General features: G+C 38.2%; 1 long non-coding RNA gene across 2 annotated transcripts; it reads right to left on the bottom strand.

Annotated features, from left to right (window-relative positions):
• Positions 1-74,307: 74,307 nt before the first annotated feature.
• On the bottom strand, positions 74,308-110,279 carry LOC101683288. 2 transcript variants are annotated; one of them, XR_006602435.1, is made up of 5 exons: positions 110,095-110,279; positions 97,725-97,870; positions 92,516-92,584; positions 80,135-80,310; positions 74,308-74,498 (listed from the first exon to the last, which is right to left on the bottom strand). It is a non-coding gene; the product is annotated as an uncharacterized LOC101683288 (long non-coding RNA). The 2 variants fall into 2 exon arrangements; XR_199983.3 differs by lacking the exon at positions 97,725-97,870.
• Between the last annotated feature and the right edge of the window lie 33,900 nt (positions 110,280-144,179).

Below are 144,179 nucleotides of genomic sequence, written 5' to 3'. Positions count from 1 at the left end.
TGGGGTTTTCAACACATTGGTGTATAAAATATTCTTCCTTATCATTGAGTTAAATGTCTTTTTAAGATGTCTTTTTAAGTCATCTTCCAAATATTCAAATGCATTCAATTTACCTTGAAGGAATGTCTTCAGTATCAGAAACTTTGCTAGATCTGAAAAGTAGAGAGACAATTAAAAGACTCAGTGTCTGTCTTCAAGGAACTCATAGTCCAGCAGAGAAGGGAAACAAACAGATAATATATGATATTTTCTGAGGAGTGGCAGATGTTTCAGGGGAATCTCAAACAGCACAAAGAAGGGACTTCTAACACTGTGCTGACTGTCACACATTTTGGATCTGATATCCTAGCACTTGAACTTGACCCAATAAAGAGAAGGAAAAATCATATCATGCAATAAAGGAGAACATGAGCAAAATCTGGAATTTCAAATGGCTGGAATATACAGTGTCAAGAGGATAGAGGGAGATTGGAAGATGAGGGATGATGCCATATGAATACATAGCTTTGAAAGATACACTGAAGACATGGGTGAGTTTAGTGAATATTATTTTGATGTGAAGACACATTTCATTGCAGTGTGATTTTGTTTTGTTGTTCAGCAGCCTAAGCAAAGGTCAGCAAAAGAAGGATGTTAGGAAGAAAGTAGTGATGAGAGTTTATGTTAATTAGTTGGCTTGTTGGTTAGTTAGAAAGAAAAATTGTCAATCTCACTCCATGAGGTCAGTCTCAAGACGGGGATCAACACAGTCTATTGCACTTGGTGCTTTTCCATCTTTTTAATAAGAATATTCTCTTGGGCACCTGGGTGGCTCAGTGGGTTAAGCCTCTGTCTTCGGTTCAGGTCATAATCCCGGGATCCTGGGATCGAGCCCCATGTCGGGCTCTCAGCTCAGCAGAAAGCCTGCTTCCCTTCCTCTCTCTCTGCCTGCCTCTCTGCCTACTTGTGATCTCTCTCTGTCAAATAAATAAATAAAAATCTTTAAAAAAAAAAGAATATTCTCTTAAGATTGTCAATTTTATTTTTATTGATTGATTGATGGATGATTGATTGATTTTTAGAAACAAACTGCCCATACAATTCTAATCACTGGTGATTATACGAAGATCTCTGGTGAGCTGTAACAAAGGCCAATTTTCATCAATTCCTCGATCTGTTGATAACTTGATAATCTTGAGCACACATAGAGATAATGCAGAACTAGTTTAGGCTTTCTTTTGGGAACAGAAGTGGACAAGAAGGGAAGGTCAAGTGTAGAAAACAGAAAACCTAAATTCAAAAACAACAATGGAAAGTAGACAATACAAAATAGAAATCGTTCTCTGGTACAAATATCAAAACTGACAATAGAGAAAAGTCTTATTTGAAAACTCAGTTTTGGAAACTTTCTTTGATGTGGTTTCTTTTGTTTTGTTTTGCTATACTTTTAAGGGATGTGAAGAAAGGAAATATATTGGTAACAAAGAAAATTTCGATGGGTTAGAATTTTGTATATCAAAACATGACAGAATCAAGCATATGTTACCGATACCTATAATTATTAATACAAAATACTCTCTTCTCTTTGAAACAGTTCAATCCTGAGGATATATGCATAAACAGAGCTTAAAGCCTAGGGAATAATTTTTGGTAGATAGTCATTATTTTGTACATCTTCATCAAACATGAGAAACTGTAAACTCTTTGGTTTCTAGCATAATTAGAGAACTGTTTTCTCCTTAATGAACTGGCCATATGAAAACTGATTTTATATATTGGATAAGCAATTTCAATTTTTGGAAGAACAGAATATAACAACGATGAAATTTTAATACCAAAATAACCCAGGGCTTAATTAAGCCATTAAATGTTAGAAGACACTCTGTCTTAGACTGCTGGTGTTTCTAATCAGGGACATCAATTAATACTGTATGGGAAAACTACAAAAAATATTAAAAGACCCACAGAAAGTTTTAATTGAGGGGAGATGAGAGAAATCATATTTTGTTGTGAAATTTGTTAGATGACATGTCAATGGTTAAAAAAAAAAAAAGTTCAAGATTGAAATTATCCACACCCTTTCCACAACCATTTAAACCACTACAGATATCCTGTTGCATTGCAAGCAACTAATTACACACTGGTCTCCTCTCCTTTACCCTGTGCTCCTTAATGATAAGGAGGTCTTGTTGTACATTCTTGGGTCTACCACTCAACTTCAAATACAAGTTCTTAATTAGCACGACCTAAACTGATTAGCAAAAATAAAAAAAAAGCATGCCTTTCAAAGTGATACTGGCCCATGGAAAGGAAGAGGAGGCATGGATTTCTAAAGAGATATGACAAGGCAAACTAGCCTTTCGATTTGTTTTACATGCAGTGATACTGCTAAGAAACAGAAGTCAGCATGAACAACAGCAGGATAAAAGGCTGATGATACTTTTTATGCAGCTAAGAGCTAGCACATTGAGAGCCCGTGCCATCCAGTGCTGGATCAAGCTTGGATCTAGTGGAGGACTCCGGGAAGTTACACCTGTGGGGTGGTGTTTTATGTATGAGTGCTACAGGTAAAAAACCTCTGTCTAGAACGTCCATGGTAAAATACTCAACTCCAAAGTATAACGAAATCTAAGATACCTAATAACGAGGATTCCTGCTGCCTCTACTTTTTTACTTTTAATTCATGTGCCTATATGTTTCCCTGGAGGTCTAATTAAAACATTAAGAGCATAATAAAATTGAGATGTTTCTACAGCAATGCATTTGTTTCTTAAAACACAAAAACTCCTTAGAATAATAGGTTATATGTAGAGTATCATTAAAGAAACGCATAGGTACTCAGCAAATACGAGGCAAAAGTGGGAAGGGGCTTGTCATTATTTTGGCAGTTGGTGGGTTTTAAATTCAGTTCTAAATACCAGGTAATGATTATTAATTTAGACGTTAATATAGGAGACAAATGAAAGGGTCACAATTATTGTGACTATCAAAAATAGGTGGGCTTGATTTTGAACACTGTGAATTTTGGAGCCACTTCTGCTTTTGTTATTAATAGTAGTTATAATTATGGTAACCACAGTAAGACTTCCGGAGCTGTGGGTATTTAATTGTTTCAAAGTGCTGACACATCCGTCTTGGCTGATTCTTATAAAATGTCCTTGTGGTAAGCTTGTAAATCCTGGTCTTGGTGGTTTTATGCAATCAGGACAGGGGTAGTGACCACAGAGCTAGAATCCTGCAGCCAAAGATCAGCTTGTCAATACTAAGTCTAGAAAGTCCTTTAAAACTTCTCTGTGCTCTTAAGGGAAGGGAGAAAAGCATTGGCACTGCATTTATACTTACAAGCGGAGAAAACATTTTCTGAGTTAGTTCTCATCTCTTTACTGGAAGGTCTCTGCCTCCACTACTTTGTACCCATTTTTCCCTTGGAAATCCTTCCCTTTCTATCCTCCCCTGTCTCCTATTAGGCTGACATTCCTTTGTTAATCAGTTGATTCATTCAAAAATAATCTTGAGTACCCAGTATGTACTGGGTGGGGGTGCACATGTTAGCCTGATATCTTTGGAATTACTATTCTTTTTTTTTTTTTAAGATTTTATTTATTTATTTGACAGAGAGAAATCACAAGTAGATGGAGAGGCAGGCAGAGAGAGAGAGGGAAGCAGGCTCCCTGCTGAGCAGAGAGCCCAATGCGGGACTTGATCCCAGGACCCTAAGATCATGACCTGAGCCGAAGGCAGTGGCCTAACCCACTGAGCCACCCAGGCGCCCCTGGAATTACTATTCTAAGAAAGTTATAGTTCGCATTGGAATTTTCTACCCTTTTCTCCCTCCCTATCCAAATTATAAACATGTTTTATTTTCATAATCCTAAATATGAAAGAATGTTCTATGTTTTAAAGATTTTATTTATTTTATAGAGAGACAGCACAAGCAGGAGTTGCTGAGGGACAGGGAAGCAGACTCTCTGCTGAGCAGGGAGCCTGATGTGGGGCTCGATCCTAGGATGCTGGGATCATGACCTAAGCCAAAGGCAGATGCTTAACCAACTGCACCAATCCCCAAGTTTGCTCTATGTTATTTATATTTGTGTATGAAACATGATTTAAATGGTAATTTAAACTTCATATGTCCATGTGTCTCGGTACACCTACATGTGGAAATAAAAACAATGGACTGGGCATTATTTTCTCCAATACCTTCCTTAATGATAATTTTTCCTGTGAAGAACAAAAAAGTATTAATATCATTGCCCATAAAATTTTATATTAATAAAACAATAATATAAAATATTATTGACAGTATTTAGCTTCAATAATAATGATATCTTCTTTATGAAAGTAAAAGTATCACCATTTTATCTTTAGAAATATGTCTTGCATCCAGCAAAATGTAGCTCATACATTCAGCATGAAAATATACAGGAAATGAATAAATATACTAAATTATTTTCTTTTTTTAAGATTTTATTTACTCATTTGACAGGCAGAGATCACAGGTAGGCAGAGAGGCAGGCAGAGAGAGAGAGGAAGGGAAGCAGGCTCCCCGCTGAGCAGAGAGCCCGATGTGGGACTCAATCCCAGGACCCTGAGATCATGACCTGAGCCGAAGGCAGAAGCCCAACCCACTGAGCCACCCAGGCGCCCCTATACTAAATTATTTTCTAAGAAAAGAATGTTCTTTGGCATTTTATCTCTGTTTTTATGGATGTAAACACTGTGTGTGTGTATTATATGTACAGATGGGTGTGTGTATTTGCATTTATATATATCTATACATAACACATACGTGGCACACACATGCATGTTACATATAGCAAATGAAATAAATGAGTGTCTATTTCAGCATCAGCACAGCTAGTGTTTTATCAGAAGGTGAATATCCTCACTTTCGGCCCACTTTTTCTCATTCCTTTCCTTCTTGTCAGGCACTGTATTTCTTCCCCAATTATATCATATGTACAGACAGTGAGGAGAAAAAGAGGAAGAAAATGGTGACTTAAACATAAATCTATTTTTCTACTTCCCATAAAAGTTTTGAAGGTGGACAAGTTGGCAGTTGAGATAAGGTTAAGTTTTATCTATGGCTGGCATTTTTTGGTCTTTAGTAACCACTCCCCTCTTCAGAGGACAAAAAGGAAGAGTCTACCCAAAGCTTTCTAGATAATTTGCATCTCACCACTTCATTTATTGGTCTAAAACTTCCACTTTGGGAGCTGGGAAGTACATTCTAAGACTACCCTCTAATTGTTGGAAATTTGGGGCTATCTTTTTTTCACTTGACGCATGAAAGAAAACAGCAAACATATCTACCCCTGAGTTGTGCATGATAAATAAAACAAGTGGTAGTGATTAGGATTCATTGCCATCAAGCCACAGAAGACAAATTTTTTTCCTGATAAATGGTAAAAATTTTTAAATTCTTGTTAACTATCACCTTGAAATTGCTGAGAATAATTAGATTACAAGGGTTTTGTTTGTTTGTTTGTTTTGTTTTGTTTTGTTTTGTTTCCCAGAAGTTTCAACCTCCCTGAGACTATTTTGGTCTCTAGTAATATGTTTTTGTACATGGAAATCTGCAACTCTGTCTTTTCTAAGTTTATCTACATAATGATGGTTTAAAATAACTGTATTAAAGGTCCATTGCTTATAGTACAGTAACTTGTATCTCTTAGCTGGCTCTCCTCAAATCAGCCTCTGATAATTTTCCAGGAAAAAAGAATGTATTAAATTTTCTAGGATTGTCTCATGAGAGTGCTTTTTCTTGGTTTTATTTTGTTTTTACGATTTATTTTTTTTTTTAATTGGGATCCAAAGAAGGTCCACACATCACACGTATTTATTATGTCTCGTATACCTCTTTTCATCATTTATTTCCTTGTTGGGGGAAAAAAAGCAAACAAAAAATGAGCTGCTTTTTGGGCAGAGTTTTCCACAGCCCAGATTTCACTGGTCGCTTATATGTGGGGTTGTGTGACCTATTCATCTGTCTTCTTTATTCACAGGACACTGGTTATCATAAGAACTAGTTGCAACATTCATTCAGAAATGAAGATGTACACTTACTTCAGAAGCCAGATAATGTCTGGTTCTCTCCTATTTTATGTTAATGGCCATTATGATCATGGCCCAGATTGATTATTTCATTATGGATTTTTAAAATACAAATGTTCTTTCACCAACATATGCTAAAATAATTAGAAATAACACTATAACAACAATGTCATCTGCATGGCTCTGCAGCTGGTATGGGAGGCTCCCTTTAATTGAAGACACCAGGAGACCGAAAAACACTTTAAGCAGCATTTCTCACTATTAGGAGCACGTGTGAAACATATGCTAAGTATAATTATAAAGGAAGAAGAATTAAAATTTCCATCCAAGAACTGTATCAATTTGACTGTTGAATGTTGTGTGAAAATATCTTTGAACATGTGCAAAAATGAGAAAGCTTAAAGGATTTTTTCTTTTTTTTTAATAACTTTTTAAAAAGATCTTATTTATTTATTTGACAGAAAGCACAAGTAAGCAGAGCAAAAGGCAGAGGGAGAGAGAGAGAGACAGAGGGAGAGAGAGAAGCAGGCTCTCTGCTAAGCAGGGAGCTTACTGCAGGGCTCAATCCCAGGCACCTGGAATCATGACCTGAGCCGAAGGCAGCCGCTTAACCAAGTGAGCCACCTAGGCGCCGCAAGGATTTTCAAAGAAAAACAACTCAAGAATATGGGAAGGAGAGTCTTTACTTGTACTTTTTTACAGGATGACGAAACAATATACGATCACCATTCTTCAAGACCTTCCAAATGCTCAGGTTAATTGATTAACTCATCCAGCCACCCATCTGTTCAGTGAACTTTGAGACCTACAGGTACTGAGGATGCAGCAATGATCTTATCAAGACAAAGTCCTGGGCCTCAGAAAGCTTTCTTACCTTCTGGTGGGAGAGGCAATGTAGTAGGAAAATATATATATAAATGATATAATTTCATATAGTGTTAATCTGTGATGAAAAATAATAAAACTAAGAAGTGGAATGTTATTTTACATCATGATGCCAGGGAAGAATGCTCAGGGAAGATGACATCTAAAGACAGAACTAAATGATATGAGGGGTGCCTCGGTGCCTCGGTCGGTTAAGTATCCAACCCCTAACTTCAGCTCAGGTCATGATCTCTGGGTCCTGAGATGGAGCCCCACATGGGGCTACCTGCTGGACATGAAGCCTGCTAAAGATCCTGTCTCCCCCTCTCCCTCTAACCCTCGCCACCCCTGCTCATATAGGCTGCCTGTCTTCCTAAAAAAAAATTAACTAATTAATGAATTTTTAAAAAGTAAAGACAGAACTAAAGAATATGAAAAGACAGTATACTATCTGGGAAAAATGTTTCAGAGGAGAAATTCCCAAAGTAGAAAGGATCTCGATGTGAGCTTAGATCTTATGTTTTAAAATGGAGAAAAAGGATTATTGGTAATGCCATTTATTGAGACAGGGAATACTGTAGGAGCATAAAGATTAGAAATGGTGGTGAGGGGACCAACAGTTCAGTTCTGGAAATTTTAAATTTAAGATATCTCTTAAGACATCCAAATAGGATGTGAAGTTTACATGTCACTACAATATAGGACATAATATTACATATTAACCAGGAGTGAGTCTGAAGATACACATTTAGACCAATCCTGATCTTAAGCAGTTGAGATTTAAGGAAATCCAGAACAATACACTAGAATTGAACTTCAAGCCATTGTTGGTGCAAAGGTGACTCTGACTTTGCCCTCTAGTCCTTATCTTGCTTGGTCTCCCAGCTTCCGTGACTGGGTTCTGATCTTCATCCCTTTGCCTAACTGCTTGAATGAATCACCTACTTCTTATCCAGACTAGATAGGAGCAGAGATCTTGCCTAACTCCTATGGGTACTATCCTTTAAACTAGGGGCCCATTGCTCATACTTCAGCCTTGCTTTGGTTTAAATGATGGATCTTCCCACGTCTACTGAGAACCTTGGAAATAGTAATGGAATATCTTACCTTACCTTACCTATGGTCTTATAACATGAACCTATAAACCTGTAATTTCTGAAATTGGCTGAAGGAAATTACTTATACTCAGCTATGAGAGCAAATGAGGCGGTGTGGGGAGAGGAATGTTAGAGGTGAAGTGCAGTACCAAACACCAAAGAACAAGACAGAAGAGACTGAGGAGCAACTAGTCAAAACGGTTGAATGTCAAATTTCAGAGACAGAAAGGCTTTCCATAGAAACTAATACTTAAAAAAAAAAAAAATAGGTCAAACAGGATACTGTGAAGCATCCTCAAAAGTTGTACATCTCCTTGCTTTTCTACCTAAATGTTACCTACTTAAATATTTCCTTATGCAGAACTCCACACTGTGCTAGGGCACCCTGTTGTATTTTGAATTATTTTCTTGCCAAATGGTATGCTATATTCTCCTCTTGTCAACAGCCAAACCATGTCTGTGGTTCTTAGAATGTATTCTTTGGAAGGCTAATCCTGTGAAATGTTCACGGAAAAAGTTCTGTGGTTGAATTTGTTCAGGAAACACTGCTTACATTATCACCACTTGAGTCATTCCAAAATCCATTAGAGTATTAAGAAGGAATGTCTTAGAATGCCACTGAGTTTTGACTACAAAATCCTTGTTATAAGAAACACCTAACCCACCAATGGAAATGGTACCTGAGGAGCCGTCCTTAGGAAAGGCTGCCATAGATCCAACTGCCAGAAAAAGCTACATTTCTCACATCTACAGATGGATCAGCCAGCCTAACAGCCATGCTCCTTGATTAGAAAGTCCACATTATCTTCCCTCCAGTCCTGTTGCTTTGATTGACTGGTGCCCATAGATATCATGAGGTATAGTAAGAATACTGCTAACATAAGAACTGTAATGCTGAGGGTATCTGAATAAATTCCACCTGCTCCATGAAGCCTTCAGTAAGCACTCTGTTGCCATTAGTTTTCTTTTCTTCTAAATTCCCTTAATACTCATAGCTCCAATAATACTCAAATATCGAATGGCTCACTATTCAATATTTAATTGTACACAGGCTTTTACATCTGGCTCATTGCTTCTGTCCTTAGAGCTAATCATTCTCCCCTTCTATGGGCATGCTCAATATGTTTCAGTACAACAAACTCACAGAGTCCCCAAACATGCCTGTTTGTGTGTGTGTGTGTTGTTTGTTTGTTTGTTTTACAGTTCTGGGCTTTGAGATGAGCTCTTTGGGCGATCCTTCTTTCTTCTTCCCATCCTGGCCAATTACCACTGGTTTTTTGAATTCTGGGTTAAACATCACTTCAGCTGCAAAACTTCCCCTGATGCAGGGAAGAAGTCACTCTGCTTTCAGTGTTTTCATGACATTTTGTATGAGTCACTCTGCCATACTTAACAAGTCACACTTAACAATGCTATAAAGATGAGCTTCTAAAATTATCCCCCACCTCTTGCTAGAAGGGACAGAACTCAATCTTATTTAATTGTGTATCTGTTTTGAAAGACTTCTGTTGAGATTCGATTACTCAGAAAGAAAAGAGAAACCAACTGATTTAAAGGGGAAAAAATAACATGGTCTGTCAATACTTGTTGCTTTTGAGAGATAAGTCTAATTTTTAAATTAAAATTGTACAGAGGGGGCACCTGAGTGGGTTAAAGTCTCTGCCTTCAGCTCAGGTCATGATCCCAGGGTCCTCAGATCGAGCCCCACGTTGGGCTCTCTGCTCTGCGGGGAGCCTGCTTCCTCCTCTCTCTCTCTCTCTGCCTGCCTCTCTGCCTACTTGTGATTTCTCTTTATCTGTCAAATAAATAAAATCTTTTTAAAAAAAGTCATTAAAATTTTACAGAGAAGGCCTTCAGGTAATACATTTTAGTTGACAATGACACTTGGACATTGAAAATTAAAGATTATTTCTTTATTCTTGATTAAACTGAGTATGTTATTTTATATGAGTCTTCACATCTCAATTAACAGGAAAAATAACTAAATATCTAATCTGGACTATATTTTAGTCCAGTTCTATAATTAAACTTCCTTAAGGGGAGAGTTTTCAGTCTTTCTTGCATAAATGTGCTCAGTTTTTGGAACAACCTTCCCCATCTCTTTGGACTCTTTTCCCCAGCATCTAACTATATGGTAAAGCAAGCACCATATTCTTCATGGAACATAGAAAGCTGTGGGTAAGTGTTTCTGACCTCATGCCCATCCTTGGATTTCCAGAATGATACTTCTTTTGCATCTCTGTTGTTCCATGTCTTACTAACATAGGTGGAAAGAGGTGCAGCCAGTTTAATTCATAGTCGGTTCTCTAGGTTTCCGTGATGGTTTGGGGGTACTTCCTGTTGACTTCACTTCAGCTCAGCTTTAACTCATGCTGGTTTCTGGTCCATCCTCTTTCTTGTCTCCTGGCATGGATGTTTACTTGAGTCTTCTGATGATATCACCTTGTCCTTCCACCAGTATTCTCATGGCAGGTCACTGGCTAGCAAATCAGCAGCCATACTACCCTGGAACCATGATTGGTCAGGATGGCTCAGCTGCAGCAGCTCCCTTTGCCCAAGCACACTGACCAATATGACTGATGATACAGGAGTGTATTGGAGATGATTTTCTTCCAGCAGCACAGCAAATCACTTCTCAGTGCTTCTCTCGGTATCTGAGTCAGCTTTTTCTCTACAAGTTTGATGTTTATCTGGCTTTTTCATTCTACTTCCTCCTTACTCCCTTTCCTATCCCTAAATGCCTTAGTTCAAGAAAGAGTCTAACTTGCTTTCTTCTTTCTATTTATCTCCCCTTGGGTAAAATCTAGTCTGACATCCCTGTCTGTTCATATGCTGAAAGAGGAAAACAAAGAATAAAATAGAAGCAGTTTTCTCCAGGAAGAAGTTTAGGTTAAACATCATAGTCTTGCTATAAAATCCCTGTTTTGATTTTAAAAGGCTGAGTGTCAAAATTCCCAATTTTCTCTCTCCTTCCCACAAGCCCAGAATGTGAATACTATGGGTCAACTAGGGTAAAACTCACATGCTTAAGAAATCAAAGAGAAAAAAAAACTCACATGAACAATTGTTAAACATTTTATATTAAAAAAGTGAATTTTCTATGAAGAGAGAACCTCTTAACAACGACCTATTGTGCATTCATTCAACAAATTTTACTCAATATTTACCATGTATTTGCATTGTGTTACGGTTTCCCTTTGAGAAATCCATTTTATGTGGTTCTCAATATAGAACCATTGTTTTTCTCCTACATTTTAACCTTTGGGTAGGATTCCAACAAGAGATTGGGCAGCACAGACCCAATGTCATTCTATCAACAGGTTCTACCCACAACTGATGTCAGGTAAATATTTGTAAAAATAAGATTACATAAAAAAAGATAATAACTATCTTTTCAAGACTGAATATTGACTCAATTTCACCAATTCATGAACCTGTTCTTTGAATTTTATACAGTTCAAACTTCTAAAGCCTAGACTAAATTTCCCAAAGTCATTTCTTCTGCAGCATTACATGGTTCCTTAGAAGGCACGGTGAGCTTCTCTTTTTTTATTGTACAAAAGTATTGTTCATTGAATCACAGAAGGGAACTGGGAAGGGACCTTTTGGGAGTATTCCATGAAACTGTAAGAACTAGTCTGTCATTAAACAATTCTTACAAAGAAGTTTTATATACTGAGAACAAGGTTTCAGAAGAAATCTCAACTGTAATTGTTTCCATACATAAGCAAACACTTGTTTCTGTGTGATTTACAAATTTTTGCATATATACACCTACATTTATGTTTGTATTATAACCCAATTCTAGCATTGATAAAGAAAACCATTAGCTTTCCTCATCCCTGTTTAAAAGGGAGTTTATATGCAAAAAAGACACCATTCAGAAATGGTTAGGAACTGATTATATCTAAAAAGCACATGAGGTTGTCTAAAAAATAAATTACATTCATGCACAATTTCCTCATTTCCATTTGATTTGTACTGCTTCCAAAATTCCATCTACTTTTTTATTTTTCTATCTGCTATCATCTAGCAATTAAGGCTGTATGTTTGCAGGATGTGCAGAAAGTTGTTTTATACAAATTCAGAAGAAGATATTCTTTAACTATTATTAAACTAGGCTAAAGGGGATCAGAGTTCACTGATAAAGCAACAGCATCTTACCAGTTTGATAAGCCTTCTGTATGGCTACAGTCTGGTCTAATAAAATCCGCTAAAGAAACTCATTACCAGTCAAGGCCATTTGGATTTTATCACCATTCCAAGAAAACTTCTTTAGGAAATAAACACATTTCCCAAATTCTGCTTCTCAGTAGGATAATTTATTTTCCATCTCCTGTTTCCCTCTTCCCCCGCCCCCAGCGTTCTCAAGCTAACTCCATTTCCACTTTACGCAAGTCACTCCTTCATATCTCTTAACGTGCTCAAGTGTCTCTTACATTTTCACGTTTGAGAAGAGCAAATTCTTGATGCAAAAGAGGACGGAAACCTGGGTCTTCGAGTTCGGAAGCATTAGAAGGGGGAACAGGGTAATTCCTTCTCTGATTTTGATGTTACTCATACAATTGACCATCCGCTCTGCTCTTAAGCAACATAAACCTGGATAATCACTGGAGTTCAAATAAGCATCATTTGAACACTCTGTTAACTACCCTTTTCCCTCAAAACTAGAAGTGGTCTTTCAGATCAGAACTAGCCAACATGTGTTCTTTGGCTTATTGTTAGTCCCTAAACTGTGTCCAGACTGTGTGTTTCAGTCAGAGTTGACCAGGAATGAGAACCAATAGGAGATAGATAGATGATAGATAGGTAGGTAGGTAGATAGATAGATATAATAAGTTATTTATTATAAGATTTGGTTCACAATATTATGAAGCCTAAGAAGTATCACGATTTGCCAACTGCAAGTTGGAGAATCAGGAAAGAATCCACTGGTATACTGTCAAAGCTTGAGAACCAGGGAGTAGGTGGTATAAGTCTGAATCCAAAAGTCTGAGAATTGGGGTCCTAAGGTATAAATTCCCATCTAGAAATCAGGAATTCCTATGTCAGAGGGTAGGAGAAGTTTAAGCTCAGCTCAAGCAGAGAGGGAATCTGCCCATCCCTCACTTTTTTTGTTCTGTTCAGACCCTCATCTCAGAAGATGATGCCTACCCATGTTGGTAAGGGCGAATCTTCCTTACTTAAACCACTAGTTCAAATGCTAATCTCTTCCAAGATACCTCACAGACACATAGAAATGTTTTACCAACTATCTGTACATTCCTTAGCCATGTCAAGTTGATACAAAATTAACCATCAGAAGGCAATATGTATAGAAATTGAGTGTTTAGAAGCTTTGATAGTAATGTGACCAAATATGTTGATTCTAACAATGAAAAAATTGCTTTAGATTTTTGGTCTTTTTAAAAAAATTCATTTTTATAGTAATTTATTTTCTTATATTTTATAAAAATATTGGTTGGTGACAGATTTAAAAATAAAAGTAAAGCTAATTCTTCACCACTGAGAATATTGGAAATTTGTTTTAGGCCTTTGTATCTTAGAGAATCACTAGAAGCCTGGATGACTTTTTTTTTAATATATATTGTTTAAAATATAACCCTGACAATAATATTTTACTAACCAACCTCCAGAGTCAATCTTAGAAGAACATAAGGCAAAACTAAGCTAGGCCCATGCTTTTGAATTTGGTTATTCAAAAAATTATCAAGGCAGATAAAAAGGAATAAAGGTAATTCACCAATTCTGATTTTATTTCCAAATATGGGACTTTTGTTTTTCTTTATTGAGACATATCACTGACATTGTTTTGTTCATTATGTTAAACAAATATATTTAGTACACCAATGTAATTCCACTCTTGATGTTTTAACTGTATTTTTGAAGTTATTTTCTTAGGATTTGCTTTAAGGATTACAATACAGATTTTAATTTATCACAAACAAATTCAGACGAGTAATTATGTAACTCCAATAACATATAGCACCTTTGTTCTAATAATCATCCATTTCCTCTCCCTTCCTGCTCTTACTGATATGTACCACACATCTACATATGTCATAAAGCCCAAAATTGAATGGCTTATTTATTTTTTATAAAATATCATATTCTTTTTTTTATTTTTTATTTTTTATAAACATATATTTTTATCCCCAGGGGTACAGGTTTGTGAATCGCCAGGTTTACACACTTCACAGCACTCACCAAAGCACATACCCTCCCCAATGTCCATAACCCCACACCCCCTTCTCCGAACCCCCCTCCCCCCGGCAACCCTCAGTTTGTTTTGTGAGATTAAGAGTCATTTATGGTTTGTCTCCCTCCCAATCCCATCTTGTTTCATTGATTCTTCTCCTACCCACTTAAGCCCCCACGTTGCATCACCACTTCCTCATATCAGGGAGATCATACGATAGTTGTCTTTCTCTGCTTGACTTATTTCGCTAAGCATGATATGCTCTAGTTCCATCCATGTTGTCGCAAATGGCAAGATTTCATTTCTTTTGATGGCTGCATAGTATTCCATTGTGTATATATACCACGTCTTCTTGATCCATTCATCTGTTGATGGACATCTAGGTTCTTTCCATACTTTGGCTATTGTGGACATTGCTGCTATAAACATTCAGGTGCACATGCCCCTTTGGATCACTACGTTTGTATCTTTAGGGTAAATACCCAATAGTGCACTTGCTGGGTCATAGGGCAGTTCTATTTTCAACAGTTTGAGGAACCTCCATGCTGTTTTCCAGAGTGGCTGCACCAGCTTGCATTCCCACCAACAGTGTAGGAGGGTTCCCCTTTCTCCGCATCCTCGCCAGCATCTGTCATTTCCTGACTTGTTGATTTTAGCCATTCTGACTGGTGTGAGGTGATATCTCATTGTGGTTTTGATTTGTATTTCCCTGATACCCAGTGATATGTGTCTGTTGGCCATCTGGATGTCTTCTTTGGAGAAATGTCTGTTCATGTCCTCTGCCCATTTCTTGATTGGATTATTTGTTCTTTGGGTGTTGAGTTTGCTAAGTTCTTTATAGATTCTGGACACTAGTCCTTTATCTGATATGTCATTTGCAAATATCTTCTCCCATTCTGTCAGTTGTCTTTTGATTTTGTTAACTGTTTCCTTTGCTGTGCAAAAGCTTTTGATCTTGATGAAATCCCAATAGTTCATTTTTGCCCTTGCTTCCCTTGCCTTTGGCGTGGTTTCTAGGAAGATGTTGCTGTGGCTGAGGTCGAAGAGATTGCTGCCTGTGTTCTCCTCAAGGTAAAATATCATATTCTTAAAACAAATTCATAAGACAAACAAAAAATAAAGTATATGCTTTGTATTTACATACATACCCATCATTTCTGATGACTTTCGTTTCTTTCCTTAGATTCATCTTACTGTTTGGTGTCATTTTTTTTCAGACTAAATGTATTCCTTCACTATTTTTTGTTGAGTTTGCCTGCTACAGTAAATAAATATAAATGTATTTATATTTATATATAAATATGTATAAATATATATAAATATAGCTATAGTATATCTGCTACTGTATATGCATATATTTACTGTAGTTATACACATATATATATAAATTAAACCTATATATATACTTACAAAGAAAAAATGAATAAAAATATAATTATAAATATATAGGCTTCATTTCACTTTAATTTTTTAATGATACTTTTGTTATATACATTGGTTAAGAGTTTTTGTGTTGTTTGTTTTCTTAAGCCTTTTGAATATGATCTGCTTCTTTCTAATCTCCACTATTTCCGATGAGAATCCAGGCATTAATTGTATTGTCATTTCCCCTGTGTGTTAAGTCACTTTTCTCTTTCTGCTTTGAAGATTTTCTCATTGTCTTATCTTGCAAAAGTTTGATTGCTGTAACAAATGTTTATAAAATATCTAGATGTAAATGTTTTCTGTTCCTTTGACTACTTATTATGCTTCTTTGATCTATAGATTAAAGTTTATTTGGTGGGATCTTTGTCTGGTTTTGGGATCAGGGTAATGCTGGCTTCATAAAAAGAATCTGGAAGTTTTCCTTCTCTTTCTATTTTTTGAAAGAGCTTCAGGAGAGTGGGTATTATTTCTTCTTTGAAAGTTTGGTAGGATTCCCCAGGGAATCCATCAGGTCCCAGGCTCTTGTTTTTTGGGAGGTATTTTTGGGGTTTTTTGTTTTGTTTTGTTTTGTTTTAAATCACTGCTTCAATTTTGTTATTACATATTGGTCTATTCAGGTTGTTCTTCCTGATTCAGTTTGGAATTTTATAGGTTTCTAGTAATGCATCCATTTCTTCTAGATTGTTTAATTTATTGGCATATAACTGTTGATAATAATTTCTGATGATTGTTTCTATTTCCTTGGTGTTAGTCATGATCTCTCCCTTTTTACTCATAATTTTATTAATTTGGGTCTTCCCTCTTTTCTTTTGGATTAGTTTGGGCAATGGTTTTTCAATCTTATTGATTCTTTCAAAAAACCAGCTTCTAGCTTCCTTGGTGCGTTCTACTGTATCTCTAGTTTCTATCTCACTGATTTCTGCTCTAATCTTGGTTATCTCCCTTCTTTTGTGTGGGGTTGGCTTAATTTATTGTTGATTCTCCAATTCTTTAAGGTATTAAGAAAGCTGGTGTATTCGGGATTTTTCAATTTTTTTGAGGGAGGTTTGGATGGCTATGTATTTCCCCCTTAGGACTGCCTTTGCTGTATCCCATAGGCTTTGGACCAAAGTGTCTTCATTCTCACTGGTTTCCATGAATTGTTTAAGTTCTTCTTTGATTTCCTGGTTGATCCAAACATTGTTAAGCAAGGTGGTCTTTAGCTTCCAAGTATTTGAATTCCTTTCGAACTTTTTCTTCTTCTTCCGAACTCTCGTTGAGTTCCAGTTTCAAAGCATTGTGATCTGAGAATATGCAAGGAATAATCTCAGTCTTTTGGTATTGGTTGAGTCCTGATCTGTGACCCAATATATGATCTATTCTGGAGAAAGTTCCATGTGCATTCAAGAAAAATGAGTATTATGTTGTTTTAGGGCAGAATGTTCTGTATATATCTATGAGGTCCATCTGGTCCACTGTGTCCTTCAATTCTCTTCTTTCTTTATTGATTTTCTGCTTGGATGATCTGCCTATTACTGAGAGTGGCATGTTAAGATCCCCTACTATTAATGTAGTCATATCAATATGACTCTTTATCTTGATTAACAGTTGTCTTAGTTGGCTGCTCCAATATTGGGGCATAAATATTTACAATTGTTAGATTCTTGGTGGATAGACCCTTTAAGAATGATATAGCATTCTTCTATATCTCTGAATACAGTCTTTAGTTTAAAATCTAATTTATCTGATATGAGATTCACTACCGCAGCCTTCTTTTGAGGCCCATTGGCATGAAAGACGCTTTTCTATCCCTTCACTTTCAGTCTGAATGTATCCTTAGGTTCAAAATGGGTCTCTTATAGACAACATATGGATGGGTCCTATCATTTTATGCAACCCTGTGTCATTTTATAGGAGTGTTTAGGTTATTCACATTAAGAATGATTATCGAGAAATATGTTTTTATTGACATCATGTTTCCTGTGAAGTCCTTGTATCTATAGATTGTCTCCATAAATTTCTGTTCAATCACACTCTTGGGTTCTTTCTTCTTTTATAGAAACCCCCTTAATATTTCTTATAGTGCCAGCTTGGTGGTCACATACTCTTTTAAATCTTGCTGGTCTTAGAAGCTCTTTATCTCTCCATATGTTTTGAATGTCAGTCTTGCTGGATAAAGTATTCTTGGCTGCATGTTCTTTTCACTTAGTGCCCTGAATACATCTTGCCAGCCCTTTCTAGCTTGCCAGGTTTCTGTGGACAGGTCTGACATTATTCTCATGGGCCTTCCTCTGTACGTAAAGAATCTTTTCTCCCTAGCTGCTTTAAAGAGCTCCTGTCTTAAATTATAATTCATCATTTTCACAATCAGGTGTCTGGAGGTCTTTCTAGATTCTATGATCTTAGGGGAAATCTTTCTGCCTCTAGGACACAAACGCTGGTTCCATTCTCCAGACTGGGAAAATTTTCATAGAGAATTTGTTCAAGTATATCCTCTAGTCTTCCTTCTTCCTTCTCCCCCTCAGGGATTCCAATAATTCTGACACTGGAACATTCATGGTGTCATTTATTTCCTTAATTCTGTTTCCATGACTTCTAAGCTGTTTGCTCCAGGCCTCCTCCTGATCCTTTTTCTCTATCAGTTTTTCCTCGAGATCACTAATTCTATCTTCTACCTCAGTTACCCTAGCTGCTAGAGAATTTAAATTAGATTGGGACTCATTGATAACAATGTTAACATCTTCCCTGGTGGCTTTCAAAATTTGAGATGTCTTTGGTCATTATTTCTTCAAGTTCTTCTTGTACCACTTGCTCTTTGCTCCTGGAATTCCCATTACATGGGTACTGATATGGCTGATGATGTCCCACAGGCCTCTGAGGCTCTGCTCACTTTTGATCAGTATTTTTTCTTCACATTAAAAAATAATTACTCCTCTACTGTCAAGTTCATGGATTACTTTTTCCACCATTTAAATATTTTGTTGTGTCCATCTAGTGAATTGTTTATTTCAATTATTATGATTTTCAACTCCAGAGTTTCCACTCCATTTTTTAAAAACATACATATTTCTACTTTATTACTGATGTTCCCTACTTGTTGAGTTATCATTGTCATATTTTCCCTTAATTATTTGAATATGGCTTTCTTCATTTTAAATTTAGTCCCTTTAATCCTTTTAATGTAATTATGTTTTGCTATATCCAACTTCTTAGTTTCTATTAAACTTTTTTTTTCCTGAGTATGGATTACATTTTCTTTTCTTTCTATCATATGTCAGAATTTTTGTTATAAACCAAACATTTTAGATAACACACTACTCAGTTCTGATTTCCTTCTTAAGGTGTTTGGGCTTTTGTATTTCTTTGTTTTGTAACTTGCCCAGATTTAAACTCCCGTGAAATATGGCCATAGTGTCTTTGTTTAGATTTGTTTGTTTGTTAATCTTTACTTTTGTTTTTTAACCAGCTATCTCAGGGTCACTCCCATGTCTCTATGGCTTAGTGGCCAGTCAATATTTTGGGAAGAGGTTATGCTTAAACACATGGATTCCATAAGGCCTACCCCCCTTGGCAGAAAGACTGTCTCTGTGGAATGCATTCAAAATTCAACTGGTTCTCAACTCTGCCGAGACTTTTGCTTTCTGTTTGCTTCATTTTCATCTTCCTTGCACATGTGCATATTTTCCCCGTCAGTGAGAGAAGCATAAGGATCTTACCCTGTCCTGCTATAACTCCCTTATTTCTCAGTTCTCTTCATCAAATGTAGAGCTTCTTGACTTCTTGACTTCTTTTCAACCTTGAGATAAGAGAGGAGCAAATTTCTCAATTCATTTCTTCCCCACATTGTTACTTTAATTAGTAATGTAAATGTAATTTTTGACCTTTGTGCCAAATCAAGTCAGCCCCTTCTGGCCACGGGAGTACTGTTTTTCAGAGCCAGTGGCAAAACCATCACTTGGTAAAACTAACACACCACCTGAATGGGGGAAAAAAGAGATAAGAGCAATGCCAGAAGAAAATGCTCAAGCTCCCACTGTCCATACAGCTTCTAGTAGCTTTTTATGAGTAAGTGCTTCTCAACTTGTTTGCTTTCGGTTGACTTCCAGAGCCCCGAAGTGGTTATTTTTGCTGATATTTTGATCTTTTCACCATCATGCCAGAATCTTCACCTCTGGATAGTAAAGATTTTGAATGTTTTATGTGAATGTGCTAATTTGTTAGTAGTAGGAAGACAAGTTTTATAGTACTCATCAGAGTCCACAAGGGGTATGTAATTATAAATATTTAAAATTCTGTGATATTTACATGTATCATAAGTAACACTGTCAGGACTCACTAAGTAGCTGCCAGTAAGAGAACAAAGAGAGCTAGGGTTCCCCTGCACTGGGCATGTGCACAGCAGAGAAAAGAATCAGGAAAACATCAAAGGTATGAGAATTTGAAAGGGAACCCAAACTAATGCCTGTATTTACTATCATTTTTTATTTTTTTAAAGATTTTATTTATTTGACGGAGAGAGAGAGAGAGATCACAAGTAGGCAGAGAAGCAGGCAGAAAGAGAGGGAGAAGCAGGCTCTCCACTGAGCACAGATCCTGATGCATGGCTCAATCCCAGGATCCTGAGATCATGACCTGAGCAGAAGGCAGAGGCTTAACCCACCGAGCCACCTGGGTTCCCACTTTATTTTTTTTTATTAAGATATAATGTATTCTTTGATTCAGGGGTACAAGTCTATGAATCATCAGTATTACACAATGAACTTTAGGCTATTTGGCAACACAGGACAGCCACCTCCCAACCCTACCCTACTTCAGGTGGAGGGCTAACATGACCATAGCTGATGAAAATGCTCCCAAAATGCCTAGCATGGAAAGCCTCTCTATTTGATTATTTTCCAACCAAACTGTAAATTCCAAATGCTGAAGCATAAGTAGGAGAGACACAAAATAAATCTGATAAATTTTCCCCAAGGGGGAAAGGGTTAAGCAGATGGACTTAGGCCTTGAAATCTAAATGGTGTTCAAACACCCTGAACACTAAATGGTGTTGACCATTTAGAAGTTGTGTAATACTGAGTCATTTAACTACTGAATTAACCTCCTTGAGCCTCTATGTTTTTTCAAAGAAATTGGGAACAATAATATCTATTTTATAAGGTCTTTGTAAAGATTAAATGAGTCAATCTGTAGAAGTTGCTCACTTGGTACCATGTTAAGAGTATGTGCTGTTACTTACCATGTCTCTTTTCAGTGGTCTGGACATCTTTCATTAATTGCTAGCTTGTTAAAGTCTTGGAAAGAAAGAACTATGGCATTCAGGGAAGAGCTACCTGGAGCATGGAATGGTTCAGACAGTGCCCAGAATTGCTTGCATTCTTGATGAAGATATTTCTCTCTAGAAATTTGCATGCAAGAAACACCCATAACCTTTGATATTTGTTCAAATCCTCCTAGACGATGAGAATAGCATTCTGTGGCCTTTGAATATAGTGCATTTTTGAGACCTCCTTGTCTAAGGACCTCACTGAGAAAAAAAAGCATTGAACCAACTATTTTTTGGGGGGAGGGGGGTTAGTGACAAAGGATATAGAATGAGGGAAAGATGAGAACCACAAATAACACAACTCTTATTCTAGCCAATTATTACAAAATCCCTTCTTACGAATAAATGTGCCGGTATATGATGAAAAAAAAACGCACTATTGTTTCCCATATTTAGAACTGTTATTCTGCCCAAATAGATAATAAAAATAACTCTCATTTTATCTGTGCGTGGAATGTTTGGTTTGGTGGGGGGGTTGTTTTTTGTTTTTATTTTTTTGCTAAAAAATGTGATGGACATTTTACTATTCATTCCCACAATGTGAATAATTTTTTTGAGTACATTGTAGTGTTCTTTATTGCCTCTAAAATAGAGCTGTAATTCCCTCTCTCTCTCTCTCTCTCTATATATATATATATATATATATATTAAGCCTTTCGTTTTTGCTCTTGTCTCCTTCACTAATACTTCTTTATTCTCACGTAATAGGTCAGTGTATGCATAATAAACCTGCTATCTTTCAAATAAAAAAGGACATTTGCATATTTAATTCTTGGCTTTCATTTCAATGTGGCTTTAGAATCATTAACTTTGATATTGATTTCTTTCTTCTCTTGCATTTAGCTAACTATTTAGAATTAATCTTTCTCATATTATGACTGAAAACTCCTCTAAGACAAATTCAAAGTATCCGTTGACTTAAACTTATATTTTACTTTATTTCCTACTCTCATTGGTACTCAGAAAAGTGTTGTGGTGAAATATTTTACTATTTTGGTTGTCAAACATCCAATCTCCTTCACTATTTTATATAAATTCCTATTGCTTATACTATTGGAGGGACATAACGTCTTACGTCCCTCACCAAAAACTGAAGGTGGGTGTTCTTCTGTCTCTGAGACTTGAACCATGCTCAGTCAATTAAACATTCTCTCTAAGTGACCTAGTATTGACAGCAAGCACCAGAGAGATGAGTTAATGGCTGGACCTTGTCGTCTATTGCCATGAAGTCCATACTGAAAGCAGCAGCAAAATCCCAGTCCCATTCTTCTTGTTACCGAACTCTGGAATTCTTTTTGTTTTTTCTTTGTATTTTCTTAAAATTTACATTAAGTGAATGATATAACCTTAAAGTTTAGGTATGTAAGAAAATGCCTAGAAAGCAAACATGGGGGGGGGGAGTTTTATTACAGGAGAAATTTTCCATATTTGGTGATTTTCAATGACTTCAGATAAAATCCCTCCAGGCTATCATGGAGGAGTAATAATCGAAAAAAAGAGAAAGCAATAAAAGAGATAGAAATTAATATTTTTCTATACTTTACTTTTGCTATATTTTGCTATAAATACTTTATAAATACTTACTTTATTTTGCTATAAAGTAAATATTAAATTGGCAACTATATAATTCAGAGGACATAGGTATTGATTTATTCCTTCACATTGGTAATATTCTTTGATTTTTTTTTTATTTCTTTTCAGCGTAACAGAATTCATTGTTTTTGCACCACACCCAGTGCTCCATGCAATGCGTGCCCTCCATTACCACCTGGCTCCCCCAATCTCCCACCCCCTGCCCCTTCAAAATCCTCAGGTTGTTTTTCAGAGTCCATAGTCTCTCATGGTTCATCTCCCCCTCCAATTTCCCTCAACTCCTTAATTCTTAATCTTCCAAGACTCTCATCAATTTAGGTTCTTACAACAACCATCTCCCCTTTGTCTCATATACCAAAATGGATTATGTTTTTAAAAATTCTTGAATGATAAAAATATTCTTCTCAAAACCATTATTGTATGTTTAGTCAAAACACTGCCTAATCTGAAGATGGCGGGGAAGTAGGAAGAAGCGGCTTTTCAACCTGTACCCTAAAGTTAGCTGACCAAAGAACTTCGATCACCGATGAAATCAGCCTGAGATCAGAATTATACACGTCTGGATCTCTACAGGGGCAGAAGATGCCAGTGGGCAGGTAAAGTGGTGTGGAAATGGCAGACTGATATCGGAAGATAAACAAAAGGGGGAGGGAGCCACCAGAGGCGACCGGTTGGAAAGTAATACCCCAATACAAGCGAGAGTGCCCTGCACCTGGGGACCAGCATTAACTTGGAGACTGGTTGAAAGCACTCCAAAAGAGCAAAGGATCACGGCGGGGGCGGGGGAGGGTTGTGGGAATCTGGGGGGCTGGGGACAGGGGCTTAAGTCCCCGGTCCCAGGACAGCCTCCCCTGGCGCTGAGCCAGAGAGAGTGTAGCAGAGAAACAAGGTCTTGGTCCCTGAGCCGCCAGCACGCCGAGAATGCATGGGGTCCAGCTCCTGTGAGGGACTGGGAGCCTTGCCAGACAACAGAATGCGCAAGCCCTGCTATAGAGCCTGAGATGCGTGCACCCCTCATCCTCCCCTGAGAGAGGTACACAAAGGCCCAGCCGGCACTCTTTGACCCATGCCATTATTTCAGAGCCTAAGACACGTGCCCCAAACTCTCCCCTGAGAGAGGCGCGTGAAGGCCCAGCCTCGTGCTTTCGGACCGGCGCCCCATTCTCAGAGCCTGAGATGCGTGCACGACCCATAGCTTCCCCTGAAAGAGGTGCACACAAGCCGGGTGCTCTTAGACCCAGAAAGACCAGGCACTCCCAGCCCAGGCCAGTGGGAAAATCTCAGTGCGCGATCACTGCTTGGAACCTCTCTGGTGGTCTGGAGCTGCCCAGACAGCCGCTGCTGCCATGGTTTTGGGTACAAGCAAAAGATCCTGCATCCCCAGGGACCACGACTCGGAACCTGCTCTGCCAGCAGCCAAGGGGGAACTTATTTTGGCTCTGCAGCCAGACTAAGGCTTCTCTCTGAGAGGGAAGTCAGGGTGTGGTTTGTTTTCCTCTAAAACTACAAAAACCGTCAAAAGCGGTCAAGGTGAGAGAAAAAAAGAAAATGAACAAACATAAAAACAGCCAGAGAACAAAAGCCCAAAAAAAAAGTTTCCTCAGAGCCCACACACTTGAGGGGGGCAGGAGGACTTAACTCAGGAAACATCATTGACTGAAAACCCACGTGGCAGGCCCCTCCCCCAGAAAACAAATCACGAAAGGGGGGGAAAAAAAGGCTACAAGAGAACAACCATCACTACTTCATAGGACAAATTTATTTTAAACTAGTTCCCACTATACTGGTTCATTTCTTTGTATATAATTTGTAGATAATTTTTAACCTATTTACCATCACAGAGAGCTGTCCAGTACATCAAATTCCATAATAGCCTTCTTTTTTTTTTTTTTTTAATTTTTTATTTTTTATAAACATATATTTTTATCCCCAGGGGTACAGGTCTGTGAATCACCAGGTTTACACACTTCACAGCACTCACCAAATCACATACCCTCCCCAATGTCCATAATCCCACCCCCTTCTCCCAAACCCCCTCCCCCCGGCAACCCTCAGTTTATTTTGTGAGATTAAGAGTCACTTATGGTTTGTCTCCCTCCCAATCCCATCTTGTTTCATTGATTCTTCTTCTACCCACTTAAGCCTCCATGTTGCATCACCACTTCCTCATATCAGGGAGATCATATGATAGTTGTCTTTCTCTGCTTGACTTATTTCGCTAAGCATGATACGCTCTAGTTCCATCCATGTTGTCGCAAATGGCAAGATTTCATTTCTTTTGATGGCTGCATAGTATTCCATTGTGTATATATACCACATCTTCTTGATCCATTCATCTGTTGATGGACATCTAGGTTCTTTCCATAGTTTGGCTATTGTGGACATTGCTGCTATAAACATTCGGGTGCATGTGTCCCTTTGGATCACTACATTTGTTTCTTTAGGGTAAATACCCAATAGTGCAATTGCTGGGTCATAGGGCAGTTCTATTTTCAACATTTTGAGGAACCTCCATGCTGTTTTCCAGAGTGGATGCACCAGCTTGCATTCCCACCAACAGTGTAGGAGGGTTCCCCTTTCTCCGCATCCTCGCCAGCATCTGTCATTTCCTGACTTGTTGATTTTAGCCATTCTGACTGGTGTGAGGTGATATCTCATTGTGGTTTTGATTTGTATTTCCCTGATGCCGAGTGATATGGAGCACTTTTTCATGTGTCTGTTCGCCATCTGGATGTCTTCTTTGCAGAAATGTCTGTTCATGTCTTCTGCCCATTTCTTGATTGGATTATTTGTTCTTTGGGTGTTGAGTTTGCTAAGTTCTTTATAGATTCTGGACACTAGTCCTTTATCTGATATGTCGTTTGCAAATATCTTCTCCCATTCTGTCAGTTGTCTTTTGATTTTGTTAACTGTTTCCTTTGCTGTGCAAAAGCTTTTGATCTTGATGAAATCCCAGTAGTTCATTTTTTCCCTTGCTTCCCTTGCCTTTTGCGTTGTTCCTAGGAAGATGTTGCTGCGGCAGAGGTCGAAGAGGTTGCTGCCCGTGTTTTCCTCAAGGATTTTGATGGATTCCTTTCGTACATTGAGGTCCTTCATCCATTTTGAGTCTATTTTTGTGTGTGGTGTAAGGAAATGGTCCAATTTCATTTTTCTGCATGTGGCTGTCCAATTTTCCCAGCACCATTTATTGAAAAGGCTGTCTTTTTTCCATTGGACATTCTTTCCTGCTTTGTCGAAGATTAGTTGACCATAGAGTTGAGGGTCTATTTCTGGGCTCTCTATTCTGTTCCATTGATCTATGTGTCTGTTTTTGTGCCAGTACCATGCTGTCTTGATGATGACAGCTTTGTAATAGAGCTTGAAGTCCGGAATTGTGATGCCACCAACGTTGGCTTTCTTTTTCAATATCCCTTTGGCTATTCGAGGTCTTTTCTGGTTCCATATAAATTTTAGAATTATTTGTTCCATTTCTTTGAAAAAGATGGATGGTACTTTGATAGGAATTGCATTAAATGTGTAGATTGCTTTAGGTAGCATAGACATTTTCACAATATTTATTCTTCCAATCCAGGAGCATGGAACATTTTTCCATTTCTTTGTGTCTTCCTCAATTTCTTTCATGAGTACTTTATAGTTTTCTGAGTATAGATTCTGTGTCTCTTTGGTTAGGTTTATTCCTAGGTATCTTATGGTTTTGGATGCAATTGTAAATGGGATGGACTCCTTAATATCTCTTTCTTCTGTCTTGCTGTTGGTGTAGAGAAATGCAACTGATTTCTGTGCATTGATTTTATATCCTGACACTTTACTGAATTCCTGTATAAGTTCTAGCAGTTTTGGAGTGGAGTCTTTTGGGTTTTCCACATATAGTATCATATCATCTGCGAAGAGTGATAATTTGACTGCTTCTTTGCCGATTTGGATGCCTTTAATTTCCTCTTGTTGTCTGATTGCTGAGGCTAGGACCTCTAGTACGATGTTGAATAGCAGTGGTGATAATGGACATCCCTGCCGTGTTCCTGACCTTAGCGGAAAAGCTTTCAGTTTTTCTCCATTGAGAATGATATTTGCGGTGGGTTTTTCATAGATGGCTTTGATGATATTGAGGTATGTGCCCTCTATCCCTACACTTTGAAGAGTTTTGATCAGGAAGGGATGTTGTACTTTGTCAAATGCTTTTTCAGCATCTATTGAGAGTATCATATGGTTCTTGTTCTTTCTTTTATTGATGTGTTGTATCACATTGACTGATTTGCGGATGTTGAACCAACCTTGCAGCCCTGGAATAAATCCCACTTGGTCGTGGTGAATAATCTTTTTAATGTACTGTTGAATCCTATTGGCTAGTATTTTGTTGAGTATTTTCGCATCTGTGTTCATCAAGGATATCGGTCTATAGCTCTCTTTTTTGGTGGGATCCTTGTCTGGTTTTGGGATCAAGGTGATGCTGGCCTCATAAAATGAGTTTGGAAGTTTTCCTTCCATTTCTATTTTTTGGAACAGTTTCAGGAGAATAGGAATTAGTTCTTCTTTAAATGTTTGGTAGAATTCCCCCGGGAAGCCGTTTGGCCCTGGGCTTTTGTTTGTTTGGAGATTTTTAATGACTGTTTCAATCTCCTTACTGGTTATGGGTCTGTTCAGGCTTTCTATTTCTTCCTGGTTCAGTTGTGGTAGTTTATATGTTTCTAGGAATGCATCCATTTCTTCCAGATTGTCAAATTTATTGCCGTAGAGTTGCTCATAGTATGTTCTTAGAATAGTTTGTATTTCTTTGGTGTTAGTTGTGATCTCTCCTCTTTCATTCATGATTTTATTTATTTGGGTCCTTTCTCTTTTCTTTTTGATAAGTCGGGCCAGGGGTTTATCAATTTTATTAATTCTTTCAAAGAACCAGCTCCTAGTTTCGTTGATTTGTTCTATTGTTTTTTTGGTTTCTATTTCATTGATTTCTGCTCTGATCTTTATGATTTCTCTTCTCCTGCTGGGCTTAGGGTTTCTTTCTGGTTCTTTCTCCAGATCCTTTAGGTGTAGGGTTAGGTTGTGTACCTGAGACCTTTCTTGTTTCTTGAGAAAGGCTTGTACCGCTATATATTTTCCTCTCAGGACTGCCTTTGTTGTGTCCCACAGATTTTGAACCGTTGTATTTTCATTATCATTTGTTTCCATGATTTTTTTCAATTCTTCTTTAATTTCCCGGTTGACCCATTCATTCTTTAGAAGGATACTGTTTAGTCTCCATGTATTTGGGTTCTTTCCAAACTTCCTTTTGTGGTTGAGTTCTAGCTTTAGAGCATTGTGGTCTGAAAATATGCAGGGAATGATCCCAATCTTTTGATACCGGTTGAGTCCTGATTTAGGACCGAGGATGTGATCTATTCTGGAGAATGTTCCATGTGCACTAGAGAAGAATGTGTATTCTGTTGCTTTGGGGTGAAATATTCTGAATATATCTGTGATGTCCATCTGGTCCAGTGTGTCGTTTAAGGCCTTTATTTCCTTGCTGATCTTTTGCTTGGATGACCTGTCCATTTCAGTGAGGGGAGTGTTAAAGTCCCCTACTATTATTGTATTATTGTTGATGTGTTTCTTTGATTTTGTTATTAATTGGTTTATATAGTTGGCTGCTCCCACATTGGGGGCATAGATATTTAAAATTGTTAAATCTTCTTGTTGGACAGACCCTTTGAGTACGATATAGTGTCCTTCCTCATCTCTTATTATAGTCTTTGGCTTAAAATCTAATTGATCTGATATAAGGATTGCCACTCCTGCTTTCTTCTGATGTCCATTAGCATGGTAAATTCTTTTCCACCCCCTCACTTTAAATCTGGAGGTGTCTTCGGGCTTAAAATGTGTTTCTTGGAGGCAACATATAGATGGGTTTTGTTTTTTTTATCCATTCTGATACCCTGTGTCTTTTGACAGGGGCATTTAGCCCATTCACATTCAGGGTAACTATTGAGAGATATGAATTTAGTGCCATTGTATTGCCTGTAAGGTGACTGTTACTGTATATGGTCTCTGTTCCTTTCTGATCTACCACTTGTAGGCTCTCTCTTTGCTTAGAGGACCCCTTTCAATATTTCCTGTAGAGCTGGTTTGGTATTTGCAAATTCTTTCAGTTGCTGTTTGTCCTGGAAGCTTTTAATCTCTCCTTCTATTTTCAATGATAGCCTAGCTGGATATAGTATTCTTGGCTGCATGTTTTTCTCGTTTAGTGCTCTGAAAATATCATGCCAGCTCTTTCTGGCCTGCCAGGTCTCTGTGGATAAGTCAGCTGCCAATCTAATATTTTTGCCATTGTATGTTACAGACTTCTTTTCCCGGGCTGCTTTCAGGATTTTCTCTTTGTCATTGAAACTTGTAAATTTTACTATTAGGTGACGGGGTGTGGGCCTATTATTGATTTTGAGGGGCATTCTCTGAACCTCCTGAATTTTGATGCTCGTTCCCTTTGCCATATTGGGGAAATTCTCCCCAATAATTCTCTCCAGGATACCTTCTGCTCCCCTCTCACTTTCTTCTTCTTCTGGAATCCCAATTATTCTAATGTTGTTTCGTCTTATGGTGTCACTTATCTCTCGAATTCTCCCCTCGTGGTCCAGTAGCTGTTTGTCCCTCTTTTGCTCAGCTTCTTTATTCTCTGTCATTTGGTCTTCTATATCACTAATTCTTTCTTCTGCCTCATTTATCCTAGCAGTGAGAGCCTCCATTTTTGATTGCACCTCATTAATAGCTTTTTTGATTTCACCTTGGTTAGATTTTAGTTCTTTTATTTCTCCAGAAAGGGCTTTTATATCTCTCGAGAGGGTTTCTCTAATATCTTCCATGCCTTTTTCGAGCCCGGCTAGAACCTTGAGAATTGTCATTCTGAACTCTAGATCTGACATATTACCGATGTCTGTATTGATTAGGTCCCTAGCCTTCGGTACTGCCTCTTGTTCTTTTTTTTTGTGTTGAATTTTTACGTCTTGTCATTTTGTCCAGATAAGACTAAATGAAGGGGCAAGTAAAATACTAAAAGGGTGGCAACAACCCCAGGAAAATATGCTTTAACCAAATTAGAAGAGATCCAAAATCGTGAGTGGGGAGAAAGGGGATAAAAAGAGGTTCAAAAAGGAAGAAAGAAAAAAAAAAAACAAAAAGAAAAGAAAAAGAAAAAAAAAGAAAAGAAAAGAATTTTTAAAAAAAGAAAACACCTCCCATTGACTGATACCAATGAGAAGCCAGAGGGCAAGGGAGCCCAGGGACAGAACCACGTGAAGAAAGGTGAAAACAGTGGGTAGTAAATTGAGAGTGACAGGTAGAAAACCTCTATATGAATGTGCTGTTACCACTTTATTTTATCAAAATTGTTAGTAAAAGATTATTGACTAAGACAAGGGGTCTTGTGAGCCAACGAGACATCCCCACCAGGTTGGTATTGATTTGCTCATCAACCTCATGTATGTAGTTGTGTCATAAGGTTTATTAGGGATAGCAGCACACACACACACACACACACACACATACATGCACAGAAAGTGAGCCTATAAAAATTAATGTTCAGCTATGGGAGTCAAGATGGCGGAGAAGTAGCAAGCTGAGACTGCTTCAGCTAGCCGGAGATCAGCTAGATAGCTTATCTAAAGATTGCAAACACCTGAAAATCCATCGGCAGATCGAAGAGAAGAAGAACAGCAATTCTGGAAACAGAAAAACAACCACTTTCTGAAAGGTAGGACCGGCGGAGAAGTGAATCCAAAGCGACGGGAAGATAGACCCCGGGGGGAGGGGCCGGCTCCCGGCAAGCGGCGGAGCAACTGCGCACAAAATCAGGACTTTTAAAAGTCTGTTCCGCTGAGGGACATCGCTCCAGAGGCTAAACCGGGGTGAACCCCACGCGGGGTCAGCGTGGCCTCAGGTCCCGCAGGGTCACAGAAGGATCGGGGGTGTCTGAGTGTCGCAGAGCTTGTGGGTATTGGAACGGGAAAGCCGGCTACAGAGACAGAGCTGACAGTAAGCTCGCAGCTCCGTGTTACCTTGAACCGGTCGCAGGCTCGGTGAGCTCGGAGCGCGGCCGGAGGTCAGGCAGACGGGAGTAACTGGGCGCTGTTCTCTGAGGGCGCACTGAGGAGTGCGGCACTGGGCTCTCGGCTCCTCCGGGCCGGAGACCAGGAGGCCGCCATTTGTATTCCCGTCCTCTGGAACTCTACGGAAAGCGCTCAGGGAACAAAAGCTCCTGAAAGCAAACCCGAGCGGATTACTCACCCCGGCCCCGGGTAAGGGCGGTGTAATTCCGCCTGGGGCAAAGACACTTGAGAATCACTACAAAAGGCCCCTCCCCCAGAAGATCAACAAGAAATCCAGCCGAGACCAAGTTCACCTACCAAGGAGTGCGGTTTCAATACCAAGGAGAGCAGCAGAATTCCAGAGGAGGAGAAAGCCAAGCACGGAACTCATGGCTTTTTTCCTGTGATTTTTTTTAGTCTTGCAGTTAATTTAATTTTTTCTTTTTCATTTTTTTTCTCGCCTTCGTTACCTTTTTCTTTTTTAACGATTTTTTACTAGTTTATCTAATATATGTATATATTTTTTTACATTTTTCTTAGGTGTTTTCTTTTTTTATTGTCAAGTTTTTAATTCTACTTTCAGTCCTTTGCATTTCACTTTAAATTTGAAAGCAATTTGTAAATTTTAAATTTTAACATTTCTAACTTTCTTAACAATCAATTTGGAGAGAACTGGCATCCTTAAATCAGTAGTTTTTCTACTCCATTAATATGAAGTACACATGTTAAATTTTCTATTATTTTTTAATTTCTTTCAGTAATGTTTTATAATTTTTATATTGAGCTCTTGTATGCATTTTATTCTAGGTATCTAGATGTTTTATACTATTTTAAGTGATACTCTTCAAGTAGAATTCTGATTGTTGGTGATATTTAGTTATACATTTGAGTTTTATACATTAATATTATATCCAGCAAATTTGACAAGTTCACTTACTAGTGTTAATAGTTTATGTTGGTCCTTTGGAACTTTTTCATATGCAAATAACAGCAGTTTAGTTTGTTTGTTTGTTTGTTTGTTTGTTTCCAGCCCTTATATGCTTTCTTTTTCTTCCATTTTTGCAATTTCTAACTTTATTGAACTGGCTGTGAAATTCAGTAAATTATTGAGTTCAAGTATTACAGTGAACATATTTCTCTCATTTTCTATCTCAACACCTTACCAAAGGATATGATGGGTATTATGGGTTTTTTAGTTTAAAGAAAATCCTATATGAATAGCTATCTGAGAATTTTTTTTTTAATCTTAAATAGATGTTTAGTTCTTTGAAATGTTTTGCCTAATCCTTTGAGATGACCATGTGATTTTTCTTCCTCCTTCAATTATTGTGATGGATTATATTGATTATATTTTCAAATGTTAATTTTGAAAGCTTGAGGTAAACTAAAGTTAACTGATGTGGTTACCTTTTTTATATATCACTTGGATTCTGTTTGCTAACATTTGAGGTAAAGAATTGCACTTATGGTAATAAATGAGAGTTATTTATTATTTCCCTTTCTATAATGTCCTTCATCACAGATATATGATATACATTTTTATAGTTATATATACCATATATACATTATGATATATATTATATCATTATTATTTTATATATATTATATATATACATATATATATATAAACTTTTATCAGTGATAGCCTAGATCTATAAAATGACCTAATGGCCCCTTTGTGGGAGGAAAGACTTTGTGTAATATTCTTATCCTTCCCTCTCTTGATGTTAGAAATCACCACAGAAATTATCTGTGACTGGTGTTCTGTTTGCTTCGTTTTGTTTTTCCTTTGAATTTTGCAAGTTTTTTAAATTGTGGGTTCCATTCAGCCACTAGATATTAAGTAATAAGATTTCAATTTCTTGGATGCCTGGGTGGCTCTGTCAGTTAAGCATCTGACTCTTGATTTTGGCTCAAGTCATGATCTCAGGGTTGTGAGATCAAGCCTTGAGTCAGACTCCATGCTGGAAGTGGAAACTGCTTAAGATTCTCTTGCCCTCTCCCTTGACTCTTCCCCTTTCTAAAAAAAAAAAATTAAAAGATTTCAATTTCTTTTGTGTCAAATTTGATGTTAGTTTTGTTTATGTTTTGTTTTGTTTTTGTTTTTGTTTTTTTTGTTAGTTTTGTAAGAAATTAAGAAAAATTATGAGAAATTGTACATTAGTCAACATTTTCAAGTTTATTGATATAAAAGTTGTTCATAATATAACATTAACTTCTGAATGTTTTGAGATCTGTTTTATTATGTCATTTTTTATTTTCCATATTTACTGTTTGTACCTTCTCTCTCACACTCTTACTCTATTTCTCAGTTGTTGGTACCAGCAGTTTATCAACCTCTTATTTTATTTTTTCAAAGATTTTATTTATTTATTTGAAATAGGGAGAGACAGTATGAACATGGAGAGGGGCAAAGGAAGAGTGATAAGCAGACTCCCTCTGAGCACAGTCTAAGCCACCACGGTGCCCCCAACCTCTTTTGTAAAGAGTCAGTTTGGTTGGGGCATCTGGGTGGCTTCAGGGGGTTAAGCCTCTGCCTTCAGCTCAGGTCATAATCCCAGGGTCCTGGGATCAAGCCCCACATCGGGCTTTCTGCTCAGCAGGGAGCCTGCTTCCTCCTCTCTCCAACTGTCTCTCTGCTTACCTGTAATCTCTGTCTGTCAAATAAATAAATAAAATCTTTAAAAAAAAAAAAAAAGAGTCAGTTTGGGGCTATATAGATGCTATCCATGCTAGATTTCTACTTTATCAGTCCCTCCTTATCAATATTATTTATCTCCTTTTACTTGCTTTTGATTCAATTTTCTCTTCTTTTCTTCAACATTCTTAGAGAGATACTTAGATTATGATTGTTCAGTCAATCTGCTTTTCTAATATGCATCTAAGTATAGCAGTTTCCTTATACAACTGGTTGATCTATATTCCACAAATTTTTAGATATCATAGTTTCATAATCATTCATTTCAAAATTTTATTTCTTTAGGATTCTCCTATGATCCATGGGTTTTTTAAAATGTATTTCTTAATTTCAAAATATAAGGGCATTAACTAGTTATAGTTTACTTACAGACTTCTAGCTTAATTCCAATGGAGAGAACATAATTTAATGTCTCACTTTTTAAAATTTTGCTATGGCTCACTTAACGGATTAGCCAATGATCAATTTTGTCATGAATTTTGTGACTATTCCATCTGTATTTCAAACACCTGGGCTATTTTCTCAGTTGTTGAATGCACAATCCCAGCGGAGCCCGGCTAAGCATAAGCCTCTTCTGCCCGACCGGGAGTCGGCTTCTCCCTCTCCCTTTGTTGCTTTGCTTGCTTGTGTGAGCTCTCTCTCTCTTTGTGTCAAATAAATAAAATAATTAAATAAAAATAGATGGTTAGTCTGGTAATGGGTATTAAAGAGGGCAGGTATTTCAAGGTATTTCAAGGAACACTGGGCTTTAAACACAATCATGGAATATCACATCAAAAACTAATGGGTTACTCTATGGTGACTAACATAACGTAATTATAAATGTGTGTGAGTGTGTGCGTGCATGTGTAGATTAGATCAGGTTTTATTTATTGTTATGTATATCTTCTATGCCTTTGATTTCTGTCCTCTTCTGTTTTATATGATTTAGAGGTATATTCTTGGATACATGGCAATTCAGTTCATTATGATCATGTCTTTCTTTTGGACTGACACAGCTCATTGAGAAATATCCCTCTTGGTCTTTAGCAATACTATTTGAGCTGCTTTACTCACAGAAGTGATGCAAGGTAATCCCTGCCATGGAGCCTCTATCCTTCTCAGAATCCCCAGCAACACTAGAAATTCCCCAGAGCTTACTTATACCAACTTTAAAAAAAATTATATATAATTTTGTCTGAAAGAGAGGGTAAGAACACAAGCAGGGATAGTGGCAAACAGAGGGAGAAGCAGGCTCTTTGCTGAGCAAGGAACCTGATGTTCCACTTGATCCTAGGACCCTGAGATCATGACCTGAGCCCAAGGCAGCCGCTCAACCATCTGCGAAACCCAGGCATCCCTTATCCCAAGTTTCTGCAACTATCCTGTGGGATTATATGAATGGAGGGATATATACTAAAGAGTGAAACAGAAATATGCATGATAGGGTCCACCTAGGCTCTTCTGCACAGGTCAGGAGTTTTCTTGCTATAATCTTCATATTTTAAGTTAGCATTGATATTCTAAGTCTGTGGGTCTTTTCACTTGGAATCCTCATGGTATATCACTCCACCTACTTTCTAATTATACTAATTATACTATGTATCAGGATGAAGAGGACTTGGCTTGATAATGTCTCAAGGTTCCTGATTTCCCAGTCTCTACTCTCCTTAGAAGACAATGTCAGGATGTGAGGGTGAAGAATAACTATGTTACTTGAATTGCTTTACTAATGTTTTTTTTCATTTTTGCAAGCTGCTAGAGCCTTGCAACATACCCTTTTGCAACATAGATATTGAGTTCTCTACTTAGTTTATGTTAAAATATCTCTTAAATTATTTGTTATGGCAGCAGTAAATGCAATCTTAACCTTAATTTTTCCATTTACTCTGGCTAGTCAAGTCTCTTTTATCATATTATATCATCAATATTTATAACAGGATCCCAACTTGAGATTACCTTTTGTTCATCTGAGGATTCAACCTTGTCTGTGTATGGGGAAGAAGGGGGCTTATAGTATGAGTCTTTACAGTTCTAGTTCCATGATAAGACATGAAACTTCTGAAAAAAAAAAATACAAAACCCACCATGAGGGAAGAAGAAATCATGTTTACTAGTGTGGTCCAAGGACCATGAGCCTGCATCGGAGTGAATGTAGCAACATTAGTTACTTCATTGACCTTCTAACTCAGCCCCCAGAACATATGCCTGAGATTAAGACTATTCAGTGAAGAATGAAATATAAAAAGGACTGTTTCACAAGGAACTTGCAACAAAATCTTCTGCAGGGATGACTTACTAAACTGGCAGTATTAGGAAGAGATGCTTGCACACATCTGCATGTTTGATATTGGGGAAGCAGAGCTTTGCTCCAGAAATGGGTGAGCACCCAAGATGACTGTGGTGGCACTTGGCTGGCAACCAGGATGGTGACAGTTTTGTAGGTATTCACTCCATAACTGTCACATTAGGTATTGTAGCTATGGGAGATGTCACCACAATAAGCCAGAACAAGAGATGGGATAAAGAGTCTTGTCACCAAGATGTATGGCCATTGGTGCAGCTGGGAGACATGCCTTGGGGAATTCTTAGCACTCACCTGGGGAATTTAAAAGGAATGAAGTTCCTTCAGGGCCAATCCAGAAAAACATAATTTTATATTTATATCATACATCTTATTTACATTATATTTAAATATATTCATTATGCAGGTGTATATATTATAAATAGATTATATATGCATGTATATTACATATACACCATAGACAGATAAAGTAGATAAAGATATTATATATATGCACACATTGTAGATAACCTCTTCCCCAACACACATACAGACACTTACACACATGCTAGGCTGGAGCCACTGGGTAAGTAGTTATATATTCTTTAAACACTGGGAAATCCAGGATAAGAGGAATACCAGCTTGCAACAATTAAGATAAAGGCTTTCTCCAAATAGTTTAAGAACTTATGCTTTCATGTTAGTATGTCAATGATGTAAAAAACCTGAATTTTTCTTAAAAAAGTGATATTGACTTTCATCACATAATACCAATGATTAGATGATAAATTTTTTAAATCGCCTCCATGTTTGTTTTATTTCTGGCTTTTTAAAAACATAGGTTTTAAAATTGAATAAAAGTATAATAAAATGAATTCATTTCTTTCTCTATTTGTCCCAATATCTTAGAATATGAGACCATTGGAATTATAAGTATCACCCATCTACTGATAGGTTCGATTTAGAAATGTAATTACTGTATTGATCAAACACCACCTGGCTTATTAGACAGATAGAGGTGCTAAGGGAGACTGTAGATATTTAACTTTGATTTTACCATTGCAAATATTTTAGCATTCAAAATGGGTTTTTCATATAAAAAGGAATATTGGAAGTAAGGTAAAGAGTTTTATCAGAAGGAAGAGTTATTTCTTCATCCAGTCTACTTTTCCTGGTGTCTTCAAAGCTGCACAAACTGATCATTATTAGGACAAGCCAATTAGAGTGTAGGTGCTAATAGCAGAAACATTTGGCTAATCATTCGTGGTGATTAGGTTTCACATCTTTAAATCTTTATCTCAAAACATATTTTTCCTTAATTTCTCCTAGGAAAAAAAATAATATTATTATCTAATATAGAATGAAAGTCTTGATGGGCTGCTCAAAAAATTAAAGGAGTCAAACTCTTTTCACAAAAAGAAAGCACAACAGTAGTAGAACCATCACAAACACTTCTAGTTTTTAAATTTGATTTCCAAAGCACTGCAAGTCAAACCATTTTCCCAAATATGAAACAACCACAGACAATAAAATTAACACAGTACTCTATAGCACCAACATCAGTCACTTTCTGAGACATGCTCCCTGGGTTCCTACAAAATGAAAGACCCAAAATTGTTTAGGAGGGGGCAAGGTTTCAAAGGGATACCTGGAAAAGAGCTTAGTGATAGATGCTAGCCTGTACTTTGCTGACTGAAAATTAGAGATATGATTCTAATTTATGGGATGTCGCTTAAATTGTGCTGGAAATGGCGCCAGTGCATACCTGAGAATTCCGTGCACAACCCTCAAAGTTCTGGGGGGAAGTCTAGGGAGTCACCATCCGCACAATGGCAAGAAATGAGAGATGCTGACTTATCATCACTTTAACACACTCTAGAACTGGTCACGTGCTTTGCACTTGCTGTTTACACATTACTTGAGAAAAAAATACCTTTCGCTCTCTAAAGCCAATGTCATTTGGGGTTTATTGTTAAGGTAGCAAGCATAATCTGAAATAGTGCACCATCGTATATAAATAAATTATAATATAAGTATTCTATGAATGCTGGAACACTGAAAATAAATAAATAAAATAAAATGAAAAAATATATATAAGTATTCTACTATTGTGGAATACTAAGTGGTTTTCAAATTGTACTATACAGAGAGCTGTAATTCTATGCAGAGATCAATTTTTGTGCATACAGGTATCTTTAAGACATGTTACTAAAAACTTCATTGATTCAATGAATGAACATTTTAAGTTCCTGGTACATACTACCAACTTGACTTCAAAAAGTCCTCAAACAATGTAAAGTTGAACAAGTTGTGTATAAGAATGCCTCGTTTCCTGAACACTCAATCTTACCCAATCTTTGCCAAACTCATAAGTGAAAAACAATGTTTTCATTTCTTAAATCATACCGAAGTTATATCATTTTCTGTTTTTCCTTTCCCATTATAATTGTGTGTTTCCCCACTTAAGCTGATATATAAGACCCTGCATACCCTGAACCAAACTGAAATAAAGTTGCCAGGAGATCAATATATTTACATTCTTAAATTTGTTTTGGAGTTGATTTTGCTGTTTTAGATTTAGCACACCAGTGTGAACCTTGGCATCTTTTTGCTATAGACTATTCTTACTATTCCTGAGGGATATCTGTCATCCGAACTTGGGCCAAAGTTCTGAATCTCTATTCTAGATCATCCGCTGGGATAGAATTCCTCTCCTGAACTCCAGGCCTCCAGGATGTTGTCCTAACGACCTATTTTTCCCTGTAGCCCCTCTTTCTAGATTCTAGATTCTATTTGCACACACCCCTGGCTGCTTCAATGATACTGCCTCTTGCATCACCACAAGTCTTGTCACTACTTGGAGATAGCTGATGCTTTTATATTCATTCATTTATTCACTCATGTTTATGAAGTGTCTCCTACGGTCAGCCACTTGAGAAGCATTGGTGCTACTGAAGTAACCAAAAGGGCAAGGTCCCTTCCCTCCTAAAGCTTAGGGTCTAATGTATGTAAAAGGAGAGGAGAAAAGAAATGTCAGGAGGAGCACAGTAAACAAGAAAATGTATCAGTAAATATATAATTCTCAAAGACAGAAACCAGTCAAGTAGGGGGATTGATTTTATTCAGGTTATTTTAATAAAGAAACATTTCAGATCCAAAGATTGGAGGGTCCTCAGCAAGGAGGCTTGGCCTCAAGAAGGGAAAACAAGTTTCCCATGGGGTGGTATGCAGTGGGGCTATTCAGTAGGCATGGAAAGTTGCCCTCAGAGCATGTGCTTTTTTCTGTGGAAAGTGAGTTTCTGGGTAATTAGTTCAGAATGAATAGTTCTAATCTTAGCTAATCAATCATGACAAACTGTTCTCATCTTAGCTCATCAATCAGGAGACAAAGAACAGGAAGTTGGGCTCTGCCTAGCCTTATCAGCAGATTCAGGCAAAAGGGGAAGAAAGGTCTATATTTAGCTTTGTCATGGTTTAGCATTGTGGAAAAAAAAAAAAAAACTGTTAAAGTAAAGATGGGCTTTCAAGAGAGGAAGTGGCAGAGTTTAGTAACAAATGGGAAAGGCTGTCTAGAGGTTGGACAGTTGAAGACAGGCCAACTGAAAAAGCATTCTCACACAGGAACATCATGGTCAGATCCCTGGAGTAGAGACAGCATGGAGGAAACAAGAACATTTAAAAGGCCAGTGTAGCTAGAGTGAGTAAAAAGGAAGAATACAAGAAATGTCATCAGGGGCCAGATCAGGCAAGACCAGGCAGGACAGTCTTGATTAGATTCTGAGTGCACTGAGAAGTTACTGGACAATACCAAGGAGGGAACTGTGCTGTAGGTGATGTTGGAAAGGATCGCTCTAGTTGCCATATGGAAAATTAATCGGTCTGCAGGGGATGTGTGGCAAAGGAGAAGAATCGGAGATGAAACTTCTGTAGTGATCCACATGAAAAATGACGAGAGCCTGGACTCTGCTGGAACCCATGGGCTGCTGAAGCCCTCACAGTTTTATTCTCACTGATATTATCCTCATACTTCCACACCTCTCTGAAATATGGAGTTTTGAAGGGTGACCATCCCATTAAGGGCCCGGCAAACCTGTGAGCCAATCCTTAAGGTGATGTCACCCAACCTCAAGGTCTTTCCTTCTATATCAGCCAATTGTAGAAGTTGCAATGGGGTTCACAGTCACACCAGACTTTGTTATAACCACCATGTCCTGATTTCCAGTCACACATCATTTCAGACCTGGACTGTTGTGCTGGTCTTCATAAAATCCTTCTCACTGCCCCTGAAATAGTCATTGTGTAAATCGCCATATTTTTTTGTTATCACTATTCTTGACTCAAATAGCCTCACCATCCCCTTATCAGACATGGAATCAAAATCAAAATCCTTAAAAACCCTTTCAGGAGAGCCGAATTTCTTATCATTCATCTTTTTTTTTTTTTTAAGATTTTATTTATTTATTTGACAGACACAGACCACAAGTAGGCAGAGGCAGGCGGGGGGAGGAGGGGAGCAGGCTCCCTGTTGAGCAGAGAGCCCGATGCAGGGCTCGATTTCAGGACCCTGGGATCATGACCTGAGCCGAAGGCAGAGGCTTTAACCCACTGAGCCACCCAGATGCCCCATCACTCATCTTTTTTACCAGCTTCTGGATCAACAGAGTAGTCTGCCCATTCACCCCTGAATATTTCCACTTCAGTGTTGCTAGGGATCTAATGTGTGCCCTCAAAATTCCCATGTTGAAAATTTAATATCCAGTGTGATGTTATTGGGAGGTGGGGCTTTGGGGAAATAAATAGGTTATGAAAGCAGAGCCCCTGTGAATGGGATTAGTGTGCTTATAAGAAGTGATAGGAGAACCTTACCCTCTGGTCTCTACCATGTGAGGACACAATGGGAGGATAGCCATCTACAAGCCAGGAAGTGAGTCCTCACATGACATCAGGCACCGTGATCTTCTGTTTCCCAGATCCAGAGCTGTGAGAAATAAATGTCTGTTGTTAAAGCTCCCCAGTCTATGGTAACATGTCAGAGCAGCCTAAACAACCTAAAGCATATGTTTTTTCAATATTACTAATATATATGTTCAAGTGACTGAAAAAATATCTTTCTACTGATAAAATTCTTCTCTTTCTCTTCATTTTAAGAAGAGACTTAGAGCATCTTTTTCTGTAAGAAAGAAATGGCATCTCATTAGGGGGAAGTACAAAGTTATTTTTGTCACCATATGGAAGCTGAAATATGTGTAGAAAGATCAGAAAGAATGTCAAGTAGTTGAAAGTGTGGAATGTGCTCATATCAGATATTTTTCTCTCAGCTTCGAGCTCAGTCTTGTACAACTGGGGATGAAATTCTACAAAGCTCATTTCTGTGTTGTCACTGGGTCCCTGGTAGACTCAGTCAGGACAGGTTCTTGGGGGTGACAGGAAGACTGGAGGATGTTGGAAACCTCTGCTTGCTCCCTCTCCTTATCATTCGTCCCTCTTATGGTGGGCATTGGCTAGGGGTTCCTATTGGCAATTTTCTCCACATCCCAAACCAGCCTCACCATGCCTGAGAGACAGCCAGCTGGCATGCCCTCATAAGGTTCAGGATCCCAGGTGTGCAGGGCTACTGGGCTAATAGCCAAAACTTCCAGAGTCTCTGTTGGCACTTATTGTCTCTGTTAAAACTCGGTGTCCTCTTTGAACATTTTCACTTCTCTAACAACTGGTTACCAAATCCTTGTATTCAATTAGCTCCATTAACAATATCTGGTGCAGTTTCATTCTTAACCACGCTGAGCGAATATTATAAGGAGGTTTCATCACAAGGCTTAGAATTTTAATCCTGTCCATTGAAAGTGAGCAGCAGAATTAATTTATGGATATCATGGATGAGGCTAACTAGTTATCCAATGTTATCATTTTAAGCAGCTTTACTGCTCTTTGTTATTGGGCAATTCATTTAAACTTTAGTGTGGGTTTTTGGGGGGGGGGGGCAGGGGATATGGTGATTATATCTCTCCCGCTCACTAGTTGGTGAGTCTGAACCAGTGAACAGCCCAAGAAACACTTGGCCTCAAACCAGTAGGACCTCAATTCAAACCCTACCTCCTCTACTTACCAAATCTGTGAACCTTGCTTAAATGACAGCCTTTCCACACCTGCCTTGTTGGTAAAATGGGGGTAATTATCATCTCGAATTCAGAAGGTTGTAGTGAGGATCCGATGATGTAATTTATTTTTAAAAAGTTAGAAACACACCTGACCTATAATAATACATGTTCAGTACATTTTTCCTTTTCTATTGTCATTTACCATATAAATGTGGGAATTCGGAGTATTTTATTGCTAACATATATCAGCTGGGTGTGTGTGCATTTCTAATCACAGCTTGAAAGGGTTCATCTAACCTCTAAGCTGTGTGATCTGACAGATCATCTTTCTTCATCGAACCAGACTTGTGTGTGCTTAGGATAAGGGGAGTGCTGAGAATAAGGCTATGAGGCTTAGTTAGTAGTCACCTGTGGTCTGCGAGGAAGGCAGTGCTTTCATTCTGGGGACATGAACTCACCGTTTGGATTTCTTTTGCATAGAAAACCTTAGTAAGGCATCAGGGAAAGCATATGAAATACATGAAGTAATTTTATTTACTTCTTTTTGAGTACTACATATGGGTGTGTGATACAAAGTTCACAACACAACTCTGACCCATAGCTGCCAAGTTATTTGTTGAAAACTGAACTTGAATGGGCTGGTCAACCAGCAGTCGGAGGGCAAGGCCAAAAGCCTGGCCCAGGATTCAAGTCTGATGCTGCCAGCAGACTAGTCCTCTGAAATACTGTGGAAGACAACACGCCCCTAGGTTGGCCAAGCACCATGACTATACCCTGTTTCTGTACTCTTTGTAATCTACTCTCCTAATGGTGATTTTTCATCTTCCAAAGTTCAAGAAAGATTCTGAGCAAGACTATGTTCTTTCCTGGGAAAACTATATTCTAAGCTGATTTCTTGCTAATTCCCCTGACTCATCGAGCACCTCTATATGACCTCTCTGTGAACAATCTCACCACACATTTTAGGTTGTTGGAAGTGCAAATTCAACTAAAATCCAGATAACCATTTTCAAACTGGCAAAAACTAAAAATACTGATAACAGCAGATCTGACAAGCCCGTGGGAAAATGAACCCTCTCCTATACTGCTGGTGGATCTGCGGATCATAATGAATTTTTGGAAGTTACCTGACAGTGAACAAAAATATTAAAATATTCAATCTTTAAACTCAGTATTTACACTTTAAAAAAAAAATGCCATACTGAAAAAAAGCACCAGTACGTAAGCATGTAACTATAAGAACATTTGTTTGAGTATATTTTTAGTGATAAAAAAGGTAAATCTGATTTTTCCATAAATAAGTAATAGTCAGGTAAATTACAGAACATCTAGATTTTGCAATATTTTTAAGCTGTTAAAGCAGAAGAGTCCCTGCAGGGGACATGAAATTGAAGGAAGAAATTGAGTTGGAAAAGACTGTGTATAACATCCCCTCGATATCATGATACATGATACAATCTGGTTGGGAAAAATAAAAATAAAGAAAATACCTATATATACTCTTTTCTAATGTATATTTAAATATGGAAACACAACAAAGGATAACCACACAGAGATAAATTGGCCATATCCGTGTGTGTGTTTAGGGTGGTGGCCCAGATGGGAAGGGTTATGGTATGACTGTCATTTATTTTCCCAGCAAATATTTGCAGTGTTTTAAGACTTGTTACTGTAGCCATGCTTTCGTTTGTAATTTTTCAATAAAAATAAATACAAAATTAATATTTTATTATATAAAATTATATACCATTATATATATATATATAAAATTAACAAATACAAATTAAATATTTTATCCTGCCAGATAAGAGACGTAAACCTAAGAGCTTCCCACATGCCCACACCTAATCAGGAGATAATTAAAGTGCTACCTGAACCCAAGTCTGTGTGATTCCGAAGCTGTCCTTGTTTTACCCACGTCTCCTCTGGCCTTGTGAAATGTACATTTCAAGGGAAAAGGTAGCATGGGTATTTTGCGGGGGAGGAGAGCATTTCTGGTTCCTTTCATCCCAGGGGAAGCCATTTGTTTCACATGGGATTCCCTGAGCCCATCCAGGAAGGAAACACACAGAACACATTTAGCCCAGTGTTGCTTTCTTTCTGCAACATTTAACTACAATTAGCCAGATCCAGTGGTGTGCTAAGAGTATTAGAATAATACAGTGGCACCATTTGGAGCAGGCATAGAAAATCCTTACCCAGCACAAGGACGTAAGAGGAAGAAGCCCTGCTCCTTGTGACTTTGCTTCATTTTCTCGGGGCAAGGGCTTCATTTGGGGCAAGAGAAAAACCATGAATTTGTGAACCAGTTTAGCCGTTGGAGCCATGAGCTCAGGTACACACGATATAAAGGCACCCAGACGCACACCTGCCAACCTTCCATTGGAGGGGTGTTAAAAGGAATGATAACTGGTGAAGTCTTGTTTATCCAGTAGTTTGTTTTTTATGCAAATTTTTTCCTGCAGGGAAAGAGGAACCCATGTGGAATTCATAAGCAGCCTTAGAAGCTGATGAGAAAAGCAATAAGCCTCTGTGAAAAGTCCTGCATCGTAACATATCCCCAGGGACCTCATCTTATGAGCATTACTATGCAATGTGAATTAAATCCACCACATAGAGCAGCTGCCTGGTGCTTTGGAGCTGATTACCATCATCCCTGGAGGCTGAGGCTTTCTGCATCAGCGACCTAGCATCCTAGGATTGACCTACGGGAAGCCTAGGGCTTACTGAGCTCAGTGCCAGCGGAGGTGGGCATGCCCTTTGGGTGAATGGTAAATGTGAGCACGCCCAAGGATTCCCTGGTGACAAAAGTCATGGCCTAAATTCCAAGTACATTGATTTGGGCAGTCCAGAGAGAGCATAGGGTGGGAAGACATGAGGAATGGGAGCTGTCATAGAAATGATATTAAAATCATGGTGACTAAATATCAAAACACTAAATCAAGGGCGGTAGGCATTCCTAATGAAGTGTTCGTAGGGCTAGAGTCAAAAACTGCTGGGAGCCCTGTGGAAATGGCTGCACTGTGCATTCAGAATAAAGAAAGGAAAGAAGCGGACGGAACCCATCAGCATAGAAGGCCCTCCAAATCTGAAATGGAAAGGGAAAGAATTTCAGATTCTCTGTTCCTTGAGTCAAGCCAATTCATTTCCCCTTGAATGATCGTTTTATAATTCATGTAGATACAGGATCAAAAGGGGCTCATGAAAAAAACCAGGACCTGTCATGTAAAAACAAGCCTTTGCCGTTTATTTTTTCCAAGTGTAATCTGGAAATGTTTATTGTTTTAGTCAGGAAAGGAAAGTGTTGCAGACGTTGAAACGCAGAGAGAGATATCAAACTCCACTAACTATCCAGCACACAATTAGACTTTTTCAAAATGGGGGCGCCTGGGTGGTTCAGTCCGTTAAGCATCTGCCTTCAGCTCAGGTCACGATCCCAGGGTCCTGGGACTGAGTCCCACAGGCTCTCTGCTCAGTGGGGATCCGTTTCTCCCTCTCCCTCCGCCCTCCTCCCCAGCTCATGCTCTCTCTCTTTCTTATGCTCTCTGTCCCACTCTCTCAAATTAAAAACGATTTTTTTTAAATTTAAAAAAAGAATTTTTAAAAACATCTTTGCTCTCTTCTTTCGGATGAAGGTCTAAATGTTAATGTCAATAAACAAGTGTTCATGTCAGAAACTGAATAATTAAGCAACTTTTCAGCCAATGTCAAATATCATTTGTATCCAGAGCCCTGGGTAATAAGAGACAGTTTTCATAAAAACATTTCTTCTTCCCTCAAGTAACTGAATAAGGGAATTCTCATTCCTCTCCCTCATTCCACCTGAGGCTCCCAACGGATTTTCCCCAGAGTGACCAGATTTGGGGCGTTAAATGTTTAAATGCTGAAGGCAAACAAGCCCCAGAGACACGGGCCCCCAAGAGAGGAAAGAACAACCCTACGAAGACCCACTAGTGAACGGGAGTTCGGACAACACAAGGAAACCCATCCAGAGCAGATTTTTCTCTAAAACGTATTCATTCTGCAGCCCACAGACAGCATAGAGGGGAAGCTGCCTCTAAGAATGGCCAAGGGGCAAAACCAGGGAAAAAACGCTCAAAGTGTTCCCAGGATAGCAAATCACAAAAAGCTCCTTGCCAGCCCTCAATGCTTATGTTGCAACATGATCCATGGGATTATCTTTAGGTTCAAAGAACACCCTCTCCACCCTCTGGGGTTCAGGCTTGGCCTTGGGCAGGTCTAAGAACACTGACGAGGCCTTCAAGCCAAATGCCTTCAACGCAGAGATGCAAACAGAAAGGCTAATAGGCGCTAGCCCAGGGCACAGAAGATAGTTGCAGACATCAGCCAGAAAGCTGACATTGGTTTCTAACATTCCCTTTATCTTGGGGTCAAAACCCCTAGGGTGGGAAAGAAAAAAAAAAAAGAAAGAAAGAAAGAAAGAAAAAAACTTTTATCAAACAGTTGCCTTTGTCTGCATAAGTGGATTCCAACCTTTTCTAGCCTGAGAATTTCCCTTTAAAATACAAAAGTTTTGAATCTCCCAGAACACTGATGATACCAACTAGTGATGGACTGAGATCCTATATAGAGAGCAAATAACCACATAAATCCAATAATACTTTAAACAGTGGTCTAGGACATGAACCCCAAGACCTTCTGCACACAGATGACGAACTGAACAGTGTTGGTGTAAACTGTCAAATTTTTCAGACAAGAGAAAATGTTCAAGTCTGCTTTATTTTTAATTGAAAAGAATTTTAAAAGGTACATGTGGTGGGGTTCAATTTTATACTTTTTGTCATTTTCTTTGTTCTCCTGCACCCTTAAGCCCTTGTTCCCTGCAGCATCATAGTGAAAGGTGGTATTGGCAGGAGAAAATCTAGAATTGAGACACAGCTTTCAAATTCTTGGATTCTAGATTTCATTGTGTTTATTCAAATGTTTACAGAAGCAAAGCATATAAGAATGATTCTCCTAGGGGTGCCTGGGTGGCTCAGTGGGTTAAGCCTCTGCCTTTGGCTCAGGGCATGGTCTCGGGGTCCTAGGATCGAGCCTTGCATTGGGCTCTCTGCTCAGCAGAGAGCCTGCTTCCTCCTCCCTCTCTCTCTGCCTGCCTCTCTGCCTACTTGTGATCTCTGTCTGTCAAATAAATAAATTTTTTAAAAAAAAGAATGATTGTCCTATAGACATCACACAGTTTCAACAACTAGATACACATCCCAGGGTGTTGGTTCACAGCCTTGGAAGATCCCTGGCTAGGAGCTGAAGCCAACCCCTATAAACAGAGAGTGAAGACAGACCAAAGAAAGAGTAGATATCCCCCACCACCTGCTAAAATCTTTAAATAGAGGCCTTACCAAGGTTCAATCATGTATATAGTCCAGACAGTCTCAATAACACATCACTGTCTCAAGGCTGAGTCCTGGAAATGCCTCTCACTGTGGGAATGGTACGATGTGCTAGAATGGACATTTCAAGGACCCAGGAGGGGTAGTGAGCCTCTGATTGCCCAGGTCAGCCTCAAGGGTCAACCACCAGCCATGACCTTTCAATGACTTCCTCCAACACAATCTTATGTTATATCTTATGACACTTTATGGTCTCATTCTTTTAAAGCAAATTTCAGACATGTCTTTCTTCTGGAAATATTTTCAAAGAAAGTGTTTGTTGTTATTTTGTTTATTGGTGATTTACAGAAATGCAATGCCGTTTTCACATCGAACCAAATAACCAACAAATTCTTACTCTTCCTTAATACCCAATCTACATTCAAATTTGCCTGCCTGGTCTCAGAAGTGCTTTTTAAATTGGTTTGTTTAATTCAGGATCCAAACAAGTTTCCCATGTTGCATTTAGTTGTCTCTTAGGTCTCTTTGAATCTCGAGCAGTCTTCCTTCCCCTTTTAAGTTATATGGTTGTTGAAAAAAAATGGGGTCATAGAGCATTCATCACATTCTGGGTGTGGCCAATTGCTGCTTTGTGGTGTCTCGAACTTGGTCCTTTCTCTCCAGTAAATTCTGTAGGTTGGTAGTTAGCTTGAGTAATCTGAGTTCAAGTTTCTTTGTACACACAGGTGTATTTCCATTTATGTCACACCAGGAAACATGTATATGCTGTGGGCCCGTGGGTCTGTGGGTCTGTGGGTCCAGGCTAAGACTGAATCTTAGGTTTCACAAAATAATAAGACAAGAGTTCCCAGAAAGAACATGAAGAAAAAAAAAAAAGACGGTGTGGGGCTTTTGGGGGGGGGGTAGTGTGTTTTTTGTTGTTGTTTGTTTGTTTTCTGAACAGAGGAGAAGGAAGATGTATTAGCAGAGAAGGCTAGATTTTGGTAGACTATGGCAGCTGGCTGGCCCTTGCCCCTTCTACAGACTAAAGTTGTGAGGGAAACAGCATCAGAGCCCCATGTTGATTTGAGATTCTGATGGTAAAAGAGGCTGAGGTCCCGTCTTCTACCTTGAATTCTGAGAAGGCCCATCACCTCAGAGACAATGTGCATCATGAAACAGGCAAGCTTCCATTAGGCAGCAGCAACTTCGAAAACCCAGCTGGGTGCAGAAGCCAGCAAAGAGGATCACACGACACAAAAAGGACTATTAAAAGAGGTTGACTAAAGATGTTGGTCTGAACCGCATGCTTAGAAAACAGAGGGACGGAAGTCTCAGCAGATGCTCGGGTGACAACAGTCATGACCTACAACTCCAGGCTTCTCAGCAGGTAGTCCTTGCAGACCAGCAAATACAGAGAAGCATTACATGTGCCCACCCACAAGGTGATCCCAGGAAGGAGGCTCTTTCCCTATTTCCCATGGTCAGCATGAACGCATAAATACTGACTTCTAGAAATAGAGAAGAAATCACAGAGTAGCCACTTGTAATAATATTGAATTCATTAGTTACACATGCATATCTAAAATCACAGATAGTGATGTTCCATCTCATATGTCGTGAAACAGATTATTCATGTTCTTGACACAAATGATGACCTCTGGCAGGACACCACCATCTTTTGAGGAGCCAAATACATGTTCTGGGGCACATTGCCCTCACTTCTGTCTTCGTTGTTTGGAATACAGCATGTTTCAAGTCTTGTGCAACACTGTGTTGTTGCGGGGGTGGGGGGGAGGAGTTGCCCCAGTCCCACCCATTCTTCTGCAAGACTTTCAAAGATTTGTTTCTTGTCTCCTCTGCAATTGACATACATGGTTGGTCTCTTCCTTATAATCATTTATCCTTTTGCTTTTTAAAGGTATTTTAAGAGCCTTATTTACTCTAACACTTAACTTGCAATATGAGGTAATACACCCAGGAAACTAAGATAAATCTGTATTAAATCTATTTGTCTATTTTTGGATACCAACACTGTCAGGTGATCTCCTGACTTTTGGTCATGTCTATCCGTTTCTTATCTCCATAAGCACATAAAACTTTTCATTTCAAGCTATGTGTGTCAGCACCCCTGCTTAGTATTGTGCTATTCAAAATAGAAGGGGGGAGAGAGGAAGGGTGAGAGAGAGAGAGAGAGAGAGAGTACAATATAAGAGAAAACGTGAGCAATGCAAAGTAAGAGAACTGTTTTTCTGATGTATAAGTTTGAAGAAATAAAAATCTGCCTAATATTTGGACACATGTAAATGATGTCTTAATCTTATTAACCACATGAAAGCATAAACCCAAGAAGGAGAAAAAGAAAATATATCTGAGTAATTTTCAAGTCTGAATTAACTGAGGAATAATCACTGAATTTGACCGATATTTTTGGAAGTAACTAAGTTAAATATTTTGCTATTAGCCAAAATGGCAACTCGAGGCAGAAATTAAGATATTCCAGGAAAATAAAACAAATTCCATTTTTCTCAAATGAGTACACAACTGCAAAATCTGTAATTACATATAAAGTACATATATATCTCTACAGATATATGTGTGTGTGTTTATGTATACACATATATATATATATATATTACAATAGAGGAACTAATAATATGTGATTTGATGCAATGAAGATATACTGAGTTCCTCTTATGTTCTAGATACTAGGCTGAGAACTCAGCATAGAAAGATGATAAAGACAGACCCAGTCCTTCTAAAACTCCCTTGTTGAGGTTTTCAGTATTCTAACCATATGCTGCCTTTCCTAATACTATCCTAACATCAAATCCCAACCCCAAATTCACACATCTGCGTGCTTTTATGAATATTTTCAGAAGTCTCAGTTTCCACCTGTTAGACTCCTTTCACTATTATTCATGGCCACCTTCTGATGATTAGGCAGAGATCATAATTAATTAACCTTGATTAATGCAATAAGTTAAATCATTAGCTCATTGGCCCAAGCTTATTGGAAATATTACCACTCTGGAAGCTAATGGAGTTGGAGAACATGCAAAGATGTTTTTTAAAAAGTTCAGTAACGTGTTAGCTTAATCTTGGTTTCTTTGTCTTTAATTCAAACTAATAGTACTCTCCAGCTTGTAGAACTGTGTTGACTTAAAAAACGCATGCAAAGCGGTTAGCATGTTGCCTATCCCCCATAATCACTCATTCAGCTGTGTTAAAGTTTTTGCAGATGTTGTTGTCTGGAGTGGTGGATCCTTGTTAGTGTTGTTACCGCTGTTGACAAGGTTATGGTAACTGTGTGGCTGACAAGAGGATTTCATGAACTTGGGATCACGGATTCATTGGCTCATATACATCAAGGATCAACTCTCTTTCCTCAGACATTTAGATCAGTTTGTCAAATGACTTACTTTCAAACTGAAAAGCCAACTTTTCTCATTGAACCAAATTCATTATCACTTAGAGCCAGAGTATGTTTTAAAACTTAATTGGTGAAAACTTCTTATCTACAGTTAAAAAAAAAAAAAAAAAAAGGTGGAGATGACAATGTGTTTACTCCAGGGATGTGAACTCAATGTTTTGATTCTTAACCATATGTGGAATTGCTAATTAGTTGGAAAGATGTAAAAAATATCTAATGTCAGCTGCCAATAGTTTTACTTTTTAAAAGAGAAAGCAATCAACTTAAAGATAAAAACAAATGTACATAAAGAAGGGTTTATAATAGAGAATTGTGATAAATTTTAGTCAAGTTCAACACACTCCTATTGAGCAAGGACCTAGGAAGTACCAAACACTGCTTGAGGCACTAAAAGTACGAATTTAAATAAGAAAGAAAGCCTACTGCTGAGTAATTTTGATGTACTATGTTTAACACATTTTACTATTTACAGTATTTTTTTCCCATGAATGACTGATTTCCCTATCTCCAGCTTGAATTCAGACCCACCAGCCCCTTCCTCTCCCAAATCCAAAGGCATAAAAGATTCTATTGTCAGCAATGTTTTCAGAATTCTGATTATCCTGTTTTTCATGGCCCACCCCTTCTGTTTGAACATTCCTGATTCAATGATTCAATAAAAATCTGTTAGCATAAAAGTGAATTTTGAATACCTTAATGCTACATTAGGTCATCAAGACAAGTTATATAGAAATATTACAGTTCAAGAAGACAAAGTCACAATTGTTACTTACATATGTTATAAAGATAATTTGTAGGATGTGTTTTCCAAATTGTGATAGCTTTATAAAGGCATTAAGTTGGAAGGAAAATGCAAAGAGGTGACAGAACAGCAAAGCAGATAGAGAAAGGGAATATTCTAAGATAGTCTTATTTTTTTTTTTTTTAGATAGTCTTATTTGAAAGGAAGAGAAACAATGAAGCAAAGTCCCATTTTCTGAGAAACTATCCCCACCTCTGCTAATTCATCGTTTGTTATTTGATCTCCAAAGCAATAGTATAGACAAGCTATAGTCTACTTTTGGAGAAGATAAACCTGACCCCTAGGAAATGTGTCTTAGCCAAAGTCACATCATTAATAAAATACAGACTTTTGTCTATGTCTATCCATTTCTAACACACATTATTTTACATTATAGAATGATTATAAAAATTCAGTTACTTTACTTTGTGGTATATTTCATTATGATGGAATGTTTTTAAATCTCTAATTTATCTTCTGATTTTGAAGTATTCACTGTGACCACATAGTCATTTGCAATTATCAGGTAGTAGAACATTAGTCCTACCCAGGGTCTCATCAAGAAGGCCATGAATCAATATGAAATTATCCGCCTACCCTCAGACACTGTGAATCCTAAAAGTGCACCGTGTATCACTGCATTTGTACCTCCAAGAAGACACAAATATGCAAAGGAAGAGAAAAGCCCAAGGAAGAAGTGAGCTAGTCCATCAAGTGAAAATACAGAAGGTTTCCACCTGCAAGCCTGTCATGGGAAAGCACTAGGTGAGACTCAGGCTCTGTGTGTCAGAATCTTCCATCCAGAAGGAAACAAACACTGACAAGCTGTGGAGCTACTACTAGAAATTCTGAATGGCAACAAAGGGAGGGGAAAGTTTGATACTGTAAGTTGTTACATATAAAGTAAATATTATATTGGAAAGAACGAATTAAATGCTTGTAATAATACTATGTAAGACTTAGTACAACCCAAACACGTGAAGAATTTTAAATGTTTAGAAAAGTTTATGAGGGATAGACACATACAATGATTAAGAGTGATTACCTTATGACCTGAACCTAGACCCTGAAGTTACTATTGTGGAGAATGAATTTTTGTTTTCATTTCATTATCATATTTCATAGTTTTTGTTTCATTATGTAATGTGCCCTTCCGCTTCCAACTAGAGGTAGAAGCTAGTTGCAAGTTTGCAATGGCATTATCCTGGTGTATTTATTCGACAATCTTTTATTGGATGTCTACCTTGTGCTTTTATTTATAGGCACAACAAATGTAGACCGTAGATCTGTTTTGTGGCTGTGGATCAAGCTAACTGCTAACTGGAACATGGACGGTTCTGGAACTCATGTCCTATTTGGGGGTTGTGGACATTTAGCTACTAGTTACACTGTTAATTATTTACTTACAACTGTAAAATGTGTCACAAAGAGCACTGGGCTTCAAGACAGAATACAGCTGTGTGGCCTGGCCCGGTCAGAAAAGGCAGGACTTCCTGAGGAAGTGACGCTGAAGTCTGAATGAACCGGCCGTGAGTAGTGAATTGGGAAGGACACAAGAGCGTTTCCAACCGGTAATGACAATGTTGAAGTTGCCACATGAAGAACAGTGCCCTAGACACACCCGGAGAGAAGCAAAGGAAAGGGGGATGTGGGGCTGAGGAAATCAATATGCCAGTCCCTCTTGGCCACAGGAGGGAGCTTCGCATTTGTACTGTGAGCAGAAGAAAGCCACTCTGCTGGTCCAAGGCAGGGAGAGAGGCACAGGGGTTCAGTGAATTCCTCAGGAATCAGGGTGAGAGGACTGAAGAGATTGGTACTGACTGAATGTTTACAAGGAGTGAGGCACTCAACAAATTTTATTTCTCTAACACACACACACACACACACACACACACCACACTATAATTCCCTTTATGCTGAAAACTGAGATTCAATAACTTAATGTAGATTCTACTTTCTACAAAGCAGGTAAGATGTGACCTGACTCTGTTCTGCTGGACTCCAAACTATGCATTCTTTCCCTTTGGATCTTTCCTGTACCCATTCCTTCTGATTAAGAATTTCTACCATCTGTTTTCCCTCACTCTCTCCTCTTACCAAATCATCTTCTTGGCCCCACTTTCACCCCAGCCACATTCCTCATAAAAAAGGGATTTGATCCACTTTGCTCACTGCCAAATCCCAAACACTGAGACGGGTTTCTCAGACGTGTATCATGTTCAGCAAATAGTTATTGGTTGAATTCCAACATTCTGTCCCCACCATCTGTCCCCCCATCCCCTCTGGTATTGAGCACTTCCGTGCTAATGATGTGTAAGTACACACGGTTCCCCGAGCTCCTCACTGGAGTTCCAGATTGCTATTCCTGGACATCCTTTAATGTCTCGCCAGCACTTCGAGCTTCACAGATATCCTATCTTTCCCCAACATCTTTATCTAATTTTTCCTCATTTGTTAAAAGAGGATCACCTTTTCCCCAGGAATTTAATTTTAAAACATGAGTTATCCTCACAGCCTTTTCGCTCCTTACTCTTCACATCTCAATATCTCAAGAATCCAATAGGACCTTCCTATCTGTAACAAACTGAAGTGAACATCACCTGAGCTCTTTTCCACCAGCTCATGTTGCCAAACATCTCCAAACTCTTTGTTCTATTTCTTCAGGTCTTCCCAACTCTGCTGCTTCTTTGGCACGGGTCATCTTCGTTTTATCTTGCACTGGCTCATTCTCTTTTGGGCTCCTCAGTCATGAGAGTGAGAGGAAGCCATTAAAAAAAGAAAGACTAATTTGGATGGAGTTTTTACAATGAGTGAGGTGCTCAATATGTTTTATTTATCCAATTCCACCCACCCCAAATGTTCAAGTTAACAATCTTGTGAATATAGTAAGTTTCCTGAGGATTTGGGAGTGCCACATAGGAGAGATCATATCCAGCATCTGTCAGCTTCCATAGCCTCTGGGCACTATCTCTTCCAACCAGGGTTGACCCACATGCTGAGAGCGGCAGCCTCCCCCACACATTCAGCTTCCACTCCCCACAGGCACCTGTCCTGCTTCTTCTCGGTGAGTAGCCCCACCAGGCCAGCATGTCTTCCCCTGGATTTCTGGACTTCTAGGAAATGACATATTTTCTCATTATGGTACAACTACTTGGCAACTGAGACCTTCTTATTTCTTCTCCATAATGTTTTCATATTTACATTATCACCACATTTTCCTACTAACGTCCTTTAGAGAATCTCCTTCTAAACACTTCTACCCTTCCTCACTCTGTTCCCAGATTCTAACCCCTCCCTATAAAGTGCACATCACTCTGTCTCTAAAACACAGAGCTGCTCACACCATCTGCAAATCAAGGATCACTAACATGGTACTTCAGCCATTTCACAGACTGATATCAACCTCTATTTCCATATCTCCGGCCCATATTTCTGCTGCTTGTGCTCTTCCAAGATGCTGGTCACCTCAACCCATGGCCTTTCTCCCTAAAACCAACATATTCACTGTTTTTGTTTTTGTTTTTTTTATTCTCTCTTCCAAAAATATTTTCTGTTCTTCAGTTCAAACACCAATATTATTTATAGCCTTTTGAAAACGTTACTTTACCCTTTCATGAAACCTACCCTAAACCTCGGTTCCTAAGTATTTTTTCATCATTGGCACTTCGTAACTATTTCCATTATAATGCTCTTCACACCCACCTTAAAGTATGTTATGCTTTAAAATTCACACTTGCATTTTTCTCACTATATTTGAAGATCTATGAAGTCACAAAATGTATCTTAATTTTTTAATCCCTATAGTCCTTAACACAATTGGAGTTCAGTTGTTTACAGTACTTTATGATTAAAACATACAGGAAATAATTCGCTTGAATACTAATAACTGTTATAGGAATAATTCTATTCATTTACTTACCTTCAGGAGCAGAATTATTCTGTATGATATCAACTTCCAAGGTTGATTTCATGTGACTTTAGTTTTATTTCCATCTCTTTCCCTGACTCTGATAGGACCAGAAACAGTGGAGCAGGAGAAGGGAGGTTGTGGTACATATTTTTACAAAGAAGCTTCAGTTGAATATGATATAAGCTTCTCGGTGTTTGGAAGCCCCAACTTGCAAGGCTTCTCTCTGTTGTTCAGCCAATAATCTCAAAATGTGAAGATAAATGCTAACACAGTTACAGCTCATTCCACCAAAAATATAAATAGAAACACCCCAGGAGCGTTTTTCTCCATGATGGACAACCATACTTCTACTTAACAAGCATGTGTTCATTTTAGTCAATTTGCTCTTGGTTCCCCATAGACAAGCATACTGTATGTATCATATGTTCACTCTTGTTCAATCGCATTTACATTTTCAGTTCCTCTAAAAACCTCATTTTACAGCCAAAACTTTATAACTAACTGGATATATTTTGCTCAGTCCTCCCTAACTCCTGTAGCTTTCTGATTTTACATTCACTGTGGGTTGAGTGGGTGATGAGTAAGTTTCAGATGCTTTGCTTTGAGCTTTTAAAATGTTCGTCCCTCTGAATCTTGAAGATCTCTACAAAGCAGAGGAGAGTTTTGGGTGGACTAAACATGTTACATTTATTTTCCATTTTATCTGTCTGTTAGTGTTTCCCTTGAAGCTGGAGGTTTTAACATAGTTTAGATCACATGGTCATTATCACTTTCTGAGTCTCCTGGGCTCCCTCATTTTTAGATGTGTTATCAAGTGGTGGGAACACACATTAGTGACCAAAGGAGAGACTGTGTTCGTTCAGATTGTTACTAACTTCTCTTTCTCCCTGTCTTTCCCGTATTAAAATGGGAGACTGAATTTCATTAACTTCTATGAATATGACCATTCAGAACTTATGCATATCTTTGCATCAGTGCATTACTCAAGTAAGTTGTCTTGTTTTTACACCAAGGGGCATAACTGGGTGAGTGCAGGAGAATGCATGAGTTCTGCTTTCGGTTCTGTTCTATCTTTAGCCATCTGCATTAACAGATGTGATTCTCATTTTGATATATTAAAGGAAAGCGACACTCCAGAATAGCATATTAAACAGTGGCATAAATAAAGTTTATAATTTCTTCCACAAGTTGCTTGATGCTTAAAGCCAAAGACACCTTTAAGATAGATCATTTTGTGAGTGATGACTACAAGATAAAGAAAAAGCAAAAAAGGATATCTACAAACTACCAAAAATTGTTGTTACATGCAGTATATTCTCCCTTTCAGCTTCCACACTTGAAATATATTTGAGATGGAGGTAAAAGAAGTCTGCAGCTGTTATGGTTTAAACTCATTAGTGATATCTTTCATAAGGTTTTATATACATTATGGATCTGATTTTTCTTTGCCCCAATATCAAGAGTACATTAGCAGAACAAGATAGACCATCTGAATGGCTTATAGGATGAGGAATTGCTTCTTCTCTCATCTTCTGCAATTGGCAGTTATCAGAGATACCTAAATGGGGCATTAGGAAGACCAGCCTGGAAAATTATATATTCTGGGTTGGGAGGTGAACTTCCTACGTGTGTGTGTGTGTGTGTGTGTTGCTTATAATCTCTAAAGGAAGGAAACCTCTATTTAGCTTCTTTAGCATCTGAATACAGGTACACCTCACATACATATACACACACAGATATCAGAAGGTCAAATTATCAAGATGTGGCTCATGATTACCTCTATCAGACTGACTTTTTAATTTTGTTAACATGCAGATTCCAGAATCGTGCTATCCACACTGTATCAGAGTCTCTTGTTCTCAGCAATTGAGATCCTCTGGTTTCAAATTAATGCCAACCTTTTCCAATCCCTGGGATTTACACATTTCTTGAACTTGATCAAAATATTGAAAGAATCCCACTTCCACATGTTGTAGCCTATTCAAGAATTTAAATGCCACATCTGTTTCTTTTCATTTGTTCTCATTCCGGATTGTTTTAATTCCATTACTTTTTCTGTCTTCAATATTACAGAACAGTTGGTTTCTACCTCCAGGATAATAAACCCCCTTTTCTGTACTAGAATATTCTGCATAAGTTATTTGTTGTGAGGAAAAGTAGGTGCATTTTGGGAAAAGTCGTGGGTGATCCCAGCACATGTGCTGAAATGTTCACTTGTGTGTCAGGCAGAGAGACATTCTGGAGGTGAAGGTTAGAGTCCACATCATTGATCTCTTGTTCAATTTATACATCTTTGAGCTTTCCTTTAAAAATATCATATCCTCCAAGCCTTTAATAAAGTTGAAAGAAAACTAAAAAAAATTATATAAAATGAAATCGACAAGATCTTAGGTACTTATATGTCATACTGCTCAATAAAACACAATTTTATAAGACCATAAACAGAGAAATATAAGTGGATCTATAGATCTATTTCTGCTCTACTGAAAACCCAAACAATTACTCTAAAAGTTGAGATACATTCATCTCCCTACATCTGGAGATCTTTCAGAAAAGAAAAATTAAAGTAGCTTCCAACAAAGATAAAAAAATATAATAAAAACAAGAAGATGCCCATGGGTTTTACTGACAGTCTAGAAGGAGCAGGACAATGAGGGTGGAAATGGCAGGGATTTTAGACACAAGTTATTTAGGGCCCACTAGCATTCTACATAAAGACTTTCCTTGAAGGAAAGGCATCGGATCCAGCCCCAGGTGGGAAAGGGAGCTTTGAAGACAGAAGGTACTATGGGGAAGCAGCCCTTTGAGTTTTGGTAAGAAAGGTATGGTCTAAGAACAAAATGCTTTCCCAGCCATTCTCCCAGTAAGTCATAAATCCTCTAAATGCCTCCAGCAAATGGGGAGTATGAGAGCTATTGAAAATCAAATCCTGAATATACCAAAGAACACAAGCAATCTGTCTCCTTTCTATCTTAAAATACAGAAAACTGACATTTCTGGAGAGATTCAATAATGACCCTATAACTGAGACAGCAGCCTTCAGGCAGCAGAAGTAGAAATGGCCATGAGGGAAGTTTCCAGGATGAAAGGAGATTTGGGGCATCCGTTATAATAATAACCGCAGTGAATAAATTTGTTAAAACTCATTGACACGTATATGAGATCTGTGGATTTTACTATATGTAATTATGCAGGATTTTTAAAAATTCTGTTGAGTGTTTTTGTGAAAATTCGATAGGCTGCTTTTAACAATTTTTATGGAAATACAAGAGATCATTAGAGCACAAAGAATCTTGGGGGGAAATTGAATGGGAGAACTTACGCTATTAGATAGAAAGTTCTATTACAAATGTACAGCAATTAAAATGACATGGTTTGGTGCAAAGAAATGCAAACAGAAATGGAATGGAATAAAGAGTTCAGGGGGAGACCCAAACATGCATGTATACTTGGTGGATTAGAAAATGGCACTGAACAAATGTAAAGACAGGCTTAAACATAAATAGGATTTTAGTTTAACTGCATATTTGTATGAAAAAGAATGAATCTTAAATCCTAGTTCACATATCATAAACAAAAATACATTCCTGCTGGATTGTAGAATTACATGTGAAAGGTAAAGCGACAAAACTTTCAAAAGATAACATAAGGAAACAAAAGCGAAAATAAACTTTTGGGAGTTCATCAAAATCAAAAGCTTCTGCACAGCAAAGGAAACAGTCAAAAAAACAAAGAGGCAACCCACGGAATGGGAGAAGATATTTGCAAATGACAGTACAGACAAAAGGTTGATATCCAGGATCTATAATGAACTCCTCAAACTCAACACACACGAAATAGGCAAACATATCAAAAAACGGGAAGAAGATATGAACAGACACTTCTCCAATCAAGACATACAAATGGCTATCAGACACATGAAAAAATGTTCATCATCACTAGCCCTCAGCGAGATTCAAATTAAAACTACATTGAGATATCACCTTACACCAGTTAGAATGGCCAAAATTAACAAAACAGGAAACAGCATGTGTTGGAGGGGATGTGGAGAAAGGGGAACCCTCTTCCACTGTTGGTAGGAATGCAAGTTGGTGCAGCCTCTTTGGAGAACAGTGTGGAGATCCCTCAAGAAATTAAAAATAGAACTTCCCTATGACCCTGCCATTGCACTCCTGGGTATCTACCCCAAAGATACAGATGTAGTGAAAAGAAGGGCCATCTGTACCCCAATGTTTATAGCAGCAATGGCCACGGTCGCCAAACTGTGGAAAGAACCAAGATGCCCTTCAACGGACGAATGGATAAGGAAAATGTGGTCCATATACACTATGGAGTATTATGCCTCCATCAGAAAGACGAATACCCAACTTTTGTAGCAACATGGATGGGACTGGAAGAGATTATGCTGAGTGAAATAAGTCAAGCAGAGAGAGTCAATTATCATATGGTTTCACTTATTTGTGGAGCATAACAAATATCATGGAGGACAAGGGGTGTTAGAGAGGAGAAGAGAGTTGGGATAAATTGGAAGGGGAGGTGAACCATGAGAGACTATGGACTCTGAAAAACAATCTGAGAGGTTTGAAGTGGCAGGGGGGTAGGAGGTTGGGGAACCAGGTGGTGGGTATTATAGAGGGCACGGATTGCATGGAGCACTGGGTGTGGTGAAAAAATAATGAATACTGTTTTTCTGAAAATTAATTAATTAATTTTAAAAAAAGATAACATAAAATGATATTTTCATAAACCCATGTTTGGCAAAGATTTCTCTGTTAGAAAAGAAGACACAATGAAAATAATAGCCAAAGAATTCAAATTACAAAGCAAGAACAAACTGAAGAATAAACCCAAAAATAGCAAAAGGAAGAAAATAGTATAAAATTTGATTCTTTTAAAAACCAATACAATAAAATTCTGGCAAGAATTATGAAAACAGGGCACCTGGGTGGCTCAGTGGGTTAAGCCGCTGCCTTCAGCTCAGGTCATGATCTCAGGGTCCTGGGATTGAGTCCCGCATCGGGCTCTCTGCTCAGCAGGGAGCCTGCTTCCCTCTCTCTCTCTCTGCCTGCCTCTCCATCTACTTGTGATTTCTCTCTGTCAAATAAATAAATAAAATCTTTAAAAAAAATTATGAAAACAAGTAAGACAAATGATATAGAGAAAAAGAAAGAAAAGCATTCTCAAAAGATTAGAAATGAAAGAAAGCTATGAGTACAGACACAGCAGACGTTAAATATATATATAAGAATTTATTATAAGCAATATTTTCTCTGCATATGTAAAGATTTAGATAAATGAATTAATTCTTGGAAAACTATGAATTACCAGCTGTGACCATGAAAAATAGTCACAGAGAAGTTTCTTTGTTAGTTCTAGCACACATTCAAATATCTCCTGAATTCTGCCTTGTAATCAAAGAACAAATGATTCAATAAGTGGATAAGCTCCATTGGAAAAACAGTGAAAGATGAAAACATCCTCAGATAATTATGTAAGTCTAATTCAACCTCAGTAACAAAATCAAACAAAGATGTTAATGAGAAAGGAATACTATTGGCAAAGCTCACTCCCAAATGTAGACACAAAAATTCCAAACAAAGCATGTAACATTGTGTGTCAACTATACTTTCACGAACAAAAATAACAAATAAAAAGGAGAGATGCATTAAAAAAATTTTTTTAAATACAATAAATCAGAATTAAATTGTATTTAATTTTTTTTATTTTATTTGTGTGTTTTTATTATGATCAATTAGCCAACATATAGTACCTCATTCATTTTTGATGCAGTGTTCAATGATTCATTAGTTGTGCATAACACCCAGTGCTCATCACAACATGTGCCCTCCTTAATATCCGTCACCTGGTTACCCCTTCTCCCCAACCCTCTCCCTTCTGTAACCCCCATTTGATTCCCAGAGTCCAGAGTCTCTCATGGTTTGTTTCCCTCTCTGATTTCTTCCCATTCAGAGCTCCCTCACTGCCCATATGATTCTCCATGCTATTCCTTATGTTCCACATACAAGTGAAACCATATGATAATTGTCTTTCTCTGCTTGGCTGATTTCACCCAGCATAATCATCTCCAGTTCCACCCATGTTGATGCAAATGGTAGGCATTCATCCTTTCTGATGGCTGAGTAATATTCTATTGTATATATGAACCACATCTTCTTTATCCATTCATCTGTTTTTTTTCCAATTTATTTATTTTCAGAAAAACAGTATTCATTATTTTTTCACCACACCCAGTGCTCCATGCAATCTGTGCCCTCTATAATACCCACCACCTGGTACCCCAACCTCCCACCCCCCCTGCCACTTCAAACCCCTCAGATTGTTAATTTTTTAAATACAATAATCTAAGATTATTCCCTGGATATAAAATTGCTTTTCATATTAGAAAGTGCATTAGTGTAATTTTTCAAATTAGCATATTAAAAAGAAAACCACATGATCACCTAAATAGATGCAAGAAGCAAACAAGGAATATAAAGTAAATTTCTCAAAATGTCACGACAGGTATTATCAGGACCTTTCAGCATCCTTGGTCTCCTCTTAGCTCTGCACAGAAGATTTACCCCTATAACCTCCCTTATGACTGGATGTGATCACGTGATAGATTTCTAGCCATTAGATTGGGAGAGGAAGAGATGTGCACAATTTCCAGACTTGGCCCATAAACTCTCACTTGTAATTTGTGAACTTTCTTTATCTGCCTACTAAGTTGACTGGACTCTGAGGGTTAAGACCCACATGATGGAAGTTACTGAATGTAGCAAAGTGCCCACCACCACCGGGTAACAGAACTGTCTGTGAACAGAGCAACAAATACAGTCTAATGTTTAAACTGATTAACTTTTGAAGTTATTTGTTTAAACAGCCAAGGTTATCCTGACTGATACATTTGATAAAAAATAGTATCCTACTGTATGTAAATGTTAGAGGTCATAATCAGTGTAATAACATAAGAAAAAGAAACAAGGAGGTATAGAAATTAAAAAGGAAGGAACAGTATTGTTTTTAATCACAGATTGATTCTCTATATTGTAAATTCAACCAATTTCATCAACAAATAAGAAAAATAAATAAGAATAGTTTAAAAGATTTTCCAGATATAAGATGAATATAGAAAAGTTTATTGCAGGGGCACCAGGGTGGCTCAGGCAGCTAAGCATCCAACTCTTGATTTAAGCTCATGATCTCAGGGTTGTGATATCGATCCCTGCCTTGGGTTCTGTGTTGGGCATGGAGCCTGCTTAAGATTCTCTCTCTTCTTCTCCCTCTGCCTCTCCTCCATGGGTATATGCTCTCTCTCTCTCTCTCTCTCTCTCTCTCAAATAAAAAGAAACATGTATTGCATTCATTGCATTTGTATAGACCAACAATAATTACCTCAAAATTGAATTGAAAAAATGTTCCAGATATTGTTACAACAAAATAAAAACCTAAAAATAAATGTGAAAAATAATACCCATATATAAAAGTTATAAAACCCAATTTAAAGGTATCTAAAGAATCTAAATTAAAAAAATATATAAATATATATTATGTTCCTAGTTGTGGAAAATCGGTATTGCAAAATGCTGATTTTTCCCCATTTATCTGGACTCAAAGAATTTCTCAAAGAAATTTCAACCTGGTTTTAATGGAATTTGAAAAGCCAAAGTCCAAACTGTATATAGAAGATAAAAGGGTTTAAAATAGCTGATGTGTTTCTGGGATAAAAGAACCTGGCATGGGGAATTGTCTTGAATAGTATCACTTCACTTTAAAAGTATAGTAATGGTAAAATGTGGTGGTGGCATATAGATAGACTGATCAATGAAACCAAAAAACTCTAGAAACAAAAAATCATCTATGTGTAACTAGAACCGAAATTGCAGATCACTGTGTATAGCACAGAAACAATTGACTACAAATATTAAAAATATGTTAATGATTATTTTATATCACACATCACACTGCACCCACCCGTGCATGCACACGCGTGCACGCACACACACACACACACACACACACTCCAAATGTAATAAAGATTTAAAAGTAAAAAGAAAAACATGAAGTTTAAAAACCTTTAGGAAGAAATCTAAGATTTCTTAAAAAGCACAAATTATAGGGGCTCAGCCTATAATCTGGCTCAGCCAGAAAAGGGTCTGACTCTCGATTTCAGCTCAGATCATGATCTTAGGGTTGTGAGATTGGGCCCCAGATCAGCTCCTTGCTGGGCCTGGAGACTGCTTAAGAGTCTCTTTCTCCCTCTTCCTCTGACCCTCCCCCACCTCTCTCTCTTTCAAAAAAAAATTTTTTTAAGTACAAATTATAAAGAAGAGTTTGATATCATCAACCATATGAAATATTAGAAATTCTGTTTATCAGAAGATACATATATAGGTAGATAGACAGATAGATGCCACAACTATAAGGAAATATTTGGAAAACATAACTGTTTTCTAGGCTTTTTAAAAACTCTATGCATCCATATACAATCAACCTAAGTAAAAACGGACACAGGATGTGAACAAGGATTTTTAGAGAACACATAAATAAAGATGTAAATTATCAGAGAAATGCTGATTAAAAAACAATGATTTAACACTCTTCCAATTTGACAAAAAATAAATAAAAAGTCTCCCAAAAGACAGAGAACTCTCATCCACTTCTAGAAACAATGAAAAATTTGTAACAAATTATTTCAAAAGTAATTTAATATTACCTAATACAGCTAAACATACACATGATTTATAACTTAGCAGGGCACATTAAGAGCATTGATTGTAATGAAACACACCCATGAATGGAAATCACTTATGGACAAGTAAGCTGTGACTGTTTTTATAAGGGAAAATTGTACAGTAGTGGAAATGAATGGCCTAGAGCTATCTATGTCTACAGACCCAATTCTCAGCAACATCATGCTAAGTAAAACTTGCAAGGGAGCTAGACACGTACACGGTGATGTTTCATTTATGCACATTTCAGAAAAGGGGCAGAACTAAAAAATGGGATAGTTTATAAGTACATAAGTGGCAAGACTATAATGAAATGAAGGAAATTATTAAAACAAAAGTAAGGCTAGTGGTCAGTTACCTCTGGGTGGATGGTGGGGCATGAGATTGGGGAACGGTAATCTGGATGCCTCAGAGACACTGGTAATGTTCTAATGTACAAAATAAGATTCATATTATTAATAGCTTTTAAATTATGCCTGTTCTCCGTATATGCTTTTTTTGGTATGATGTATTTTATTACCAATAACATTAATGCAAATAAAGGCTCAAAGTGTATGGAACAAAAACGATTATTCCACTGCTAGCACGAGGATTTCTCTCTTTATATAAATGGAGACTCCAACTTTATTAATAAGTAGAAATTAGTTACACAAATTAAAACCAAAAAAATGTAAAGGATTTTCTAGACTGGATTTTATTTTATTATACTTGAACTTCCATGTCTTGGCCAATATAACTGGAAATGGCTAACAATAGTCACAGATGTATGCTTGAGGCTCCTGTTGGCATTCAATAAAGCATATTTCTTGAATTCTACCCAACAAACATTTTTAACCTGTTCTGATAGGTACCATACAGAATATTGCTGGGTTTCTACATCATTTTCATGTAGGCTGTAATCATTGTGTGTCTTTTTCCAGCCTGCTTAAAATATTCTTACAACCCTCACCTTTCAGAGACACAATTAAATAAGGCCCATCTCTGAATGTGGCCCAGGATGGAAGAATCCCCCACAATTTTTGGCAATTGTGTGATTCTTTTTCAGATTGTTCAGATTGAAATGTTACAGTAACCACTCCAGGACTGAATGCTGGGCCTGGGCAAGTGGGGGGGGAGGTGGAAATGCTCCATGGTTTATTGATATGCCTTCTTTCTCTTAAATCTGGAAGCCCCGGCCTCTTCTCTTGCCTGTTGCATTCTCCAGAAACACAGTCATTCCCTAGGCATTCTACTATGTCTCTGTGCCTGCTCTTCCCTTTCTTGAAATTCCTTCCTTTGGTGTTTCATTTATCCTTTTAGAATTGATCATGCATCACCTCCAGAAAACCTTCCTCAGGACCCCTAAGGCCAGTGGATTCTGTACCAGTAGCCGGACTCTTACTTGTTAGAAAAGCAAATTTTGGGGTCCAAGCCCAAACCTACTGAATCGGGCATTCTGGACATGGCCCCACCAAGGGGCTAGTCAGTTCTCTGAGCGATTCTGACACGCATCAATATTTAAGAATCACTGGGTTAGATAAAATGCCTCTTCCATGTGTTTCTATGCGGGCTTCTCCTCCCTCTGTCAGTATACCTTCAATTTATGTTGAAACTCCACATTTGCCCGTCTGTCTTTCTCCATGAGATTCAGAGGTACAGACTCTGGCTTATTTCCCTCAGTATCCACAGAGACCGAATGAAAAGACCCTTCTCTTCCATGCTGGGAATTTGACACCGGTCCTGTAGGCTACCAGGAGCCACTGGAAGTCTAACAGAGAAGTGATTTGTCTAGTCTGGATTTGGGATCCATCCCTCAGACATGGGAGGTCTTGTGTGATGAAGTTTTGAAGTCAAGCCATCAGAAGTCTGAAGTGGATTTAGGGCCAAGAAGGAGGTTATTGGAGCTTTCCTGGGATTCCTGAAGCCACAACATAAGGCTAAGTTTTCCTTTCTCATTTTTGACAAGAAAAGAGGGAGTAATGAAATAAAGAACAGAGGGAGGAAAGATACCCTCTCTTTAGAAAGAAAGAAATGTTTGTTGATTCAGCTATTCTTTTCATAATAAATATAACTAGTGAATATTTGAAATAATTAGGTTTTCTGAGTTCCAAATCTAAATTTTAATGACAAATGAGAAGTTACTATGATACCTTCAAATTATTGAGTACAAAGTTAAGGGAAGAATGAAGGCTTTCCAAGAATTGGTACCATCTAGTGCTGAAGACCAATAATTTTTTAAAAACGAACAAGCAAACAAATCAGAAAAGTAAATGAATGGGACAAACCTGGCCCTGAAACTTTGAATTTTTATAAACTAAATCCAGTTCCCAAACATTGACATCAGTGAGGTGGCCCTGGCTACCTAGAGAAGCCAGCTTCCCTCTCTCGAAGGTAACTTCACCAGGCCCCATGCTGCTCTGTTGTCAGTCCTTATCAATGCATTTTTCTTTTCAATTATATCTGCATATCAAGTTCTTTTTGACATTACTGACTATATAAATATGTTCAGAAAGGGGAAGTTCCTTTTTCTTAGGTCCCCCAGTTCTCTAAGGTTAAAGGCATTCTTTTAATTGACCTTAATTATCAGGTAACAGAAATCAAAGAGGCCCACAATGGCACTTGGGTTAGGGGTTATCTGGATCACAACAGAATAAAAAGATAAAATGGGCATTAAGGAAGGCACGTGACATGAGGAGCACTGGGTGTTACTTGCAACAAATGAACACTACATCTGAAACTAATCATGCACTATATGTTGGCTAGTTGAATTTAAATTTTTTAAAAAAGAAAAAAAAAGATATGCAAAGGATATTAATATTCCTGATTGCAGGTATGCCTGGGTAGTTCAGTCAATTAAGCACCCACCTTTGACTCTGGTCATGATCTCGGGGTCCTGAGATCAAGACCTGAGCTACCCAGCAGGGAGTCTGCTTCTCGCTCTCCCTTTGCTTGTCCCCTGCTCATGTGCACACACACACTCTCTCCCTCTCTCCCTAATAAATAAACAAAATCAGGGCACCTGGATGGCTCAATCATTATGTGTCTACCTTTGGCTCAGTTCATGATCCCAGGGTTCTGGGGTCAACCCACATTGGGCTCCCTGCTTTGCAGGAAGCCTGCTTCTCCTTCTTCCACTCCCACTGCTTTTGTTCCCTCTCTCACTGTGTCTCTCTGTTAAAACAAAAAAACAAAAAAAAAAACAAAAAAAAAGAAAGAAAGAAAGAAAGAAAAGAAAAGAAAAGAAAAGAAATAAAAAGAAAAAGAAAAAAATGGTTAAAAAAAAAAGTTCCTGACTATACACTTTACTACTGAGAGCCCTGTTTCTCTTTTGTGTAGCTTGCGTAGCTTGCCTTCCCAACTATGTGTGTAGGACAGAAAAGTGGTGGGTAGAGCCTTCTATCCTCTGATACCCTACAATACTGCAGCAACTGCTGGCTTACTGGCCTAGATGAGACTTAAGTATATCTGGAATGACATGTATCACTTTGAATTTGTTTTTCAAAAGCAATAAACACACAAAAAATATTTTTTCTATTTCATCTTAGTCCTTTTCTATTCAGTGAAACTAAGAAAACATGCTCTCTCTTCTGTTCACATTTGCCACCATATATCCATATTCAGGGCCCTGAACCACCAATTATCAGTACTGCTTGGAAAAGAAGAAAGCAATGTTTTAGAGGAAGTACTCTGTAGGTTTATTTATACAAGAAGACCAAGAACAATTTAGTTGTAAGTGTAGTATAATTTAGTGATATGCAAAGTCATTTTCCAATGAATAGTGCTATAATTAAGTCAGGAATTAGTGGTTATTTACAGCAATTTACCAAGAAGAATAAATAATCCTTGGGATAAAGAAGATTCTACAGTCTTACATGTGCAATACCATTTACATTTCTTGATTCTATAGATTAGTAAAGAACAAAGCAAATAAAATATTTCTGTTCACAACCACAGAAGTGGTGTTGAAAATAATTTATTTGTTCTGGTCTAGTCAGACAAGACTAGATAATGTATGGTTGTAACAATATATTATCTAGCATTATTATTTTTCAAGACAAATTAGTAATTATAGAGCCCATGATCTCTAATACATGGTAAAATTTCTAAGATACAGTCTGTTCTAACAGTACATTGATGGTGAATCTGAAAATCAGAGAAGGTGAAATAATTGATTTAGACCCCTAGATAACCCCTTCAAACTTCTGAAATGTAAGTACATCTGTGCCTTTTGTGAATAGGTAGTTTTATTAATTATCTCTCCTCTGAAGATAGAACTGGATCAAATAAAATCCACTTCAAAGACAAAACTTATTTTGTTGATTTCACTTATCATTATTTTGCCAGGTGTCTATAAGTCTCTATTTCTTCTTCTCAAGGCTCCTGGCTGAGTCGATTTTTTTTTTTTAAACTATTGGGTAGCACTAGTGGGAAAGAGTATTGAATGTGAGATCTGAGAACATAAACCTCACAGTTCTTGTGTGACTTTTTATAGGTTTCAAATGGCCTTCAACTGATAATAATACTTGCCTCCCAGAATTTTTATAAGATTTAAATAAAACAATAGGTGAGATAATGCTCAGGGGTGTGAAATATTATACACATTAGTATCATCATTATCAGCAATAGATACTAAAACGTTGATCATAATATATTAATAGTTTATTAGAGTGAGAGGGATTGGAGGGAAAAGGAAGATAATATTTTCCAAAAGATACTGAAAGCCTCGATATGTGAACTGTCTGCAAAATGGACCTGGAATAATAAGTGTTCTGCAACCTCATCTTTGTTGTTGGAACAGTCTAAATTAATGCATTTAAGTGTTTGCAGAAATCAAAGACTGTTCATTTGACACTGGGATCTTTAGAGTCCCAAAGATGAGATCTAAATGCTCCACTCAGTGGAATAAATGCATGTAACCAATGTCAGTCATCTCATGAGCTAGATCTCTGGAGACTGGGGTAGATGGAGAGGAGAGAGGAAGTTCTCAACCAGAACCCAGAACCTCAGTCTGTACAGATACACCTAAACTGTAATTTGCTGAGTTTTTCTTTCAGTGAGCACTGTTTTAGACCAAATGCCTCAAAAACGATAGAGAAAAGACAGACAGAAAACCAAATGTTTTAAAAACAATAGAGAAAAGACAAAAAGTACGGTAAATATTGATATTTTTGAAGATGTTATTTACTTATTTGGGAGAGAAAGAGAGCACAAGTTGGGGGGGGGCAAGCAGAGGGAGAAGAAGAAACAGACTCCCCCATGAGTAGGAAACCCAATGTAGGGCTCAATCCCAGGACTATAGGATGACGACTTGAGCTGAAGGCAGACACTTAATAAACTGAGCCACCCTGCCTCCCAGGGTGATTTTTGTTAACCACAAGTCCCCTACTTTTAGTCCATGAATACAGATGAAACTAAGTCAGCCCTCACCCCCTGGAGTGGAGGCTGCGTAGGCTGAAGAGAGAGTAGTTTTCCAGTCCATAACCATTAGTTCAGAGATGGACTTGTTTCCCAATAGAAACAACATTATGCAGTGAAACTTACACAGAAGCTTCTAGAGAAGAGTAACTTAACTAAGATTATTTAGTATAGAGCTGCCGAGGCCCTTAAGAATGAAAGCCTAGAGGTGAGTCCGCAAGATAAATGCCAGGAAGGGGAAGAGAGGGAACTGAATTCTGCAATAAGCTGTCCTTACCCCTGGAATATTCAGGTAAGCTCCCCTTGCTTTAGCCAGTTGGCATTGTGTTTTCTTTGTCTTGCAACTGAAAGAGTTTTTAAATGATAAAGAATGAAAAATTACAAAAGCCAGCAAGTCAGGAGAATCAAAATTCACAGATTTAGTAGAGATCAAAAATTAATCACCAGCCATCCAAGGCCACTCAGGCACAGCTGCAGTCAAAGGAAGCTAACCATGACAAGTTAGAGGAGACATCAGAGACCAGATCTGACTATGCACAGAAACTAAATAAGCAAGCAAATGAAAACCAGATCAATTATATCACTCATGGGCAAGGCCAACACAGAGTAGTAGTTCAATAAATACTTATTTAAAAATTTTTATTAAGGAAAAAACAAGTGATCAGAATCCATTGATTCCTATGAATCAAAGGGGCATGAAAAAGCCAATAATATATATAAAAAAATAGAACTGCAGCATGAAAAACAACATTAAACATTGACCGTTCAGTATGCCAAAAATTGTTCCCTTTGTTTTTGACACAGACATGTCATCGTCACTAAATTGCCATGCATAAATGTTCTCACCAACATTTTGGATAGATAAATCCATGCCACCAGAGTGTGGGCTGTGGAGTCACTCTCTGGACTGCAGAAACTGTTGGCACATTATTATTCCTTCTTCACTCTCTCCATCCAGTAGAATTAGACATCCATGATCTTGAGTGGCTTTGCAGTGTCCCCATGACAGTGGAGAATATGGTCCATGCCTTTGAAGATGATTTGCTTTAGCCAGAGTGACAGTGGGCTGATTCCAGACTGAAGCGGATTCCAGACTCTGCTCCTCTCTTGAATTTCTGAAATCCACCATGGAAGGAACATGGCCCGGGTAGCGAAGGCATAAACCGGAACTCACCCAGAAGTGTGGAGTCTAACCGAGCCCAACCAAGTCTTGCCTAAATCAGCCAAACCACATACACATCATGAGAATAAAATAGATGTTTATTGCAGCAACCCACTAAGATTTTGAGATTATTTTTATCACGGGACTTTTTTAAAAAGGACACTGATTCTGAAGAACTCATCTCTTCACCACAGAAATCATCTAGAGGAGGTAACACTAATCCAAAAGCAAAGTCAGATTCCACTGGCAGATGGGATCAAGAAGGTTCTGGCACCTGGCTAAGAGGAGCACTAATCCTGATTCACTGACCTTCTGCTTGCAACCAATACATTTTAAATTCATCTACTATCAGACATGTACTACAAATGGTTCAGGTCACTGTTGGAGTGATTATAGCAAGAGCCCAGGCAGGTTCACTGTAAAATCCAGCCTCTGCCACTTGCTAGTTGTACTAACCCTACCACGCCTCTTGTGTTGAGTATACAAAATACAACAAATAACATCTCACTCACTGGGTTGCTCTGAGGGTCTATTGATGGAACATTTTATCAAAATCTGGAACAAAACCCAGCCCAAAGCTAGCACTTACTTAGCCAGGGGTGGCTCTGCCTGGGGTAGTTGTATCTATCCATATCGTTTGTTGCAATCACTCCCAAATGATCCAAGTGACCTATTTTGACAAAGAAGTCCTCTGGTGTAGTAAAGTGTATTTGAGCTGGGATATCCATTTGGCAGATGGGTATTTATTTCCATTGGAAATAAAAATGCAAACTAGAAGAGGCAGTTACTCATCTGGCCATGATAGTAAATATCCTCAATCCAGAAACTCAAGTTTTCTCTGGAAGATGTCAGCTTCAAGGGGATTTTAAAGATATATTTTCTTTCAATTTTATTGATTTCCTGATTTGATTTCAACAGTAAAAAGCCAACAGGGGCAGCAGTTATATCTTTGTTCATTTTCCTCAATAGTTAGTAAAATAAGAGGTACATCACAAAGATAAAATTCAGCAGCCTTTTTTTTTTTTTTATGTTCACTGGATAGCCACTGGATGTACAGAAGTAGTCCTCGATGCCGTGATCAATGATTCGTTATAAGTATAACACCCAGTGCTCATCACAGCATGTGCCCTCCTCAGTATCTATTGAACAGTTTTGTGATAACCAATACTACCTTGTGGGCCCAGAGGAGCAGATGGCTCCCCAATTTGACATCCTGGGAGAAGGGAAGGAGCATCACTGGCAGTGGCCACTGAACTTTCTGCTCTGTTATTATCAAAGTAAAGATACAGATTCAAGGGGCAGCAAGAGAAGTAGCCATAGGGGAGCTCAATGTAAGCGTTCATTACCTATAGGAACTTTGATAAACAGTTTACCCTACAAAGGACTTAATTCATATAACCAGCCTATGAAATCAATATTATTGTTCCTTTTTTGCAAAGGAGTTCTTTCCTCGGATGCCTGGGTGGCTCAGTCGGCTAAGCGTCTGCCTTTGGTTCAGGTCATAATCCTGGGGTCCTGGGATCAAGTCCCACATCAGGCTCCCTGCTCAGAAGGGAGCCTGCTTCTCCCTCTCCCTGCTGCTCCCCATACTGATGCTCTCTCACTCTCTCTTTGATAAACAAATAAGTAAAATCTTTAAAAAAAAAAAAGTTCTTTCCCATGATTATACAGTCACTTGATCTTACATATATTTTACATCAAAGACTATGTTCTTAAGTATTTTGTTAATATCTTTCCATTTATTCATTTATTTATTCTTTCAATAACTATTCAACAGATAATATATAAGCAAATATATTCAGGTAATAAATGCTATGGGTGGGCATAAAGAAAATCAGGAAAGAACAAGGGGTGTAGCAGAGGGATGAAGGAGCACCGTGATTACAGTGGAGGAAGCTGAAGGTGGAACCCACAGAATCTACTGATGGACTGGACAAGAGATGTGAGAAAAAAAGAGGATCCGAGGACTGTGCTAAGCGGTGTGGTGTAAATAACTGAACAGAGTAAGTTAAATCTGGAACAGTATGTCTGTAGTGTTAAGAGATTGACTTAACAAGGAAGCACCTAGACAGCCCAAGGTGCAGAAGAAACAGATAAAGGGGTCAGGGGGGTGGGATGAGAGATAAAAGGACAGACAGACTCTGAAAGCGCTGATTCATGTTGACACTGAGTCTGAAGATAAGGTATTTTGTGAGGCAGCCCCCTTAAACATTCAGAACAAATCCTGTTTATTTTGGGAATTCTGTGAATCCCTACAAAAAACAATCTTAGAGATAGAAATATATAAGATGACATTATTTCATCTAAAAGATTAATGGATAAAGAATGCATAAAGACTGTCATCTCTGTCATTCTCAGAAGCCACTTAAGCTGATGGTGGGCACGGTGGGCGTTTACTTCATGAAGACACAATTGCACAGATGTCTGCCATGGTGAAGGTGTGTGCTCAGGTTAATGTGTGTCTTTAGAGCTTATAAACAGTGATTTACAACAAATTGAATTATAGCGCATCACTGATCACAAACCTTAGCTTGCCACTGTAGGCATATATTTGATTTTTGTAAATATTCTGAGGTGTCCTAGAGTTCACCTTCATGACAAGGTCATTCAGATCAGATGGGGACTGAGAGTCAGAAAATAAGATGCCATCATAAAATAGTGGGACTACTCTCCTGCGTGGGTCAGAAATTACTTCCAAATATATCTCAAGCAACAAAATTTCAAGACAATCAGCCAGTCTACAAATGATTTCTTTAAAAAATAGCTCTATTATGAGTATAGCAATTAATGTGGTATGTAATAAGTTTTACAATGCAGTCACACATTTAATAAGATAGTGACAAGAAAAGGGGGGAAATTAATTAGCACAATTTCCTCTTAATTTCATTTCTTGATTTGTTTTGACTAATTTCTTGCATGGTATTTTTGAAATTGATAGGAACACAGAGAACTCCTGAGTAACTGGGAAATGTCTGAGAATTCAGATATAATCTGGGATGCAGGAGATTACTCTTTACTTATCCTGAAAGGAGTTCCAAAAATAAAGAAGGGGAAGAAAAACAAGACACAGCACTGGGTGAACTGAGATTGGCTTTTCACTCTTTTCAAAAAGGATGTTTTCTTCCTCTGTCTTGTATTTCTTCCTCTTTATTTCCCTACGAGAAAAGACAGTGAGAAAAACACATTACTCAAAACGAGCCTGAGACTGAGAGAAAATAATAAAATCAAGTGATAGGTTACAAATGAGCAAAGGGTTCAGCAGATGAAATATCTCATGACCATGAAGATAAAGAGAAGGTGTAGCAGCTGACAAAAAGAAAAGGTAGTAGAAGGAAAGACCTATAGATCCAATCACAGACTGCCTGAAAATTAAATGCCGCTACCAAAAATCGGCCTGCAGGCAGATAAAAAGAAAATGGGAATTACAGACAGAAGGGGACAAGTAATGTAATCTATCCCTTCACTTGGGTTTAGTGAGAAGAAGCCATTAATACTGCTTATCCACTCAAATGTCATCAGGAAGAGTCAATCCAACATACCCTTCAGTGAAAGTAGACACGTGGTACGTGCGTTACTGGCCACGGGCCTCACAAGAAAACCCACTTGTGGGAGAGCTCTGGTTTGAGAATCAGGGGACCTAGAATCTAATTCTAGATCTATCACAATTCGTCAATGTCCTTTAGGGAGTCCTCGGGCCTCAGCTTCATCATTTTAAAATGGGACAATGGAACTAACTAGTTTGGAAGACTGCTTCTGGCTCTAGTGTCTAATAACTTACACAATGTCTGCCATGAAATGTTAAGTATTTGACCTCAAAATGATAGTAGGATAAATTAATCAACTTTGGGTTTCTTGATCAACCTTTCTGATGGCTCTTCACTTTTATTCCTGCAAAGCAATCTTTAAAAGCTTTTCAAACAAATGTTCATTACCTTATTAACTTGTCCATCTTTTAAGTCTCATGATTTATTAAATCCCATCAGTCTTAAAATACCCATAATTAAAATGTAATGATTCTCCCTGTGAGTCTCTAGAATCAGAGCACAGGATGTATAAAATTGCCACTTGGAAAGCTCTGTGAAACGCCAGCATCCTCTATGTCTGGAACTTCTTTATTTCAGAGTATGTTGGTGCTGGAATAGATTTAAAGAAACATAATAAGTTCTTCACAAAGGAATTATCAAATAACCTTTTTTTAAAGATTCACTTTCTTTAAAATATGCTACATTTGGGGGACACCTGGGTGGCTCAGTCGTTAAGCATCTACCTTAATCTCAGGTCATGAACCTGGGGTCCTAGGATCAAGCCCCAAGTTGGGCTCCCTATTCAGCAGGGGGTCTGTCCTCTTCCCCTCTCTCTATCCCCTGCTTACGTGTGCTCCCTCTCTTTCAAATAAATAAATAAATATTTTAAAAAATAAAGCATGCTACATTTTACAGCATAAAACTGAGATTTTTAAAACTCGGTAAAAAAATCTGTTTACAAAAAACAATGCTTCCAAATAACTTCATCAGTAATTTTTGAAAAAAATGAACACTTTCCACACATGCATTTCACCAAAATTACTTATATTACCTGTCTCTTGAAGTCATTTAATTTTAAAGGATGATGATTTGTTTATGAGACTAAAACTCTAATGTTTTTAAGAAAATGCAGCATCAGAGTGGAGAGGGTCTAAAAATAGATTTGTCATTAATTAGCCACGTTATCATTTGATAAAATCATTCTAGTGCAAAATATCATAGGAAACCTAAAGATCCAAGAGGTATTAATGCCCCTCTTGCCACATACACTAACCATTATCCTACAATTTATTAAAGCATTGTGTATGTGTGTGTGTGTGTATACAATGTACTATATACAGAATACTTGGAACAATTAGACTAAGTGAAAAAAACTGATTGTTTATACTGATGAGTCTAACCCAGTGAGTGTTTTTAGAAAATGTCAGAATTTAGCAAATGCAGTTTCTGTTATCCAGGAAATTCACATATAGCAATGCCCTGTTCCAACGCCACATTTAGTGCCAATCCCACACAAGTAACACAGGAAAAAAAGATATTTTTGCATTACTTTCTTTAAATTTCAAGGAAAGTATCTTAATTTTCATCATTGTGGTTTGGTGATTACATGGCTTTTGATGAAATTATTGACATTAAACAGTCATCAGAAGTTATTATCAACAGTTATAAGCCAATAAGCTAAGCAACCTAGATGAAATGGATACATTCCTGGAAAACTATAAACTTCCAAAATTGAACCAGAAAGAAACTGACAACATGAATAGACCGATATTTGGTCTCTCATTGAGATTGAAGCAGTGATCAAAAACCTCCCAAAAAACAAGAGCCCAGGACCTGATGGATTCCCTGCAGAATTCTACCAAACTTTCAAAGAAGAAATAACACTTATTCTCCTTCAAAAAATTGAAGCAGAAGGAAAACTTCCAGACTCTTTTATGAAGCCAGCATTACCCTGATCCCCAAACCAGGCAAAGACCCCACCAAAAAAGGAGAATTTCAGACCAATATCACTGATGAAATTGGATGCTAAGATTCTCAACAAGATCCTAGCAAACAGGACCCAGCAGCACATTAAAAAGATTATCCACCATGACCAGGTGGGATTCATCCCTGGGCTACAAGGATGGTTCAACATTCACAAATCAATCAATGTGATAGAACAAATCAATAAGAGAAGAGAGAAGAACCACATGGTCCTCTCAATTGATGCAGAAAAAGCATTTGACAAAATCCAGCATCTGTTCCTGATTAAAACGCTTCAAAGTATAGGGATAGAGGGCACATTCCTGAACTTCATCAAATATATCTATGAAAGACCCACAGCAAATATCATCCTCTATCTGATATGTCGTTTGCAAATATCTTCTCCCATTCTGTCAGTTGTCTTTTGATTTTGTTAACTGTTTCCTTTGCTGTGCAAAAGCTTTTCATCTTGATGAAATCCCAATAGTTCATTTTTGCCCTTGCCTCCCTTGCCTTTGGCGTTGTTCCTAGGAAGATGTTGCTGCGGCTGAGGTCGAAGAGATTGCTGCCTGTGTTCTCCTCAAGGATTTTGATGGATTCCTTTCGCACATTGAGGTCCTTCATCAATTTTGAGTCTATTTTTGTGTGTGGTGTAAGGAAATGGTCCAATTTCATTTTTCTACATGTGGCTGTCCAATTTTCCCAGCACCATTTATTGAAGAGGCTGTCTTTTTTCCACTGGACATTCTTTCCTGCTTTGTCGAAGATGAGTTGACCATAGAGTTGAGGGTCTATTTCTGGGCTCTCTATTCTGTTCCATTGATCTATGTGTCTGTTTTTGTGCCAGTACCATGCTGTCTTGATGATGACAGCTTTGTAATAGAGCTTGAAGTCCGGAATTGTGATGCCACCAACGTTGGCTTTCTTTTTCAATATCCCTTTGGCTATTCGAGGTCTTTTCTGGTTCCATATAAATTTTAGAATTATTTGTTCCATTTCTTTGAAAAAGATGGATGGTACTTTGATAGGAATTGCATTAAATGTGTAGATTGCTTTAGGTAGCATAGACATTTTCACAATATTTATTCTTCCAATCCAGGAGCATGGAACATTTTTCCATTTCTTTGTGTCTTCCTCAATTTCTTTCATGAGTACTTTATAGTTTTCTGAGTATAGATTCTGTGTCTCTTTGGTTAGGTTTATTCCTAGGTATCTTATGGTTTTGGGTGCAATTGTAAATGGGATTGACTCCTTAATTTCCCTTTCTTCTGTCTTGCTGTTGGTGTAGAGAAATGCAACTGATTTCTGTGCATTGATTTTATATCCTGACACTTTACTGAATTCCTGTATAAGTTCTAGCAGTTTTGGAGTGGAGTCTTTTGGGTTTTCCACATATAGTATCATATCATCTGCGAAGCGTGATAATTTGACTTCTTCTTTGCCGATTTGGATGCCTTTAATTTCCTTCTGTTGTCTGATTGCTGAGGCTAGGACCTCTAGTACGATGTTGAATAGCAGTGGTGATAATGGACATCCCTGCCGTGTTCCTGACCTTAGTGGAAAAGCTTTCAGTTTTTCTCCATTGAGAATGATATTTGCTGTGGGTTTTTCATCGATGGCTTTGATGATATTGAGGTATGTGCCCTCTATCCCTACACTTTGAAGAGTTTTGATCAGGAAGGGATGCTGTACTTTGTCAAATGCTTTTTCAGCATCTATTGAGAGTATCATATGATTCTTGTTCTTTCTTTTATTGATGTGTTGTATCACATTGACTGATTTGCGGATGTTGAACCAACCTTGCAGCCCTGGAATAAATCCCACTTGGTCATGGTTAATAATCTTTTTAATGTACTGTTGAATCCTATTGGCTAGTATTTTGTTGAGTATTTTCGCATCTGTGTTCATCAAGGATATTGGTCTATAGCTCTCTTTTTTGGTGGGATCCTTGTCTGGTTTTGGGATCAAGGTGATGCTGGCCTCATAAAATGAGTTTGGAAGTTTTTCTTCCATTTCTATTTTTTGGAACAGTTTTTGGAGAATAGGAATTAGTTCTTCTTTAAATGTTTGGTAGAATTCGCCCGGGAAGCCATCTGGCCCTGGGCTTTTGTTTGTTTGGAGATTTTTAATGACTGTTTCAATCTCCTTATTGGTTATGGGTCTGTTCAGGCTTTCTATTTCCTCCTGGTTCAGTTGTGGTAGTTTATATGTTTCTAGGAATGCATCCATTACTCGGCATCAGGGAAATACAAATCAAAACCACAATGCGATATCACCTCACACCAGTCAGAATGGCTAAAATCAACAAGTCAGGAAATGACAGATGCTGGCGAGGATGCGGAGAAAGGGGAACCCTCCTACACTGTTGGTGGGAATGCAAGCTGGTGCAACCTCTCTGGAAAACAGCATGGAGGTTCCTCAAAATGTTGAAAATAGAACTGCCCTATGACCCAGTAATTGCACTATTGGGTATTTACCCTAAAGATACAAACATAGTGATCCAAAGGGACACGTGTACCCGAATGTTTATAGCAGCAATGTCCACAATAGCCAGACTATGGAAAGAACCTAGATGTCCATCAACAGATGAATGGATCAAGAAGACGTGGTATATATACACAATGGAATACTATGCAGCCATCAAAAGAAATGAAATCTTGCCATTTGCGACAACATGGATGGAACTAGAGCGTATCATGCTTAGCGAAATAAGTCAAGCGGAGAAAGACAACTATCATATGATCTCCCTGATATGAGGAAGTGGTGATGCAACATGGGGGCTTAAGTGGGTACGAGAAGAATAAATGAAAGAAAATGGGATTGGGAGGGAGACAAACCATAAGTGACTCTTAATCTCACAAAACAAACTGAGGGTTGCTGGGGGGAGGGGGTTTGGGAGAAGGGGGTGGGATTATGGACATTGGGGAGGGTATGTCCTTTGGTGAGTGCTGTGAAGTGTGTAAACCTGGTGATTCACAGACCTGTACCCCTGGGGATAAAAATATATGTTTATAAAAAATAAAAAATTATATAAAATGAAAAAAAAAATCATCCTCAATGGGAAAAAGCTCACAGCCTTCCCATTGAGAACAGGAACACGACAAGGATGCCCACTCTCACCACTCTTGTTCAGCATAGTATTAGAAGTCCTAGCAACAGAAATCAGACAACAAAGAGCCATAAAAGGTTTCCAAATGGGCAATGAGAAGTCAAACTCTCTCTCTTCACAGATGACATGATTCTTTATATGAAAAACCCAAAAGACTCCACCCCCCAATACTAGAACTCATACAGCAACGTGGCAGGATACAAAGTCAATGTACAGAAATCAGTGGCTTTCTTATACACTAACAATGAAAATACAGAAAGGGAAATGACAGAATCTATTCCATTTACTCTAGCACCAAGAACCATAAGATACCTGGGAATAAACTTAACCAAAGAGGTAAAGGAACTATACTCGAGGAACTACAGAACACTCATGAAAGAAACTGAAGAAGACACAAAAAGATGGAAGACCATTCCATGCTCTTGGATCGGAAGAATAAACGTGGTCAAAATGTCTATACTGCCTAGAGCAATCTATACTTTTAATGCCATTCCAATCAAAATTCCACTGGTATTTTTCAAAGAGCTGGAACATATAATCCTAACATTTGTATGGAATCAGAAGAGACCCCGAATCACTAAGGAAATGTTGAAAAACAAAAATAAAACTGGGGGCATCACATTACCTGATTTCAAGCTTTACTACAAAGCTGTGATCACCAAGACAGCATGGTACTAGCATAAAAACAGACACATAGACCAGTGGAACAGAGTAGAGAACCCAGATATGGACCCTTAACTCTATGGGCAAATAATCTTCTACAAAACAGGAAAAAATATCCAGTTGACTTTTAAGATCTAATCAGAAATTCAATCTGTAGAAAATTATTTTTTTGTAGGAAATTCTTCTAAGGAAATAATCCCAGATGTCTGCAAATACTAATATATAATGGTATATACCTCTTATTATGTATAATTTGAATTTTTTAGGTAGCCTACATATTAAACAGTAAGTATTGACAGACTGATGTAGAACAAGATTCAATGACATTCATACCATGTATTGCTGTGTAAAAAAATTTGTCTCAAATTTTTAGTAAGGATGGTCACCAATAAAAGGTGTCCAGAAAAGAATGTTTAAGGCAATAAGCAAATTAAAAGAATATGAACAGTACTACTCCATTGTTTTTTTCAAACCTCTTGTAAAATAAACACACAGCAAGATGTTCTCATACCTTATTTGTGTTGTCCTATTGTGCCTTATCAGTTTGAATATTCCTCTTCCATAGATCTGATCATATTATTCAGTTGGTCTCTCCTTTCACCAAGACAGGTCAAGCAGTTCAAACACATTATCTGGCTATGACAGAAGTGCAGGTTTCTGTTTTAGTTTCGGTATTTTTTTATAGTCCTATAGGAAAACAAAGTCAACTTCAAAGAGATTGAAGAAATTGAGGTCACATACCTCTCCCTTGATCAGTCCTCTCTTTCTCAAACTGCCCATTGATATTTAAGATCTCAAGTACTCTACTTCAGAAGATCAAACTAAAACAAGGGCATCCTTGCAGGCTCAGTGCCAACTAATTTGGAAGAGATTATAACTCAGGTCAGAAAAAGGCAGGACCAAAGAACACTTCTATTTATCAAGAGTCACGGATTCATGTTATTTAAAGCTAATTATACTGCTTCCCTTTCTTGTCCCTAGTATTTCTGAACAAAGGAAATTAAAACACAAGTAATGTCTATAAAAGGGGAAAAAGCATTAAAGAGTGCCATCGTATAACTTTCCATTATATGGAAAGGGGAATGCTGCTTGTGGGGCTGCTCACAACACTGAAACAGCTGGTTGAGGAAGACTTGGACTTATCTACGTCAGTTTTTTCAACTCTTCCATGGAAATAAAACTGCCAGTTGCATAGAATTATGGTAAACCATAAATGAGCAAATGAGTCTGTAGCACTTAACAAAACATAGAAGAGAGCAAACACAGGACTGGTAGGTAACACCAGCTGTAATTGGCATGATGTTGTTAAAGGAATGGTAGTCATTCTAGTATTGTTTACTGTGGTCATGGCACTGATAGTTCATGGACGTAGAAGTGGAGGTTAAAGGCACAGCACCAGGAAGAGACCTAATGGGAGTTTGTTATCAGTAATTATATACTGATTAGGTAGACATTCCTGAAAACCAAGAAGGGACCTGTCAAGTACCCATACTCACATCAGAATTTACGTTTTAACAAGAAACTCGGGTGATTTGAACATATACATTAAAATCCAGGAATCTCTACCCCAGATAACTGTTTCAAATGGGCTGCAGATGCTTAATGTCCTTTGACTATTCCTGTTTACCTGCCTAACTTCTAACATTAGGAAGCTTTAAGTGTCAGCCTTCAGACACGTTCTCAATCTGCACTCAACATCTTAGTTTAGATCATCCCTTTGAACTCTTTGTAGAACTGCAATGACCAAATATATGTCTCCAGTCATGTTCTGTCAATACATTTCAGATGTTTGCATTCAGTTGTCTTCTACTATATCCCCACTGAGATGTCTAACTGGTACCTAAAATTAAACATCTATAAAAGAGAATTCTTGACCCTCTGCCCATCCCTCCCAGCCATCAGTCTGGTTCCTCCCACCATATTCTCTATCTCCATAAAGTAACTATATTCTTCAAGTTGTTCAGACCAAAATCTTGTGATCCTGATTTCATTTTTTGTGCATGTGGGCACACGTGCCTTCTATCTATTTCACCAAAAACTCTAATTGACTGTGTTTTCAACAACATCCAAAACCTGACCATTTCTCACTTGCTCCACCACTCCCATCCTAGTTAAAATCATCACTGTCCTTCACGTGAATTATATTGAAAGCCTCCTATTTGGTCTTCTCTCTTCTCCCTTGGTCCCCTCTATGGCATATCCATTCACACTATCGGTAGAGTAATGCTTTTGAAACAGGTCAAATCATGTTACTTCTCTGCTCAGAATTTTTAGATCGGTTCTCATCCTCACTCAGAAGAGAATCCAATTTTTTCATGGCCTAAAACCTCCTATATACTCTGGCTTCAGCTTCATTTTCCGCTTTTTTCCCCTACAATTTCCCTTGCTCAATTCTTCCCAGTCACATATCACTGTTTACCTTGAACATGCCAAACACACTCTCAACCCAAGGACTTTGATACCTGCTCTTCTTTCTGCGTGGAATGTTCTTCCCTTCCTAACTATATGACCAGCCTCTCCATTTCCTTCAAGTGTCCTAATAAAGGCCTTCCCTAAACACACACACATATCCCTACTCTATCATTTTCCCTATTCTTTTCTTTCGTAAGCTCCAAATTTGCTTCTCATAATACTTATCACTACCTGAGATTATGTGTGAATAAGTATGCTTCCATAGGTATTATTGTTCTTAACACACACTAAGCACTCAGTAAACATTTGTTTTGTAAAATAATGAATAAATAAATTATTGGACCTAATCATGGAATTCTTGGGGAAATGTCAATAACATTTTTAAATAAAATACTATAATTTTATTTTTTATTTTAAACATAATAAATTATTATTTTATGAATTTTAGAAAATACAGATGTGATACATGTTTAGGAAATGAGCTGCAGATGCTCAATGCCCTATCATTTAGATAAAACAGTTATAAGCATTTTGACATGTTTTGTTCTCCTCCATTTTATTGGAAAAATATATGTGTGTATATACACTAAACTGAGGTATTTATATGTCAAATATTCTATCCTGCTTTCCTTGACACATTATATCATAAGAATTTTATATAAAACTGATGTAATAGCCATATAATTATTCTGCCTCATAAGCATATTATTTATTTAGTAATTATCTTATCATTAGACATCAAGCTAGCTATTTCCAAGTTTTTGCTATTTTAAAAATCTCCAAGAAAACTTGTTGGACATAAATATTTACCCGTCTCTAGTTATTTATTTAAGATAAAGAACAATAGGTTGAATTACTGGGTTATTTGAAAGGAATTATTTGAAAGACTCCTGCTGTATATAATCAAATTAACCTTCATAAAATTTGTGTTAATCAACATTCCTATAAGAGGAATCAGAGAACTTAGACCTCATCACATCCCTGATAGTCCCAAATCCTTAGTCACTTAAAAAAATTGTCAATCATATAGATTGAAAATGCTATCTCATTTTAATAAGAATATTTTTATCAGTAATGAGGTTGGTTAGTTGTCCTCATCTTTTGTGACCAATTCTACAGCATATGCTCTGCCCAACACTCCTGGTTCAGGTAAAGCCTCTCTTCCAGAAGCATGAATCCTGCCTCTGCAGTAAGAAAGAAATCACTTCAATTTTATTCATTAGAACTGGCCTCTTGCCAGGCAACCTGTCATCATTCTTTTTCAAACGTTGACCTGACCCAGTGCTGTCTTGCAATTGATCCAGTCAACACCTAATTAAGGGGGTGTCTATTGATGGTAAATAAGCCACACTGTAATTTATAATGATTTTGTTTCAAGAATTGTTTACCTATTGGGAAATGAGACTTCTTCTCTGAGAATTCAAACAGTGTCTCTATCAGAATCTCCAAATCAACCCAAATGGATATACCACAAGAATTTTATGTCCCAGATTTCCCTGAGGCAACAGACCAAAAGCACAATTTATGCATAGACATAATAAACAGTTACTTGTTTCAATGTGATTTGCAGGCCACTGTTAAATCTTTCCTAGCCAAGATAATTTATTTAACTTACCTTCCACAGTGTCTTAAATTTTACCATTATAGAGACCCTCTGGCTAATGAATTTCAATGCTTTCAGGTGTGAATTTATGATACTCAGAACTAGCATTAACACATGAGGCTCTTTTTAACTCACTATCAGCCTAGGCCTTTTTAATCCATCTCTGAAGGAAATGTGTAGCTGAAGAAATTGTGGGCTATAAGCAAAGTTATGTCAGAATATAAATCATTGTTCTGGGAAAGAAAAAGGGTTTTAGTTGAGATTCCAAAGTCGGAGATAAGAAATTGGAAGGATACTCTGAGACTGATAATGCATTGAGAAATAAATTAGTAGTTCTATATAGAAATATTCTATGTTTAAAGAGTGAGAAATAATATCGTCATAGGTGAAAACTTCCATCATGGGGAGAGGACTAGGAGATAGCACTGCAGGTACTCTGTGTTTGACTAGGCTGGTCCATGATTCCCAGACTCCAGCTTGCATTAGAATTTCCTGGAAGGTGTGTCAAAATGAATTGCTGGGCTCCAGCCCCAGAGTTTCTGACTCAGCTGGTCTGAGTGTGGCTTGAGTATTTGTATTTCTAACAAACTCCCTGGTGGTGCTGATGTTACTAGCTAGGGACCTTGAGAACTATTGGCTTGAATGTTGGGTACCATCCCCTTACTGTTGGACTGTAGGAACCTAGAAAGAAAACACTGGATTTGAGAAGTCTATTATCTTTAACTCTCTGCTGAAGAGTAAACACATTCAAAGTGTTTTTAGGCCCATACAGCATAAAGCCTCATATCATACAGTTCTGTTATACCATGAGGAGCTCTTATTAAAGAAACTCTACTGAAATTCTTAGAGTAGGATTGTCAGATTTACCAAAAGAAAATTATATATAAATAAAGATACACATATATGCATGCATATGCATATAAGTTTAGAAATATGCATGTATGCCTCAATTAAATTTAAGTTTAATATAAACAATAATATTTGGGGGTTATAAGCATGTTCTGTGCAATATGGTTCTGAAATTCAAATTTACTAGAAATTCTATATTTTATCTACCAATCCTATCTCTGAAAAACCAATGTCGGAAAGCTTCTAGAAGAGGGAAGTCCAATAATTCCATCTCCTAAACCAAAGATATAGAAAGAATTTTAAAGATGACTTCAGAAACACCATAGGACTGCTTATGAGTGCTTTGAATTAGTGGTCCAGCTCCCAAGTGGATGGTGCTTGGTCCTGGGTAGCAGGTTGCAGAAGTAGTAAGCAGTGGCAGAAGGCCCAGAACTTACTAGAAAGCCACGAAAACCTGAAGTGGGTGGTACTGAATCTGTGCCCTCTCTCCCCCGCCAGCCCTCCATTCTATCACTTTGAGCTTGTTCTGCAATCGTCTTAGTCAATTCAAACAGAGGATAAAGGAATGGTGGGCAACGGAAAACGCCATCTTGGTGAGACTCTATTAGTCCACAACAATAAGGAAAATTCTAGGTACTTTTAAAAATTGAGTTTAATGTAAGACTTTGGCTTAATGGAGATGAAAGAGTCAGAAGAGCAACAAAGGAAGGTAGATTTATCACCAAATTTGTAACTGAAGGTGGCTACTACCTCCCTCAGGGCTAAAGAAACAAAGGTATGTCACCACCCAGAACACATGACCACTGCCCCCTGGAAAGGCCGTGGTCAGATCTGAGCTGACTCGTCCTGAACCAAGGCACACACCTGCCAGTAACCAATGCTAGCATCTCCACTGTTTCTGCCAGTGGTACCACTGCCACGTTAGAAAGCACTGCCAGGAAGTAGGAAAAGATGGCTCTCCCGCTCTCCTGCCTTGTAATCTCACTCCAGTACGTCCCATTGGCTGAACATGACAGGAAGCCAGCTGGCAAGGGGGTTTGGAGAGACATGTTTTATAGTCTTCCAGCCCTGGTAGGCAAGGGAAAATTATAAAAGTGTTCATACGGAGCTGAGAGAATACAGATACCATTTGGCACAGTCCATTCCTGGCGATTCGTTTCCATACCCACCATGCCTCCCATAATTGCACTTCTTAACAACAACCTTAATGACATCAGTTTTCTGCACAGCAAAAAGCAGTTAACCCCCATAAGTATACTTGTTTCCCCAAAAAGACCATACATGAGGTCAAATAAGTGAGTGGATACTATTAATTCTATTTCTAAGTTACTTATAAGCCCAGTAGATATACTGTTACCTAAAGAACAAATGGAAATGCTTCCTGCATAATATAGTAGCAAAGGGGGAGAGGAAAAAATGAAAAATATATAAAATATGCATATAGGAAAACATGAGTAGTCACTACAGACCTCGTTTCTGTAACTATCTATGAGAACATAGTTGATATTTATAATTTCCTTTAATTGATGACTTATGTCATATTCTCTTTGCCAATATTCCAACTTGTTTCGTGTTCTTTGTCTGGTGTTTGACCTAAATATTTATTTTTGAATATTCTGGTTATTTATGGGCTCTGCTTTTATTGGATTTCTGTAATCTTTCATTAATGTTTACTTACTGTGCATGGAAGTACTAAGAAGCACCCCAGAGAATCCCTTGGGTTTCTTAGTTTTCCCTGCCTCTAATAGCAACTATTTTATTTCCACTGGATAACAGAATAAATAAACCCCCGCCTGTACAGTAATCCCATTATTTGCCTCTAGGCTCTATAGCATGAGGAGCTCAAAATAACCAGGTAGTAGTCTCAACTTGGATTTTATTGAACATAGTATTGCGACCCTTAGAAATTTCCCTCCTGGGGACAAAAATCCCTAAATCAGTAAAGTTCCAAAACTGTGGGGATGGGAAGCAAATATTTGTGAGTCTTATTAAGCGCATTAGTGAATGAGTCATTCTTGTTCCCACTCTTGATTTTTAGACCTCAGTATTCTTGCTGTGAGGAAAACAGCATGATATATTCATCATAGGTCCAAAGCAAAAATCTGGGTCATCTGGGTGACTAAGTGGGTTAAATGTTCAGGTCAGGTCATAATCTCAGGGTCCTGGGATCTAGCCTCATGTCCAGCTCCCTGCTCAGTGGGCAGTCTTTTTGTCTCCCTCTCTCTACAACCTCTGCCCTCATGCTCTCTCTCTCTCAAATGAATACATAGAACTTAAAAAAAAAAAAAAAGCATCTATCATACCCAGTAAGGAAACAGTCCAATCTCCCAAGGTGTTGTCTTCTAAGGGGTGTCAAAAGCAACATATTATTCTTTATAACCAACTGCTTCAGAATGACATGGTAGATGTTATAATCAGTGACTTCCACACAGCAGGATTTCCAGGGAATGTGTCTTACCTTCTCATGCAATTCATTTCAGTGTTGAAAATCTGATCAAGCCCTGCCTCAACTAGAGTGCCAGTGTTTCATGCTAAAATGCCAATGCTGCCACCATTCCTATTGCCATCACTGACCAGAGGCACCTTCTTTTCTCCTTGTCCTACCGGCCAATTTCCTGTTGGTACTTCCTGTTGGCAGAAATCTGACATAAATGTACTAAGCAGCCTTCTTGCTCCATTGTTAGAGAACAGTAACTTAGACAAGTATGGAGCTGAGGAAAAATGAACACCATCCAACACAAGAGCAGTCTTCAAAGAACATTAGGATGACAAAGTCAGAGAGTCGTGTTATTATTCACTTCTCCTGATGTCAAAATTACTATTAACTATTTTATCCAGTTCTTTCCTGATCTTGAGCCCTGGCCCTCACCAAAGAGAAGGAAATGTCTAATTTTTTTTTTTCAAGGGCAAAATAGAGTCTTGGAAAATACAAAATGAGACTACTGTGATCAGTAATTTAAAAATTACTGAGCCTTTAATACAGACCACATGATTTTCTAGGCAGTTTATTTATGCTGTATCACTGAACTCAAGCAATCCCTTGGATAAGCATTATGATTGCCCTAATCGCAACAACGAGGAACCTGAGGTATAAAGAGTTAAACAATTTGCCCAAGGTCACCCAGGGAGCATATGGCAGAGCATGGATAGAAACCCAGCCTATCAAGCTCCATAGCTCACATTCTCAAATGCCAGGACTGCTCTGCCTCCAACCACATCTCCCTTTCCCTTCCAGTGCCTCTTATAACCAAGTAGACTTTTTTTTTTTTTTAAAGCAGTTTTTCAGGACTAACTTCAGATCATTGTCCCATTGAACTTTATTACCATTAATTCTCCCAAATGAATTCTTGAGTTAAATGAACATATATACTAGATACATAAAGTCCACACCCTCAGCCCGATTTCTTGTTATGTGAACAGGAGCCTAACAAATGGATACAATCAGGGCATAATTCCCGGCATATACAAGAAAACAACAAATAACTATTAATGAATGGATTAATCACATTTCTCTGCAAAGGTACAAAAGTACCCACCATGTTTCATATAAAATAAACCCACTTTTTTCAATATGGAGTTTAGGAAATTTCTTCAAATGGGAAATATTAGACATTTGTAAATTACTTTAACTTCCCCTTCTGCTCTGTACCAAATGAAGGAGAGCTACCTGAATCCCACATCTGTATTATCTGTATTTTAGAAGAGAGAAAGGCAAAACTTACCAACTCTTTCAAGGAAACTAGACCAGGTTATTAAGCTACAAAGCCCAAAATATATTATACTGATATTTTCTGAGGTCAGACACCATAGAAGCAATATATGAGGGATCCATCCCTAAGTAAGGATTTGACTTTTGGTGCCCTCTCTAAAGTCTTGAACACACTTTAATTATCTTCGAGTTATGAATAATATTGAAGCCAATTAGAATAAGGTTATAGTTTCAAGGGTGGACCCATAAAAAGAAGGCTCTGGTTCCCACAGCAAACACCAAGAGAGTCCTTAGACATGAGATTTCCTGGTCCTGGACCTATATATAATCATGAGTCCTGATTCTCCTTGTCCTTAGCTAATAGAAATTGAAATTGTAATGTGGACATTATCCCTTCATGAAAAAAAATTAATAATGAATGTCCTGATTGTCCTTCATCCCAGTAATGTATCTGGACCAAAATAAAAGACAAAGGAGTGCTCGGATGAAATTGATGTGATGGGAACAATGTCCCAAAGGGTTTTTTCTCCAAATCTGCTTTCTCTGCTTGTCCTCTTCTTTTCCACAGCTCCTTTTTTCCTTTGCGCTCTTACCCCCATGAACCTAAAGACCACTTCTCTCCCACCATCAGGAAGATGTTACTGACGTTACTTCCTTTTTCATTAGGCTCCATCGCATTTCCTCAGGAACTTCTCCATCTCTCCTCACCTCCAATCCTGACCTACCTAGGCAGCTGCCTCCCTATGGTGTTCCCTTCGAAAATGGTCCTTCATGGGCCACCAAATCCCTCATTCACTCTTGTGCTTCTGGTTTTTAAGATAGAAAGAAGTCAGACTGGGAGACAGTCTAATCATTCATTCATCTGCAGAAAACTTTAATTTGTTGACCAGTTACCCAGGTGTTGATCCTCTTCTAGTGTATCCCCAAAGGCATATCAGCTTTGCTTTGTTGTGTGTGTGTGTGTGTGTGTGTGTGTGTTTTAATGAAGCCTTAAGACTTACCCCTCATACCTAACTACCAGCTGCAGCCCCCACAGCAGGCATCTCCTTAATGTGACAGGCAAGTACATTATGCTAAGTAGATAATCACAACAATTAACTGAAAAGGTTATAATTTCATCCTGTTTGGTACAGTTGGCCTGTCAAAAATAATTATGTTAAAATAGATCTCAAGCCTCCCTCTGCAAAACTGAGGGGAAAAAAAGAAAGGAAAGAAAAGACAACAGCTAAGAACTTCTAACTTGGCCAAATTGAATGTTCTGAAATTTCACTGCTAACCAAGACACTGGAGAGATATTTAGCAGAAGAGTCCTTTCAACTCTGTTGGAGATATTCCATTTCTAGATCAGTGATGCTTAATATAAATACTGAATAAAACAGTATATGACAGACTTCCGAGTCACAAATCTTGACCAAAAAGGTAATCTCTCACCACTCACAAGGAAATAAGTAGAAAGACAGAAACAGTCCTATTAACAGTTCTAAATCCTACCTTCAGCTTTGCTTGTCCTCACGTGGGGCATCTTAGTTGATCTAGAGCTAGATATTTGCATTGTGGGATCTTGTCTCCACTCCCAATCCAATTAGCTAAGGGATTTGGAGCATCTCACTTTGTTCCTTTAGTTACCATATTCATTATTAATAAAATTAAGAGCTCAAAACTAGAGCACTAGTTTTAATTCTGCTAAAATGTGCTATATACTGAAGATAGACAAGAGTTCAGTGACAAAAGTCTGATTCATTAGCAGCATTATCACAGCCACTGGAAGATATTTTTCTACTTGATTCCATTTCTTCTGATTGCCTTCGATTCCTGCCATATTTCCTGCTATTATGGGTGGAACACAGATCACCACTATCTTCCAGTGCTTGACCTCAAAATCTTTCAGCCTAGCTGGTGAAGCAGAATCTAAACATATGATAGAATTAGCAAACAAATTAGAATATAGTAGACAAAATGTGTGAAATTACATACTAGCATCACAATACCTGACTAGTCTAGGAAATGGAAAAATCACTGTGGCTTATTATGGCATGCTTGGGAATTTCATACATTTTTTGTATATTCTAAAACAAACTATGTGTATTATATTTATATAAATTGGGCCCATATATAGTGTGAAAGATTACAAAAGTACAGGGTGGATAGCAAAGAGGCAAATGAGTCTTTTCAGTGTACGAAGAGGCACTTCTTATAAGTTTTCTTCTTCCATGTTTTTTAGGCCATTGTAATTTATACCCTAGAATCTGAGGATGCACTCACTGCCTTTTTAATTTATTTCTTTTCAAAATTGTCCCCATTAATTTTCGTGTTACTTCACACGAATCACAACAACAAAAATACAATTATTGTCTATTTTCAAGTCCTAAGTTCAGTTGTACTTCTGACTTGCTTTTATGCAACTGTTCCTTATGCTTGCTACCAAAGTAAGCTTTGTCTGGCACTCTTAGAGGCCACAGCTCACCGAATCAACTGGTACAATTCATTGCTTATTCATGTTCCTTCCCAGGATGCTGGGAACTCTGTGAGCACAAGGATTCTGCCATATTTACCTTTAAACCCTAGCATGGAGCACTGGGTGTGGTGCATCAACAATGAATTTTGGAACACTGGAAAAAAAAGTTTAAATTAAATTAAATTTTTAAAAAAAACAGCTCCCATACAGTGTTTATCATATGGTAAATATTAATAACAGCCACTGCTGGATTCCTTTTTAACAACCATCCTTCCCCCTTTGTAATTTTTAACAGAACCTGGATTCCATTAAAACACTCCCCCTTTTCCATGTAGCTGTGTCCTGGAAAAGAGAGGAACCCTCACACCAGTCCTATCAGTAAATACATTCTCAAGAGAACAGTGGTCTCATTCCTTTTGCCAGTGATTGAGGTCCAGTAGTACTTGGGAAGGGAAATTTATTTCACACAACAAAAAGTTCTGGGGCATAATATTTCTTTTTTTTTTTTTAAGATTCTATTTATTCATTTGACAGATAGAGATCACAAGTAGGCAGAGAGGCAGGCAGAGAGAGAGGGGGAAGCAGGCTCTACACTGAGCAGAGAGCCCAATGCGGGGCTCGATCCCAAAACCATGGGATCATGACCCGAGCTGAAGGCAGAGATGGGGCATGATATTTCTAAGGTTAGGTAGCTCAGCAATGAAATGATTTTATCCAAGACCCAGATTTTTTCCATCTTTTCCCTCTATCATCCTCAGCAGTTTGGCTTCGTCTTCAGACCAGATCTCCTCTGTGTGAAAGGTTGTGGGTCACTCACAAACAAGATAACACAGACCTTATTTTAGCTAATGAGTTCTTAGGAAATGTCTCGGCATTATCTTGAAAGATTTCTTTTCTTACCAATAAAAATAGACACAGAAAGAAAAAAAAATCAGTCTCCTCTGCTATATATTTTCTTCTTCAAATGTGACATCCAGAACAATGGCTGCCATTTTATAATCCTAAAAAGATCCAGTGTGGACACATGGCCACCATGTTGAGGAGAGCAGAGAAGAGCAGAAAGAGAGAATAAACCCTGTGGATTCAACCAACTGTGACAATGGTCCTCATCAAGGGAAATGAATTTCCCTGTTTTTGTTCCATTATCTAAGGGTTTTTCTTACTGCCAAAGTCACCACAAGGAGCATAACAATAATTCTCTTGAGGAATGAATACTTCCAATCTTATAGAAATTACTGAGGTTAAGAAAGGAGAATTACTGAGTTTAAGAAATTTTGTCTAACCAGGATTTTTCAACTTCTAACACCATTGGCATTTTGAATGAACTAATCATTTGTAGTGTGGCAGTACTGTGTCATATAGGCTGCTCCCCAGATTCCCTGGCCTCTACCCACTAGATGCCAGTAGCACCCCACCTCTCAATGGTAGCAATCACAAATTTTGTCAAAAATTGCTAAAAGTCCTCTGAGGGGGAAAATTGCCCCGGTTGAGAAGCACTCTACACTTCTCATGATTTAAGCATATAAATTTAGAATCCGAGGATGAAATGATTTCTCAAGATCACATGGCTAATAGACATGTAGAAGGAATAGAAATCCGTGCATACCGATCTTCAACTATGCTCCTTGTGTGTCCATGCCTTGTCTCACCTGTGAGCAACTGTGTTTAACAAATTAATGAATCACACAACACTATATGAATGAAATGATGAAGTGTATTAATGTTGGGCTTGCCGTTGGAGACCAAAACTCAAAGCAGAAGTGTTTCAAGCTAGATGTTTCTTTTTTCATAGAAATCCAAGCATGGGAGACAGAATTGATTTATTATAAGATCCTGCCTTCTTCCACCTCCTTGTTTTACTAACCTAAAAGTGCAGCTTCTGCTTCCAAGTCCTTAGTTGTTTCAATTCTGGCCATCATCCTCACATCGGTCCCTAAGAAGAAGAAAAGGAATCAGGAAGTATTCATGGCATCCCACCTTTAAAAGATATATCCCAGTTCCCGCCCGTTTCTACATCCTACCATGGGCCAGAACCTAGCAGTCTTCATTTGGGGCAGCTCTCTGTTCAGCTAACATAACTGTTCTATTACTGAAGTAAAAAGGGGGAGAAGATATCAGGAGCCAATGGGCAGCCCCAACTACAGGAAGAATGAGAAGGTTTGGAAAGGAGAGAGTGGAGTGAAGGAAGGCAGAAGGGCAAAATAAAACTGAAAAATATTAGCATAAACTGCCTGGATCCTAGTAGATCTTCAATAAAAATGAGTTCTCTTTCCTCTTCCAATCCTCCTTTGGAATTGATTTAAGTGCTATCACTAGCTCCCTGTCTAGAGGAGAAAGAGGACAATTATTTAATAGCACAACCTAAATGCAACTAAACTGCAGGCATTAAAATTAAATGTAACTTTCCTGGTATTTTTATTCAAACAGGGAACTAGGGGCTTCATCTCTTTGTCTTATTTCTGACAGCACTTCCGTGTGTAATGTGATTATTAGTATTTTTTTTTTATTCTGGAGTTGTATCCTGCCGCTTTCTGACATTAATTCATCATGTCTGCTGTGCTTACAGACTTTCTTTCTAAGCTGGTTATCCAGGAAAACTGTAGGAACGCTCTGTGTATATATCATGCTCATTTCATAGCAGATGGAATAGGAAATGCGTTGCAGGGCAGATGGTTGTTAAAGAAGTTTGCTGGTCAATCACAACCTATGTGGGCTTTTTGTTTACAAGTCAGATCAGGCACTGAAAGGTAACATTAAAGGAATTGCCAGAACAGTTTATATTGTTCCTAATAAGAGGTTAAACTAAGTTTTAGTTTCAGATTTATAAGGAATAATTTCATTTAAGTTTCTGGCACTTAGGCAACTATGTATCTAGGGGGGGAAAACCCTCATTTATTTGTATATTTATAAAGGAAGTTTTCAGGGAGTGCCAGACATTGTTCCAAATGCTCAAGGAGGGGAACCTGGGTAGCTGAGTCAGTTAAGCTACCAACTCTTGATTTCGGCTCTGGTCATGATCTCAGGGTCATGAGATCAAGCCTCAGTTGGGGACTTCACACTGAGCGTGGAGTTCACTTGAGATTCTCTCTCTCCCTCTGTCTGTCCCCTCCCCACATGCACATTCTCTGTCTCTCTCTTTCTCTTAAAACAAAAAAAAAAAAAAAAAAAAACAAGGATATTGTATAAAATTTGGGGGCCAAAATTGGGGACAAAATGAGAGGTAGAAGTAAATCTCTGAGAAGTAAGGCTCTAAGATCTCCATGTAGAACATACTTCCTAAGAGCCCAGTCTCAGGTTGGCATCCTTCCTCCTCACTCACATAGCAGTATACCCATGACACTCTCATGGTACATTCCACTCAGAATCACTGTCTGGTTCCCTCTCCTATCCTCTCCTTCCTTTGAAGCTATCAAATAGAAGGATTGTCTTAAATTCCTCTCAGTACTCTGCATTCAGCACTCAACCAAAGTTAGTTAGGTAAATAAAGACTTTAAAAATCACAATAAAATTTTGTTTTTATTTTCTTTAATTCAACAAAATGTAAATAGTGGGCACATACACTGAAAATTATTGGAAGAGACAATAATGGAAATCAGAGAAACCATGAAGGCTTCAAGATAAAAGTAATGGGAATCTTTAACCAAACAAAGGCATTGGCCCTTTCTCGCAAGGAACCGTTACTACTACTCTAGAACATATTCATGAAACTAGAAGCTGGTTTTTTGAAAGAATCAATAATATCGATAAACCACTGGCCACACTAATCCAAAAGAAAAGAGAGAAAGCCCTAATTAATAAAATTATGAATGAAAAGGGAGAGATCACAACTAACACCAAGGAAGTAGAAACAATCATCAGAAGTTATCATCAACAGTTATATGCCAATAAGCTAAGCAACCTAGATGAAATGGATGCATTCCTAGAAAACTATATACTCCCAAAATTGAACCAAGAAGAAATTGACAACCTGAATAGACCGATATCTGGTAACAAGATTGAAGCAGTGATCAAAAACCTCCCAAAAAACAAGAGCCAAGGACCTGACGTATTCCCTGAGGAATTCTACCAAATTTTCAAAGGAGAAATAACACCTATTCTCCTGAAGCTGTTTCAAAAAATTGAAGCAGAAGGAAAACTTCCAGACTCTTTTTATGAAGCCAGCATTACCCTGATCCCCAAACCAGGCAAAGACCCCACCAAAAAGGAGAATTTCAGACCAATAACACTGATGAAATTGGATGCTAAGATTCTCAACAAGATCCTAGCAAACAGGACCCAACAGCACATTAAAACGATTATCCACCATGACCAGGTGGGATTCATCCCTGGGCTACAAGGATGGTTCAACATTCACAAATCAATCAATGTGATAGAACAAATCAATAAGAGAAGAGAGAAGAACCACATGGTCCTCTCAATTGATGCAGAAAAAGCATTTGACAAAATTCAGCATCCGTTCCTGATTAAAACGCTTCAAAGTATAGGGATAGAGGGCACATTCCTGAACTTCATCAAATCTATCTATGAAAGACCCACAGCAAATATCATCCTCAATGGGAAAAAGCTCACAGCCTTCCCGTTGAGATCAGGAACACGACAAGGATGCCCACTCTCACCACTCTTGTTCAACACAGTATTAGAAGTCCTAGCAACAGAAATCAGACAACAAAGAGCAATAAAAGGTATCCAAATTGACAATGAAGAAGTCAAGCTCTCTCCCTTCGCAGATGACATGATTATTTATATGAAAAACCCTAAAGACTCCACCCCTCAAATACTAGAACTCATACAGCAATTCAGCAACGTGGCAGGATACAAAGTCAATGTACAGAAATCAGTGGCTTTCTTATACACTAACAATGAAAATACAGAAAGGGAAATGACAGAATAGATTCCATTTACTCTAGCACCAAGAACCATAAGATACCTGGGAATAAACTTAACCAAAGAGGTAAAGGAACTATACTCGAGGAACTACAGAACACTCATGAAAGAAACTGAAGAAGACACAAAAAGATGGAAGACCATTCCATGCTCTTGGATCGGAAGAATAAACATGGTCAAAATGTCTATACTGCCTAGAGCAATCTATACTTTTAATGCCATTCCAATCAAAATTCCACTGGTATTTTTCAAAGAGCTGGAACATATAATCCTAACATTTGTATGGAATCAGAAGAGACCCCGAATCACTAAGGAAATGTTGAAAAACAAAAATAAAACTGGGGGCATCACGTTACCTGATTTCAAGCTTTACTACAAAGCTGTGATCACCAAGACAGCATGGTACTAGCATAAAAACAGACACATAGACCAGTGGAACAGAGTAGAGAGCCCAGATATGGACCCTCGACTCTATGGTCAAATAGTCTTTGACAAAACAGGAGAAAATATACAGTGGAAAAAAGACAGTCTCTTCAATAAATGGTGCTGGGAAAACTGGACAGCTATATGTAGAAGAATGAAACTCGATGATTCTCTTACACTGTACACAAAGATAAACTCAAAATGGATAAAAGACCTCAATGTGAGATAGGAATCCATCAGAATCCTAGAGGAGAACATAGGCAGTAACGTCTTCGATATCAGCCACAGCAACTTCTTTCAAGATATGTCTCCAAAGGCAAAGGAAACAAAAGCAAAATGAACTTTTGGGACTTCATCAAGATCAAAAACTTCTGCACAGCAAAGGAAACAGTTAACAAAACAAAGAGGCAACCCACGGAATGGGAGAAGATATTTGCAAATGACAGTACAGACAAAAGGTTGATATCCAGGATCTATAAAGTACTCCTCAAACTCAACACACACAAAACAGGCAATCACATAAAAAAATAGGCAGAAGATATAAACAGACACTTCTCCAATGAAGACATACAAATGGCTATCAGACACATGAAAAAATGTTCATCATCACTAGCCATCAGGGAGATTCAAATTAAAACTACATTGAGATACCACCTTACACCAGTTAGAATGGCCAAAATTAGCAAGACAGGAAACATGTGTTGGAGAGGATATGGAGAAAGGGGAGCCCTCTTACACTGTTGGTAGGAATGCAAGTTGGTGCAGCCACTTTGGAAAACAGTGTGGAGATTCCTCAAGAAATTAAAAGTAGAGCTTCCCTATAACCCTGCAATTGTTCTACTGGGTATTTACCCCAAAGATACAGATGTAGTGAAAAGAAGGGCCATCTGTACCCCAGTGTTTACAGCAGCAATGGCCACAGTCGCCAAACTGTGGAAAGAACCAAGATGCCCTTCAATGGACAAATGGAAAAGGAAGATGTGGTCCATATACGCTATGGAATATTATGTCTCCATCAGAAAGGATGAACACCCAACTTTTGTAGCAACATGGATGGGACTGGAAGAGATTATGCTGAGTGAAATAAGTCAAGCAGAGAGAGTCAATTATCATATGATTTCACTTATTTGTGGAGCATAACAAATAGCATGGAAGATAAGGGGTGATGGAGAGGAGAAGGGAGTTGGGGGAAATTGGAAGGGGAGGTGAACCATGAGAGACTATGGACTCTGAATAACAACCTGAGGGTATTGAAGGGGTAGGGGGTGGGAGGTTGGGGGAACCAGGTGGTGGGTATTAGAGAGGGCACGGATTGCATGGAGCACTGGGTGTGGTGTAAAAACAATGAATACTGTTATGCTGAAAAGAAATAAAAAATGAAAAAAATTCACTTCAACTTGTCAACTTACTTGCAATGTCAAAGGCAGAAGCCACTCTAACATGGTTAACTAATTCCATCTTCAGCTAGTGAATTCATGGGTTGGCAACTCCTTAGCACTGGCTTTTTTTTTTTTTTTTAAGATTTTATTTATTTATTTGACAGAGAGAGATCACAAGTAGGCAGAGAGGCAGGCAGAGAGAGAGGAGGAAGCAGGCTCCCTGCTAAGCAGAGAGCCCAATGTGGGGCTCGATTGCAGGACCCCGAGATCATGACCCGAACCGAAGGCAGCGGCTTAACCCACTGAGCCACCCAGGCGCCCAGGCGCCCCTAGCACTGGCTTTTGAAAAGTTACCATTTTCTAAAAAAATGCGTATGTAAGAGGTACCTGCCTGAGTGGTCACTGTCTCCTCTTTACTCTGGTGGTTCTACTGTCGTGGGATGGATGAATTCCCACTGCATGACAGGCTGGCAGCCCAACAGCTGCAAATGTCATTGTGACATGGGTCCCATCAGGTGAGACTTCACAGTGATCTGGTAGGAGATGAATTAGGAATGATGAAATGGTAGATTACTTTGTTTTATAACAAAACAAAACAAAAAAGCCTATGAAACCAGGTGAACTATTTGTGCAAATTTAGCACATTTTGCAGGCATTAGATTGTGATATTAGAAACACTTAAATTGGCTTCAAATTCAGCACTTGAATCCTTTTCCCTAGCATGCTATATTGTGTTTTACTCTGTATTTCCAACATATTAGGAAAAACACTCAGAATTTGGGAGACTTCCTTGTGCAATGTGATTGCAGTAACTAGATTTTGGGAGTAGTTAGTAGACAAGCAATAGAGCCCTAGAGCAAGTCAACATTAACTTAGGTCTCCTTTCCTTCTCTCCATCATATGCTCTGTTACTTAACTTGTAATTGACCATAAGATGTTTTTTGTACTTCTACCTATTTAATGTCAAGTGACCCTTTTGAAGAAAATGTTTTTGCTTTATTTTTTTTTAATGGGCTAGCCATACACTGACCTGCTATTTCATGCTTTTATTTACTTGTCCCTCTTTTTACCTCTCATCCTTATACAGTGGGCACTTATAGCATCTCCTCTTGTGCACAACAGCACTAGTATTTGTCCTGAAAGGCAAGGTAAACACATATACACTTTTTGGCTCAATCTTACTGAGGTATTAACTGAAATATTTCCTATTGCTCCACAATAGGTGACTAGAAACCAATGGAGAGCACAGAGGCATGAGCAGTCATTATTCCAGAAAGAAACCCAACCAACCAGTGAGAGACACCATCTTTAGGATATTTGGAAAGGTCACTAAACAATTTCTGGGGGAGCCTGTGTGGTTCAGTTGGTTAAGTGTCCAAATCTTGATTTCAGCTGAGGTCATGATCTCAGGGTTGTGCTATAGAGCCCTGCCTTGGGCTCTGTGCTGGGCATGGAGCCTGCTTAAGATTCTCTCCCTCTCCCTTTACTCCTCTCCTCCCCATCTCTTAAAAACAAAACAAAACAAAACAAAGAACAAAAACAAACAAACAGCAACAACAACAAAATTTGCTATTCCATCTCAGTCACAGCCCATCTTCCATCCCATTCTGTATTTGAAGACTAGGAGGACCAGAAAAAGAATAGGAGGACAGCAGTTCTGAGTTACTGGCTCTGTGTAGCTCCTGGAGCTTTGCCCTGCCCTCTCTGGGAAGGAAAGGAAAGGATTCTTCTTTGAAAACAAGGTAGATGGGGAAGCTCCAGGAAATTTCATTTGTAGAGATTGGAGCTGTCCTCAGGGTGGGTGACTGATATCTTATTCCATGATTTGATGTTTGTCTATGCAGCAGACTTGCTGACTTGCCTTTTAAACGTATATAAGCAGAAGCAGAAACAGAAAAAATGCTGTCAGGACAGAGATGAGATGTGACACTTCGGTCTAGCAGAGATGTGTGAGTGTGCACTATGCCAAGGAGAGTGTGCATGAAAGAGTACAGCTTGAGCTGGATTGCAAGGATCTTATCCGAGAAGAAAGGCAGGAGGATTTCATCATCCAAAGGTGGTGAGGCATTCTTCAGGAGTAGAGCAGGGTTATGAATGTCAAACCAGAATCTCCCATGTCAGACAATGGAGAGAGGATACATATGCCCCTCCAGAGAGTAGAATTTGGATACAAAACCGGCATCTCTGGCCAGTTGGGTTTAGCCAGAGACACAGTAACCTCTAAGGTAAAGGACCTGACAGCTGATTTTGAAAGTCACATTCTTCCATTTCTTCTTTCTTCTTCCAGATTCTGAACTTCAAAGAAGAGAGATGAGAAGTGAAAACGAAGGGAAGGTGAAAACAGACCATAATTCCCTCATTCCAAAGGGTAGAGTGGGAAGAATCATGAGTGAACAGTTCATGTCCCCATTCCCAGTGAGATCTCCCAGCCTACAAGGCATCTGGAATGCCACTGCAGGGGGAAAGGAGAAGAGACTGGAATTGAAGTTACACTGGACTGGACTTTGATTTTATAATGTGAAGCCCTATTAGTTTATTTTATTTTATTATTATTTTTTATTTGAATGTAGTTGACACACAATGTTACCTTAGTTTCAGGTATACAACATAATGATTTGACAAGTCTATATGTTATCCTCACCTCAAGGCGAACTACTATCTGTCACCATACAATGCTATTACAATACCATGGACTATACTCCCTATGCTGTATGTTGTATTCCCATGACTTGTTCATTTCCTAACTGGATACCTCTGTCTCCCACTCTCCTTCACCCATCTTGCCCCCTCTCTAACCCTTCCCCCTGGCAACTGTTTATTTATGGGTCTGTTTCCACTTTTTTTGTTTGTTTTCATTTCTTTTGTCTTTTAGGTTCCACAGGTGAGTGAAGTCATATGTTGTCTTTCTCTGTCGCAGAGACTCCATTTCACATAATACCCTCTGGGTCCATCCGTGTTGTCACAAATGGCAAGATCTCGTTCTTTTTTATGGTTAAGTATTAAGCCATTTTTAAAATTTTATTTATTTTTGATTTAAAACAATAATCCATTTATATGTTGCAATGATCTGAACAATGACAACATACTATCCCATCTCATCTTTTCCATCTCCTATGGGTAACAGGTTTTACCAAATTCCTGTGATTAATTGTGCAAGTCCTTTAATTTCCTAATATAAAACATATTCTCATTCTTTTTTGTTTGTATAATATTTCATGAAGTGGATATATAACATTTTCTAACCTAAACATTTTAATACCTATAAATTACCAAAAATCTATAGTATCTACCATATATTATTTCAGATTTGACAAAGCATGATTATAGGCAATTATTTTTTTTAAAAAAAATCAAGTTTATATCCTACTAAATTCTGCTTGTTTAACAAAATTTTTCCACAAAAATCTATGTCCTTCTTCAAACTTTATGCTTAGTTTTATATATAAAATCTCTTCTGTATCATAGCATCTCCAACTGAGCAAATTTTAAACTGGATTAATAGTCTTCTCCCTAGAACACGTGCATATTTATCCTACAATTCCCCTCTAAACCAGAGTCGGGTGAGTACTGATGGCTATGAAGCAGAGTGCAATGTTTCCATCCAGCTCTCCCTGGCAGCACTGAACAGTCATATTGAAAGGCTGGTTGATTTAAAGGCAAGTCATAGCCTTAGCAATAATAAGGATATAGTTTCTCTCTTCAAACTCTGCTCTGTGGGGGTGCCTGGGTGGCTCAGTGGGTTGGACCTCTGCCTTCAGCTCAGGCCCTGGTCTCAGGGTGCTGGGATCAAGCCCCAGGTCAGGCTCTCTGCTCAGCAGGGAGCCTGCTTCCCCCTGCCTCTTTATCCGTTTTTGATCTCTCTGTGTGTCAAAAAAATTAATAAATAAATCTTATAAAAAAATTCTATTCTGTCAAGAACTGGGTAATATCTGGCATGGAACCCAAGTCCAAGTCTTCAAAGTCTATTTAGCCCCACCCATCTCAATTCCCCGTGAGGGGTTCCTAAAAGAAAATTGCACAAAAGAGAGGCCAAGCAAGTTAAAAATATTAATTTGATGTGTTTCTTACAAAACCAGAGTCATCAATTAGTGAGGTAGGCTGAATTTTGTGGAGAAATTCTATTTGCTTAAGCCTCATGTAGACTTCATAAATCCTGTTAAAGCATCCATGAACTTCCTTTGCCTTGTCTCAAGAACACGCTTCTGCCTTTGAGTCTGATGATGGAAAATGTCTACTCCACAAAGACCGTACTAAGATAGTGTAAGAGAAATCAATATCTGCCTTAATGCTCAAAATAGGGTGAAACACTTTTTCTAGCAGAATTAGCACTGACCTCTCCCACCACTTGCATGGAGGAGGATAGTGAGATTCCTGAAGGACCATTCTTAATTTACTGGAACTCTTTTATGCCTAAATGTCAAAGTCTCTAGACTTTGTTTTGTGTTTTCTTCAGATCTGCTAGAAACTACTTTATGTTAACAATATTAAAATAGATGTTGGATAGAAGATCCATCTTAGAGAGGATTTATGTAGTAAAAAATTAAACTCCAGGGACAGATATCAGGAAATAAGTCACACCCAAAATACAGCTTTGGAAGGTACTATAATTCAAATGCACAGAGAATGGCATACAATGTTACATCTGTGTGTTCTTGCCCAAAAATGCATAACTTCATTCTAATCATGGGAAAAGATCAGATCAACCCAAAGTGAGAGACATTCTACAGAGTAACTGAGCAGCATTTTTCAAAAGTGCCAAGGTTTGAAAGGTAAAGAAAGACTGAGGAAGTCTCTTGGATTTGAGGGGGCCAAAGAGACCCACAAATAAATGCAGTGTGGGGTCCTGGATTGGATCTGAGAACTGAGAGGTCGTTTGTGGAGAAGTGGTGAAATCTGAGTTCAGAATGTAGTTGAGTGAGCAGTGTTGCACAAAAGTTAGTTTCTTGATTTTGATCATTGGACTATTGCTGTATAAGGGTTAACATTGGGAGAAGCTGGGTAACAGGTATACAAGAATTTTCTGGATTAATTTGCATCTTTTCTAGAAGTCTAAAATTAATTCAAAATAAAAAACTTAAGAATAGGTAATATGATATATATATTTATATATTTCTCTCTCCCTCTCTTTTTCTCTCTCCCTCTCACTCACACACACACACTGCATCCTGAAAACACTTCTGCTACAAATCATGTTGAAAATCTAGGTAAGATATAATAGTCTATTCTAAAAGAAAAAGCTGAAAGCCAGAACAGGAAGCATGAAGGGCACTGATGTCAAGCTTTTCTGAGAGAATTTGCTGATATCTATCATTGAGAATAGTGGTTCTAAAACACCATTGTGCATGAGAACCACCTGGAGAACTTGTGAAAACATACTTGGCTGTGAGTTTTCTACTGTCAGTTTCTAACTCACCAGCTCTGGGCTGGGGCCCAGAAATGTGCATTTCTAATGAGTTCCCTGGTGATCTGTATCACATAGTTGCCTGGGTACAGAGAACACCCACTGAGAATCAGTGAAGTGTGAACTGGGAACTGAGAGATCAGGTGCCAACAAGACTTCATCCCCACCCCTCCACCTACAGAGCTCCTGCCCAGGTTATTGTGACAGCACATTAAAAAGACAAAACAAAACAAAAGAACAGACAAAGAAAGACAACCAAGGATCATTTCTTTTTTATTTTTTTCTTTCCTTATTTGAGAGAGAGTGCACATGCATGAACCCCAAGAGGCAGGAGCAATAAGGGCAGAGGGAGAGAGACAATGCCCAGCATGAGCCCCACAAAGGTCCAGTCTCAGGACCCTAGGATCATGACCTGAGGCAAAACCAAGAAAGAGTCAGATGCCCAACTGACTAAGTGCCCCAGGTGCCCGAGACAACCAAGTATCATTTCTATTGTTCATCTTACTTGAGCTATCAGAAGCCTTTGCCACAGATGAGTGCTTTCTCTTCCTGAAATATTTTCTTAATTTGGATTCTAGAACATACTCGCTTGACTTTTCCCCCTAATTTTAGTAGCCATGACTTTCAATTTCTCATGTGTTCCCTCATCTTCCAAACTTTAAATATTAAAGTCAATTGAGGCTCAGTCCTTGAGCTATTTTGCTATTTACACTTTATTCTCTGAGTGGTTTCATCTAGCTCCACTGCCAAACAGAAGCTTATACTAAAACTTGTAATCTTATACCCCCAGGTCAGACCTCCCCAGTGAACTCCCAATTCATATATCCTTCTGTTTTCCTCAACATTTCCACTTCGATGTCTAATAGATTTACAACATTTAAATGAACTTATTCATCTCCCCCTCGCCTGCCTGTCCCACAGTGTTCCTTATCTTAGTAAGCAGCAATTCAAATTTTTCCTTGTTTTTCCGATAAAAAGAAAGTTGGATTTAGTTGCTCTGGTTGGCATTGCATTCTGTGGTCTCCTAGTGGCTCTACTTGCTTTTCTCCATGCAGCAAATGAATTGTATATGAGATCAAATTTAAATTGTAATTGAGATCATGCCAAACCTTAGTCCAGATCCTACCAAGGTCAATATCCTTTCAAAGTTAAGACTTATTTCTGATCACCTCCCTAATGCAAGTTCTTACACTCTCTTTCTGCCCACTCCAATCTACTCTCCTTGTAGGTCCTCAGACATGATGTGCATATTCCTGCATGGACAAGGACTTGCCTCTCTGTCTATTCCAACCATTCTCCTCCCGTTCTTTAATCATTCAGGGCTCTATCCAAATGTTGCTTTAATGGGCTTTCCATGTCTAACCTAGATAAAGTTGCGAGCTTCTAAAACTCCACCTCCCTTTACTATGCTTTACTGTTTTGCACGGCACTTCACACAAACTCAAATGCTATGCAATCAATCACACACTGTGATTGATTTCCCATTTTCTATGGGAAAATAGACAACTAGAACATAAATACATAAAGTCAGTATCTACGTCTATCACATTCACTGTTCTATTCCCACACCATAAGCACTTCCTGGCATATGATAGTTGGTCAATAAATATTTGCTTAATAAATGAAATGACCCAGATTGCAGCTCAGGCAGGTGGATGAAAAAAGTCTCCAAGATGTGTTGAGAGATGTAGAAAACGAAAAGAGGAGGTCAAATATTTACCTATTTGGAGTTCTAAAAGAGAATATGGGTACCTGTGTGGCACAGTAAGTTAAGCATTTGACTTGTGGTTTTGGCTCAGGTCTATGGGTTTTGGTAAGTGTATAATAACATGCATCCACGATCATAGTATCATACAGAATAGTTTGATAAAAATTTTCTGTGCTCTACCTGTTCATCCCTCCCCCCTCCTTAACCCCAGGAAACCAATGATCTTTATAGTGTTGACATAGTTTTGCCTTTTGCAGAATGTCATGTCATTGGAATCATACAGTATGTAGCTTTGTCAGATTGGTTTCTTTCACTAAGTAACATGCATTTAAGATTCCTTCATGCCCTTTCATGGCTTGATAGCCCATTGCTTTTTAGTGCTGTATAATATTCCATATTCTGGATGTATCACATTCATTTATCCATTCAGCTACTAGGGACATGTTGGTTTTTTCCCAGTCTGGGCAGTTATGAATAAAAGTGCTATCAGCATCTGTGTACAGGTATTTGTGTGGATGTATGTTTTCAATTCATTTGAGTAAATACCAAGGAGCACTATTATTGTTTGCTTTTAAGAATTAAAAACATTTTATAAAAAGAATTGAACATAACTTAATGAAGATACTTACTAAACAGGCTTATCATTTATGGTTTCAATATTTATTCAAATTAGTTTTGTTTTTCATGAATTTAAATAATATTCATATTTTGTGGATTTTAACTCAACTACAGATTTGTGTGCCCCAGTAAGTCTTTTTTTCCCTCAGTCTAAGTGTTTCCAAACAACTACCAGCACTATAAAATAAACAAGCCATTTTAAGCAGAAAAGGGAAAGTTTTTTAAAGCGTTTGCAATTACAAAGTATAAAACAAATGTCTTTAATTAGATCAAATGTATAAAGAAGTGTCATTTAAATATTTAAATTATCATTTCAAATATATAAAACAAAACTGAATGGGTTTACCAGAAAAAGCTGACAAATCTACACTTCTCTCCATAACTGGTTGATGAAACCTACCCTCTTTACCACAGAAAATGAAATATCAAAGATGAAAGCAAAACATAGCCCTTTATGTCTTTGTACACTAGAGTTTCTTATTTTATTGGACTTTGGCCTGAAATAACTCCAAGACATTTCTTTTGCCCTTCTTCTCCCAATTTGTATTATTATATCATTTCTTCATTGTCAGATCAAATTACACTTTTATTCTGTTCTGCATTCTAATCGCCACATTTTTCTTAGTCAAACTTCTACGGTCAAATATTTTCAAAGCTCATTATCTGTTCTATCTATTTGGTTTCTCTATTTACTCTGGCATGTTTTATTTAAATTTCTTTCTGTCTAACAATCTACCTTTTGCTTAACTATCATTTACTAACTACTCATATTAAATTTAAGACGTCATTGTTTATTTTAAGCCAACTCCTTATTTAAAAGTTATATTGTTAAAGGTTTAGAAAATTAAAGAATAACTAAATTGTATCTAAATAAGTCCTATGATAGCACTCACTATATTTAAGCCATATGATACAAATCACTTGATTCAGGGCTTTAGGGAAAACAAACATATTTATGATAATAACTGATTAAATATATAAAACTTGCTTGTGGTTGTGGGAAAACAAGGCATCTATTTTTTTTTTTTGGACCATAATGTTGCATTTAGGTTTATGATATATTAGTCCATATGATTCTCTCTCTTAATATTTTAATCGAATACTAGTAATTTGAAAAGAAAATAAGTCTCAACCTTCCTAGGAGCCATCTGGAAAGAAACCTGGTATGTAGACAAGATATTATGTAAGAAATTAGAAATTATCCACAATTTTTAAAGTCCTGACTAAAATTCCTCTTTCACTTTTTTCACATTATATCTAAATACAGACTTTAAAAATATATAAACATCTACTTGCTAGTGGCTGGAGGTGAGCCACAACAATCTGAATTTAACAAGCCCTCTGGGTGATTCTGTCACATGATAGGCTTTGTCATTCATTCTCAGCAGGACAAAACTGCCTAGGAGGATGTGAAAATTGTTTCATGGGTGTAGACAAACTTTAGGCATTACAGTGCTTATGCCAGAGCGTTGCCCTCCATAACAAAATCGTATTCCTTAGTATTTAATTTCATGGGGAAGGGGTGCGTTAATGTCCAAAAAAAAAAAAAAATCTCCTTATGAGAGCCTAAGGGGAAAAAGTTGGGAAACATCAGCGTAGATTGAAAAGCGTAAGGGTCCCATAAAAGACCTTGTAGATCTGGAACCTGAAAGGAGAATAGGACTGAGAAAATTTAATGCAGAAGAAAAAGGGGCTTAACAGCAAGATCCCTGCCTACTTCCGAATTGCACTGGCCAGAGTTCTTCTAATACAAAAACCAGCTGTAAGGGTGAGTGAGGACAAGGGTAGGATCCAAAACTTTAGTTCTCAAGGTATTGGGTTGGTTCACTTACCTCAAAAGGACAGAAATAGTTATTGTCACAGGAGTGAGTAAAATAAAATCCTAGCTAAAACTGCTGCATATCAAGAGCACTAGATAGAAGCAGCATTGACCATCAGATCCAAAGTGCTCGGATGAGTTCTACTAGTGGAATCAAGATACTGACAGTTCTGGATTCAGGGGAATCAATATGTTTGGAGAATGAGTTCCAATACAGAGTGAAAAAAATTCAAAACATATAGAAAGAACAATAGAAAAAACCTGAAGTTCATTTTAGGTACTAATTGCCCAGTTGGACGGGTGTGTGTGTGTGTGTATGTGATATGTACAAATAATGGCATGAATCAATATGCAATCTGTTATTACTAGTCTATTCCTTTTTCAAATACAGCGTTCACCTGTTGCTTGTTGACTAGTATCTTTCCACCATCATTGGGGTTCAGTAAATATTTGTCAAAGGACTGAATCAAGGCCTGGGTGAGATAGTCATTGCCATCCTTGATAACCTAGCTTTCTGGTAGGCCAGTTTATACTAAACTTATTGGACAAGAGATATTTCAAAATCTAATGAAATCTGCAGCTATGTATATATAGCTGTTTGTGCATGATTTCTGGGGATTTCTGGGGATCTCCTGTTGCCTAGAACCCTTCTATAGAAGAACTATTGCTGTTAGCACCAGAGAAGTTTGATATTTTCTGAGTAATTACTCCTAACTGATTAACCCCAAAAAACACTTTCTACCATATGGGAAAATCACGTGGACTAATTATATCTTTGTGGTAGCATTTAAATTTGATATTCTTCTAAGCCATTTTCTCCCTTTTGCCTTGATATAGTGGTTCCTCTGCTACAACTAATAACCGGAATTTCTCACTAAGAAACCAGGCAGTCAGAGAGGTTTTTGTCAATCAGCCCATGAACACTCACAAACTGGACCAATTTTATGACCAGAACCATGACCCAAAGCAAAACATGCCTGATATGAGGAAGTGGAGATGCAACATGGGAGGGTTGGGGGTAGGAAAAGAATAAATGAAACAAGATAGGACTGGGAGGGAGACAAACCATAAGAGACTCTTAATCTCGCAGAGCAAACTGAGGGTTGCTGGGGAGGAGGGGGGTTGGAAAGGATGGTGGGGTTATGGACATTGGGGAGGGTATGTGCTATGGTGAGTGCTGTGAAGTGTGTAAACCTGGCAATTCACAGACCTGTACCCCTGGGGCTAAAAATACATTCTATGTTTATTTTAAAAAATTAAAAAAAAAAAAAAAAAAACTTGTCTCTCCCTCCAAAACAGTATGAAGACCTCAGACCCCACCCAGCCTGTGAAATGTCTACTTTAAACTTTGTAATCATATTTTCATAGAACTCTTGGGAAGAGCCACAAAAAGAGCAGAAGGGAAGCCATGTTAATGCAAAGCTGTTCTCCTTCATTCAGTCCCCCTTTTAGTTACTTTTCATACTGGCTAAATCTTTTTACAAAGAGTAATTTAAGAAGTTCTAGGTACGGAGGTGCAAAGCCAACTGCACTCTATTTAAAGAAAGAGAGTCTTAAGTGCTGTAGTCCACGCACTGGGCACCGGGGCAGGTCAGGGGCTTGTAAATCTCCTGCGTGTCTAAGGAAGCAAGCTCTGGAGCATGACGGATGTGTAACAAGCCTCTTATGAACCTATTTCTGGAGCTATGTCTACTTACAGAGCAAGAGGCCCAGAACTGTGTGTTACAGCCTTTGGTCATGCATTCAACAAGCTTATGAGCACCATCTGTATGCAAGTCACTTTGTGTAACTTGCATGATTTAGAACACGGAGTTACTAAGAGCTGTTGCCTGGATCGATCCTATGTGAAGACAGAGGTAATGACTGTTATTTTATCATGATTTAAAGGATGCTACCTGACCTTCTCTACCCAAAACTATCACTTCTCATGGCCTGGTGTGGCTTGATCCATTCCTTTTCTGACTTCATGTTGGTGTATTAAGAACCCTCTCTTTGGTTAAGGAACCCAAAGAAGGGAAGTTTCAGTCAGTCTTCAACAACAACAGGAGCAATTCTAACACCTGCATGAGCATCTACTCTATCTTAGCTCTGTGTTTCCATACATAGATCCTAGGGATGACTCAATAGCCTTATAAGATCTTTCCCTTTTGCTAAAATTAGCAAAGCAACCAAAGAGCTCTAACAGACAAATAACTGACAATCAGTTAAGCAGATTAGTAATTTTTTCCCCACGACCTGCAGCCCATGCCAAGATCCCAGAAATATCAGACATAAACAGCTAATTTTATAGTCTGGGTACCATAAGAATATTTGACTGATTAGAAGAAGGTTTAGAGAGGAGCAATTACCAAAAATGATGCATAAACCTCAACAATGGGCAAAAGAGAGGAGCAGGAACTGACAAATTGAGAAATCACTCATTCAGCCAATATTTATATAGTACTACTCCATGCCATGCCCATGATAAGTGCTAGGGATACATCAGTGAAGTTGACAACCTCACCAACCTCAAGAGTGAGAGAGTCCGAGAAAACACACAAACAGTAAAATCAATACTGCAATTATTGCTATGAAAGAAATAAGGCAAATGAAAGGGTACAAAGATACTTTAGCAGTGATGCAACCAGAAAGTGACCTTGAACATAGGGGTTCTATACCACTCAATACAAAGTGGGACACTACAATGAGGAAATAGCATGGATGCAAGGGGAGATAAAGGAGAGGATAAAAGAAAGTGAGAAATGGGGGCACCTAGGTGGCTCAGTCGGTTGAGCATCTGCATTCAGCGCAGGTCATGATCCCGGGGTCCTGCCATACAGCCTCAAGTCAGGCTCCCTGCTCAGCAGGGAGTCTGCTTCTCCTTCTGCCCCTCCCCTGCTTGTGCTGTCTCTGTCTCTTGGTCTCTCTCAAATGAATAAATGAAATCTTTAAAAAAAAATAAAAGTGAGAAATGAGGAAGGAAGGCTATTCAGCCATACTTGATTCCATCTATAACAGACCTTGAACCTCAAGGATACAGCTCCCAGGCACTCCAGGTAAGGGTACAATGTCCACAGGGGGCTGGGACCCATAAGGGTGAATCTCCCAGAACTGATCCAACATCCTAATAAGGGCTAACAATGAAAATTTGAAGACATGTATGATGGGGAAGATCAAGGAACAACAAAACTCATACACCGTGGACAGTAAGTTGAAATAAATTCCTAAGTACCTGGATCCAACCTGATGCTTCACATGTTGGAGGGCGAATGAAGTTATCCCAGCCATTACTTCCAACACCTGTCTGTGCAGGACTTTGTTTACCTGACAATTTATACAGCCTAACATGATTCTGGATTATATGTTAACTGTTTAAGGCAGGAAGACACAGTGTGTTTCAATTAAAAATGCACTAGGTTACAGAGCACCTGAGTGGCTCAGTCCCTTGAGCAACTGACTCTTGGTTTTGGCTCAGGTTATGATCTCACAATGCTGAGATGGAACCCCAGATGAGGCTCCCCACTCAACATGGAGTCTGTTTGGGATGCACCCTCTCCCTCTCCTCTGCCCTTTCTACCACTCGCACTTTCTCTCTTTCTCTCTAAAATAAATAAATACAATCTTAAAGAAAATACATCCATCCAAAGAAATACCATCATAAAAAGCATCATGTGGTTATAAAAAGAAATGTAGGAGTGTTATATGTAGCAATCAGTTGTTTTCTTTTTCGTGCACAGTACTGAGGTCCTTCCCAGAGCCTCTCTGCTGGGCTGGCGAACCTAATTTCCAGCTACAGTGAATGCGAGCTGCCAGCCAATCACAGCTGCACCCGTCCCACAGAATTAACCTTCAGCCAATGAGAGCGTCCACCTCAAGGAGAGATGAGAGGGAGACTATAAATGCTCCAGTGGTCTAAGGATAGCTGTCTGTAGTCAACATCTGTCTCATACTGGGGAATAAAAGTCAGCCCCCTTTCCTTGAGCACAACAATATGTAGTGTAACTACTATTCAGAAGTTCGTGTGGAAACACTTGACTTCAGAGGAATCCACATTGCTACTCATCTTCTCCTGCCCTCCACCTTCCTTCTCTTACAGGTTTCCCACCTGAAAGCACACACTCAGTAACTCACTAAAACAAAAATATCCATCTTGAGATCTGCTTTGAGGTAACCTGAATTGAGGCACTTTTTTCCCCCTTTTTGCTTTTAAGATCTTCCAAGCCACAAAATATATAAAACCACATTTCACAGGAAGATGAAAAGTAATTGAGAAAGACAGGAAAATGGTTTGAGTTGTGGACAGCTGGCCTAGAAAATTTTGTCTGCTTTTCCAGAAGAGTTTCAAAAACAACTCAGCTGATTCTTCAAGCTGAATAATCTATCTTAATCCTTACATCCCCAAATCAGTTAATCTCTCCTTGCTCAAGACTATGACCAAATTGGCAGAATAACACCAGCCCTGGGGGAAAGTAGATCCCTGGACCCTCTCAAAGAGAGAAGAGCTAGGGCTTCTAGGATCTGTAAGAGAGCACACAACTGGGACAGATGTGGAAAACAGTCCAAAAAAGGGAAACCAACAACCCTCACTCTTGAAACAATACATATTGAGTATACTTGGATACGAATGGCTAGAGATACAGCATATACTTGTTTCCATCAATTCTGATTTCCATTTCATTGTGAAGTCATCTTCATCCATCCTTGCAGGCCTGCAAGTTATGTTACTGGAGTGGTCATTTCAAACTTTACAGAAATATTCATTATATACTCTTGCCCATTGGGAACCTATCACTGAAACAATCATTTCATGCTTAATGACATCACAGTGCTGGGCTGTCTTTAGTTTGCATTAACCTAGTGGAGTTGAGTCACCATATGTATAGTTGATACTTTTGGTGCAAATTTGAAAATTACAAACTACACCTGAGAGCGTTCAATGGTCTCTTCTCTTATCTGTGTCTGAAAAACCTATTTTGTGAAAGTCCAAAATACCCTCTCCTAGCCATGTAATGCTGTGGGTCTCTAAACAATTGTGATTGATTTTGTTTGGACTGGCAAACACAAATTATCCCATAATCATTTTAGCCTGGCAGTCATGCTTACATTGACTTGTTTGTGTTTTAGAGAAGAAAATGCTATGGCTGTCATGAAAAATGGAAAGGGTTAGAGGCAAATGAAAGATTTCTCTGTGCTGAGGAAAAATGCAGCTACTTTAATTTTCTATGCCAAATGGGCTTCATTTGATATCAAAGTGAAGTGAATTTGAAAATAGAAAAGGGCACTTCAGTTTTCGAGTGAACTGGTCCTTTAGACATCTATTATGAGATTTCAATTCACAACCTTGCTCCGTCCAAAAAAAAAAAAGAGAGAGAGAGAGAGAAAGCGAGAGAGAGAGACACTAAATTGGATGCCAGTTTTTACCTTTCCATTTTAAAAACACTGTTATATAAAATAACATCAGAAAAATTCAGTAATGGGTTTAACACACACACCCATAAAATATTCTCATAGGCTTGAAAACTGGTAAGTGATATGGACATAAATAAAAACTGGAAAGAAAGAGAAAAGAGAGGGAAGAAAGAAAAGATGAAAAGAGACAGTGAAGAAAGTAATGTCTGTGTTTGCAGAGCTGACCCTATGTCATCCTATATCACAAAAAGGGTAGGGTACTATGGTGGAAAAACAAAGTCTTCTTTGTGCCAGTAACTACCTCAAAGACACTGTGGAGGTCAGAATCCTTTCCTAGGTATCTATTTCCTTAATGGAAAATATGCAGGCAGGACAATTTCTTCTCTGAGGCCCCTCCTACCGTTGACCTGCTATGATTCGAAAGCAGTTTCTGCAACAGCAGGCATTTGATAAATGTCCCCATAGTACCAGCTGGAAGGTTGATAAAAGTCAATAGGGTACAAAGTTTCCAGGGAACTGTGCATAGTTTGAAAAGTAAGAGTCATTGAAATGTTCCAATGAAGAAGAGAAAGGTGTCAAGTCAGCAATTTGGAAATACCCTTTTGGGTAAAATAAGAAACAATTATACTCCATCAGACATTTCTGAGCAGTTCACCTTGACAGTCTTTGCCATTTCAGCTTTGTCTCTCAAGTACACGCCTCCCACGTTGGATCTAATTACTCTTCCCTTTGGATACTCTTACCTCCTCTGACTTTGCTGAAAAAGCTTGATTGTAAAGTCTTGTCTACTTTCACAGTGTTGATTTTCATTGACTCATCTTTCATTTAGGGATAGAGATAGTATGGCCAATTGTGCAATGCTCTAATTAACAATACTTTCCACCAAAATAAAACAAATAAAACAATCACAACATGTGCCAAGTTCATTTGGTATACACTGCTGTGGAGATTGTTTCAGGAACTGAAGCTGAACCTCCATTTCTACAGTTTCTCAAGATAGCCTTGGAAGTTGAGGGAAGTATTAGTTTCTGTGTTATCCTCACTAATAACACGAAAGACAGTAAACTTGTTTGAATTTCATCAATGTCCGTGCATGCATTCAAATTCATTCAACATGCATTGAGCATTTAATATGTGTAAGGAATCCATCAATATTCTGGAATAGAATGGATATGGAAGATAACAAAATTAATGGGTAGGGTTCAAGTTTTAGTGAGGTTAAAATTTTCTACATATTATTCCACAAAGGGAAGTCATATCTATCATCATTTTTGGTCCTTTCAGCAACCTCAGGTGGTAAGCAGTACAGGGATACTCTCTTTTCATAGATATTTAAAACACACACACACACATGCACACACACACACACATACACATCTGACCCAGATGATTATTGACTTTGCCAAATCACTGCAAATCTGTGGAAAAATCAGCATTAAAATACAAGGGTCTACCAAAAACAGAAGTCTTTCTTACACATCAGATTAAAACCATATGCTACCAAACTTGCGGTCAAGGAGACAAGCACATAGTAATACCATTAAGGATAATAAAATATTGCATACATGTGGTAGATAAAGCATTTGATTTAATGATTTAGCGAACATTCATTGGGAATGAATATGCCAGGCCCTCTACTAGGCAAAGGTAATAAAATGATGTATAAGATGTCATCTTTACTGTCAAGAATCTTTTTTAAAATTTTTAAAATTTATTTAGTTGACAGAGAGAGAGAGAGACAGCAAGCAAGGGGAGCAGAGGGAGTGGAAGAAGAAGAAGCAGAATCCCTGCCAAGCAGAGTCTGGCATGGGGCTCAATCCCAGGAACCTGGGATCATGACCTGAGCCGAAGACAGACACCTAACTGACTGAGCCACCCAGTTACCCCTATTGTCAATTATAGGCTGTTACAATTACAAAAGTATAAAGAATAAACCACAAATCAGAAAACATGAGAGAAATCTCATAGCTACATTTCAAAAAAATTGAACACTTATAGCCTTAATGAAGGAACCAGTACCAGATTTACCCTCTTGTCATTAGAAAAACAAAAAGAAAACAAAAACAAAATAACAACAACAAAGACAAACAACACACACACACACAAAAAAAATAAACACAACAAAAAAACCTAGGAAATTAGACAGAATATATGAAATATACTTTTTTTTTCTTTTTAAATATCAGACAACAGATCATATAGGGCTATGGTCCCTGAGACAAAGGAAACAAAGGAGGTGAGCCCTATGGTGGCTCCAGTTTTCTGCCAGGAGGCACTTTCTACACGGAGGCCCAAAGATGCAGAACAAAGGCTCACTGGCAGTCACACTGAATTAAAAAACCTTCAGAATTCAGGGATGTAAATCCAGCTGACAATTGTGAGGCAAAATACTGGAAGATAGATATGTATGTAGGATAAGAATTCCAAAAGGGATCAAAATCCCAGAGGGTTTATCTTGAATCTTTGTCTAAATACCAAGCTGCACCCAAACTAAAGTTTCACAACTCTGGGGATAGAGCAGTAAACTAAACAACTCCCAGAGAATGACAGATTCCATGCATGCTCTATCAAAATTCCAATGGCTTTTTTTTTTTTTTTTTTTGCAGAAATAGAAAAGCCAATCTTAAATTCATATGGCATTGGAAAGGGCCCCAAATAATCAAAACAATCTTGACAAGGAAGAGCAAAGCTGGAGGACTCACAAGTTCTGATTTCACATGTTTCGTCAAAGCTAGAGTAATCGAAACATTGTGCAAATGGCATAAAAGAAGACATACAGACCAAAGGATACCACTTAAGATAAAATAGAATGAAAGGTCTAGAAATAAACCCCTAAGTATATGGGCAATTGATTTTGACCGGCATGCCAAGTCCATTCAGTGGGGAAAGAATGGTCTCTTCAATGGATATTTCTGGGACAACTAGATTTCCACTTCCAACAGTTTGGTCTCCACCTCACATCAAAATGAACTCAAAATAATCAATGACTTAAATGTAAGAGCTAAACCATAAAATTCTTATAAGAAACATTGTAATAAGTCTTCCCAAACTAGGGTTTGGCAAGGGATTCCTAGCTATAACAGCAAAACAGGAATAACAAAAGAAAAAAAATAGATAAATTTTATTTCATCAAAATGAAAAACTTTTTTACACCAAAAGATATTACCAAGAAAGTGTAAAGACAATGTATACAAGAGGCAAAAATATTTATTCCATTCTAGTTACCTTCTCTTTTTATGTATTTATAACATCTGCTTTAAAATCCTTATCAGCTAGTTCCATTATTGTGGTCATTCCTGGGTTTGCTTCCATTGATCAGATTTTTTCCTGATCATGAGTCATGTTTTCTTATTTCTTTTGCATATCTCAAATTTGTTGATTGGATGTGGAATATTGTAAGTATTATAATGTCTACTTTTCTGCATTTTGTTATATTCCTACATATTGTCAAATTTTATTTTGGCAAGCAAATAAGTTATCAGCGTAATCCTTTCATGACTTGCTTTTAAGCTTTGTTAGGTAAGATCTAGATGATTTTGGTTTATGACTTATTTAACCCTACTAAAAAAAGGCATAACTTTTGGGGTCGTCACTGAGTGTCCTGGGTCTTCATTGAACTCTCCCTATTCTGGCTAATAAGAATTATTTTGTTTGTTTTTTTCTAGTGTAAAGAATTTAAAAGAACCTTGCAGTTGACCATATTATCCCTATCTGTAAATGAAAGATGAGTCAAAACAATGAAAATAAACATTTCTGACTTCAATTATTTGGATCTTCTCTCTTTGTCAGTCTAGCTAAAAGCTTGACAATTTTGTTGATGTTTTAAAAGAATGACCTTCTTGTCATTCTTTTGTATTGATTTTCTCTATTGTTTTTCTATTCTATATTTTATTTACCTCCACTCTAATCTTTTTTTTTATGGTTTTTCTTCTACTAGGTTTAGGTCTACCTTGCTTTCTTTTCCTACTTCCACAAGATGGAAAGTAGGCTATTGATTTGAGATCTTTCTCCTTTGGAGAAGAATTGCAATTTCTGATTTGGAGAGGAATTCTGATTGAAGACATTCTACTATGAATTCATTAATTTATCTGTTCAGTCAATCATAATTCCTAACATAGGTAGAAAATGGATAAATTAAATGTTAGCCTTTTTAAAAAGGAATCCTCAAATACATCCAGGAAGTGTAGGTAAGATGAATGGGCATTCTACTCCCATTTTATGTAGTGTCTCTCCTAGGTTTCATAATTATTGTAATAAAACTTGAAATTACAAAATATCATTTCAGAAATATTCTCCCTATAAAAAACTCCAAAGCAAAATAACACGTAGCATGGCACTCTAAACTGAATTAAATATCCTCCAGCATTCAAAGATACCAATTTATTTAGGAAAAAAGAAAACTATAATCAGAAATTCAAAAACTGGGCTCCTGGGTGGCTCAGTGGGTTAAAGCCTCTGCCTTCGGCTCAGATCATGATCCCAGGGTTCTGGGATCAAGCCTCACATAGAGCTCTCTGCTCAGCAGGGAGCCTGCTTCCTCCTCTCTCTCTCTCTCTCTCTCTCTCTGCCTGCCTCTCTGCCTACTTGTGATCTCTATCTGTCAAATAAATAAAGAAAATCTTTAAAAAAAAAAAAGAAAGAAATTCAAAAACGAAAATTGAAAACAGATATGCAAAAAGAGCAAATTTAATGAGATTTATTTAACTCAGAAAGGAAACAGAAAAAGACAAAATCATATGACAAAGAATAAATTATAATAAAGCTGAATTAGAATTTGATCAAGTTCATTAAAAATGTAAAACACATACAGGAAAGAAAATAAAATAAGAAAGAAATATAAAGGATCTCAAAAAAATTATTAAAATGGAAGACAAGCCAAAAGGCCCAATATGCATATAATTATGGTTCCTAAAAACATGTGCAGGAGCAGAACAACAGGGAAAAAAAAATTCAAGAAGACATTATATAAATCTGAGAAAATGTAAATCTATACATTGAAATGTCCCACCATCTACCTGTCAACATTGAACTAAAAGGATTAATTCTTGGTTTTTAAGTCAATTAAAATAATTCCCAGGGCCACTGGACCAAGAAATAATAATAAGTTCTAGTTACTCATAAGAGTAAGAGAAATAGGTTAAAGTTCACTTCACAGGAGTAATAACGGAGCATAATTTTCAATAAGCTGAAAGACAAAGCACAAGACAAGGATTTTATATCCAGCCAGTTTTTCAAATATCAAAACTATAAAAGAAAAAACAAACAGAAACCAGTTTCAGTTACTGTAAGATCTCACATTTCTGAGGAATCTGTAATGGATGGACTTCAGTTATCCCCAAGATAACTGGGGAAATTAAAGGAAACAAGTTGAAATGGAGAATTAAAAATACATGATTTTCGATGTAAGACTAAAACAAAGGGGCACCCAGCTGGCCCAGTCCATGCAGGCTGGAACTCTTGATCTTGGGGTTGTGAGTCCAAGTACAACATTGGGCATGGAGATTACTTTAAAATATAATCTTCAAAAAAAGAAAGAAAGATTAAAACAAAAATAAAAACATGAAGGGGAAAGACTACATCCTGAGAAAGGCTACATCCCGAGAAACAGAATGTAAGCGAAAAATGGGAAGAAAGAAAAGTTGAGATGGGGACAAAGAATATCACTTAAAATTGACACACTACAGAGTAAAATATCAAGTAAGAAAAAAGGAAATTGAGGACATCATAGAGGTATAAAAGTGCACATTAGAACAAAATGCAAACTTCCAAATCAAAGTTTTAGAAAATAAAAGAAGGTCCACCAAATGAAGAAAGAAATTAAATGATTAATTTAATGCAATTATCACATTAATTGTAAAATAAGAGTTGGCACCAAACATCTTATTATATAAATGTAACTACACTTAACCAACCTATTTTGAAAAATGATTTTCACATTGACTTGCAAAAGAAAATCTGTTTGTCTTCTATTTACGATAAACACATCTTAAGCAGGACCCCTCAAACCATGGAGAAAGTGATGGCTCATGGTAGATGAGACTGAAATGCCAGAATTACACGGAAGATGCTGGAGAAAAGGGGATAAAACCCTCAGGGAGTCAGGCATGCTGAGATGCACATATTATGTGTGACTGGAAGGCCCACTGGATGATTATGTTCTTGGGAAGGACCAAATACTTTCATTTATCAAAGGCCATAAGTATTTCGCTGGTAAGAAATTTGTGCTACCCTAGGGATCTAAAGAATGATGAGTAGGTAATCATTATATCTACCTTTATTTCAAAAGTCTGGCCCCTAAGAAACCAGACATATCCTGGTGGATGATAGTAAATGGTCACACTCTCAAGCAAGCAATGTGCCCAATTACAGAATCCCAGTACCGATGTAATATCTTTGTAATAGATGATTAATACAGCCTGAGACACACAGCCTGCAGTCATTACCTGATAAATGTGTTCTTTTCTATCTTGATCAGAAAAGATAATCATAAATGGCTTGTATTTCCATAGAATAAACAATAATATACATTTATAGTTTCCTCTAGGGCTAGATTAACTACCTTACTTATAATATAGTCCAGACAACAGACGTCCCACCAAATATCACATTGATCTATTGCACTGATAGCTTTACACTGATCAGATAAAACAAGGTTGCCTGAATCCCATAGGTCTTTGTGAAACACATGAGCTCCAGAGAGTGGGAGATAAACCCTATGAAGATTCAGAGGTCTGGCGGGAGTCTTTGGGTTCTGGGGTCAATACAGTCTGCACCTATAATACTGCTCTAGTCCTTAGATGGGGCAATGCAAAATTTTTCGGCTTAATTGGGACCTAAGGAAGGAAAGGTCTCTGGAGATGTTCCAAGCTAAGATGTGAACAGCCCTACGGCATCGGACATAGAGTAGAGCTGACCATACAGTGATGGATTTATCAGTGATGGGAAAGTATGTTATTTATGGTTTGGGCAAGCCTCAGCAAAAGAATTATAATAACTCCGACATTCTGAAGCAAAGCCATGACATTTAGAGGCTTAGCAGAAAGTTAAAAAACCTTTTAAAAAACCCTATTAGTGCCATCCTAATATTATGGGCCTCTTAAGGGCTCTCATAGAGACAAAATTCCTGACCATAGTTCATAGAGCAGTATTTCCTGGTGATGCCAAACACCCACTTGATGAAAAGTTGGCTGCACAGGGCCCTCTTCATTCTGAAAGGGACAGCAGTTTTCCCCCATGGATATTGGTACCTATTCTGGGTACAGTTTTGCTTCACTTCCCACATAGTGTCGGCACCACGGTTTTCCAGAGTTGTGGAATGTTTTACCTACTAGCATGCAACCCCACAGGCCACTCCCCAGCAAAGGCATAGTGTAACAATGAAACCATAAGTACAGGGCCTCCTGGTCATTGGGCAGTCACACCACCCAAAAGCTGGTAGAGCACTGGATAGCCTACTGAATGCATAGCTGAAATGCTCCATGGCTCAGAGGTACCATATGCCCTCCTCCAGAATTGCAGTGTAGGCACAGATTCAAAGATCTCAATATGGCACTGCCTTTAGTAGAAAGAGGGCAAGGAGTCTAAAACCCAAGAATGGGAGCAGGAATCACCCTACTCACCATTATTTTCAATATTCTGCTGGGAGATTACATGCTTCTTGTTCCCACAACTCTTGATTCCTCAGTTAGAAGCTCTGGTACTCAAAAGAGACACATTTCCCGTAAGGACAAAGCAAGAGTACCAGGGAACTGTAAGCTATAGCTGCTGGCCGGTCACTTGAAACTCCTTGTATCTAGAAGCTAGAGGCAAGAAGAGAAATAACTATTTTAGCAAGAATGACAGTAACTGACCTGGATTATCAGGAGGACGGAGGATTGCTGATATATTCTAAAGGCCAGGAAGAAAATAGGTAAAATCTAAGTGATCTACTTGGGCAACTCTTGGTACTGCTTTGCCCAGTTGTGACTGTAAATGAATTTGTGTAGTACCCATGGTCTGATATTGAAGCTCATGGGCTTCTGTCTATTGAGGATGGGGGCTTAGACTCCTCATGTGGGAAGCCATGAGTCACAATAACAGTAAAACACAGAAGTCAGCAGAGGTGGTAGCTGAGGGTAAAGAGAATTCTAGAATGGATCGTAGAGAAAGGAGGCAGTAACTATTCATTATAGGCCTGAAATTCTCATAAGGCACAGAATTTCACTGGTGTCCTACAAAAGTTGCTTTCTGAAAGTATATGGAGAAGTCAATTTAAGTTGTCCAAGGTATGGAACATAGTGGAAAAAAAAATGTGCCTCCCAGATTCTCCTTCAAGGAAAGAGGGATTGCCAGGAGCCGGGGGTGGAGTGTGGAGTCTCTGGTTTTAGTTCCTTCAGAGACCCATAGAGCTACCTCATCCAACATCAGGGACTTCCCAGGGGAGCCCACATCTGCCACCTGAGCAGGATGGAATGTGAAGGCCCCGCCATTATTGCTTGTCACTGGGTAACTTTGACGGGTAAAAAAAACTCTGTCTCAGCTTCTTTGAAAAATCAGACCTTTGCATTTGGATATTTCCAAAAGCAAAGAAAAAAAATATTCCTTAATAAATATCTTCTTCCTCATAGAACATGAGCCTAAAACTGATCCTTAATGTTGTTTAGATCCCACTGGAATTTTTGGTCTGTGACACTTCTGTGTGAGAAAAAAATGTTATGAATTCAATTAATGGCATTCTGTGACATATATAAGTCTTTATTTTAATGAGTTGAATTATAATAGAGTTGACTTTTGTTTTTACACTCCAGGGTGATTTCAAAATTGATCCAATCATCTTTCTCAAATAACCTCCTCTCCTAGCTACTCAATTACATATTGTTTGTTTTCTTTGTTTCCCTATGATATACAGCTTGCATTACAAGAATAAGAAATAGTGTCCTTCCCACACAGAAGGAATTCTTAAGCAGAATTTTCTGCTACCAACAGAGGTTAGAGAGGGCCCTTCCTCAGAAAGTCAGCCTGAGGGCACCAATCCTTGCCAATAATTTCAGACAAGAGTTCTGAACTAGATCTAAGGGGTCCTAAGTTCTTGTTCTGGCTATATGTGATCTCCAATTAATTTAATCTTCCTGACCTGAAGGAGCCTTCACTTTTCCATGGAGATCATATTATCTCCCTATGTCACCATATTATTATTGTAGGATCTGAAAAATACTCATGAGAAAGTGCATTCAAAAGTTAATAATGATACCTTACATTATGGAGCAATTTTGTTACCTTAGATGTACCCTTGAAACTGTCTGAAATATTAAGCCCATTCTTTAAAGTTAAGTAAAATTATATTTTGAGGGAATTCTATTTTAAGCAATAGAGGGGTTGTTACAACTGGAAGTGGGGAATAATTAAAGACAAAAAAAAAATAATAGTGCTGTGTAAGAGTGCAGAGACTATCACAGGCATTAGCTCACATTCACGCCAAAATGTTTGGGATTATTTAAATAGGTCTAAATAGAAGAATAATGGTGATAATTAAAGCTTTGTCCAAATAAAACAGTATCCAAGAAGTCACTATTTAATAAATCCAAAGGTAGCTTGACTTGTTCTGTGACACTACAGTGGAAAAGGAAATAAATATGTCAACAAATCCTGAAAAGACAGAGGAACCATTAGGTATAAATTACACAGGAGCACTCCAAACAAATTATATTCAACAAACTTTATAGCTATGTAATTATCATTTGCAAAATAATGAAAATGCATTGTGAACTGTATATTAGGATCTTACTAAAGTATTTGATTGCCATGGCTCATAAAATTTTACTGGGAAAAAATTAGGAAAATTAGTTTTATATGATCAGAGGAATGGGGCCTGAAACCTTGGAAGCAAATAAAGGAAGTCAGAGAGGAGGAAAAGCTGGGTGGCTTTCAGTGGCTCTCAGTGGCTGATCTAGGGAGCCGCTGCATAAACTCCCCAAGGCCTATGTGAGTAGGTGGGAGATACATACACACACAGGCCCAGAACCTGTCTCAGGTCTACTAATGGAGACTCTCAGGAGTGGAACTGGAGAATTCACATTTTTAACAAGATGACTCAGGCGATGCTGATATGCATTCATGTTTGTGACTCAGTGACACTTCCAGGTTATTTGCGAAGGAGATAGCCTGAGCTCCCCGGTAGTCAAAAGGCAGAGATCATTTAAAACGCTTATGCAAGTGTGCTTATCCGGAAGGAAGGGATTGCGTACTGACAGGACTAAAGCCGTTAACACGGGACCGAGCTGCCAAAACTCTTCCGTGAACGCTGGACCCTGCTCCACCCTACGCCTGCCAATGAACGCATTCTAGAGCCTGATCCTTCGGCTGTGCGGGTTTTGCTCCTGGAATGTATCCTCCTTACACTTATTATTCTAGTCCAGTAATTCTCAATGATCGTCCTAGGGAAGATAATAAGTGCTACAGAAATAAAAATGTTTGGCGATTAAAGAAAAGTGAAACCCAATTAACAGAATCAAATGGGCTTCTTTATTGCAGGACTTCTCGGAACCTGACATATGTAAAAGTCCTCTGCGGAGCTTCAAGTTTAAGCTCTAGGCTGCAGTGTTTCCGAAACATACAAAGGCCATGGAACCCTTCTAAATTCCACGAAACACCAACGATTGGGTTTACTCTCCTGTGGAGCACACTTTTGGAATCACAGTTCCATGTGAACACAAAATCCCTGGTCCCATTGTGTATAACTGAAGCAGTGAACTCAGGAGACCTGACACTGTACACCTGTACACGGGTCTAATTTTTTTTCCACCTTCCCGTTATCCAAGCCTTCTTCTTCTTAGAAAGAAAGAAAGAAAGAAAGAAAGAAAGAAAAGAAAAGAAAAGAAAAGAAAAGAAAAGAAAAGAAAAAGGTTCCTCACTTTATCAGTCTCAATGGGAGGCAAGATCCGGATTCACAAATGCCCTGTAACTGCTTAATATTCCATCTGGTTAATCCTTTGCTGCCCTCGGGGCTGGTAGATGGTGATCACGTGTTCCAGGCTCAGCCAATTGGATAGATCCATCTTGGGCTTTTGTGTCTTGAGTCATTGGGTCATACTTACTGAGGTAAGAGTGGATCTGGTCTGAAAGTACATCTGCAGAAATTACATGAAATATGCCACAAAAAAGTTAGAAATGAAAAAATGAAAGAGATTGAGAGACTTGGAGGATATAAATTTCAATACGCTTCTAATATGTTGCAGTGAAAGAGAATCTTGACAGTGCAGGAACACTGGTCAAAGAAATCACGGCTGAAGTGTTTCTATAACTAGTAAGAAACAGGAGTACTTTGATCCAGAAGCACATTGAATCCCAAGCGGCATAAATAAATCCAAGATGTGCTACATACACGAATCAGACAGTTGTAAAGCCTGGTACAACCATATTACTAAGAAGTTTTAATTCCTTATGTTTACATTGCCCTATAGCATATTCAGAGAATTTTCTCTATATATTTACCTGCTGAACTCTTCTATGAAGAAAGCCACTGTCATTCACTTAGGAATATTTAAGAATTCATTTAGGAATACTCGGAAGTGATGTGGTAAGGCCAAAAGAAAATGAATCCACACTCAGAAGACCCAGGTAGAAAGGTCACCTCTACCACTTGCCAGCTATTTGCTATTACTCTCTATGTAATAAAGAAGCAGTCATTTTCCAGAGGAGAGAGATGGAGATTTTTGTCCCAATTCTATCTATAATTTGGAGTTTCATCACTAGAAAATCAATTCGTTATTCGAGACCATTCATGCCAATTTTCTATGCCATTTATCTTTTCTGGGGAAAAAAAGCATTTAAATTACTTTACCTATTGTTCACGATGTTAAAAAGCAAAACAATATTGAAGATAAATGTGAATGTGTACCACACAAATGCAACCTATTATTTAAGATTGTTTTTTAGTTGACTGCTATATTCTTGTTGGTTATCTCCCTTAGAGACAGAGCCTTCTACATTTGCTACTGTTTCATAAGTAGAATGCACATTGTACTGGATACAGTTTCAGCCTACTTCTGGGACATACTTCACCACTTACTAGAAAAATGCCTTGAATCAAGTAAGAGAAACTCAGGATTCGAAGGGATAATAAAGGTCCTATTTGGGACTTGCTAAGTAGTAAATGCCCTAATCTTCTCTACCAAAGCCCTGTGTGGTTAAACTTATAATTAAATATACCTCATGATAAGAAACTTCCTACTTCCTAACGAAGTCAATTCTGAGTGCCAAAGAAATTGTGTCTTATTAAGGCATACTCAACCAATGGAAGAATTATTTTCCTTAAAAGGAATAATGGAGGGATAATAATGGCAACTACTTCTTGATTACCTACCATATGGTAAGCATGGACTTTGGCACTTTATAGAGTTAAAGTCTAATTATCACAAAACCCTGCAAGATAAGTGTAACTATCCTCCTTTGACATATGAGGAAATTTGAGATCCACATTCAAGTGGTTTGCCTTAGGCTACACACTAGTCATTAGTAAAATCTAACTCTTGTGTCCAGTCTGCCAAGGTTGCCGTAAAATTAAATATATAGATAGATAGATAGATAGATAGATGCGAGAAAAAGAGAATCATTGATTGAAAAAAAATTTAAGTATAAGCTGCTCTTATAATTACTGGAAATGCCCATATGGTAGGATCAGTGTCCAGTTTCATAAAGGCTAGCATAATTTTGACATGGCTAAGGTCTTCATTCAATAACAGTTCATTTAATTGAGTCTTTTGAATTACAGAACAGTGAGCTGTTAAGTATATATAGTAATGCTGATACCCATCACAACTTCATTCTGGTAAAGAAACTCATAAACAAGAAAGGCAAGGTTTTCATAAGAACCAAACATTTTAGCTACATCTGAAAAATGAGGAAGAAATGTCAGAATCATTCTGATGATGGTGATTTGGGTTGTAATATTTTTGAAGATATATGTTATATTTTATATTTTGATTCAAAATTATTAAGAATTTAATTCTTAACTTACCCAGAAAGGCACAGACCTAGGGAAGGACATCATAATTTCTGATGTTATAAAAATATGAGAAAGTGTCAAGAAGACAGCTTTTAAGAATTTCAACTTCAAAAATACCTTTAATCATAATGTTCTCTTTCCATTCTAGGATTGAGTGGGGAGGAGTCAAGATGGCGGAGAAGTAGCAGGCTGAGACTGCTTCAGCTAGCCGGAGATCAGCTAGATACCTTATCTAAAGATTGCAAACACCTGAAAATCCATCGGCAGATCGAAGAGAAGAAAAACAGCAATTCTGGAAACAGAAAAACAACCACTTTCTGAAAGGTAGGACCGGCGGAGAAGTGAATCCAAAGCGACGGGAAGATAGACCCCGGGGGGAGGGGCCGGCTCCCGGCAAGCGGCGGAGCAACCGCCCACAAAATCAGGACTTTTAAAAGTCTGTTCCGCTGAGGGACATCGCTCCAGAGGCTAAACCGGGGCGAAGCCCACGCGGGGTCAGCGTGGCCTCAGGTCCCGCAGGGTCACAGAAGGATCGGGGGTGTCTGAGTGTCGCAGAGCTTGCGGGTATTGGAACGGGAAAGCCGGCTACAGAGACAGAGCCGACAGTAAGCTCGCAGCTCCGTGTTACCTTGAACCGGTCGTAGGCTCGGTGAGCTCAGAGCGCGGCCGGAGGTCAGGCAGACAGGAGTAACTGGGCGCGGTTCTCTGAGCGCACACTGAGGAGTGCGGCCCTGGGCTCTCGGCTCCTCCGGGCCGGAGACCAGGAGGCCGCCATTTGTATTCCCGTCCTCTGGAACTCTACGGAAAGCGCTCAGGGAACAAAAGCTCCTGAAAGCAAACCCGAGCGGATTACTCACCCCGGCCCCGGGTAAGGGCGGTGTAATTCCGCCTGGGGCAAAGACACTTGAGAATCACTACAACAGGCCCCTCCCCCAGAAGATCAACAAGAAATCCAGCCGAGACCAAGTTCACCTACCAAGGAGTGCGGTTTCAATACCAAGGAGAGCAGCAGAATTCCAGAGGAGGAGAAAGCCAAGCACAGAACTCATGGCTTTTTTCCTGTGATTTTTTTTAGTCTTGCAGTTAATTTAATTTTTTCTTTTTCATTTTTTTTTTTTCTCGCCTTCGGGTAAAATTTTTTTTTAACTGTTACCTTTTTCTTTTTTAACGATTTTATACTAGTTTATCTAATATATATATTTTTTCTTTTTTACATTTTTCTTAGGTGTATTCTTTTTTTAAAAAATTCTTTTCTTTTCTTTTCTTTTTTTTTTTCTTTTCTTTTTGTTTTTTTTTTTTTTTCTTTCTTTCTTCCTTTTTGAACCTCTTTTTATCCCCTTTCTCCCCACTCACGATTTTGGATCTCTTCTAATTTGGTTAAAGCATATTTTCCTAGGGTTGTTGCCACCCTTTTAGTATTTTACTTGCCCCTTCATTTACTCGATAAGACAAAATGACAAGACGTAAAAATTCAACACAAAAAAAAGAACAAGAGGCAGTACCGAAGGCTAGGGACCTAATCAATACAGACATCGGTAATATGTCAGATCTAGAGTTCAGAATGACAATTCTCAAGGTTCTAGCCGGGCTAGAAAAAGGCATGGAAGATATTAGAGAAACCCTCTCGAGAGATATAAAAGCCCTTTCTGGAGAAATAAAAGAACTAAAATCTAACCAAGGTGAAATCAAAAAAGCTATTAATGAGGTGCAATCAAAAATGGAGGCTCTAACTGCTAGGATAAATGAGGCAGAAGAAAGAATTAGTGATATAGAAGACCAAATGACAGAGAATAAAGAAGCTGAGCAAAAGAGGGACAAACAGCTACTGGACCACGAGGGGAGAATTCGAGAGATAAGTGACACCATAAGACGAAACAACATTAGAATAATTGGGATTCCAGAAGAAGAAGAAAGTGAGAGGGGAGCAGAAGGTATCCTGGAGAGAATTATTGGGGAGAATTTCCCCAATATGGCAAAGGGAACGAGCATCAAAATTCAGGAGGTTCAGAGAATGCCCCTCAAAATCAATAAGAATAGGCCCACACCCCGTCACCTAATAGTAAAATTTACAAGTCTCAATGACAAAGAGAAAATCCTGAAAGCAGCCCGGGAAAAGAAGTCTGTAACATACAATGGTAAAAATATTAGATTGGCAGCTGACTTATCCACAGAGACCTGGCAGGCCAGAAAGAGCTGGCATGATATTTTCAGAGCACTAAACGAGAAAAACATGCAGCCAAGAATACTATGTCCAGCTAGGCTATCATTGAAAATAGAAGGAGAGATTAAAAGCTTCCAGGACAAACAACAACTGAAAGAATTTGCAAATACCAAACCAGCTCTACAGGAAATATTGAAAGGGGTCCTCTAAGCAAAGAGAGAGCCTACATGTGGTAGATCAGAAAGGAACAGAGACCATATACAGTAACAGTCACCTTACAGGCAATACAATGGCACTAAATTCATATCTCTCAATAGTTACCTGAATGTGAATGGGCTAAATGCCCCTGTCAAAAGACACAGGGTATCAGAATGGATAAAAAAAAAACAAAACCCATCTATATGTTGCCTCCAAGAAACACATTTTAAGCCCGAAGACACCTCCAGATTTAAAGTGAGGGGGTGGAAAAGAATTTACCATGCTAATGGACATCAGAAGAAAGCAGGAGTGGCAATCCTTATATCAGATCAATTAGATTTTAAGCCAAAGACTATAATAAGAGATGAGGAAGGACACTATATCATACTCAAAGGGTCTGTCCAACAAGAAGATTTAACAATTTTAAATATCTATGCCCCCAATGTGGGAGCAGCCAACTATATAAACCAATTAATAACAAAATCAAAGAAACACATCAACAATAATACAATAATAGTAGGGGACTTTAACACTCCCCTCACTGAAATGGACAGGTCATCCAAGCAAAAGATCAGCAAGGAAATAAAGGCCTTAAACGACACACTGGACCAGATGGACATCACAGATATATTCAGAATATTTCACCCCAAAGCAAAAGAATACACATTCTTCTCTAGTGCACATGGAACATTCTCCAGAATAGATCACATCCTCGGTCCTAAATCAGGACTCAACCGGTATCAAAAGATTGGGATCATTCCCTGCATATTTTCAGACCACAATGCTCTAAAGCTAGAACTCAACCACAAAAGGAAGTTTGGAAAGAACCCAAATACATGGAGACTAAACAGTATCCTTCTAAAGAATGAATGGGGTCAACCGGGAAATTAAAGAAGAATTGAAAAAAATCATGGAAACAAATGATAATGAAAATACAACGGTTCAAAATCTGTGGGACACAACAAAGGCAGTCCTGAGAGGAAAATATATAGCGGTACAAGCCTTTCTCAAGAAACAAGAAAGGTCTCAGGTACACAACCTAACCCTACACCTAAAGGAGCTGGAGAAAAAGAACAAGAAAGAAACCCTAAGCCCAGCAGGAGAAGAGAAATCATAAAGATCAGAGCAGAAATCAATGAAATAGAAACCAAAAAAAAAACAATAGAACAAATCAACGAAACTAGGAGCTGGTTCTTTGAAAGAATTAATAAAATTGATAAACCCCCCTGGCCCGACTTATCAAAAAAGAAAAGAGAAAGGACCCAAATAAATAAAATCATGAATGAAAGAGGAGAGATCACAACTAACACCAAAGAAATACAAACTATTATAAGAACATACTATGAGCAACTCTACGGCAATAAATTTGACAATCTGGATGCATTCCTAGAAACATATAAACTACCACAACTGAGCCAGGAAGAAATAGAAAGCCTGAACAGACCCATAACCAGTAAGGAGATTGAAACAGTCATTAAAAATCTCCAAACAAACAAAAGCCCAGGGCCAGACGGCTTCCCGGGGGAATTCTGCCAAACATTTAAAGAAGAACTAATTCCTATTCTCCTGAAACTGTTCCAAAAAATAGAAATGGAAGGAAAACTTCCAAACTCATTTTATGAGGCCAGCATCACCTTGATCCCAAAACCAGACAAGGATCCCACCAAAAAAGAGAGCTATAGACCGATATCCTTGATGAACACAGATGCGAAAATACTCAACAAAATACTAGCCAATAGGATTCAACAGTACATTAAAAGGATTATTCACCACGACCAAGTGGGATTTATTCCAGGGCTGCAAGGTTGGTTCAACATCCGCAAATCAGTCAATGTGATACAACACATCAATAAAAGAAAGAACAAGAACCATATGATACTCTCAATAGATGCTGAAAAAGCATTTGACAAAGTACAACATCCCTTCCTGATCAAAACTCTTCAAAGTGTAGGGATAGAGGGCACATACCTCCATTCTAGGATTGAATTAATGACTGTTGTGACAAAATTATGAAATTATAAGCACTGAAGTCATAAAACTTAAAGTTCCTCACAGAAAACATCAGGAAGGGAACTTTAAAAAAAAAAAAAAAAAAAAGAGTTCTCACTCTGCATTTCCTCTCCCTGGGATTCCACACACACCTCCAAATGTAAAGGTGGATTGAGGGTTTCCTGAAGCCAATGCGTACATTCCTGTGGTACTCTCAGGCTACTCAGCCTCCTCTCCTCCACATCTACCCAGACACTGTCCTTGGAACCCTGACAGATCTTTCATCTCCCTACGCTGCTTTGTCCATAAATTTCCTGATTCCCACACACCCAATTCTGTCTTCTTTAGCTGAAATATTTGTTGAAGGTCTGCTATTCTCCAGGTTCTTTGTTAGACCCTGGAGAAAAACAAAACACCCAAGGTCCTGACCCTCATGGAGTCCAAAGTCTTGTCAGAAATGATCGTCTCAATAAAGGAAAAGTTAGAACTTGAATAAGTGCGTTAGGTGAGAGGTCATGGTGCTGGAAGTACCTACAGGGGGAATTGATCAGTCAGGATCAGGAATAGTTACCCTGGAGACATGCTGGGATCAAAGCAAAGTCAGGAATTTAGTGAAAATAAATTCAAAATCTATATGACTGAAAAGAATACTAGAAAAATATATTTAAACTTTTGTTCATTGTTCCCTAATTATGTGCTTTATCAATGTATGTTTCCTATTGCTGTTTCCTATTCTTATTGCTGTATGTTAAATTGCCATCAATTTAATGGCTTATGAATACACATATTTATTCCCTTATAATTCTAGAGGCTGGATAGCTTCTCACAAGAACTCCCAGTACCTACACAGATAGCAGACTTCTCTTTCTTTCTTTCTTTCTTTCTTTTTTAAAGGAGTGGGGAAGAAACTCTAAACTCTTTATAGTTTGGTTAGAGCTCATAGTTCTCCACCCTGGCTGCACATCATTATCACTGGGGGTCCTTTAAAAGAGAATTATGTATTAGCCACACACCATGAATTAAATCAGAATGACTGGAGGTGGGCTCAGGTATCTAGACTTTTTAGAATTCCCCAGCTGATTGTAATATGCAGCCACTTTGGGGAACTACTGAGTTAGTCTACAGTTAATGAAGTCACTTGGCAGATAAAAGGATTGAAAGCAGGGCTCCCTTGGGGTGGTGAAAAGACAAAGAAACTAAATTCAGTGATCTAACATCAGGAAGAGCTGGGGTTCAATCCTAAGATAGGGATCTTGTCCACCACCTTCACTCTGCCCACCACCATGTAGGATAGAGACATGTACAGCACTACTTGCTTATAATCGTATGTCCTAGTGAGTAAGTGTGGTAGGCTCGGTATGTCTCCCAAAGATTTCTAAGCCTCAGTCTCAAACCCTATAAATTGTATTACCTTGCGTATCAAAGGAGTTTTGTGAGTGTGATTAAGTTAAGAATCCTGAAAACCAGAAATGACTAACAGTACTTACTACCACAGGCAGAGATAATTCGCATGTCAGTTTCATCTTTCCACTGTCCCTGCCTTTTCTCCCTGCTGCAGAGGGAACTGGAAACCCAAATGATAGGGAAGCATCGAGAAGCAAAAACATGACTGTGTCTTGAAATATAAATGGGAGTTATCAGGTGGGAAAGGGGAGGTATAATTTAGGAAGGCTTAAGGAGGAAATAGAACTAGATTAAAATAAAAGGGGGAGCACCAGGGTGGCTCAGTTGGTTAAGTAATTGACACTTGATTTCAGCTAAGGGCATGATCTCAGGGATGTGAGTTGAAGCCCTACAGTGGGGTTGGACCCTGGGCGTGGCGTCTGCTTAAGATTCTCTCCCTCTCCCTGTGCCCCTCTTCCCACTGCTCACATGTGCTCGTGTGCTCTTTCTGACTCTCTCTATCTCAAAAGAAAGAAAGAAAGAAAATGAGGGCTCTGTGGACAGCAAAAAGACTATAAATAAAGGAGAAGGATTAAATGAATATAACTGGACAAAGGATAGGTTTAGTTGAAGAAAATATAGAATAATAAGGTTTAAGAAAGTTACTGAAAAACACTTTTATTTAAAATTTTAATGAGTTTAGATGTGTTTTACTAGAGATGTTTCAGGTTACTGAGAGTGAGAAATAGCATATCTCCAAGAATACAATTCCCAAACCATCTCCCGATCAGCACAACTCACTATCCCATATAGATACAAACGCACCTATTCTTTCTCAAAAAATAAACAACCTAGATTCATGCACACATATGTATCCCCACAGGGAATAGGATGAGCCTTCTCCACACTCATATTCTCCATGTAATCTCCAGGTTTTCTCAATTTCAGTCTGTTCAACTCCAATATACCTTATGACAATCATGGGACAAAAATCTTTGGGATAAATGCTAAATTTAACCATTCCCCAGAACCAGTGACTGATGAGGAAGAAGGAATATAGTCCCAAGTAAACACCGTTCCTTCAGTGCATCTGTGGGAAACCAGTGTGCCAACAATTGCAAGACAGGCTGGAAATTTCTGGAACGGGATTTTGTACCTCTGCACTCTAGTATTGGTCCTAGTCTATACAATTAGAATGGAGCCTCCTTGAAGGCATATTTGACTCTAGATTTAGTGTTTATTGAGTGCACAGACAGGGAAAAAAAAAAAGGTTTAATTATTAAAGTTAGTGCAACTTGTCCTTAAGAGGGCCAACTGCTCATTTTTCTAAATAAGATTATTATAGAGAACAGTGAGGTCTTTCTGTAAACTTTAATAATTAGATTCTACTCACTTATGGAAAAAAGCAAATTCAAATATATCAAAATGTTTTTCACTAAAATGTGATTTAAAGGGGGATTCTACTTACACATTTTACCCATGAAATTCATTGTGCTTTATCCTCATTCTCTCAAAAAAAACTCTGGAATTTTATCAATAGAAAATCCTGAGATATTTGTGGAAAATGCAGATTCCTGGACTCACAGTACTATATACACTCCACTCCATACCCACTGCCGAACCAGATTTCTTGAGGACCTGGAGAGCAGACTCACGTATTTTACAAACACAGAAAGTGATTGTGTTGTACAATAAAGTGTGAGAACCACTGCCAAACATTCTATTTAATTCAAATTTGCCCAGATTTGTCTAACCAAAAGGAAGAAGATGGTCTCTCTTGTCTGAAAAACTGGTAATTATATAGTAAATAGAGGTTAACATCCTGTTTTATTTTTTGTCTTTTGTTTTTTGCTTGGAGATCCAGTATTTATATCTACAATATTATTCCTAAGTAAGAGTTGGAAGTGACTAATTGGCCTGGTAATGGAAGTTAAACTTATTAAATCACCTAAAAGCCCTAGGACTATGATAGCTATTTTATCATTTATAAATTCTCAAAAGAACCCTATGGTATATACAGTATTACTTGTTTCTTACAAATGAGAAAATTGGTGTTCATATAATTTAAGTGCATGCTTGATATCATATCATACATTTGTAACTGCAATAATTAATCAAACTCAATTTCAATGTCTTATACATTCTCTGTGTTTGTTTGTTTGTTTGTTTGTTTGTTTTTTTAATCCAGGGATTCAGGCTGTCTTCTGAGATCAGTTTCAGAAGGAAAAAAAAAAAGAAAGAAAAAGAAGGAAAAGAGAAAGAAAGGGAGTAGGAAAGATAGAAAAAGAAAAGAAAGGAAAAAACATTAACACTTCTACAGAATCTTTGTCTGTTAAGAACCAGAATACACAGCAATTCAAACTTTCAGCAGCAGAATATTCTTCCCTTGATGTCCACCTCATTTCTAGAGATGATTTTACTTGCTCACTACAGTCACAAATGTCCATTCTAAATTTGGAAATTCTTGTCAGTTAGGATAAAAGCTCTCCTGAAGCAATAGGTTCCAAAAGACAAGAAGAGTCTTTTAAAACTGTGAACCAAAGGACCCAAGATTTTCTTAAGTAATTACCTTAACCACTAGTGTGTTGGGCTTGACTCCTGAATTTCATTGTGATAGGTTAGATTTTTCCTTTTAGTGTGTTTGTATTCCTGAAAAAGAGGAATAAAGAAAAGTTTCCCAGGATCTAGTGTTTATGAAAAAAACAAAAAAAAAAGTCTGTAACAGTGCAGATAAATGTCAAAGTGTATGCACTTGTCTGCAAAGTAAAACCCACACATGAATCAATAGAGAAGAAATGTATTGGAATAGGAAGGGGGCAAATTAAATTTAAAAATAGGTTAAGTTCTCTTTGTTTTTTGACTGTTTCTTTTGCTGTGCAGATGCTTTTGATCTTGATGAAGTCCTAAAAGTTCATTTTTGCTTTTGTTTCCTTTGCCTTTGGAGACATATCTTGAAAGAAGTTGCTGTGGCTGATATCGAAGACATTACTGCCTATGTTCTCCTCTAGGATTTTGATAGATTCCTGTCTCACGTTAAGGCCTTTTATCCATTTTGATGTTTAACTTTGTGTATGGTTGTAAGAGAATGGTTGAGTTTCATTCTTCTACACATAGCTGTCCAATTTTCCCAGCACCATTTATTGAAGTGACTGTCTTTTTTCCACTGGATATTTTTTTCTGCTTTGTCAAAGATTATTTGACCATAGTGTTGAGGGGCCATATCTGGGCTCTCTACTCTGTTTCACTGGGCTATGTGTCTGCTTTTGTATCAGTACCATGCTGTCTTGGTGATCACAGCTTTGTAGTAAAGCTTGAAATCGGGCAATGTGATGTCCCCAGTTTTGTTTTTCTTTTTCAACATTTCCTTAGCAATTCGGGATCTCTTCTGGTTCCACACAAATTTTAGGATTGTTTGTTCCACCTCTTTGAAAAATGCCCATGGAATTTTGATTGGAATGGCATTGAAAGTATAGATTGCTCAAGGCAGTATAGGTGTTTTAACAATGTTTATTCTTCCAATCCATGAGCATGGAATGCTCTTCCATCTTTTTGTGCCTTCTCCAATTTCTTTCATGAGTATTCAGTAGTTCCTTGAGTGCAGATCCTTTATTTCTTTGGTTGGGTTTATTCCCAGGTATCTTATGGTTCTTGGTGCTGTAGTAAATGGAATCGATTCTCTAATTTCCCTTTCTGTATTTTCATTGTGAGTGTATACGAAAGCAACTGATTTCTGTACATTGATTTTGTATCCTGCCGTATTACTGATTTGCTGTATGAGATCTAGTAATTTGAGGGTAGAGTCTTTTGGATTTTCCATATAAAGTATCATGTGGATACTGTGAAGAGAGTTTGATTTCAATTTGAATTTGAATATTTGAATTTGAATACCTTGTATTTCTTTTTGTTGTCTGATTGCTGTCTCTAGGACTTCTAGTACTATGTTGAACAACAGTGGTGAAAGTGGATATCCTTGTCGTGTTCCTGATTTCAAAGGGACAACTGTCAGCTTTTCCCTATTGAAGATGATATTCGCTGTGGGTTTTTCATAGATAGATTTTATGAAGTTGAGGAATGTTCCCTCTACCCCTATACTTTGGATTGTTTTAATCAGGAACAGATGCTGTATCTTGTCAAACACTCTATCTTCATCAATTGAGAGGACCATATGGTTCTTCTATCTTCTCTTATTGATTTGTTCTATCATGTTGATTGATTTGTGAATGTTGAACTCCCCTTGCACCCCATTGATAAATCCCACCTGCCCACGGTGGATCATCTTTTTAATGTACTGTTGGATCCTATTTGCTAGGATCTTGTTGAGAATCTTGGCATCCATATTCATCAGGGATATTGGTCTGATATTCTCCCTTCTGATGGGGTCTTTGCCTGGTTTGGGGATCAGGATAATGCTGGTTTCATAAAAAGAGTCTGAAAGTTTTCCTTCTGTTTATGCTTTTGAAACAGCTTCAGGAGAATGAGTATTATTTCTCCTTTGAATGTTTGGTAAAATTCTCCAGGGAATCTGTCAGGTCCTGTACTCATGTTTTGGGAGGTTATTGATCACTGCTTCAATGTCGTTACTGGATATTGATCTATTCAGGTTATCAGTTTCTTCCTGATTCAGTTTTGGAAGTTTATAGGTTTCCAGGAATACATCCATTTTACCTAGGTTGCTTAGCTTATTGGCATATAACTGTTGATAATAATTTCTGATGATAGTTTCTATTTCCTTGGTGTTAGTCATGACCTCTCCCTTTTCATTCATAATTTTACTAATTTGAGTCCTCTGTCTTTTCTTTGGAATTAGTTTGGCCAATGGTTTATCGATCTTATTGATTCTTTCAAAAAGCCAGCTTCTAGTTTCATTGATGTGTCCAACTGTATCTCTAGTTTCTCTGCTTTAATCTTGGAATGGGAGAAGAAATTTGCAAATGACTATATAAAGGACTGATATCCAAGATCTATAAAGAACTCCTTAAACTCAACACACACAAAAGACATAATCACTTCAAAAAAAAAAAAAAATGGGCAGAAGACATGAACAGACACTTCTCCAAAGAAGACATACAAATGGCAAACAAACACATGAAAAAATGTTCATCATCATCTGCCATCAGGGAGATTCAAATCAAAACTACCTTATACCAGTTAGAATGGCCAAAATTAACAAGAGAGTAAATGACATGTGTTGGAGAGAATGTAGAGAAAGGGGAACGCTCTTACACTGTTAATGGGGATGAAAGTTGGTGCAGCCACTTTGGAAAACTGTGTGGAGATTCTTTAAGAAACTAAAAATTGAGCTACCCTATGACCGTGCAATTGCACTACTGGGTATTTACCCAATATATACACATGTAGTGAAAAGAACGGCCATCATTTAGCAAACTCAACACCCAATGAACAAATAATCCAATCTAGAAATGGGCAGAGGACATGAACAGACATTTCTGCAAAGAATACATTCAGATGGCCAACAGACACATGAAAAAGTGCTCCACATCACTTGGCATCAAGGAAATACAAATCAAAACCACAATGAGATACCACCTCACACCAGTCAGAATGGCTAAAATTAACAAGTCAGGAAATGACAGATGCTGGTGAGGATGCAGAGAAAGGGGAACCCTCCTACAGTGTTGGTGGGAATGCAAGCTGGTATAGCCACTCTGGAAAACAGCATGGAGGTTCCTCAAAAAGTTGAAAATGACCTTATAACCCAGTAATTGCAATACTGGGTATTTACCCTACAGATACAAACGTAGTGATCCGAAGGGGCACATGCACCCAAATGTTTATAGCAGCAATGTCCACAATAGCCAAACTATGGAAAGAACCTAGATGTCCATCAGCAGATAAATGGATAAAGAAGAGTGGTATATATATACAACAGAATACTATGCAGCCATCAAAAGAAATGAAATCTTGCCATTTGCAATGATGTGGATGGAACTAGAAGGTATTATGCTTAGTGAAATAAATCAGTCAGAGAAAGACAACTATCATATGGTCTCCCTGATATGAGAAAGTGCAGCTGCAACATGGGGGGTTTGGGGGATAGGAAGGGAGAGAAACAAACCATAAGAGACTCTTAATCTCACAAAACAAACTGAGGGTTGCTGGGGGGAGGGGTGTAGGGACAGGGTGGTGGGGTTATGGACATTGGGGAGGGTACCTGTACCCCTGGGGCTAATAATACATTGTATGTTTATAAAAAAAATAAAAATAATAAAAAAAGAAAAAAAAAGAAGGGCCATCTGTACCCCAATGTTCATAGCAGCAATGGCCACAGTTGTCAAACTGTGGAAAGAACCAAGATATCTTTCAACAGAAGATATGGTCCATATATCCAATGGAGTATTATGCCTCCATCAGAAAGGATGAATACCCAACTTTTATATCAACATGGATGACCATGGAGGAGATTATGCTGAGTGAAATAAGTCAAGCAGAGAGATTCAGCTACCATATGATTTCACTTACTTGTGAAGCATAAAGAATAACATGAAGACATTGGGAGACAGACAGGAGAAATGAGTTGGGAGAAATCAGAGGGGGAGACAAACCATGAGAGACTGTGGACTCTGAGAGTGAAACTGACTGTTTTGGAGGGGAGGGGGATGGAAGGTTGGGTGAGCCTGGTGGTGGGTATTAAGGAGGGCACATACTGCATGGAGAACTGGGTGTGGTGCATAAACAAGGAATTCTGGAATACTGAGAGGAAATAAAATAAAATGAAAAAAATAATAGTAAAATTATCAACCTTTTAAAAGTAAAAAAAGTTTTTTTAAATAGAAAAAAATAAAAATAGGTTAAGTTCTATAGGCATGATTAGAATTACTATATCAGCATATTTCAATGCCATTGTTTATAGGTGTGATTTCTTCATATGTTAATGAGATTCATCATACTTTTTATTGATCCTGAAAAGAAATTGTATGTTGATCCTTCGTGTACACAAGAAACCCACACAGACATTTCAGGCAGAAAGCATCGCTCCTAGCAGCCATTTCTGCACATCCAGTCCGCAACCTCTCATCTTCAGGTCTTACCCAGCCAGAATCTGCTGATGTCAATCAAGGCTTCCCATGGAGACTCCAGACTACCGTTCTAGGAGACTGATTTGCCTTCCTAATCATTCTTTTATTAAGGATAAGAAAAGTGCATGAAGTAATTGAATAAAATAATGATTGATTTTTCTTCAATCCAAAAATGTCCTAGAATTTATACATTCACATTAAAGATTCACAGCAAGGGAATAAGCAATATTTTCAATCCACAAAACATTATGAGATGCTTCTTTCGGAATTGGATTTTGAGCTACTTCTAAACCCCACGAAAATTAGCTCGCTACTTTAATACCACACTATTTGGTCCCAAATTTGTTTATCCACCTACCACTACTTCTGAAATTGCAAAGAATGAAAATGCACCACATTGTGGCCACTCAAAAGGAACTCTGAGGCAATGCCACCGACAGCAGAGTTCCCAGAGAGGCTGTGAGCCTCTTGTCCTGAGTGCACAACTGGGAAACTTTTGTTCTGAAAAGGATTCAGGGCTCATTTGGAAAGAGTATGTCCCCTAACCCCTGTTTGCAGGACTATAAACATAAAAACAAAGAGCCCATTTGGCTTTAAAAGCTAGTTCAGTCCAGACTAGCTGGGAGGAGAGTCCAGCAAAGTATAGAAAAAGGGCATTTGGATAATAGAAATTGCACCAGGAATTGAAATTGACAAGGGTATTGGTGATGATCCTGGCATCATAGATAAACTGGTAATGGCCTTGGATGAATTTGAAGTCCTACTTCTATCCTGAGAAAACAACTAATGAAGCCAGCCTTGCTTGTGGCAATCAAAAGGGTATGGAAATCCCAAGGAAGGAGAGTCACCTCAGGATTAGGATCTTGAAGTGTTCTTCAGGGGGCCTTGGGGGCATCTGCATGATTGCACAGACATGGGCTCTCGTCTCCGGCAGACCTGGATCTTGTCAGTTCTGCCACTCCCTGACTGTGATACTCATTCAACTTCCATTGGCCTTTGTTTTCCCACTGTAATATGAACATAATAAACCCTCTCATGTGCAGTTGTTGAGAAGATTAAAAGAGGTAATAGAGTAGGTTAATAAGATAATGGCTTCTCTGCCGGCCCTAGCACATAATAAGCGGCCAAATGGATTATTTCACCAGGAGGATGTAGCCTACTAACCCAAGCTAACAGGAAGCTGCAGTCATTTCCAGTCTTGGTCTGTCTGTGCTGAACGTAAGAGGAAATATGTTTTGAAATTATAGAAAAAGAAGGAAAAGTTATGAGTGGAGAAAATATGGATTTGTTTATTATATTATATAGACACACCCCTCATATTCCTAAAAGAGGTAATTAGGTCAAAATAATGAAAGAAAAATTGGAGATCTATCCTTCAAGTTTGTGCTGAAGCTTAATCACCCACAAAATCTTAAAACCCTTGGGGTGACTGTGTGGCCCAGTTGGTTAAGTGTCTGACTCCCAGTTTCAGCTCAGGTTATGATCTCAGGGTTGTGAGGTCAAACCCACATTGGGCTCTGTGCCCAGCAGAGAGTCTGCTTGGGATTCATTCTCTCCTTCTCCTTCTGCCCCTCTTCCCCTCAAAAAAAAAGAGTGTCTCCTTAACTGACATTTATTTTCTTTATAGTTCCTATCCCTGCCTGGCATATTTGACATTTGTTTGTTCTCATCGTCTGTATTCTGTTCTAGCATATAAACTTCATAAGAACATAAAGTCATCACTCAATTATTTGTTGATGATAGAATGAATAAGTTAATAAATGAAAGCACGAATTCCGAAAAATTATGAAGGATTATTAAAGGAAGATGGATGATGCTTGAAATATAACTCTGATTTTTGAACTGAGGCAGCATAAATAGGCGAGTCCAGCAGACTGAGAGAAGGGGACCCAAATAAGCTCAAGCCTTACCAGTAATTAACTGAATGTTTTAGGGTTAATTCATTCAGAGCCTAATCTCCTAACTTCAAAAATGAAGATTGGACCAGACAATCCCTCACATGTTGTCATTTTATTTGGGGACTTCATGAGGGAAAAAGGAAGAAGGGATGACACAGGTGTACTGTGTCCCACAGCCTACTGATATCCCATAAGGAACAAGCATGTTTACCAAGCAGGATAGTAAACTGATGCCTGTGGGTGACTTTCTTCTGAGTGGCTGAACATGTAATCATTACCTTCCAGAGAGAATGCGTCTGGGGGTCAGAATCCCCAGACAAGCCCAGTTACAGTCGGAAAAATTGGCATCGGTCACATCACCTAATGTCCACATATTCTTACTATATCCTCAGTCTTTGCTATAAGACATAGCCAAACCGTTGTCTTCAGAGCCCAGGCTGTCACTTCTTGTCTCAACCAGCAACCAGCAAATGGATGGGAAATGGACAATCGGTCCAGCCTAGATTTCCGTTTCCCCTGGTGTGTCTTGTATTTTGCAATCAGCATATTCATTAAGCACTTCCAAACAACTTCATTAACTCTTTCACCTTCCAGAAGCCTCTCATTGCCTTCCCGTACCAAATTCATTTTCCTCTCCCTGCCCTGGACTCTACAAGTGTATCCAAATGCGTTTCATTTGTTTCTAACTGGAAGGCACACATTTTCCTGTGACTTTGGCCACCTCTTAATACCAGCTTATTTCTTTCCTTCATCACCTTCCTCGTTCTATATGCACCTTCCTCCACTTTAATTTCTCTCCCAAGGTACCCACTGATTAGCTGATGAGGCTTCAGGTTTTATTGGCTGTGTATAACTTGTTCGTTCTACAGCTGCCTGGCACAGAATTGCTCTCGATCAGAGCAGTTGTGCACTCAACGAGCCGCAGACAATGGAAGACTTCAGCAGGCAGTCAACAGCTCGTGCATGCTGTCAAATTAATGCGGCTTGAATAAGCGCTGGGAGAGCCAAGTCTTTCCCCTCGTGGTGGTGTTCTGGTATGAATGTAACATACTGTGTCCAAGCCCTTTTATTTTTCCTGGGGGACATTCAAAGAGCTCCTGGTAGAATTTTTTAGCAATGCTTGAAGTTGCTCTCAGCCTACCTCTCCATCATTTTTAAACTGTGTTCTTCAAAAACTCACTGCCCTTTGAAGATATTCACAAAACAGAGTCTAGAAGCACAGGATGGAGAAGCCAGCCAGGACCTGAGGTATTTTCCAGCCCAGACACCTGGTTTGTCGGAAGGAAACCAGGGCCTATAGAGAGAAGCTAACTTAGCTAAGGACACCTCTTGAACCAATACCCTAATTATTCCCTGTGGGCTCATGGAGAATTAAGCCAAAAATATATTTAATATTTGATCAAAGATAGCTCCGTAAACTTGAAGAACTGGGGGTTGGAATTTATGGGAAGCTGGCTGAGTTGCAGGCTACTAGTTCACCACGAGCAGAGCAACTTAGTGCACATGGATAGAAACAGAAGGAAAACAAGGTATCAAGGGAAAAAGAGTGATTCTTGTGTGATGGCTGTGTCTCCACCGGACCTAGGCTGGGTTCCAGATGCACGATGGCAGGACAGCTGATAAGTTGATGGCAATTGCTGGAGTTTCAGAGAACCACTTGGTTCTCTTACCTCTGAGCTTCAGTTTTTCTTATCCGACTTGTTTGTATTCTATAAAATATGTAAAGGCACACGCATATGCCTATAGGTGCTGTTTTCACCCAATGGGAATCTGCATTTCTCTTCTGCAGCTTGGCTCATTTCCCCAGGCAACGAGCATGGCTATCCTTCCATGTGTAGCAACATCACCTTCACTCGTTTTCATTGCTGCACAGTATCTTAGTGCTTAAATAACCATAATTAATACATTCACTTTTTTTAAACTAGCGTATATCTACTTCTTCAGCCTTTTTCTAACAGTAAAAATAATGCATGACTTTATTAATAAAAATACTTTGAAAAAAAATAGAAAGTGAAGCTCTCTTTTTCTCTCAATCTTGTCCCCACTCCACAAGAATAACTCTGCCCAGGCAGTTTTCAATTCATCTAGTCTCACCTTTATGGCTTGGTACAAACCACCTAGTCACCTCTTCCGCATTTACCAACTTCAGATGACTTCTACAATTGCCCAGTCACCAAAAGTGAGCCACTCAGCTGGCCCGGTTCATCTTCCTTGGCTAAGCACTCATCGACTGTGTGCTCCTTATCGCAGTGTTACCACTTTTTTTATTTCCAAAGTCTAAAATATTTATATTTTAATATAAGACTACATTTAGTCTCCTATCCTTCTTATTTAGGATGTGACAAAAACTCAGAAAATCAACATTTCCATTATTATGACTTTGCAATTCTAGGTCATCAGAAGTTATTGGTAGAAGAGCAAATTTTTGTCTTTGTCCAGAGGAAATCACATTTTTCCTCTCATCCCTTTCACTTCGGTTGGGACTGTAATTCACAGACACTGCTTCTGGTCTCTAATGTCATTCTTTTACCAGCATTAATGCTGCCTTTGCTGTTTTCTTTCTTTCTTTTTTTTTTTTTTTAAAGATTTATTTATTTATTTATTTGACAGAGAGAAATCACAAGTAGGCAGAGAGGCAGGCAGAGAGAGAGAGAGAGGGAAGCAGGCTCCCCGCTGAGCAGCGAGCCCGATGCGGGACTCGATCCCAGGACCCTGAGATCATGACCTGAGCCGAAGGCAGCAGCCCAACCCACTGAGCCACCCAGGCGCCCCTGCCTTTGCTGTTTTCTTGAAGTATGTGTGAAAGTATACTTTTTCATAGAGGATGTCTGAGAGAAAAATTTTTTGCATTCTTATATGTCCACAACAGTCTTTGTACGTTGCTCTTCAGTGTGTTTGAGAACTTTCCTAGAAATACAATTTAAGGTTCAATGTTTTTCTATCAGATTTTAAAGGTGTTGAAACATTGTGTTCTGATATGCAATCTGTTATCAGTCTGATTCGTAACGCTTTGTGAATAACACTTGCTTTCTCTTCATTCTCTGATATTTTCTGATATTTCTTTCTCTTTATTTTCTGATATTATGAGCAGTCAAAATTTGTGTGATTGTTAGATTCTAATTACATTCATTTTCTTTTTTCATTTTTCCTTCCTTTTTCCCCCCCAAAAATTATAATGAGTAAGCCATCTGTGGACTTTCACACCATGAACATATCCTATTCTCTGATGGCCTTTTACCTTTCATGGCCTGTGCCTGAAGCTATTTTTTAGTGATGAATTGCAAAGTAGCAATTTTCTAAAATATTTATTCTTTCTGTTAAAAGAAAAAAATAGCTTCTCTCTCTTTTTCTTCTTGCTCTTTCTCTCTCTCACACACACACACATATTTCAACTATCACTAGGGCCCATAACATTATTTTTATTCAATATGTTATAAACCAATTTCTGATTCCAGTAAAGGGGAAGATAACTTGTTTTGTACTAACCCTTCCAGGGATAACAACTATAAACAATGGGAAAACTAGACAATAACAGTCTGAAATCCCTGAGGGCAGAAACCAAAAGGATTCAGAGACTTGCAGGGTGAGAATCATACTGAGTGAGACCCAAGTTCATCCAGCTTTTCCCCCAGATATCACCCTTAGTCCCGATGTCATTTCACAGCAGGAATTCAAACAGAGAGCTGCAATCTTGCAGGTCTGAGGAGTTAAAGGAGGAGTTTGGGATTATCAGAGTTGCACAAAATTGAGGGGAAAAGCCTAGAAAGAAGAAAACCTCAAGAATCCCCAGATCTGCACATGAACTCTCCTCCAAGCCTTGGCTGAACCTGAACTGTATGTGTTTGGTGGAGACCAAAGAGAACAAATAGAAAAGAACCTCTGAATAACGGGGAGAGCTGAGGAGAGGCTTCCGCAGAAGGACATGGGGTTCAGAATGTTAGTCTTGCCACATTACAGGGGCTTGGTACATACCTCAGTGTTTCCAATGGAACCTCAAAAGTCCCACCTTAGAGTTAAAAGCATACAACAATGAACAGATTCACTTCAGAACTAAGGGAAATTCTAAAGTAGACCCACACTAACAACACATAAAACTAAAAATGTAAAGACAAAATTCTTAAAATCTTGCCTGAGAAAAACGAAATGCATTATTGACAAAGAAATGACAATAAAAAAGATAGATAACCTCTCATCAGAAAACAGTGGAGAATCAAAGATCATGTCTTCACGTCATTAACATACTAAAAGAAAAAAGAACTA

The sequence above is a fragment of the Mustela putorius genome, unplaced genomic scaffold (assembly GCF_011764305.1).
Source record: "Mustela putorius furo isolate JIRA1106 unplaced genomic scaffold, ASM1176430v1.1 tig00003867_pilon_pilon_pilon, whole genome shotgun sequence".
Classification (NCBI taxonomy): domain Eukaryota; kingdom Metazoa; phylum Chordata; class Mammalia; order Carnivora; family Mustelidae; genus Mustela; species Mustela putorius.
Note: the sequence above shows the minus strand (reverse complement) of the source record. Positions and strands in the feature narration are given on the sequence as shown.